The following is a 144179-nucleotide window of genomic DNA, read 5'->3' as shown; positions in this document are numbered from 1 at the left end:
CAGAGGCATTCCCTTCCTCCAATAACTGACTGCTGCTCCTACAACACATAACCCACAGCCCCATAGGGGATACCACTAACTCCACTGAGGAGACCCCCTTGTTGAATGGAGGCAAGCAGATGGGAAAAGATGGCACCAACACATGATGCATCCATAAATGGAACTAAGAATTGCATCTTTCCTTTCTGAACAATTGGAAACCTCACAGACCTTTATTTCTGGGCCTGGGAGAACTTCTGTTGAGACTCCTAGTATACTGTGTAGAAGTCCATGGGAGTGGGCAAAGGATTTACCCTTGCCAACCTTCTCACTCATGACTCACTCCTGATCTGCATCCATTTCTTTATTTGTCATTTTCTCCTTTCAATTAAGAAGAAAAAAAGTGAATGTCTAGTTAGGTATCTTGACTTGAAATCCCACAGAAATTTAACTCATTCTCTCAAATTTAACTCCAAGCCTGAGCACTAGCCTGTATATTTTATCCTTATCATCATCATAATTTTTTAAATTTGCTTCAGAATATCATCCTGTTTCAGGCCCCACAGACCAGACAAACCACAAAGTCAAGCTAACTATGAGACTAGACAGTTTTCCTTAAAAGGGGGAAAGGGGACTTTTGCCAAGATTAATTAGGGGAAAAAACACATCTTACCTCAAATTGAATAAGAGAGAGTTTATTCTGGAACCAAATATGAGTGGTCATTACCAGTGAATAAGGTTTAAATTGCCCCAAGTTCCATCCTCTGACAAAGCAGTTTCATGAAGATTTTTAAGTTGTAGAAGAAACCAAAGTTATAAATCAAAAAACACACTTCAAGCATACCAGTGGAAATATTATATAGTCAGGTTATATTAAAATGGAGAAATTTCTGCTATTGGTCTCACATGCTATTATGAGGCAGCTTATGAGTAATAGGGCTCTCTGAAAGTAAAAGTGAGGATGGTCCTTGTGCTAGAGGTCAGAAATTTCAGAAAGATCTGACTTCTCCTTACCTATCTCTGCCTACAGTAGTTTGTGCCCTAGATCTGTCTTTGCTTAACTTCAACTTGAGCCCCTCCCTAGGAAGGATCTCCCTTTTGCTAGAGTAGTTCCTGGAGGATGTGTGGGAAAGGGCTGGGTGTGGTGCTGCATGCCTTTGATCCTAGCACTTAGGAGGGTAAGGTAGGAAGATTGCAGTGAATTCAATGCCAGGTTGGGACTACAAAGAGAGTTCTAGGTCAGCTTGGACTACAGTGAGACCCTTGCCCCCAAAAATACCCCTCCCCTCAAAGAAGAATTTCTGAAAAAAAAATCAAACCTGATTCCTTACATAAAAACCTGGTGTCAGGCTGGTCAGTTCTATCCATATCCAGAACCTAGAAAAGACCCCCATCTGGGTTTCTAGGTGGAGTTTTCCATTTTCCGGAACCCCTTCTTTCCATCTCTTGCAAATGGGCTCTGCATTCCTTCCTTTACTTAAGTTCTGGGCTTTCCCATTTCTGAGACCCTTGTTTCTGCCTTCTCTTGGAGAGGAACACTCTGTATTATTTCCTCTTTCTTTCTCTTAAGTGCCCTAAGTTCTTTAATCCCTATAATAAAATATCTCTAAATTTTCTCTCTGGTATGTGGATTTCAATATTTTAATTTCATAAGATAAGAGTCTGGAGGCCCGAGTCAGTAGTTCTGTGTAACTGTGACAGTCTGCACAGCACCCTACCTCCTAGGTTGCAGCCCAACCAAGAGTCAAGAAAGGTGCTGTTTCTTTCAAAGAGCCCTAATTCCCACACCAATTAAATGACATTCTTAGCTTTTGGGTTGGTGGATGCTAGGGTGTCTGTTCCAAAAGGACTTACTACAGAGTCACAGGATGTTGGATCATACACAGGGGTGTGAAATAATTGACATGAAAGAGGCTAAGACAGTCCAAAACAAGTTGGCTGTGGACCTACCATTTTTCAACCTCTCCACAATCACTGCAATTATAATCAATTAATCATCATTGTAGGATGCTTAGATATAGGTGCAGCTGCTTTTGGGAAACTTCAATTCACACCTGCAAACCAGTGAAGAATGATGCAGGGTTGAGACCAGTGTAGAGTCTTTCTTGGCAGTTAGCTCTCTATGGGCTTAACTTATATGGCTAAAGTGCCAGAAAACAATTAACAGCCACAAGAGCTGAATACATGGCTCTCAGAGATTCTTTTCACATGTCATAGAGGAATAAAGTAATTCAGGCAAGTAGTGGGAAAGCAAAAGTAAATTTATTAAGAAGGTACTGAGATGTACCATTTGGGAGTGGCAACAAGAGAGAGTTACAGGGCTGGAGAGATGGTTTACTAGTTAAGGCTCTTGCCTGTGAAGCCTATGGACCCAGGTCCAATTCCCCTGTACCCACGTAAGCCACATCCCCAAAGTGGCACATGCATCTGGAGTTCATTTGCACCAGCTAGAGGCCCTGGAGTGTCCATTCTCTCTCTCTTAAATAAACAAACAAATAAATAAATATTTAAAGTGGGGGGCACACCAGAGACTCCTATCTGTAGAGACAAACTACAGACAAATTTTCTGGTTTGTGATCTCTGCATGGATACATATAAATCTAGCTTTTCTCCTCTCTAACCTCTGAGTCAATCACATAAGTATTTGCTTTAGACTCTAGATCTACCACATGTTTATTTTCTCTAAACTCTGGGTTTGCAACCTGTGTAATTTCTCTAAACTCAGGGTAACCATGGGTGCAACTATCTTTAGTACCCATTTCTCAAATGAGTTTCCTCATCTCTACCTTGGTACTTTCCCTCTGTTATTTTTCCTTAAGCCATCACCACTTACTCTCTTAGTTTTCTTCCACTGGGAGGCTTAGGGCTGATGCTGTTTTTTCCACATGAGTGCATGTTTCTTATAAATCTTCCTTCATAAGCTCCTACATCCTACATTTAATACACATGTAGCTCTACCCCAGCCTCTTCCTAGACCTCCATTTATCTTAAATGAGCTTCATGAACTGTGCTGTGCCCTCTAGTGAGTGCATGTTTCCCATCTTCCACATCCTTGGGACTCTGCTCCAACCTTTTCCGTATATAAACCCCACAGTTTGTGATTTATCCCTAAATAAACTCAATAATTCATAATTCATCATTTTTGAGTCCATTTTTATCAATTATTTGCTAAAAATCAGATGGTCCCCAAATTTGGACCCCTCCTGAACTCCAAAATCCTGCATCAGGAACACTAAGGTTTATTTGCTTCAGCAGAACTAGAATTCAGTGATGGATCCATTCTCATCCAATCAGTGTTCTCACCCTCTACTCAGGTGTTCTGGGCCATTCCTAAGGCCAGACCAATCAGGTCTCTTTCAGGCTTACCTTTACCTTAGCATGAGTGTAAGGCCCACCACAGTAAGATTATAAATAGATTGTTACCAGCTGGGGATGGTCTTTTTTTTTGGACTGCTTACCTCTCCTCTACTTCCAGGTCCCCTCTGTGGTGGTTTGAGTCAGGTGTTCCCATAAACTTAGGTGTTCTGAATGCTAGGTTCCTCACTGATAGAGATTTGGTAATTAAAGCCTCCTGGAGAGAGTGTATTGTTGGGGGCGGACTTATGTGTGTTATAACCAGTTTCTATATGCTGTTGTATGGTACACTTTCCTGTTGCTACTGTCCACCTTATGTTGGCCAGGGAGTGATGTCCATCTTCTGCTCATGCCATCGTTTTCCCCCTGCCATTGTGGAACTTCTTCTGGAGCCTGTAAGCCAAAGTTAACCCCTTTTTTTCACAAGCTGCTCTTAGTTGGGTGATTTCTACCAGCAATGTGAACTGGACTGCACTAGTAAAGTAGTACCAAGGGGTGGGGTTGCTGCTAGACATCTGTGTGATTTTCACCTTTTGGACCTGATTTTCAAGAGGACCATGGAAAGATTTGAAACCTTGGCCTAACAGATGCCTTGCAGGACTTTAAGTGCAGCTTGATGGACTATTCTTGTCAGAGTTGAAATGCCTGAATGCAGCAAGAACTATGGACTGTGAGGTTTGGCTTATGAGGGTAAGAAAGATGTTTGCCTGGACTGGACTAGCAGTTTGTGTGGGAAGCTTGCTGTTATGCCCATGTCCTAAGAAGTTGTACAGGGTTGCTTTTTGCAGAAGTGAACTGGTATGAGCAGAGGGATATTACACAGAAAGAGAAATCTTTGGATGAACTATTTCCAGTTCAGCTGCAATTGAGATATTACAACCTTTGAGACTGGGCTAATTGACCAGCAATTGAGATATTACAACCTTTGAGACTGGGCTAATTGACCAGCACTGGGGCAAAAGAAAGAATGTAGATTCTATTGGAGGGGCTTGAGTGCTCAAGAAGTGTTCCATTCTTCAAAGTCTGCTTTATTCTCCCCTGGATTAACAAATTGGCACCCTACCTGATATTGTGGAGTATCAGAAATGCAGGAAAGAGAGGGTCATTGATTTTGCAACACAATCTTTTGATTTGGAAATGGCCATGCACAGTGTGTAGCAGGTTGACTGATTGTCTGCATGGAGACCCCATGGGGCCATGAGGATGAGCCTTGGATTGCAGTGGAGACCCAGTGGGGATGCTGGGACCACAGGATGGCTGCCAAGGAGAGCTACTGGCCCGGATGAAGTTTTCCAGGACTATGAGTAGCTTAACTGGAGGGGTGGAATTGGAATTCCAGAGACTTGTTGCTGGTTAAAATTATCAGACTTGGTGATTTGTCACTGGCTAGCATTGTTGGACTTGTAGCTACAGAGTCTGGTGTTTGCCCTGTTTAAATCATGTCTTGCTTCAGTATTTCTTTGCTATGCCCAATGTCATCATTTGCAGTGTGAATGATTATTCTGTGCCTTTATGGGTTTTTTGAGGTTATTTTTTTTGTATTGTGGCTCAGTTAAAAGATCTTGGACTATGGGGATGTATGAACATCATTGGAAATGATAAAACTATGGGCACTTTTGAAGTTAGATGACTGCATTACATTTTACGTCATGTATGATTAACAGTTTATGGGGGTCAGGGCAGAATGTGGTGGTTTGATACAGGTATCTTCCATAAACTTAGGTATTCTGAATGCTAGGTTCCCAGCTGATGGAGATTTGGGAATTAATGCCTCCTGGAGGGAGTGTATTGTTGGGGACGGGCTTGTGGGTGTTATATCCAGTTTCCAAATGCCAGTATTTGGCATACTCTCCTGTCACTACTGTCCACTTTATGTTGGCCAGGGGGTGATGTTCACCTTCTGCTCATGCCATCGTTTTCCCCTGCCATCGTGGAGCTACCCTTTGAGCCTGTAAGTCAAAATAAACCCCTTTTCCCCACAAGTTGCTCTTGGTCGGGTGATTTCTACCAACATAGTGAACCAGACCGCAACACCCCACTTGTCTCAGCCTGCTGTGCTGACATGGGGGTGGGGAGAAGGTCCTATTCACACATGGGCTTCACCCCCTCTCACTTTCCTCATGGCAGGAGCTCTATATACTTCTTCCTCTTTCCTTCTCTTAGTCTAATAAAGTCTAAACCTTACCCTCTGATCTATGGATTTTAATTCTTTAAGTTGATAAGACAAGGATTTGAGGACACACCAAATTTATTGGTATTTTGGCATATTGGTTTATTGGCAAGGAACCCTAAGACTCCAGTTACAGTCACACAGAGCTTACAGTAAGTTTATAGCTTTCTGGATTCTTGTCTTGTGAATTTTGATGAGTGAAATTCACAAACCAGAGGATAAAGCTTTAACGATTTTATTATAGAGATTATACAGATAGAGCCTAAGAGGAAGAAAGAATACAGAGCTCTTGCCCAAGAAGGGGCAGGATTGGTGTTCTGAAAAATTTGGAAAGCTCACCCAGACACCCAGATTGGTGTCTATTATGGACTGGATGAGTAGACACCAACTGCCTAAGTAGGGAGTCAGGTTTTCTGGAAAAAGGAATTCATCACAGGTGTTTTAATCCTCCAAGAAGGGTGTAATCATATCTCTATTAGGAAAAGGGGACATATTTAAAGTAGTAGAAATAAGGAAAGGCCAGATGCTACAGACATTTCTGACCTCTAACAAAGTGGAGGACTCCTTTGAGATAAGGATGACCCAGATTCTCCCCTTAAAAGGTCAAAGACTTTCCTCACATTTTTTGTTATTTATTTTTATTTATTTATTTGAGAGCAACAGACTGAGAGAGAAAGAGGCAGAGAGAGAGAGAGAGAGGAAGGGAGGGAGGGAGGGAGGGAGGGAAGGAGGGAAGGAGGGACGAGAGAGAATGGGGGCGTCAGGGCTTCCAGCCACTGCAAAGGAACTCCAGATGTATGCGCCACCTTGTGCATCTGGCTTATGTGGGTCCTGGGGAATCAAGACTCTAACCAGGATCTTGGGCTTCACAGGCAAGCCCCTAATTGGTAAGCTGTCTCTTCAGCTCCCTTCCTCACTTTTACCTCTGGGGGTCCTGCCACCCTTAACCTGTCTCAACATTGAGTTTAATTAGTGTTGCTTATATGAGTATAGGTGAGGTGCTATTGACCAGAACGTGAGCAATGAATCAGTAGCTACATCCCTGAAGAAAATGTCTCTCTCCCCAGCTACCAGCTTCTCAGGGAGGGCAGGGGGCTCATGAATCTCCGAGCTTGTGAATTTAAGGAAAGTTACTATAAGGCTACTAGTGGTAGATAGTGTTCTGCAATGCTTCTCTCTTTTCTCTGGGTCTTACATTCCTGCCTCCTCACACCATGAAGTTGACATCTCTCATTTGTTCTGAAAGGCTTTCCTGTTTGAGATGCCTCTCCTTATGCAAAGCAGTTTCCTTTTGCTCAGCATGAGTACTGCCATCCTTCAGAATATCCTAAGGATTACAAAGCAAATTTCAAGCATTTCCTGAAACTCAAGAATCTTCTTGTTCTCACATATAATTGATAATAGTGCTAAAGTTCACAAACTGGTTATTTGAAACATTTCTCTTTCTCAGCAATTCACAGCTCCCCGAGAGTTTTATCAGTGTCTACACTGACATCATGAAAACGCTGGCTTGTCTGAGCTACACAGCAGGTGTCTGCCTTTGAACTGTGAGATGGAAAATGTGCCTGACCCTGGATAATCTCAGACTTCTTTCAGGAAAAGCAGAAAGTCAACAGCTAAACTAATTCAAGCTGCTAATTATATATCCAGGGATTTCACTAAAAATTGGTTGTAAGGAATAGTGAAAGTTGCATCCATAAAAATTGGCTTCATCCTGACCTAATGTGTTGAGTACAGCTATAAATGAATTAGATTGGACAGTCCCAACCCCTTGGCAACCCCACAGTCATAAAAGACCATATAGAATAAGTTCACAACATAATCAACATGTTAACTTTGATTCTACAATAACAATTCCTGATTTTATTTTGCTTGGTTCCTGCTTATTTTGAAATATTACAACTCTCTCCCTCTCCATTAATCTTAGACAATTCCCTCATCTGCCGTCTAGAAGCAGTTAAAAAAAAAAAAAAACCAAACAAACAAGAATTGGCATGCAATAATCAATCTCCCATTACAGGATGCACCTTGCCTTCCAGGAGACTCCATTGTGGATCAGTTATCCTCAAGCACAGTTGTAAGAAATGTGGAGCAGAACAGTTTGTGGCACACTGTCTTCAGCTGGGTGGCTTGGGTCATTTGTCTCATAGATCTCTAAATATACTGATCTGCTTGTGAATTTGGGAACAGGGTAGTAAGGTCTTGAGTTTGAAATATAAATGCATGAACATTTAGTTATTACTTTTGCCAACTAGCTACTGTTCCTGGTTTTGAGGGTAATGGAGCCTCTCAAGCCAGTGGCTCTGAGTTGGCATCTCACAACTTCTCACAAGTTGACAGGCGCAGACTGAAAAGAGTAAGTTAAACAAAGGATCATTAGGAGAAAAGTGAAAGTAAAGCCCAAAAGCTCCAGGGCTATGTGTAGTCCCCAGTGGGAAGTCCACGTAGTTCCCTGGATAGAGTTTTCTCATAATCTTGGTGATGTAAACTAGGCATCAGACTGAGATGCTCTTTAATGGTTGTAAAAATTAAATGCATTGATTGGTTGGTTGGTCAGGGAGAAGAGAGCAGATTCAAAATGAGCCCACCAGCAGGGGAAAAAAGCCCATGAGAAAGCCCTAGAAAGAAGAACCAGGAGTTAAAAGAGAGGGCTGCACCTAACTGCCATCTTGATAAATCAGGTTTAGGTTCAGGCTGGGATTCTTCTTCTCTTGCCAAGGCAGGGTGATATTCATGTTCTCTTTGGTCTGTGACCCAAACTACCTTCAATGAAGACTAACATGCTCCTAATTTCTCTCACTATCTCAAATCAATGGCATTGATAGCTTAGATTTTTCCTTCCTGTGTAGAATCTACCTGGAGTTATAACCTCACATTTAGTATGTGCTTTGTAAATACCAAGATGCTCTGAATTTCTTTGTTCATTAACTGTAATCAAGAGTTCTAGGAGTTAGGCTCACTTGTATATTAAAAATATTGTTCAAGGGCTGTAGAAATGGTTTAGTGGTTAAGTGCTTGCCTGTGAAGCCTAAGGACCCCAGTTCGAGGCTCAATTCCCCAGGATCCACGTTAGCCAGATGCACAAGGGGGTGCACGCATCTGGAGTTTGTTTGCAGTGGCTGGAGGCCCTGCATGCCCATTCTATCTCTCTCTTTCTCTCTCTGTCGCTCTTAAATAAATAAATTGAAAAAATATTGTTCAACATCCCTAACCATTAGGGAAATGAAAATTCAAATAGCCGTCAGATTTCACCTTACGCCAGTAAGGATGGTAATCATTAAAACATCTAGCAATGACAAATGTTGGCAAGGATGTGGGGAAAGAGGAACCCTCATTCACTGTTGGTGGGAATGTAAACTTTTACAGCCATTATGGAAATCAATCTGGAGATTCCAGAAAAGGATGAACATAGAGCTACCAACAGACCCTGTTATCCTCATGTTGTGCATTTATCCTAAATGCTCCATGCATCAATACAGAGACATTTGCTCAATCATGTTCATAGCTGCTAAATTCATCATAACTAAGAACTGGAATCAACCCAGATGCCCATCATTGGATGAATAGAAGATGAAGTTGTGGTACATTTACACAATGGAATTCTGCTCAGTGGTAAGACCAAATAGCACAACAAAATTTGAAGAAAAATGGACTGACTTGGAACAGATCATACTCAGCAACTCACAGTATCACAGAAAGAAAATGCCGCATGGAGTCACTTATCTGTAGCTCCTGACCTGGACCTGTTCTAGTTGCTGTCATACCTGATAGGCAACTCAAAGCCCAGACAATAGGAATGGGAGGGTTTGGCAGAAGGGGAGGGGAGCAAAACAAATACAAAACTAAATCCAAATAGAACTGATACCATAGAAAACTTTATCCTTGGAGATAGCATAAAAGATATAACCCTCAAAAGGAATGAGGGGGAGCACCTGAAAAGTAGGGCTCTGGTGAGGGGGGAATAAAGCCTAAGCTTAAAATAAACAAAAATTTTCTCTGTCTCTGGCCTGTACCTCCCAGTGCTAGAGATTGGTTGCTAACCACATTGAGCTGTTGATCAGAGAGACCTACAAGGTCCCCAAATGAAGACAGATTTCTGTCAAAGCACTTGATTACCTGCTTGAGGCAAAAACTAAGACCTTATTGCTGAAGATAACCATATGCTGTTGGCACATAGCACAGAGAGACCTGGCTGGAATTCAGAAGAAAGCCAGTCCGCAGACAGCCTGTCTAGTTCTGGAAAGTGTTACATGAAGTATTGGGGGTAAATGGCCAACAATGGTCTGAGAAACCAGAGGTCTAGACTGCTCAGAATTGAGCACCCTAACACGATGTAAACACCTGTGCAATAGTGGCACACAGCTTTAGTGGGAACCAATAGCTTTCTGATTGGCTAAGGTTGCTCAGTGTAAAGGATGCTATATCTGGCATTGGGAACCATATCAGAATCCTATGAAGAAATAGATTATGCTCTCTAGCTTCTAGTTCTAACTAGTCTTTGGCTAAAACAAGGGTTACATACACCAAATTCTCCCTAAATTAATAGTGCTTATCCCATTTAAACTATGCTAACTTCACTCTCCATTGGAGAATTTGTTCTTCTTTTTCAGAAGTTAGTGAGACCAGAGGAGATTAATTACCCCTGCACTTCAGCCAAGCCACAGCTGAATCCACAGAGGAATTGGGGAGATAAGCAAGAGTGCTATTTCCATACTGATCCTGATAATCAGCACCAGGGTGTAGCAGACAGACCCTGATGACACTCAACATCTACCAAAGCAGAGATCCAGAGGCTCCTAGGAGCTCATCACTGAAGTAGACTTAAAAATCACCCACCATGGCTTAAGAAATTTTGCTGAAGAGGGGGCAGAAAGATTGTAAGAGCCGCAGTTGAGACATCATGCCCAAAGACATCCCCTCCCTCCCAAAATAAATGACTGCTGCTCCCACAATGCATAAACTACACCCCCATGGGGAATACCTGCATCCCCACTGATGAGCATCTCAATGTAATGGAGGCAGGGATGAGGGAATAGTGAGTACCAACACATGATATATCCATACTAAACATCTTGATAATAATAATAATAATAATAAACAGTTAAAATATTCTCTTGGTCTGTTGTACACTACCACAAAATATATATGAGTCTAACTTATAATGAGCAGGAATTCCCTGGTGCATGTTTCTGGAAACTGAGAAGGCACTGGTAGCAGGGCTGGCATTTTGTAAAACTTCTTGTTGCATCAGCTGTGCTGGAAGGTAGAAAGACATAAAAAGAAAAAGAATCAGAGAAAAAGAGAACAAAATAGGGTCAAACTCCCCCTGCTATACAGAGCCCACTTTTTAGATATTGGCATTAATCCATTTACTCCAACTTCATGATATAATCATACCTCAACCTGCTTTGTGCTGTGAAATTAAGTTTCTGGAACTTTTTAAATATTGTACATTCAAACTTCAACTAATGAGCTCCTGAGAAACTAGCTCATGTATGAAAACCACTAAGAACAATCATGTATGTGCCTTGCTCTAGATAAAAAAATTAGGACCCAAATCATGGCTGTCATTTTGACCATTAACTATATTGTGACATGAAAGTTCTCAAGGAGTGTGAGCAGAGTGTCTCAAACATTAATATCCATCCATACACCTGGTAATTTTGTTAAAATGCAGATAATGACCCAGCAAGGGTGAAGTGGTCCTGAGAATTCCTAAATTAAGCCTGCACTGCTCCTTTTAACAATGACAAAGATTGAGTCAGGAAATTAAGGGTCAACTACTGAGCATCTGTGGAGGGTCAGGAATAACAACTGTTCACAAAGAACAGGATGAGCTAACCCAGGGTGTCCATTGGAGCAGCACCAAAATGAGGCAAGACATGTGCCAGGGACAAAACCCAAAGGAATCTCTCTCTCTCTCTCTTTCTCTCTCTCTCTCTCTCTAGCTAACTGAATGTTCCCTCCCAGTCAGTGTCTTGAATGCCTCACAGATAGTCTCGAAACCTCTTTGGAATTGCTTGTCAAGTCAACTTCACCCATATGAGAGAGCTCACCTTGTCCTATGCTTTTCTTGTAGATTTTGTTATAGGTGATTCCAGATCCTGATGGAAAATAAAAGATTCTGGAGTATGCCAAGACCCTGAGGGTTCTTCTTTCTTCAGGAAACATGTATATTCAGCCAAGGTTAATAGATAGTCTCCATTTGTGACTCAAGAGGATCCCCATGCAGTGGACTTTAGTGCTGAAATCACCCCATGTTATCCAAATTGCTGTACTGCATTGTGCACTCTCCCCATGGAGGTTTCCTTTCTATGTCCTGGGTTAATTTACAAAAGTTATGCAGGAGGGAATCACATTTATTAAATTAGCTCTCATCCTCCTGGAAGATATTATTGGTCACTTCTCCCTTTACAGGAATCTCAGCCCAGGGCCAATCCTGTGAAGTGAATGCTATTTCTTAAGCCAGCAAATTATGGAAGGAAAAGGTTTATTTCAGCTTATCATTTTGAGGTGAAATATTATCATGGTGGAGAAAGCATTGTACAGTAGACAGCAGGGCATTGCTTCTTGTCGTATAAGCTGAGAGGAAGCAACACAAGTGAGCTAGTTCTAAACACCTAGTAGGCTGAACTAATAAACCTCAAGGTCCATCCCCAGCAACATTCATCTAGCAAGGCTCCACCTTCCAAAGGCTTCACAGTTTTGTCAAATTGCCACCAGCAGGGACAAGGTATTCAAAACACATGAGTGTATTGGGGTACATTTTACTTTCAAGCCACTATGCACATTGAAGTGACACACCTCTGGGAATATCTGTCAGGGTATTTTTAAAAAGCTATAATTAAAGCTGGAGGACACAACCCTGAATGTCTGCAGCACTATCCTATGGACTGGGGTCCCTGACTGCATATAATAAAAACAAGGAGAAAGTCAGTTACATTGCTATGGTGCGCTTTATCTGAACTTCCTCCTTTAAGTTGCTTTTTGTCAGATTTTTGGTCATAATGATGAGAAATGTAAATTACATGTCTAGTGTGATGGGCAATTTGTTGAATGCTTGTGTGTAACTCACACAGCTCTTCTCAGTGGCACGTGGGTTAGTTCTCAGCAGTCAACCCCATTTCTAGGATTTTAACCACACCGTAGCTCTTTCACAGTCTTATTGATTGCAGTCACCCTCTCTGCTCAGTCCCTTCTTGCTCCAGGAGATTGGCTTGCCAGATGGCATCACAGAGTCCTGTGATTTTTAGCCTCTTCCTGACTTGGGCCAATGGGAATCAGAGTTATAGGAGTGAGTGATCAGAAGAATGAGGTTGAAGAGGATATTGATCCTTTCCCCTATCTTCAGTGTCACCACAGACTCAAGTATGCCATTGGTTTTATCTTATCAGCTTATCTTAGATGATCCCTCTGTTAGTACCTTGTGGGTTTTGAGTACCTATCCTTCTCTTGTTTTTTCAATTCCAAGAATTTTTGCCCAAAGTATCGTGCTGTCCCCCAGAGTTCCCCAAACACACACACACACACATATTTACAAATGATCCTGTTACTAAATTCTTGTGCATGGTGCAATTGGAGTATGACATCTATATTCCAATAGGACCATGGATATAATAGAATTCACATACCTGCAAACTACAGTTTTGTTTATGTGTTTTCAAAGCATTTCATTGAAACCAAATCAAATGGCTATGTATATTACCAAATCAATGTTATAATCTTTCACAATTCTTAACAGAGGTATGCTAAATTTTATTTGTTGAGAGTTTTACCTTACTTTCAATAAAAAAGGCATGCATGCCCCAGATAACAAATGGATCATATTTCCTGAGATTTCATATGCAATGACATTCAGGATATTTTGAGCATTTCTTTCCTCTCAGTCTCCTGAGACATAGACTAAACTGTCATCTTCAATTAACAGCAAAGTCAGCCACAGTAGAAAGTATGGCTTTCTCAAGGTCACTTCAAGTTAATGATAAGGGCAAAATTCAAGACTGACTTCCTGAATTTACCCTCAATTTCTCACACTGCAGAAACCATGTAGTGCATCCATGATATGCCTGGTATGACTAGTCCATGGAAGGAGCTATTTGGAAAATTAGAATAATAACTGCAGTTTAATTTCCATGTCTTTTTACTGAGGAACAGATAGACTGAGGCAGCCCTTGCTCTGTTTAATGGGCATGCAGAAGTTAGAGATTTGTGGTCATATGGGCTATTTGCTGGAACTGCTCAGACAGCCTTTCCTTCTCCCCATCTAGCCTCAATCTAGCCTCACCATAGTTTTTTTTTTTTTTTTCTTGGTCTTGAAATAGCAGCATGGGATGTTGCAATGTACCAATACATAAATGTCACTTTTCTTCATGTAAAATTCTCTGGATACTAATTGGATCTTAACTGTACCTAAATGATTTTGCTTAAAGCTAATTATAAATTGTTTTATATATTTTTAAATTTTTTTTGGTTTATTTTTATTTGAGAGTGACAGACAGAGAGAGAAAGAGGCAGATAGAAAGAGAGAGTATGGGTGTGCCAAGGCCTCCAGCCACTGCAAACGAACTCCAGATGTGTGTGCCCCCTTGTGTGTCTGGCTAATGTGGGTTCTGGGGAATCAAGCCTTGAACCAGGGTCCTTAGGCTTCACAGGCAAGCACTTAACTGCTAAGCCATCTCTCCAGCCCAAATTGTTTTATATTTTTATACACACATATGTATATTTATTTATCTGTGTGTGTGTTTGCATATGCATGTGCCAAGATCTCTTGCCAGTTGAAATGGGACATCAGAGCTTGCTCCAATTTTTTGTCCTGCTTACATAGGCAGCTTGGGAATTGAACCCTGGACCAGAAGGCTTTGCAAGCAAGCAAGTGCCTTTAACCACTGCATCATTTATCCAATCCCTGTGTTTTACATTTTTCTTCAGAAATGATGGAGGCCTGTTCCACTCTATTCTGATCCTTAAGAGAGTCATCTACCCAGTGCTACATGCAAATTTTCATTACTGTTTGCCCTCCTTCCCATCCTGCTACCCTGTTGTCAAGTGTGGAGTCTGGAGAGGGAGCTAAGTCTTACTGAAGACCCCCTCTACAACTGGAGGCACTGTGATCTCCACTAAGAAGATAGATGGTATTGTCTGTTTCCATCATCTACACACAATAGGTGTAGGTAAGATGGGATTTTAGTAGCCATTGTAATTGAGATGCAAAATACCCCTCAGTCTCTGACAATGAAGCCCTGGGAAGAAATAAGGCTAAACCTGACCTGAAATGTGGGAAATCTACAAAACTCTTAAACATCTCTTTGCAGAACAGATATGGTGTCTGTTAGGTCAGGACAGGCTTCCAAAATGGTGTCACCAAGGACAGAAGCATGGTGACAGAGACTTATTCACATTCCTCAAGAAACTGCTCAGCCATTCTCCCTTCCTTGCCCTATGTCATAAGTTGCTTGTTCACTGCTCTGGTCTCACACCCTAGCTATTTGTTCTTTCCCCTTGCTCACCTTCCCCCAACTGAAAAGCCCTATAAAGCACACTATCTGGAAACTCAGGTTGGCTATGCTCATCTCTTACAAGCCAGGCCTGGAAGCTCATGTTTTTCCAAATAAAAGCTTTCATCTTTGCCTTTTGGTCACTTTTGAACCACACAGTGTTCTGACCAAACCCTCTAAAAGAGTGCTGAGCAATAAATACATTCTGTCTGAGTCAAAAATGTATTTATCATTATTCAATAAAAACCTTTAAACATATAACAAATTTGGAAGCATTTTATAGTGAATGTTATGGGCTGAATTGTGTCTCCATATATTTACATTATTATGCTAACACTCCAGTATCATAGAATGTGAGTATACTCAGAAACAGGGCCTTTAGTTAAGGTTAATTAGGTCATTAGCATGTGCCCAAATTCATATACACTCTGGTAGGAATGTGAACTTATGCATCTATGATGGAAACCAATGTGAAAGTTCCTTAAAAAAATAAAAAATAGAAATTGAGCAATTATGTGATCCAACTATACCACTGCTTATTCTATACTTAAAGGACCCTAAGTCAACATACTGCAGATACTTGCTCATTTACCTTTATTGCTGCACTATTCACAGTTGACAAGAGAGTGAATCAGTTTAGATGTGGTATGTTTGCACAATTGAATTTTCAGCTATAAAGAAGAATGAAGTGACCTTCACAGGAAAATGGATTAAACATGTTAACTAAAATAAGCCACACTAAGAAAGATACATTTCAGATTTCCTCTAATATTCAGAAATTTAAGTATATATTTATTAACTAACTATAAATGCTAATCATAAATATATGTGTAAGTAGATAAGGGAAGGAAAGGGGGAGGTAGGAATCTAAAGGACTGTGGAGAAAGAAAGTGGGTCTAAAGGAAGAGGAAGAAATGTAGATACACACACACACACACACACACACACACACACACACACACACATTTATATATGACAAGCAGAAAGGGGATAGTTGGGGTCAGGACCAGTGAGAGGGGAGGGTAGGTAGTAAGGAGTAAGCAGGTACAAACATGAGAAAAATACAGTGATTTATATGCATGAAAAATAAAACAAGGAAAGAGACAAAGAGTGAGTTCTGGATGAAGGGAAAGGATAGAGGGTGGCAAGCACCAGGGTTGTAGGCAGAAAGAACCAGAACTGGAAGAAATAGCAGAGGATGTCTCCTAAGTAGAATCAGGAATTAGTGGTGCTAAGTTATGTTATGTTAAGACAGTCAAAGAGAAAGATGAGGCTTCTCTCCCTCCCTCCCTCCCTCCCTCCCTCCCTCCCTCCCTCCCTCTCTCCCTCCCTTATTCCCTCTGAGCACTTGAGTCTCAGTAAATTCTGCTCAGAGGTTTTCAAGGGACAAGGAGAAGGGCTTGATCCATCCATTTCTGGAGGGCTTGATCCATCCATTTCTGGAGGGCTTGATCCATCCATCTCTGGAGTAGAATCCAAAGCCTTAGGTTGTGGAATAGTGTGCAAGAATTCATCAGAGGCAGGAAAACAAAGTCAGAAGTCTAAAAGAATAATGAAAGACTCTGGCAAAAGACAAAATTCTTGGGGAGCAGAAAGTTGTGGAAAAAAAAAAGTGTGGGTCTCAAAATTTAGAAAACCTGACAAAATGGGGCATAGGGTGTCATTCCTTGGGTTGTGGAGGCTCTGTCAATAGATACAGCATGATATAAGCCCTTATTATAAGAAATTTGGGAATATTCATGATGTCTTGCTCTGTCCTTTCTGGGAGGAAAATCATGCTTCTTCTCAGTGTATCTTCACTTATAGGTTGCTCACCAGTGGTTATTTATTAGCCTTCTCAGGTGTCAGATCAAAACTCACAGTATTGTAGGGCTATGTCAACTATTTTTTTTAATTAATAATGACTGTGTAGTATAACAATGATGCTGGTGATTTTCTTGCAGTGGATTGTTTTAATTGTTAATTTTATTATCTGCTGTTACTAGCTCTCAGTTTGCCTAGTATATTAATTAAACTTCACTATAGGGGTATAAATAGGAATAAGCATGGTATATAAAACATTTTGTGTGATCTAGGCTTCAGACACTGACCAGACATTTTAAACTATCTGCTGAAGCTAAGAGAGAACTATTGGAATTTTAAAAATTCTAGATGATTAAAAAAAAAAAACAAAACAAAACAGAGGACTGGAGAGATGGCTTACCCCTTGCCTGCAAAGCCAAAGGAGCCAGGTTCAATTCCCCAGTACCTACGTAAGCCAGATGCACTAAGTGATGCATACATCTGGAATGGCTAGATGCCCTGGTGTGCCCAGTTTTTCTCTATCTGGTCCCCCTCTTTCTCAAATAAATAAATAAATTATTTAAAAGAACCAGAATATAATAGTCTTTAAACAATGCTTTTTATAAAAGTATCAAATCTTTATTAAACTTTAGCACTTCACTTGAAGAAATAATATACTTAAAAAAATCTTGTAAATTGGTTCATGGGAAGTTGTTAAATGATTTCTTTTTCTTTTGTGTCTTCATATAAATAAGCCAAGCTTACTCTTATAAGCTGTAAATTCTAACAAAAACCAAATTCACACATATATGTTAACTTCACTTTATTCTCAGCATTGCTTGTTAATCCCTTAAAAACCATCCCTTTCTGATATGTGGGTAATGGCAACAAGAAAGAAATGCATTACATCTCCATGGGGGCTGGATGTTTTGCTTCCAGTCTCTTCTGAAGGTTTTGCAATACAGAGTGACAGCACCCAGACACACAGAAGAAATAGAAGATCAAGGAATCCTAGAACAGAATTAGGAGAAGGTGACATAAGTTAGGACTGAAAATTAAATAGGGCATCAGCAACCCAGAAAATAGACAGACTGTCTGCGAGGTGGCCTGCCGCTGGAGTAGCAGCAGGTGTGAGAACCATGGAGCAGCATGCCAGAGCGGGAGTGGCTGAGTGAGTGTCAGAGAAGCAGGCAGTGGCACCAGGCTCTGTGAGGTGGGCTGGACACAGCTTGGCATCATATCCTTTAGAGAAAAGGGACCTTCTATGATCTGGATAGAGTGGGCCCCAACCTCATTTCTATCCTTCACATAAGGCCAGTGGAGAGCTCCTGGGGTTGTACTATTTCCTAAGAGCAGGCCATGATAAAGTGGGTCAGCTATTTCTTCCCCCCTCCCTCTCACCCACTTCTCTTCACTTTCCTCTATGGGACTGTACAGATGACGGCATCATTCTCTAGAACCGTAAGAACCAAATCAACTCTCTTCTTTAGGAGAACAGCTTCAGCTATTCTGTAGGGCATCAGAACACAGGCTAGGAAGAGACCATAATATGTCCAGTTAATTGATGGGGTTGGGAGGTTGCAGGATTGAAGCACCAAGCATGATGTGATTTTCTTTGTTCTCCTCTCCTATGTTGAATTTTAGAAGAAAGCCAACCAGGCAATGCAACCTGTTCAGCTAAAGGCACAAGGAATGCATGTTGGCTGCAGAATTAAGACTTTTCCCTTTTGTTTATTCAATAATCAAACATTTCCTGAATGCCTGTCATATGCCATGTTTGGAACAACTTTTTCCAAGTTATTAAACATATAGAAATTAAGAGAAGTGGCAGAGATACCAGTTATAGATTTTCAATGTTGCTTAAAGATACCATGGTGACTTAAGATAGTGGTGATATTCATGACCTAACACAGGTAAAGGCCACTTGTGAATGGATTGGATATGGCCCTGGGAGACAAAAGAATCAAAGATGACTTCATTGCTCTTGTAATGGGCAGATAGAGGAAGGGACACTGTAGCTATCAAGACAGGGGGCTGTGGGAGGTTTTGGAGGGAAGACTTTAAGCTCAGTCTTGAACATATTAACTTTAAAATGTCCAAGCAAAGATAGCAAGGAAACATTTAGATATTCAAGGCTAGAATCCAGAGGCTGAATAATCATTTTAGCAATTATTATGATTTAGATAGAATTTTGAGGTATGAGAGACTGGATAGATCATAAAATTTTACATACTTAAAAATATTTATTTAAGAGAGAAAGAGAGGGAGGAGAGAGCAAGAAAGAGAGAGAGAGAGAATGAGAAAAAGAATGAATTTGCATGCCAGGACCTTTTGCCTCTGCAAATGAACTCCAAACAACATGAGGTGTTTTGTGCCTGCAGGCCTTATAAGCAAGTTCCTTTAATCACCATGTCATCTCTCCAGTCCCAACTTTTTAATTAAAACTTGTATTTGTTGTATCTATATTTCCAAATGTCTCTTACATAGATTCAGGAGAAAATAAAAAGACTTACTGTCAGGAGCAGGCAGCTCTAGAAAAATTCGTGGAGGGATGAGCTCTTGCAAAGCAGAGCAAGGTAGAATGTTTTATTCTACTTACAGGGTGCTCATAAAAGGAGTTCACATGCAGGCTCACTCCATATACTGCATCCACAAGTGTGTGAGCAAGCACAATACATATAATGATCGCTGTGGTGGTTTGATTCAGGTGTCCCCCATAAACTTAGGTGTTCTGAATGCTAGGTTCCCAGCTGATGCATATTTGGGAATTAATGCCTCCTGGAGGGAGTGTATTGTTGGGGGCGGGCTTATGGGTATTAAAGCCAGTTTCCCCTTGCCAGTGTTTGGCACACCCTCCTGTTGCTGTAGTCCACCTTATGTTGGCCAGGGGGTGAGGTCCACCCTCTGCTCATGCCATTGTTTTTCCCTGCCATCAGGGAGCTTCCCCTCAAGCCTATAAGCCAAAATAAATCTCTTTTTCCCAGAAGCTGCTCTTGGTTGGGTGGTTTCTACCAGCAATGTGAACCGGACTGCAACAGTAAAGTGGTACCAAGGAGTGGGATTGCTGCTAGACACCTGACTATGTGGCTTTGGCCTTTTGGAGCTGATTTTCAAGGGGAAAGTGGAAGGAGATGAAACTTTGGCCTAAGAGATGCCTTGCAGTGCTGTAAGTACAGCTTGATGGACTGTACTGGTCTGAGCTGAAAGACCTGAAGGCAGTAAGAACTATGGACTGTGAGGTTTGGCTTACGAGGGCAAGAAAGAGCTTTGCTTGGACTGGGCTAGCAGTTTGTGTGAGAAGCTTGCTCTTATGCCCATGTCCTGAGAAGTTGTGCAGGGTTGCTTTGCGTAGAAATGTACTGGTGTGAGCAGAGGAATATGGCACAGAAAGGAAAATCTTTGGGTGAACTGCTGGCCATTCTGCTGCAACTGAGAGATTACAGCCTTATGAGACTGGGCTAGCTGACCTGTGCTGAGGCAACAAGAAGAATGTAGACTCTTTAGAAGGGGCCTGAGTGCTCAAGGAGTCCTGTTCTTCAAAGTCTGCTTTAATCCCCCCTGGATTAACAAATTGGCACCCTACCTGGTATCGTGGAGTATAAGAAATGCTGGAAAGAGGGTCATTGAGTTTGCAACACGGTCTTGTGTTTTGGAAATGGCAATGGGCAGTGTGAAGCAGGTTTGCTGGTTGCCTGCATAGAGACTCCATGGGGCCATGAGGATGAACCGTGGCTTGCAGTGGAGACCCAGTGGAGATGCCGGGACCATGAGATGGCTGCCGAGGTGCTGCCGGCCCCGATGAAGTTTCCCAGGACTGTGAGTAGCCTAGCTGGATGGGCGGAATTGGAATACCAGAGACTTGTTGCTGGTTAGAATTATCGGACTTGAAGATTTGTCACTTGCTAGAGTTGCTGGACTTGAAGCTACAGAGTTTGATATTTGCCCTGGTTTGTTTAAATCTTGTATTGGTTGAATGTTTCTTTGCTACGCCCAATGCCATCTTTTGCAATGTGAATATTTATTCTGTGCCATTATGGGTTTTTTGAGGTTATTTTTTGGTATTATGGCTCAGTTAAATGATCTTGGACTATGGGGATGTATGAATATCATTGGGATTGATAAAAACTATGGGGACTTTTAAAGTCAGACTGAATGCATTGTATTTTACATCATGTATGGATATCAGTTTATGGGGGCCAGGGGCGGAATGTGGTGGTTTGATTCAGGTGTCCCCCATAAACTTAGGTGTTCTGAATGCTAGGTTCCCAGCTGATGCATATTTGGGAATTAATGCCTCCTGGAGGGAGTGTATTGTTGGGGGCGGGCTTATGGGTATTAAATCCAGTTTCCCCTTGCCAGTGTTTGGCACACCCTCCTGTTGCTGTAGTCCACCTTATGTTGGCCAGGGGGTGAGGTCCACCCTCTGCTCATGCCATTGTTTTTCCCTGCCACCGTGGAGCTTCCCCTCGAGCCTATAAGCCAAAATAAATCTCTTTTTCCCAGAAGCTGCTCTTGGTTGGGTGATTTCTACCAGCAATGCGAATCGGACTGCAACAATCACATTGGCAAAAGAGGTGCTAAATCATGGCTATATAACAAGCTGTGTCCATTTTGTATGCTTGACTGGAAGTCAAGTCTGTTAAAGGTATATGACTCTACACTCCAACCCCTAGGGTTGAGAAACTGCATGCATATGCTCTTTTTGCCCAGAGAGTAGAATCTTATGCCCATAGGCCACAGAAACAATATAAAGAATAGCAGCCTACTTCTAAGACAACTGCAATTAAATCCAAACTTATGAGGGTACACCACCAGGTAGATTCCAAGGATGCCCACCAAGAGATGAGGGGTGTTCAGTGTTTCTGTACTGAATCAATCTCCATATCCATTTTCTGTAGCATGCATGCAGCATCCTATGTATATTCTGTGATATACACAGCATTCTGCATGTAAGAGGGCACAGCCCATCCCCTACCTTGGACAGCAGTAAGCAAATCTAAGGTCATCTTATTCTGTAACAGCACCTTCCTCAGATGTCTCACCTAATAGTAAGTCAAACATGTGCTGAGTTATATTCAAAGACTGAGCCACACATTGGGGAAGGGCTTTCATTTGTGATTCTATGGATATTTTGCTTGCCCCAGGGACAAATGTAGTCATTGAATAAAAGCTTCAAGTAATATAAGCAACTCAGTGGTTGCTCTAAAGCCAATTATGTTGCCATGATGAGAGAGTGGTTAGGATTTGGCCAGGTTTGTAGGGACATTCCCCACCTGCATTGTCTTGTCCATTTAACAAGAAGGTAATGCCATCTGAATCTACCACATACCCAAAAATACACTGGGGGAAGAAAGTTAGAAGGTTTAATACCTGTAATTGGGTGGCCATTCCACCATGTATTTTTCTACTCTGTATTGTAACATTACAAAACATGTGGGAGCATCCAACCTACCTCCCTATGAGAAACAGATGTTGCTGTCCACTTCACAGTGGGACCATGTCTTCCAACTAGACATAAACATTTTCTATTCATCTCCATTGATTGTACATCATATGTCCCAACAGAGGAAGGAGTTGTAATTTTTTTTTTTTTGTAAAATGGCTTCAGTACACCCTCTGTTGTTCCCATCCTGAACCAGAAAAACAATTTGAGTTCCATTGCTGCAAAGCAGTCCAATTGTCATAAGTGGCTAGGATTACATGCCACTGCATCAGTGGGCAGAGCATTGAGTCACACTGTGGACCTGCGTGAAGATGTGAGCCCAATAGACTAAAGGGTCTCTTGGGCATGACTACCATGACTGGAAAGAAAGATCAGTTAAGCACACTTTATTCCAGTCAAATAGGGAGTGTCCTAAGCTACACTCCATGCAATGATCTCAGGGACATAAAGGGTGTTGAATCATCGTTCTATGAAAAATAGCAGCCTTTTTATATTCTTGACCAGAAGTCAAGCCTATTAAAGATATGTGCCTCTACACATACTAGCTTAACAATTCACTGCTCAAATGATAGAACTTATAACTGGGCTCTTGACAGAGGTGCAGAGATACAGAAAAGACTAGACCTGGGACACATTTCTGTGAGGACAAACAGAGACAAACAGTGCCCCAATTGTGCATTGAAACATAGCAGATGCCCATCCAGGATGTGACCAATGGAGGATGGACTAATGAATGAATGAGGCCATGGGAAAGGAAATCAGGCATCCTAGGACAGGGCTGAACGAGCGTGGGTACTACATGTGTAGATGTGGGTGTGCCTGAATCTTTTTCAAGCATTGGATGTTTCATGGTTATTTATGAACAATTTCATGATACTTCTCCTAGACCTTATTTCTGCTATGAAAGTTAGCCCTGTTCTCCTGCTTTACTCTTAAAACAGAGATTTATGGTTGAGTGCTCAGGAGTCATTGAGCTAAGAAAGAGGGGAGTGTCAATCTTTGGGCTTGGGAAAGCCCAGGGGAAGGGCAGCCATCTATGGCCTGATTTTTACAGTCTCCTTTTATTTTGCAGCAGAAGATCTTGATGAGGAATAGTGATGAGCCAAGACAGTGCAGATTAACATAACCTCTAGGGAGAAAAGCAAAACAGCATTCCTATTAACTTCAGTATTGGGGTAATTTGAATCATTTCTCTAAGATGTCTCTTTTTGGGTTAATTGCTAAGGCAAACCTTATTTTTTTTTAAATCTGTATATTGAGCCCTGAGATATCTTTAATTTAGCTGGGCTACAAATGAAGCATGGTTTGTATAGGAAGAACAAGAAATCTTTATTTAGAAAAAGAAAGAAAATATAAAGGATCTCAGGTGTTGTTACACACATTTCAGAAAGCATGGTTCCTAGTGACCATCACTATCTGTGGAGAAATTTCTCCACTACAGCCCTGCTTGTGTGGAATGCTGTGGAATGCTAAGGATGCTCTTCTTGCTTTACCATTGCCAGGCATGTTCCCTCTCAAAATCCATCATATGTAGCTAGGCAAAATGTCTCATACCTGTAATTCCAGCACTGTATTGGCTGGCTGAGTAAGGAGGATCACTGAGAGTTTAAAGTCAACCTGCTGTATATAGTAATTCTAGGTCATTCTGGGCATATTAGTTAAGGTTCAATGGAGGAACAATAGAATAAATATCTGTTATGAAGGGGGTTAATTAGGTTAGCTTATAGGACACAGGCTGGGCAGTCCACCGGTGGTGTCTTCAGGCTAGAGAGTCTAAATCCCAGGAATAGTTGCTCAGTCCATGAGGCTGGATGCCTCAGTGGTCCCAATCTAATGCTGAAGACCTGGAGGATTCCTGGAGAGCCTCTGGGTCATCAGTCCAATTTGGAAAGTTGGTGGAGCTGGTTTCCAGTGCCCACAAAAGATAGCATCAAGAAGATAGATACATGCACTTCTACTCGAGCTTCCCTACACGTAGCCTACCACTGGAAGAGCTGCCCACTGTGGAGGAAGCTTTTCTTCCCTCCATCAGTCCTTCCTGGAAACATCTTCACAAATCTACCCAAGAGGTACTACTTTAATTCCTACTCAAGTTGATAAGAGAATTTGACCTTCTCACAGGGCTATAGAGTGAGACCCTATCTCAAAAATCCAAATCACACAAACCAAAACAGACCAAAACCCATAAAACCTTCTGCTACCCAAAGTAAGCGGTGCTCAGGTAACTAGCTTAGAGAGCTTAGTACACTACTGGCAGGGGCAGTTTCTATAGTTCGAAAACAGGAAGAAGAAAACTGACTTATACTGCTGAGCATGGCTGTGTTGATGATGTGATGAGCATCTTATCCATGGTCACTCATCCAATACAGCAATACAGAAAGTCAGTTCAAATAGGCAAGTGTCAGCAAGGTCAAGCTGACTATCACTACCAACAGAAAGGGACTGCTAAGTAAGTTCATTATTACTATAGTTGCTACTTACATGCTCTGTGGTTGGGCATTGTGCTTATTTTATAGTCCGCCTGGACTAGAACTTCTAAGGACCTTGGAGATCTGCACCTCACTCACTGTAGGTCTGGGAGAGCTCCTGGGCTAGCACCTAGCCCCATAGATGACTGTGAGTCTTTCATATGCACCCAGAAAGGGTCAGACATCCTGTCTCTTGCTGCACTCACAATGACACATGCATGTTCTCTACTTCCTCATGGAAACCTCATGGAAATGGTTCTGTAACTCCTCTCTTTCCTCTAGACAGTGCATTCCCCAGAGCAGAGCCTCAGCTTTTTATTTATCAGCACACTTCAGTTCCAAACTGACTTCAGGGAACTTGATAACATGCAACCTTTAGGGTGGCTTATTAACTGTGTTCTCCTTCCTTACATTCACATTATTGAATAGTATCTGGTAAATGAGAGTGAGATAAAAAGGGATGATGTTCTTTGAACAACTATTTGTTTACAAATATATATCTTTCTTGGAAGATGTCCAAAGAATAGGCATTCTCCTCTTCAACTGCTCACCAGCTATGATATTATCTGGTATATGTAGAGGCATGTAGGGTAAGCTCAAGATTTGTTCTTTTTTCTTCTCACTTTTTAAAGATTTAATCCAGGGTCTCACAGTGGCAGGAAAGTACTCTATCAACAAGTTCAGGGTTCTTTCTTGCTTTCTTTTTTTTACATCAATACTTTACTTTAGAACAAACTGAATTTTTATTTTTTTCTGTTCATAGATGATGACTATTTTTGACATCCTCTTCATTTGGGTTTGGGAAACCAATCTGCCACTCAAGAATTTTTGTTTTGTTTTTTTTTATTTGTTTGTTTTAGTTGTTCTTGTTTTTTCAAGGTAGGGTTTTGCTCTAGCCCAGGCTGACCTGGAATTCACTATGTAGTCTCAGGATGGCCTTGAGCTCATGACGATCCTCCTGTCTCTGCCTCCCAAGTGCTGGGACTAAAGACGTGTGCCACAATGCCCAGCAATAATAATTTTAATAGTATTCTTAGAGCAAAATGGCCAAAAATGGGCTTAGGTTTAGGAGCAGTAGCACATGCCTCTAATACCAGGACGTGGGAGACAGAGGGAATCACAATTGTTCAAGGCCACCCTGAGACAACACAGGAAATTCCAGGTCAGCTTCAGCTACAGTGAGACCTTACCTTGAAAAAAGAAAGAAAGAAAGAAAGAGTAGTTCAGGACCAGTGGTTTTACCTTGGACATGTTTCATAAACTGCAAACAAAATCTCCTCAGTGGTTTTAATATTTTTCCTTTTTTTGTAAACTGTGGCATTTTAACAGATATGCATATATGCAGTTAGTGCTCATATGATTGCAAAACTTGTGCTTATAATTATATATTGCCAAGAAAATAATAATTAATTAAGCACACCAAAAGCATCAGGAAGAATATCTGCTGTGTAGTAGAGGAAGCTTAGCTCTTCTTACTGAGAAGTTCTTAAATGATATGAATATACTTTTATTTGCAAAATGGAAATTCCTGTTCGAGGCTTACTTTCAAACTCAGTACATGCCAATAAGCTCTCACTATAAACATTTTATTTGATGGACATGGAAGATAGAAAACCAAGAAGCACACAAAGGCAGGAAAACTCTTGGGATGCTTGGACCTTGGGCTTTTCATGATTATTTGCAGATGGGGTATACATAAAAGAAGGTAGAGAACTATTTGTACCCAGATCTTTCAGAACTACACTAGAGCAGAGGTGTTATAGTCATCTATTCAATTTGTATAAGGAAAGACCACCAACTGGGTAGCTTACAAACAGCAGAAATAGATTTCTCACAGTATGCTGAAGATTGGGAAACCCAAAATTAGGGGCTGACTGTTGTGGCTTAGCTATAAAATGTCCCTTGATTCTCAGGGGTTGAAGACTTGGTGGTAATATTCAGAAGTGATTGAATAATGAAGGTGGCAATTTCATCAGTATGTATTGATGAGTTCAAGCTCAATAGGCTATTAGGAGACTTGTCTAGTTGGAGGAAGTAGGTCACGGATATGAGACTTTTGATGAACAGATCATTTTCCCACCTCCTTCTAGCAGAATTCTCTCTCTCCAATTTTCTGAAGTCTTGTTTGCCATAAGATCCCCCATAGTCATGATATTCTCTACCTCAGTACAAACCCCGAGGAATGGACACAGCCAGCCATGGAACCCTTAAGATAAATAAACCTGTCTTCCTTTTAAATTGTTTCTCTCAGTTGTTTTGTCACAGTGATGGCACACTGGATAATGACCCACTTCCTGATTCATAGATGGCACATTCTCATGGTGAAAGCAAGTATGGCTTTTCTTAATTCTCTCTTATAAGGGCTCCAGTGCCATCCATGAGGTCTGTGCCCTCATGACTTCATTATTACCAAGGGTATCTAGTCATAGTATAATTATAGGTATGATTAGAATTGAAATATATAAACTTGGGGGAGGATAAAACATCAGACCATATCTGGTGTTTATGTATAAATAAAGTCACCAGTTTTAGTGGTTAAGATAATTGCCTGTGAGGCCCAAGGACCAAAGTATGACTCCCCAGATCCCATGTAAGTCAGATACACAAGGTGACACTTGTGTAAGGCCATGTATGCACACAGGTGGCACACATGTCTGGAGTTTGATTCTAGTGTCTGGAGGCCCTTTCTCTCCCTCTGTCTCTTGTGTTCTCTCTCATAATTGTTTTACTAATTTGGAATTTTGCTATCAGAGGTTTATTTCAAGTGGTCTATGACAACTTGGAACATGAGCCATATAACATCTAAGAACATGAACATGGCTTTGGAACTGTACTCTGAAAACACTTTAGATACTTTCTACTTTGGATAAATGGCATGGAAGTGAAGAGCTAGTGGTCCGAAGGAAAGAAATGCTATTACTGAGCTCTATCTAGAAAGTATGGCTGAAGACAGAATGTGATTCATTTTACAAACTAGATGGGATGTTGCTCTCACATTCTGTGTGGCACTATAGGACCCCTCACTATACACAATGCCCTCAAGTATTAGGTAAAGACTGCCCCTACCACCACTCATAAGTGTGGGTTAAGAGCTCCCTTCCATATTTGGTCAGGCAGGACAGCTTCCAGCCTGAGCACTGCTCCCAAGCTCTTCTGGGATATTGTATTTATATTTTAGATCCTTGGGCTACATGAGGTCTCAGTCTAGCTCAGATATTTTTTCTTTTCTTTTCTTTTCTTTTCTTTTCTTTTCTTTTCTTTTCTTTTCTTTTCTTTTCTTTTCTTTTTATGACCAACTTGCTGTATCTCAAGACTTGCCTTTGACTCCCACTCATCACCACATGAAACTACCTGTAGTTGTATTTAGACATCCAACCAAGAACATTTATTCAGCTAGCTTTGCTCTCAAAGAATGGATCTTGATTCCCAGGTTCCCTCAGCTTCATTACCTGCTTTTCAAACTGACCTCCTCCCCCCGAAAAGCCTCACTGGTTATTTCTGACCATAGTGCCCTTGCCAGCTGGTATCTTGGTGTCAGCTATATGTAAATCAGGCATTATCACTGCCTTGCACCTGGCTGGGTCTCCCTAGGATCCTGCGGTGTTGTCTTGGCACTCATAGGTACAATCTCACACCCTGTTGCTAGCACCAAACTCTCCCAATTCACCTTCTCAACCAATCTAAATCCCTCTACTCTGACATGAAGAATTGTACCCTTCATCTCCACTTTTGAAGGTGTTTGCCCTAGAATGCAGACCAAGAGGATTTTCAAATGAATATAGTTGTCTTTCAGAAAAAAGCTATATTAATATATTTATTAAACTCCTAAATTAGATGGGGAGAAAAAAAATATTCATTTTCTTCTTTTTTGCCTAAATATAGGACATATTTTTTTTCTTGTGAAGAGGGCCTAAATCCAATTCTGGTCTGCACCAAGATGAGGAAGTGGCCTGTTCCACCAGAGTCAGAGAGCCCATATGAGAGGCATTTGCATGCATGAACCATTCCAAGAGCACTCTTACCTTCATTAGCATCTTCCCAGGTCCTTCTCAAACCCTTTCTGCAGGGCAATGCCCCAGAAGTTCAACTGATATTTCTTTTTAGTCATTTCTTTACAACTTATAGGTCTTTGTTCAAATGATATATTATACATGCTCATTGTTAATAGAAGAATATTGACATCAATGTTTCCTTTTTCATGTTAATCTTCCTTCTGTGAAGTGCATTCATAGCTCTCAGCTGTTAAATCAAATGGGAAAGAGAACATTTTCCTTTTTATGGGGTATATGTCAGACATTATGGTAAGTATGGGCCAAGTATTCTCATTTATTACACAGGTACCACTGTGCAGTGTTCTGTATTTATTCCCACATTAAGAATAAAGGCTTGGCCGGGAGCGGTGGCACACGCCTTTAATCCCAGAACTCTAGAGGCAGAGGTAGGAGGATCACCGTGAGTTTGAGGCCACCCTGAGACTACATAGTGAATTCCAGGTCAGCCTGGGCTAGAGTGAGACCCTACCTCGAAAAACCAATAATAATAATAATAATAATAAGTAAAGGCTTGCGGGGCATGAAGACACACTCAGGAGGTAGAAGTAGGAGAATTGCCATTAGTTTGAAGCCAACCTGGGCCTACAGAGTGAGTGCTAGGTCATTCTGGGCTAAGGTGAGACTTTACCTGGAAACAACAACAAAATGAAGGCTTGGAGACTCACACTTCAATTGCTTTGCCTAAGTTCAGACATGATAAACTGAAGAATGTGTCTCCAGAAGAACTTTAGATACTAGAACAGAGGCAATTATTTCAGGGCAGGAAGGCTGTCATAAATGTTGGTTAAATTGTATTTGGTTTCACATTTATACATTTAATGTTGATTCATGGCCTAGTATATCAAAAAAATAGCTGGGGGTGCCCTGTATACTACTTAGTGCAATGTTAGTTAGAATACCATATCACCTCTACCCCAAATATGTATATTGGCCTAACATCAACTTCAGTTTTTGTTGTTTTATTTCTTTATTTTTGAGACAGGGCCACACTCTAGCCCAAGCTAATATAGAACTCTCTGTAGTCCCAAGGTGGCCTCAAACTCAGCTATCTTTTTACTTCTGTCTCCCACCACACCTGGTTCATCCTTAGTTTTATTTCTTGTTCATGGTAAAGTTCTGAATAGTTAAGTAAGTCATTGGGGAGCTTGGCTTCATGCAGCCATTAATGAACACAAGTGGATCGAGGCTCTATCATCTTCATTTTAGAGTTTAGAGTTTCCCTGGTCATTGCATCTTATCAGGGAAGGAGATTGGACTCAAGGTATCACTCATGAAAGCTGCATGTGAACTAATTCAAGTGTTAGCTTTAGTTTTATTTATTTGGGAGCTACAGACAGAGAAAGAGGAAGAGAGAGAGAGAATGGGCGTGCCAGGGCTTCCAGGCACTGCAAACGAACTCTAGACGCATGCGCCCTCTTGTGCATCTGGCTCAAACCAGGGTCCTTGGGCTTCACAGGCAAGCGCTTAAGGGCTTAGCCATCTCTCCAGCCCATCCCTTCAAAATTTAAGGGAAGCCAGGGAATGTTGCCTAGCTGGGGTTTTCAGAGTATGAGGTTTGGCATGAAACTAGCAGCCTCTATCCCAGCTCATATTTCTGCACCCCAAATATCCATTCATTTCCTTATTCCGTATAGGATACTGCTTGCTCCTAAGAGACGTAGTTTGCCACTTATCCAGCTGCTGCATCTGGCTGTAAGTTCATGTTCTCTAGGTAATGTAGCCTTCCTTCTATGAGGTATGAGAAATATTCCCTATTATTTGATAAACTACAAAAAGGAAGTTTTCTCCTTCCTGCCCTGCCACCTCCCTGTGCTGAAGTAGACACACACACACACACACACACACACACACACTCCCATTTCAAACAGAGAGACTGACATAGAGTCAAATGTTCATTCCCATGGCAATGATGAAATTCTTTCAGGCAGTCAATGGAGGCCCCTTGTCCTAGCATGAGGGCAAGTTCCTTGATGCATCTAGTTTGTCTATTAATAATACTGAGATGAAATCATTCTTGTCAGACTCAGACAGAATTGGAGTTGAAAGATAATGAAGGGGGAGGGTTCCGGCCTGCCAGCCTAAGATAAGCATTTTCTCAAGGACTTTCAGAAGACGTAGAAGACAAGTCTTATTCTACAGAACCTCATAGTTTGCACACCTCTCTCACACACACAGATATGAGGTTCACATTTAACACCCATTAAAGACTGCAGTAGTTCAGACAAAGGACCCTTGCTTAGCTACCACACCTCCACCACTCCTGCCTCACATCTCCAAGGCCAGTTTGGTATGTCTCTAAGTACCTTTTGTGAATTTCTCCTTTTTTTCCTCAAAAACTTCCCTTATCTCAGTTCCCCTGGTTGCTGTCTGTCATTCTCAAGTGAGATTTATTATGTGTAGACTATCTCTCTGTTTGCAGTGTGGGCTGATTGTCTTCTGTAGTCTGGAAAAAGTAGCTGGTCCACTGACTTCTATATTCTCTCATCCAGAAGGGGTTTTCTTGTTCATCATTGTATGTGTTCCCAGCTGAAGGGAGTTGTACAGTGTTGACAAGATACTTCATTTGAGGACTACAGTCTTCAAAGGCTACTTTCTGCTGGTGCATGTGTCATAGAGTCACAGTTTTAGGCCAATCAAGGCCTTTGTCTCTTGGGATTTGTTGTTTACTTGATTTTTTACTCCAGCCTTCTTGCCTGGGTTATTTTTCTCAAAACTCTGTAGGCTTTCTTCTGATCTATGTACTTCCATTCCATTCTGTGTCAGGAAAGAAAGACTTGTTTCTTTCTGGTCACTATGCCTGCCTCAAGGTAAAGTCAGCTTCCCTGTGGTTATGTGAAACAATTGTGGGGTTGTGGGAGTGAAGGCCCTGGCCTTGATCTAACCCTGCATAGAAATCAATCACCTTATTTAAATAAGAAGATATCATTCATAATCATTGCTCAAACCCTTTCTATCTGGAAATCAGATCTAGATGTTTCCAAACCTTCAAGAACTTAAATTTATGCATATTTCCTAGTCCCTTTTGTTTTGGACAGACATTCCTAAATTCACTTTCTGGTAAGTTTTAAATGCAGAGCTAAGTAGCGTAGTGTATTCTAGAGCTCTCCCAATACACCCCCTTGAGCCAATATGTCTCCTTAGACCATAGGAGTTAAGTACCTGGCTCAACTCACCTTCACAATAATGTTAGCAGCCATTGTGCCAAGTGTTTTGTCCTGCCTTCTAAACAGGATTTGCTGTGGAACTCAGGTTAACAGTGACTCTGCTGATGTCAACATGTGACTTCTCATGGTCACATAGCCTTTACCATCTGTTTGTACAAGGGAAGAATTGCAGAAGTGATGGTGGGAAGCTTGGGAAAGCCATGCTTCAGGTCATATGCAATCTCTTGCTGGTTCTATTCACTAAGCACAGTCACATAACCACAGAAATGCAAGAGATACTGCAAAATGAATTATATTGTATTTCCATGTCAAGGCCTCTGGAAATTACTCATTCCTGTAACTTTATAGTCAATCCACTGGAACCCACGTTTGAGCTCAAATTCTCCCTGACCTTGCTCACTCCCATGTTCCAGTCTCGCTGTGGGGCAGTGGACTACTTGGTGGCCTAAGAAATATAGACTTAATTACATCTTTGAGCCCTCATACCACAATGCCTAATTAATTCCCTGTGTGATGGCCTCCATTCAGCAAGAGTAGAACATGTCTTCTCTCTGGGATACAGAACATTACAATTAAAGTTGGAAATATGTGTTTTAGTCTCTGAAGAAAGTCATGTGGCAAAGATACAATCTGGGGTAAACTGGGTAAACTGGGCAACACCCACCACAATTGGGAAAGAGAGGCTGGTCTCAACACCCCAGAAAAGGGCTTGCAGTATTAAAGGGTAGAAAATTGGCTTCTTTTGGAATTTTTGGGATTATGTTGATTTCTTTGTCTACTGAGGACAGAGAAGTTTATCTCCAATAAAACATCCTCACATATTACCAGCTATTCCTCTGTGGCATGACCGTAATGCTGGAAACCAAGCCTGAAAATTTCAGTAAACTTATCACCTTCTTCCTAGAGAAAGGACTCACAGACTCACAAACATCAGACTTTTAAAAATTTATTTGAGTGAGATAGAGAGAGGGGTAGAGAAAGAGAATGGGCACGCCAGGAGCTAGAGCCATTGCAAACAAACACCAGTCACATGAGCCACCCTGTGCACCTGGCTTAAGTGGGTCCTGAGGAATAAAACCTGGGTCCTTTGTCTTCACAGCAAGTGCATTAACTGCTAAGCCATTTTTCCAGCCCAACATCGAGTTTTTAATGTAATGTGGTACCAGAAGGAACTCCAGGGTCATTTGGTGTTGTCTCTCTTGTTAATACCCCTATTCTGTGGCAGATAATACTTACTTCTCTGCCCATCCTGTGATCCTTTCCATTGCGCTAAGCTAGCAGAGATAAATCAAAATGTCAAGGTTTGATCCTGCATAAACATTCCATTAACACCTCCATCATTCTTGATAACCACTTAATTGAGCAAAATAAATGTCTTACTACTGAATTGTGGCAGATTGTACACTTAGGAAATCCTGTAAGGTATTGGGGGATGCAAGAACATGGAGAAGGACAAGTTGTGTTCAAGCCTAAGAGATCTGAAGTCATTTTGCTGTGGCATGCTAGAATCCATTGCCAGCATAATACATCAAATCTAAATGTAGATTTTGACAAGTTCCATAGGTTTCTTTTGGTTATAAGAATAATTTCTCAGTAGGCTGCCTTGGCTAGAGTTATTTTAAGGTCAGCTTGGGCAACTTAGGGAGACTCCATCTCAAAATTCAAAGCAAGAAAAGTGTTGTAGATATAACTCAGTAATAGAATACTTGCCTAGCATGAGTGTGACCTTTGATTAAATTTCCAGCAACACACACACGCATACACACACACACACACACACACACACACACACACACACAAATAATGCCTCAGTAACAAATTATTTTTTTTAATTTTAGTCTCTTCAAATCAGAATATATTAATCACCAAAGTAAGAGTGCTAGAAAATGCATACTTTGAATATATCAAGATAATTTGTGTTCATATGGCATATGTGCAGGACATGACCAAGTCACTCAAGATTAATGAGGTGAAAAGAGCAAGCCAGGATTTTTCTAGTAGTTTATGAAATATAGTCTGGGTCTATGTATTCTTGCTATGGGCAAAATGATATTATTCATTGAATAGTCATCAGAGAGGATACCACATTACTGATCTCTTGTTCATGGTATAGTTTATAGTGATAGGGTATGATGTAACACCAGCAGATTCTATGGAATTAGTTCATTGCAGTACTGTGTGCACTATACAAAAAGTGATTCAGTCAGAAGTTGACCTATGGAATGTATCACAGTGGATGAGACTTTTTAACGACTATGAATAGAAGCACTGGCAGAGGTATGGTTATTTTCCCTTATTTGTGGTTTCAGTTACTAACAGTCAAACAAGACTCCAAAATAAATGGAAATTTTCAGAAATATATAATTTATATATTTTGAATTACATACTATGCAATCATTCACTGACCCACTTCATCTTCTCCAGGATGTGAATTATCTTTTTGTCCAGTGTTTTCACACTGTGTGTCACCCCATAGTCATTTAGTAGCTGTGTCTATTGTCAGATTGACTTCCCTGTATCACAGTGCTTGCTTGTGTTCAGACCATCCTTATTGGAAATGATGTTGGCAATTTTAATATGTCAAAGAGAAGCTAAAGGTGTTTCTTATAAGTGAATGAGTAAAGCTTCTCAACTTATTATGGAAAGGCAATATTCAGATGTTGAGGCTGCTAAGATCTATAGGAAGGATGAAGTTACTGTTTGTGACACTGTGAAGGAAAAAGAAATTCATGTTACTTTTGCTGATATACCTCAAAGTGCAAAAGCTGTGGCTGCCGCACATTGCCACTTCCTCAAGTGACGTGTGCCCTTAAGCCTTGCTGGAGCTCAGCTTTTCTCGCAAGCAGAACATGCTGGCTCCATTTGACGATGGACAGCAGTTGTCCATGTTCAGCTTTGTGACTGGGTGGCTTAGAGAACATGTGATTCTCTTTATTGTTAATTTAATTTTTTATTGAAAACTTCTATGCTTACAGACAAAATACCATGATATTTACCTCCCCTCCCCCATTTTCTCCTTCACTACTCTGCCCTCCATCATATCTCCTCCCTCTGTCCATTAGTCTCTCTTTTATTTTGATGTCATTGTCATTTTCTTCTATTATGAGGGTCTTATGAAAGTATTGTTAGGCACTGTGAGGTCATGGATATTGAGGCTAATTTCGGTCTGGACAGTTGTATTGTAAGGAGCGGCACCCTTCTTTTGGCTCGTACATTCTTTCTGCCACCTCTTCCACAATGGACCCTGAACCTTGGAGGGTGTGCCAGAGATGTTTCCATGCTGAGGTCTCCTCTGTCCCTTCTCAGCACTATGTTGCCTTTTGTGTCATCCCAGTGGTCATCACCATCTGAAAAGAGAAGCTTCTCTAACCAAAAGTGAGAGTAGCATTAATATGTGAATATGAGCATTTAGTGCTTTCAGGGCAGCTTGGTGAGAATAATATATGCATTTAGCCAAACAAGAGCATGCTGTATACCCCTAAGGGATATGACCTCCCCTACCATAGGCTTTTGATTAAGTTTTCAGTACCAAGCATGTATTTCCTCCCATAGAATGGGCCTCCAGTCCAATTAAACAGAAATTGGTTTCCCCTGGAGCAGACATGCCATTATTGTGCCTGTTTGGTCATTTGATCTGTCTGGCCAAACTTGAGGCTTCCAGTGTCCACTGTTTTCATCACTGATGACTTCTGTCTCCCATGGGTCAGCATGCAGTGCAGCTTTTTTTTTTCTTCCAGCTTTCAGTTGGCTGGTCTACAGTGAGATGGTTTTCAGCTTAGCATCAGCTTGAATTCTCAGTGACCTTGCTGCCCATGCATGTGAAGTCTTCAGCAATAGGGTCTTACTATCCATTACTCATGGGAAAACAAGGGCCTTGACAATAGCCTGTAATGTTTTCAAGGCAACAGGGACCTCCCTGGCCAATAACTCACTGGTATGTATCCCATGCCTGGCACTGAAAATTTTCTAGTAGATATTGATGGCTCCTGGATGTGCTATTATCCAAAGAAGTAAGCTTTCATATGTCTTATTTAGAATGTCTTGAACTTTATTGACCTTCCCCCATCCTTCTCTTATTCAGTCTCTTCCCTTGGCCTCACTTAGGCCATTCCCCACCCTGTCATCTGTTCTTCTACTTACATATATGCAATACCATCCCCTAAAGTCCTTCCTTCTCCTTTCTCCCTTATAGCCGTTTTCTAGCTTATGGGCTTCTGCTACCGATTTTTTTGGAGAACATGTGATTCTTAACATACATTTTAGTCACATAGAAACTATGATGGTTCAGTATAAGTCTAGAAGATACTTCTTTCCTTTTCTTTTTTATGTATTTTATCAATATTATTATTTACCATATATTTCCTATGGATACATCATGTGTTGGTACCTTCTTTTCCCTTGTCCCTGCATCTATTCCATTGGGGACACTCCTCAGTAAGGCTTCAGGTATTCCCTATGGGGTTCTGGTTTATGAGTTGTGGGAGCAGCAGTCATTTATTCTTGGGGGTGGGGAGGGAATGCCTTTGGGCATGATGTCTCAACCTGTTGCTCTTACAATCTTTCTGCTCCCTCTGTCTTCCATAAAATTCCCTGAGCCATGGTGGGTGAGTTTTAAAGCTACTTCAGTAATAAGATCTTAGGAGCCTCTGGATCTCTGCTTTGGTAGGTGTTGAGTATCCTCAGGGTCTGTCTCCTACACCCTGGTGCTGATTATCAGGTTCAGCACGAAAGCAGCACTCATGCTTGCCTCCCTAATTCCTCTGTGGTTTCAGCTATAGGTTGGCTTTTCTTAAGGAGAAATGCATCTAGAAGGAGAGAATGAGTGTTGTCCAAAATCCTTGTCCCCATGAAATCTCTCAGATCCTACTACAGACCACACTGGATCTGCTGGAAGATGATATTCCTGTGCAGGGCATTTTGCCCAGTAGGATGGTTCTTCTGCAGAGCTTGCTCTAACTATGGACTCACTAAATATAGCAGCCTTGCATATAGCTTGGGAACAGGTGGGAATAGTATGGTCAAATATATTGCCTCAAGAGTAAATTTCCATGTTTCCTACTCTCAAAATAAATCAGTAAAATTTTGCAATTTTTCATGATGTGTATAGAATCTCCTGTGAGAGTAGATCTTCTTCTTATCCTCTATGGTCCACAGTGCATTCATAGCTGATATTAGACTCTAATCACAGATTTGGGAAGCATGGAGAAGTGGTGAGTTGGGTCCAATTTTGAATTACTATTCCTGCAAGGCACCTGCTCAGGTGTGGTTACCATATGGTCTTAAAGGAGGAAGAGGCTCACCTTACAGCCTGAGGAGAAAGGTACTTTTGGAAGAGAAGTTGTCAGAACATGCCACATATGGGTCTCAGAAGCATAGATATTTTTCTGAACATCCTGCTCTAAGCTCAGGGTTTAGTCCTTTCCTGAATAACTCCCTGATATTATAATAAGGAACCTGTTTACTGCTGTGATTTCCATCAGTGTTATAATTCAGCTACCTTTAGGATTTACTGTGTGGTTAATTCTTCTAAGTTTTAACTGTGAAAACTAGAGAGTATCATGAATATAGCTATATAAGTTTCCTCTTGTACATGACTTGAGGTAAGGACCAAGAGCATCAAGCATGCTACTTCCTTTCCACTGAAACTTCAGTGCACCAATATATAGTTATTAAAGCCCATACTTGTTTAATACTCCATTTCCACCATAACATTCTACAGAGTAGCCAACCTTCTCAAAATTGGCCTTCCACTTGCATATGAGTTAGGTAACTGAAGCTAAGAACTTCTGTCTTTTCAATACATGTCATGGATGGTGAATGTGTCATTTTCCCTTTTATATTTGCTAAATCTCATGAGAAATACTGTAATACTCCACATTGTATCCACCAGCATTCAGACAGAGAAACAGAGCCATGGTACATGACAAGGCTTTAGTGTAAAGAAACGATGGCTTAAGTAAACAGCTGGATGAACTGTGCCTATAAGATTGCAGAAGGTGCCACAAGTGATCTCATGCTGGTTTAGGCTGACTCACACATGTCTCAGTATGTCATTATACTTCTCAGGATACCTGAAAACTTCTGCCAGCTCCCTCCATCAAGAGTTTGGGAGCAGGGTAGACTTTGGCACTTGTTGGTAAACCACTGATAAGCACATATCTGGTTAGAGCTCCAAACACAGGAGCCTCAAGAAACCCAACCCCTTCATTGTCTTTAACCTCCAGAATTTCTGATTGGCAGAGTCTTAATTGGAGAAACATGAATTTGCTGATTTGGAGAAAATAAGATGCATGGTTAGCCTCTGTGGGGTTAAGATGATCATGTCCTGCCATGTTGTGTTGCAGAGGATAAGCTGGCTCCAGGTAAAAGAGTGTCTCTGCTTTTCCCATGCGAGGCACTGTTTGAATTTACTTTCCAGAAGTCAGGCATTTAATCATGAAGGTTGTTTCAGAGGTAACTAGGTCATTAGGCTCTATCCTTCTGAAAGACTTAATGCTATTTTATTATTGTTTCCTCTTAATTTCTCTTCTTTTTATTTCTTTTGCTTTTTTTTGAGGCAGGGTTTCAATCTATTCCAGGCTGACCTAGAATTCACTATGTAATCTTAGGGTGACCTCAAACTTAGGGAAATTCTTCTACTTCTGTCTCTCCCATGCTGGGAATAAAGACATGTGCCACTACTCCTGGCTTTAATGCCATTTTGTGCCAATGGTGCAGCTATGATGGGATACGCAGGTGCATTCTCTCTCATCTCACTCCTCACTGCCATGCTCACTTACCATGAGAAACTGCCATCTGTCGTGTTGTGATGTAAAGAGAAGACTCTTTCAGATGCTGACACCTTGAATTTGGACTTCTCACCCTTCAAAACTATAGGATGCAAATTTATTTATAAGTTACATGGTTTGTGATATTTTGTTATAACACTGGAAAATAGAGAGTATCTGTGACTTCTTATTAGGATGAATTTATAGAAAAATCAGTGATGTTGTTAAAGGGTAATAGGCTTATATCAAAACAAGTTAGGTTTCAAAATCAAGAGTTCAATAACCACAACTTTCCCCATCTTGGGTGATATCTTCTGGCAAGTGTCACTTGACTCCTTTCACCCATGTGGTGCCATTATCCTCCTCTTTGCCTGGACAAATAGACTGCTTACATGTTAACTAGAAGGAAGTCACCTGGTTCACAGAAGCCTAGGAAGCCCCAGAAAACAATGAGGGGAGCCATGTCACAAGTGGCATCCAAGTCCAGACATGTGAATGAGACCAGTTTGAACTAGCTGACCCCATGGAATGTAGCCTGGCAATGTATCCAAGAGAAATGTGCAGAGGGACTCCCCAACCAACTAGCATAAATTTGAGGAAACGTTCACTGCTACTACGTTTAGATATGACACTTTACGTGTAGCAATAAGCAGATACACTAAAGTACTAAGTAGAGTGCAAAAGCTCAAATGGGGTGAAAAACTATGAAAAGAGCAAGAGGATGGCAGCTGCACTGCTTATATCACTCTTTAGGTGTTTTATTTTCTGTAAAGGTGTGTGTACTGATTCTGACAAGAATAAGAGATATTCTTAACCTCCTCATTCAGACTATAAATTATAGACCTTTTGGCAGAAGGTATAGAAATGTATGGAAAAGGGGGATGAGAATAAGGAATAATGTATAAAATATAATTACCTGTAATGCTTTCCCTTTTAATGAAAGAAGATTACTGCAGTTTGTTTAAGGAGACTTGGAAACAAATCATGACCACAAAGATTTTCTTTTACTTTCAAAAGTCAACCAGGTGAACTTTCCTGAAGATGTAACCATCAGTAATATCTAGCATTCATCAGAATTTCTGTATTTAATTATTAAGATATCATCCTCCAGGGGGATCAAAATACAATAGCAATAATATCATCATAATTCATACTCATCTGGGATCATACAATGGTAAATAATTAACATGTACTATCTCAATTAATAATCTCAATTCAATAGTACTGTCATTATCTATGCATTACACATGAGGATAGAGAGAATGAACAGTATATACAAGGTCACATAGCTAGTTTGGGAGGCAGGGACTGAACTCTTGCTGTATCTTTAGTTCTGTAGTGTGATTCCAAGTGTTTACCTACAGGCTTGGCTATTGATACCATGATGGTGCTGGTCACTGGAGTTACTGCCAGCATGCATTCTGTGGGCATTTGGGGCTCTGACTCCGATCACACCTTGGCTGAATATCAGTAAATGAAAGCAGGATATGAATTTTCTTATTGAATCATCCACATTGTGTGGTAGACACAGAGACCAAAGTGCTTCACAAATATTTGTAAAATTTGTTTTCTGGGACCACATTTAGTGACCATTTTTAGAATTTGTTGTATAAAGTAATAGAATAATACAGAACATATTCATCTTCCCTCCAACCAGAAAGAATCACTACTTTTATAATTATTTTGGCATTTTAAAATATTTTAAGTACCACAGCCAAACAGAATTAGCGATTCTAATATGTCCATTCAATCATTTTTTGGTATTCTGTCCATGGGGTATGAGATCCTAGACCTCTGAAGATACCCTAAGTAAGGTGGAGGAGCAACCAAATGCATCATGAACTATCCTGTAAGCAAAACCCAAATCTGAAAGTTTAAACTTGGCAGTTGTTACAAAACAACCTACTTTAGTTACTATAGTATTCATTTCCTAATGGTGGTAGTAATTTGTAGACTCTCTCCTCAGTGGAAAGAGTGCCAACCAAATTTTCCCTTTAATTCTTGGGCCTCTAGTGTTATTTTTCAGCTAATTATGCAAACAAATGACAAATCAAACAAACAAGTCACAAATGAAGAGAAACTTTGAACCTGAGAAAATTGGCTCCAATATTTCTTGTCTGTGGGACTTCAGGAGTGTTCATGGTTGTAATTTTATAATTTTATATTTCATATGTGTGAATGATTTTTTTTCTAGAACTAAAAAATAATATACTAGATGAGTTTGTTTCATCATCATTTTAAAATCCTGCAAAACATTCAGGGTGTTGAGGAGTTATTTAGTCAGAGAATGACATTGATAAGCAGCAAGGTCATAAACCAGAGACCATTTTTGATTCCCACCTGGTCCAGACTCTGTCCACCTTTTGCATTGACTATGCTTTGAAATAATGAAATACAACTTACAGTTCTCACTTTATAATTCCTAACACCCATGGTTCTTTCCCTAACCTGTTGAGGGAAGGCAGGCATGCTAAAGTCATTTTCCAGGGAAATGATATAACTGCAAAATATAGAAAAATGAAGAGTCAGATTCATACTGTTGAACTTTGTCAGGCATAGTTCAGATTTGAGGTAAAGAATGTGGGAAAGTATGCCATCAGGAAGACCTAGGTTTTAGCTGGTTCCAGTCTGACTAGAAAATCTCCAGACTGGCAACAGAGAAAAACAGGTGGGAGAAAAGCAGGAACTTGTTCAACACTGAGAACAGAGCTATAGCATTTTCCTGCCCCCTGCCACAACCCAATTACAAAGTCAGGGTGATAATGGGATCCCAAGGTGACTTTAAAGGTTCAAACATAGGCTACACAAGACTTGTTTGTCCTGTTAACCAGAGTAGGTACAAAGAATGAGAGAAATGAAGGAAGGAAGGAAGGAAGGAAGGAAGGAAGGAAGGAAGGAAGGAAGGAAGGAAGGAAGGAAGGAAGGAAGGCAAGAAAGAGAGGAAAAACTAGGAGCAGTGTTCCGTTCTGGAGTGGCATCGATTCTGTGATTGTCCCAGCGTCCACTGAGGCACTGAACCCCAAAGGAGAAAACAAAATAACATGAAAGAATAAAAGAATCAGGTCTTGTGAGTCCTTTAACCTGCAGGGAAAGAGGAAGAAACAAATGCTTGGACTACCCCATATTTGAGAACTGGACAGCAAGAAAATTTCAGCAGGGACATGGTGGCTGTGATCAGACTTCCTTGGACTTTCACACTTGACCAAAGCTGCTGCTCCCCCCCAGAGTTTTCATTTTAAGGAAACCAGTTTATTTTCAGCATTAGTTTGAAAATAATTTTGAAAATTTTTTTAAAAATTTATTTATTTGAGAGCAACAGACACAGAGAGAAAGGCAGATACAGGAAGAGAGAGAGAATGGGTGCGCCAGGGCTTCCATCCTCTGCAAAGGAACTCCAGACGCGTGCGCCCCCTTGTGCATCTGGCTAACTGGGACCTGGGGAACCGAGCCTCGAACCGGGGTCCTTAGGCTTCATAGGCAAGCGCTTAACCACTAAGCCATCTCTCCAGCCCTGAAAATAATTTTTATAAATATAATTTCATATAAATAAATTTGATTTGAACACTTTGACATGTAATTCACATGTTAAACAACTCACCTGTAAAGTGGACAAAGTGGTTTTGAGGACACTGACCATCAGCATTATGGAATTACAGAAAATATTTCCATTACTCCAGAAAGGAATTCCATTAACAGTTTCCCTAACAGTAGAGAGAACTATGAATTCTCTGAATAATGAATTATGACTATTGTGATAGTGCCATAATAAATATGGATGGTATCTCTGTGGCATACATTTTAGGTTCCTTGGTAATCTCTTAGATTTCTTGTCTATGTATCCTGGAGACATATAGTATAGCTGAATCCTAATGATCCATATTGAGTGTTTTGAGGAAACTCCACATTGACTTCCATGTTTATAGTATACTAATTTACATTCTGTTGGCAGTGTATAAAGGTTCGGTTTAGCCTATATCCTTCTCAGCACTTTTTATTGTCAAGCATGAATAAAAGTAAAACAAATAAAATTTCCTCCCTTCCTTCAGTGGCATACATGACATTCAAACATGCTTTATTCAATTTCCATGTACTTTATATAGTTTCTGTCATTTCTCTTGTTATTGGTTTCTAGTTTTATTTAATTATGGTCTTATAAGATACAAGGAATGATTTAGAGTCTTTAGTATTTGTCAAGACTTATTTGTGGCCTAAAATGTGATCTATATTTGAAGAAGTTCCAAGAACTGCTGGGAAGCATTTGTCTTCTGCAGTTGTAATGTTCTGTAGATGTTTGTTAAGTCCACTTGGTCAGTGGTGCAGTTCAATTCTGAAATTTGCTTGTTGACTTTTGGTCTGGATGGTATATGTTTTGATGTGACTGGAACATCAAAGCATCTACTATTTTGTATGATACCTCTGTAACCTTGTCTTAAGGGCTCAGTCACAATTCCACTAAGTAAGCAGAATATAAGCTGTAGTGACATCAACAATGAATTCTACCAGGTATACAAATGCAATTTACATTGACTAAAGTCAATTACTTATTACATACTAGTGGCCATAGGTAATGAATGTAGAGAAAAATATGAGTTCAAAACTACTTTTAGTAAAAGTTAAAATAATAATTAAATGAAATAAAGGAAAGTGACAAGAAAAAGAAAGAACCCAAGTTAGATTTTTTTTTTTTTAAAAAAAGAACAATTTTGAAGACAGGAGAGGACTGTTAAGAAGAGGGAAAGAAACTGGCAAGAGATTTGAAAAATCTAACCTGATTGCATAAGAAAGAAAACAATGTTTTAACAAATTATATAAACACAAGAAAAAGAATAACTTCATACTGGTTTCTATCCTCCAAAATAAGTAATGGCTGCTACCACAACACATAACCCACAACCCCATAGGGAAAAACTGCAACCCCACTGAGGGTCCCCCAGTGGAATGGGGACATGGACAAGATAAAAGAGGGTACCAACACATGATATAGCCATACAAAATATGTTTAATAATAATAATAATAATAATAATAATAATAATAATAAATACTGTTAAACTCATGAACTCACACAAGCTATGGTTTCCTATACAAGACTGAGCCTGTCAATATGTTATTATGGATACAAGAAGTGCTCATAAGACTCAACACCTCCCAGAGGTAGCTAATAACAGCTAATAGCTACTAGGAGAGGGGAGTCATGTTGCTCAATGGTATAGCAACTGGTAAGTTGCCCACACTCCGGAGAATTTCCTCCTATCCCCACTCGCATAAGAAGCATGAATTTAACTCAATGGGTCAAAACACAAAGCAAGCAAACAAACAAAACAAACAAGGCATGAAAGTCAGATAGGGATTAAATGGGAAGAAGTAAAGTTTTATGGGATGGGCAGGGTATAATAAAAGAGGGTAATGGGGGGTGAGTGTGGAAGAATAAGACCAAAATATATTATATACATAGATGAGAGTGTCAAAATTTAGAGTAAAAAGGAAAACACATGGGACAAAGAAAAAAAGATAACTAGGCATGATGGTGCACGCCTTTAATCCCAGCACTCAGGTGGCTGAGGAAGGAGGATGATTGTGAACTTGAGGCTAGCCTGTGACTAAACAGTAAATTCCAGGTCAGCCTAGCCTAGAGCATGGTCAGACCTCAAAAACAAAAAAAGAAAGAAAGAAAGAAAAGAAAATAACCCCCCAACAAAACACAGAAATAATACATTGGAATAGCCCTCCACCCCCGAATTATCTACTATTGTAGCCTGCTAGGTAGCCATGGTTATTTAAAGTCATAGACTTCCTGTTTCATCTTGTTCAGCTGATGCTTAGCCTGAGTAACGGCAAGTCAGTTGTTCAACAGTGCTGCAACCTCTGGAGGGTCTTCCATTCTTTGTATACCAGGAACTACTTCTGACCACCATCAGTTTGCTGCCTGTGCATCTGACAGGTTCTCAGTCACCCAAGAGATGCAAGGTGTCTCTCCAATGTGTTGGGAGAAAGGGTTCACATGGATTACTGAGTTCTGCTTCTCTTTGTCTTTTTGATCCTGCACACTATTAAAAACCTTGTAGGAAGCAACAGGCTGTAGAAATGTCCACTGGAATTAGGCTCCAAAGTTCTCAATCCTGCACATGCAAAAGCACACAGCAGAGAGGAAGCTCTGTAGTATGAACAGTCTGCTAACCTCTGGCTAAGGATTATCATCCTGCTCTTGTTAAAAAGACATACCAACAACCCTTGAGCCCTTTGCCATCAAGCCTGTTACATGAGCTTCGGATGTCTGTGTCTAGCCCTCTTCAAGTCCATGACTACCTCATGGAGCCATGTACCACACAGAGGCTATGGTTGAGTGTCCTTAGACTTCCTGCCTTAGGATTGTTCCTTGTTTCCAGCTCCACAGAGTAGCTCAATCTCAAACAACCCCCCCCCACACACACACACCTGCTACATTTTTAAGATGGTCCTTGGGTATACAACACTCCAAGGTGTAGAGAATGCCAAAATAAGCCTGTCAATGTTTTTTCTTATTTCATTTAATTATCATTTTAAATTATAAGTTATAAGCTGCAATGTAGAACTTTCCTTTAAAAATATTTTTTATGGCTGGAGAAATAGTTTAGCAGTTAAGACACTTGCCTGCAAAACCTAAGGACTCATGTTTGACTCCACAGATCCCATGTAAGACAGATGTACACAGTGGCACACAGGCAAGCTCGCACATGCACACAAGGTGGCACACACATCAGGAGTTCAAATACAGTGGCTGGAGGTCCTGGTACATTAATTTCCTCTCTGTCTTGCTCTTGCTCTCATGCTGTCTCATAAAAAAATAAAACAGTCTGTTGAGCTTACCTCAAAAACATAAAGTTTATTTAATTATTTGCACACATACATGTGTGCCACATAATTGAATCCAAGTTGACAAGCATTGCAAGCAAACACCTTTATTCACTGAAGTATATCCTCAGTCCCATGGGTTACTCTCAAACCAAATTATCCAACTGATTTAAGATTTGCATGAGCTATGTGCTTTTCCTATGGCTAGGACTGAATTTCAACCTCCTTTTAAACCAGGAATTCATGGCTTAACTTGTGGAAGAGTCTTTGTTCTCTCACCTGCTTAGGCAGCAGGGTGGACTGGTTCATCTATTTCACTGCTTATCCCAGGCTTTCCATATGTCCTGTGATCTCTTTTGTCTTTCCTTCCTCCCTTCCCTCCTTCCTTCCTTCCCTCCTTCCTTCCTTCCTTCCTTCCTTCCTTCCTTCCTTCCTTCCTTCCTTCCTTCCTTCCTTCCTTCCTTCCTTCCTTCTGTACAGAGCATCCCATATTCTCTGATTTTTTCTCAATCCTAGTGCCATAGAGAATTTGCTTCTAGTTAGTCATCTCCATTCCTTTTAATGGAATAAACTGCATGGTACAGATATACCACATTTACTTTATCTGTCAGTGTGAACATTTGAGGGCTTTTACTATTGTTTTGGCTGCTATGAATAACATTTCTATGGACAGCTCTGTTTATATTTTGTGTAGATATGTTTATAAGTACATTGACTAGTACTAGTTTTCTGTGGCAACTATTACAATTTACCACAATAGTTGCTTAGTCAATAACATGATATTTTGGGGGGGCTGGAGAGGTGACTTAGTGGTTAAGCACTTGCCTGACTTGCCTGTGAAGCCTAAGGACCCTCATTCAAGGCTCGATTCCCTAGGATCCATGTTAGCCAGATGCACAAGGGGGCACATGTGTCTGGAGATTGTTTGCAGTGGCTGGAAGTCCTGGTGCACCCATTCTCTCTCTCTCTCTCTTTCTCGGTCTACCTCTTTCTCCCTCTGTCCGTCACTTTCAAATAAATAAATAAAAATAAACAAAAATTGATATTTTCTTGAGCTCAGCAGGTATCTGACATGGATCTCAATGGGCTTAAAGTTAGCTGAGCTACATTCTTTTCTGGAGGCTCCAGGAATTTCTCTGCTCATTCCCTTTTCCAGATTCTCTAAGATGCCCCTATTATTGGGCTCATAGATCTCTTTATCTGCTATCAAAGTGAGCAACACTGAGGAGACTTTGGCACATTTCCATCCTCTAGTTCTGCTGGCCACCTCTCCCTTTAGGTACCATTGTAACCCCACTGGGACCAACTCCAGGATTCTTTCATTGGTTTAGGGCCAGCTGATTGATGATCTTAACACCACTGGCTGTCCTAATTATCCTTTGTCATGAAGCATTGCAAAGCATCATTACTAGGAATTAAGATGCAACTATTTTAGAATGAAATTATGGAGACATATGGTAACTAAAACTTAATATTTGAGAAACTACAAAATTGTTTACCTAATTGATTACAATGTTTTACATCCTTAACAGCAATCAGTGTATGAAGGTTTTGGTTTTTCCTTATCCTTGCAAAAACCTTCTGTCTTTTTCCTGTTATCCCAGTAGGTATGAGGTGATAAGCCCAAAGAATAAACATTTTAGAAACTGAAATTCAAAAAGGCCCTGCCTGTTGTTTTTTAATTAAAACTTCTTGCTTCTTCCTCATGCATAGTATCTTTGGTGGTCTTTATTGTTGTCAGCCTTTTATAAGTCTGCACTTTCTGCAGTCAGCTTCAAGAAATTGGCACAAACCACTTAACCAAAAGCAGCTTGCAGGAAGAGAGGGTTTATTTTGTTTTACAGACTCGAGAAGAAACTTTATAATGGCAGGAGGGAAAAAAGAAAAAAAAATGGCATGAGCAGAGGCTGGATATTATCTACTGGCCAACATCAGGTGGACAACAGCAATAGGACAGTTTGCCAAATGTTGATAAAGGGAAGCTAGCTGTAACCCATAAGCTTGTCCCCAACAATACAACATGACTAGGAGGCTCAAATTCCCAAATTGTCACCAGCCGGAGACCTAGCATTCAGAATACATGCATTTATTAGGGACACCTAATTCAAATCACTGCATTCTGACCATGGCTCCCATAAACATATAATCATACATGATATAAAAGGCCAACTTTAAATGTCACCATAGTGTTTATCAGTATCAATGGCGTTCACAAATCTGTATTCTAAGATCTCTTAACTGAGCTATAATACCAACAGACAAACAAAACCATAATGACAGAATAAACATTCATCCTGAAAAGATGGCACTGGGCATAGCAGAGAAAGATTGAACCAATATAAGATTTAGAACAAACAGGGCAAATATCAAATTCTGTAACTCCATCTCTAGCAATTCTAATCAGTGACAAGTCTCCAATACCAATAATTCTAACAAGTGATGAATCTCTAGACTTCTAATTGCACCCCTACAGTTGGACTCCTCACAGCCAGGAGAACGATGGATTCCAAGCCATAAGCTCTCCTTGGTGACTCTCACAGTCCTGCTGTTTCAAAAACACCTGGGGTCTTTACTGCAACCCACACTTTATCCTCATGCTTCTATCAGTATCCACACTGGTAATCCAAGAACCTGTTTCACATTGTTCATGGCCAATTCAACACACACACACACACACACACACACACACACTGAGACTGTATTGAAAGTTCAATGACCCCCCCTTTCCTTCATTTGCTATACTCTATAGTAACAGGTGGATTACCAATTTGTTAATCCGGGCAGGGGGTGGGGGAGGATTAAGCCAATTTTGCAGAGTAGGATACTACTTCAGCATTCAGGCCCCTTACTTTCAAAAGAGTCAGCATTCTTCCTGCTGTTCCAGTGCAGAACAGCTGGTCCAATCTCAATAGTTGTAATCTCATGAACAATTGCAGCTGAACCAAGCTGTTGTTTTCAGCATGAAGCTTTCATTTCTTTCTGTGCCATATCCTTCTGTTCACATCAATCCATTTCTTTGCAACACAACCTAAATAAATTCTCTGGACACAGGCAGGTCATAGCAAGCCTCTCACCAGTCCAGATAAAACTTTCTTTCCCTTATAAGCCAAATTCAGAGTCCATAGTTCTTACTGCATTCATATCTTTCAACTCTCACCAGAATGCTCCACGAAACTCTTCCTTCAATACTGCAAGGTGTCTTGTAGACCAAAGCTTCATATCCTCCCACATTCTTTCTGCAAATCAGTTCCAAAAGGCCAAAAGTCACATAATCAGGTTTCTAGGAACAACAACTCCACTCCACTGGGACCAAGTTTTACTGTTGAATTTAGCTTTGAGATATTGGAACAAAGCAACTGAACAAAAGCAGCTTGTTGGAAGAAAGGGTTCATTTTGGCTTATAGACTTGAGGAGAAATTCCATGATAGTAGGGGAAACTGTTGCATGAGCAGAGGCTGGACATCACCTCCTAGGCAATATCATGTGGACAAAAGCAGCAGGAGAGTGTGCCATTAACTGGTGAGGGGAAGCTGGCTATAAAAACCTATAAGTTTGCCCCCAGCAATATACCACCTCTAAAAGGCTCCTCTTTCAAAATTGCTTCCACCTGGATACCTAGCATTCAGAACACATGAGTTTGTGGGGAACACATGAATCAAACCACCACAGTACTCTTCTTTCTGATCTCTTGACAAATTAGGATTGTCCATGTATGTTACAATTAACCGTCCATCATCTAACCTTGATGCTTAACTTACAATATGACAAGACCGAATCAGGCTTGCTTTTAAGACATAAAAATCTTCCATCCAGAGTACTACTTGACAACAACCCCCATTGGGATTCCTCTCTGTTACAGGGGTCTATTACTGTCCTTTTGCTTCCCAATAAAATTTTTGTTGCCCTTCTTTTCCTGCCTGTGATTGTTATTTTCATTGTTGTGAGACAATGAATTCTGATCTCATAAATCAGAAACATTATTACAGCCAGGTTATTAGGTTCAGAAAATAGTGAAAGTAGTGAAAATGTATCTGGACTAAGAGAAACATAGGAAATGCTTCCTTTTTTATTTTTATTTTTTTGTTTTTCCTTTGAGACAAGCCCAAGAGACTGGCCTTTTTTATGAGAGAGAGTGAGAGCTGAGATAAACTTCCAGACTAGGCACAGTTATGGAGGAAGGGATTTATTGAAGCTTACTGATACAGGTGAAGTTCCATATGGCAGAAGAAGCTGGCCTGCCTTCACAGGTCCAGGCAGAGGGAGAAGCACAAGCCTAAAGACACACAGCACAGCCCACTTCAGGAACTCCAGCTAGGGACACTTTGCATAACTTTAGATTGAACTCTGAAACCCATCACCACACCTTAAGATCTGCCCAGTGACACTGCCTACAGATGCAAACTACAAACTAATAAAAAACTGAATATACTGAGGCCATCTATTCAAACCATCACAGCATACATATGTGTGTGCACATGAGACAGAGGGAGAGAAAGAGAGAGAGAGAGAGAGAGAGAGAGAGAGAGAGAGAGAGAGAGAGAGGGAGAGAGAGAGAGAGAGAGATGGCATGCCAGGACCTTTAGTCACTGTAACTGAACTCGAGATGTATGTTCTACCCTGTGCACATGTAGGATATTGTGTATGCATAACCTTGTGTTTCTGGCTTACGTGGGATCTAGAGAGTCAAACATGAGTCCTTAGGCTTTTTAGGCAAGTGCCTTAACCACCAAGCAATCTCTCCAGCCCAAGAAAAAGCTTCTTTATTAGTCAGGTAATTATACAGGCATTAGCAGGCTTGGAGGCCACTGAGGATGGACCCCTTCCTCCCATTAAGCTTTGAGGCCAACTTACCTTATCCCTAATAAAGAAAGAATGCTAGAGGCATCTGAGGTTTGTTGAGAGGAATCTACTTCATCCTGGTCAATCAATAGAATTTAAGTTTTACCTCTGGCCCTGGGTAGAGACATGGTATTCTGAACTGCCTTAACAGATGGTCACAGTGGCAATTTGAATGTCCTCCATAGGTTGATGTGCTTGAAAAATTGGTCCCCAGATTTTTGAAAAGGTTGTGGAACCTTTAGGAGGTGTCTTGCTGGAGGAAGGGTGTCACTGGAGGCAGAGCGTAAGGTGTTCTGGCCACACCCTGCTTCCTCTTCTTTCTACCTCTATGGTGATGTGATAATGTAAAGCCAGCTTCCTTCTCCTGATATGTTTTTCTTACCACTACCCTCTGGAAAAGTAAACTGAACTAAACTCTTTCCTTCTCTGAGATACTCTTGATTGGGTATTTTGTCATACCATTGAAAAGGTAACTGAAATAGTCCCTTCCATTAATCTAAAATAAATAAACAAATAAATACGTCAATCGAACGGAACCTGTGATCAATCAGCCAAGAGACTACCCCTCACACAAAGACATGCTAAGGAGGTGGGACGAATTGTTTCTTTATTGAGACAATATGCTTAAACCCACTGACGGCCCTCCCTTAATATAGCTGATTACAGACCCTCACCTCTAAGCCTGCCATTTTTCTGAGTTATAAAACAAAAGGCATAACATTTACCTTTCTCCCTCTTTATTTCTTCTTTGGATCCTGACCAAAATATTCAGTCTGCCCACCCTGACACTGGAGTTTTTCAAAGACCCTCCTGTTTCATGCTTGCTAGCCTCTATTGCTGAACTTGACTGTTTTATGGATCTTCACTCAAAAGGCAAGACTTTATCTGTTCCTATTATCCATCTTTCTCCTCTCAGAAACTGCTGAGCTTTACAGCTTGTGTATCCTATGGCTTTTCTCTCAAACTATGATAAAATTTTCCTGGAGCTTTCTTCTGAGTATGTTTTTAAAGTATTTTATTAATAAGACTAAGAACCCATAAAAGGTAGTGCCAGTTCCCCAGTAACACTAGAACATCTGCTAGAGCTTGATGGGGCATAGGTCAAGGGTAAGTCAGGGTAGTGGTTTACCAAAGAAAGGAGGAGTGCCTTACATATAAACTATTCCTGCCAACAATTATTCAGAGGAGTCAGCTTTAGAGAATGTCAGGTCCTGAGTGGTCAATGTATGGGCTCAGTTGTAGGCAGCTCTAGGCAAACTCTGAGTACCAGCATAAGGCAAATTCCCAGGTGATAGACACTGGCCCATACTGGAGTGCATATGGCTATTGCATTTCAACTCTAAGACTTCAAGGAAATCCTGGATCCATGCTTGGGATTTGTTGAAAACACAAACTACTATGATCCCTATAGTCTTCTCTCCAGTTAAACTACTGACTCATTCTATACATCTGTTTCCTTCTTTATTTATCATCTGCCTCTTTCACCCAAATTCCACATCTCAGTGTGCAGTTTCCAATGGGCACCTTCTGGTTTAGCTCACCAACACCCACTGAGTGTGGAACAGCAACATTCCATTGGTCATCTCCACCTAGGCCCTTCCCAGCAGGGCTGCTGAGCAGGTCAGTTTTAATTACCTGGAAGGAAGCTGTCATTTTGTGCAGGAAGACAAATGACCCAATGATGAACAAGAATGAGGTCCTCTCCCAGTCAGCACAACTGTCCCAGGTGACTGATACTTCCCAGGTTTCCCAGATGCCCACATCTGTCTTCAAAACCAAAAATCTGATAGTTCTCAGATTTGGAGACTTTTTTCATATTCTAACCAGAAAAGTACAAATGATAGAGTGATGTCCTGGGGACCTAATGAGTGCAGTTTCCCCTCCGATGGCAATTCTGACATTGTGGTGGGTTGAGGAGTCCAAGCTTTTTCTACAAACATGCTTGTATTTTCTGTGACATCAAACCCCTGCAAGCTGGGAATAGTAAAAAGTTATCCAAATGTTAGGTTAAATTGTATATCTTACACTTGATTTTTCCTATTGTCATTTTCCTACAAGTGGCAATTAACCTCTGGAAGAGAATGTCACCCACCATTGTTTCTGGCCAGGCTTTGTCCATTTAAACTCAGGATGTGTGTGGTTACTTCTGTCTTCTGGTCTTCCGGTTAGTTTTCCTTCTGCTTTTTTCATTTCTAGGAATGGCTCCTTATGTTGTCACTGACTCATTTGCACGTTTGAATCCTCCAGAGTAAAACAGAGAAACTTCTAGATAAATGAAAATGTTTATTTATAGGTCTGTACACTGTGTACACATAAAAATATACAAAACAAAATAGAAAATATCAAAGTTTTAAAATGTGTACAAACACTTCTAAAATGCATTTCTTTGAAAACCTCAAGCCTTAATTAGTTTGAAGAGTACACATTTCATTTTAAAAATTATCATACAAAAAAATTCCCAAAGCTGTTAAAAAAGTTCACTGGTTTACACCAGAAAGATTTCATTATGTCTTTTATCTAAAGCAAAACAGGATGCATGTTAGGTACAGATGTTAGATTTTAATACTATCATTGCATTTTGTTTAAATCTAGTTAGGATACTTTCCCAGAGAACAAATAAATGCATCTTTGCTTAATCTTGTAAAAAATCATTAGCTATCCATAAACTTCCCTTCAAAATTCAGAGTTAAATCAGGCTTCTTACTAGGATACAATATCATGGTAATGGTTCTGCCTTCATAGTGCATTTTAAATACTTCTGTCATACGTATTTTAATGTGGCCAAGACATATAGAATATTGAGTGTGTGTATTGGAAGGTGGGTAGAGGACTGATTTATTTTAAACAGAAGGACATAGAACATTTGCTTCCTTCATTTAAAAAAAATAGTGTTTCCATAATTAAAATAAAATTTATTGTAAAGAGCTTATCATAAAGATTAATGAAAAAGACAATATAAAACCAACCATGTGTGTAGATAAGTATATGTATATACATAATTATATAACTATATCTACATGCACACTTTCCTACTAAGTGTAACGTAAGAACTATATCAGTGGCTGTAATTCTTCAAATTTCACTAGCCTATATATGTAGAGAATATGCTGGATTATTTTTTTCACTAAAGGCATTTAACAAAATTTGAATAAAAACATATATTTTTCATAGTTGGCAGAGAACTACCGTTCATTTACCAAGTGTTTAAATAATGACTAAGTGACAGAGACATGCAGAGCAATTTCACAATGGAAACATCCAGAGCATAAAAAACAAGTCTAAACTGAGGCACAGTTTACCTAATCAATTACTTTCTAAATGTAGCTGCCTTTATCAGTCATGTAACCATAGGGTAAGTATTCTAAACAATCAAAGAGCCAGAAATTGAGCCAGACACTATAGTAGAACAGATTTGGGGACTATGTCCCATGTTATCTGTCAGTAATCACCTAGCCCTGCCAAGTTTTCTCTGTCTCTTCTATAGCTAAGCAGACATGTGACTGTGCAACCTTGATCACATGTACTATGTGGTGATTCACTGAAAATATAAACCTGGAGAAACTTAATTATGTCACTGGTGCACATGACATTATTCTGTTATATCACTACTTGAGGACTGATCCCACTTAATAAACTCAAACAGCACCTCGTCAATCTAGCTGATGTGTTTACACACCCCAAAAGGTCAGCCAGCAATATAGGTTATAATCTGTTCCAGCAAATGAATGGGCTCATAAACACATGATAGTGTGAGCCAGGCCCTGTGATAATCCAGTTCTGAAAACATATATCAGTACCTCAGCACTACTTCTATCCAGGTGTTATGGCTCCAGTAACAGAGAAATACCAGAGTTCAGGATTGATTAAGTGTCTGGCTGAGGGGCCAAGGAGACAAGACACAAAGAAAGTGCTATTTCTAGAGTTCTAGAGCTCTGTGTCCAGGCAGACAAGACAAAACACAGATATACCTAAATCCCTCACTTGCCCACTAATGTAAATTTTGTATGCCCACATACAATTTTTTAATTAACCATCTTTCAACTCTCCACACAGATCTCCACAGAGGTAGCACTGTGAGGATGTGGTGGGCATGGTCAGGAACGTATGTCCTGCATTGTGATTCCATGGGAACTGTCCAGGGTTGAGCCTTCCATAGCTACTATGTATTATCATCTGCCTCACTGGTCAGCTAGAGGACAAGTTAGGGAAAATCTAGATGTGGCTGAATAGTTATTTTTGTTTCTTTATGATAGGCTAATAACAGCAACAATGAATAATGTACAATTATCTTGCAATGCAAAGGACTGTGACATCTGTTAGTCCTGACAGTGAGAAAAAGAAGCACCTGATGGTTTCCAGCTGCACCTTGAGCTGATCAGAATTCTGACAGTTCTGGCAGGAACAGAGCCAGGGAGAAATAGGGAGGGAGTCATTGACTGTGGTTATTCCAGAGGTGGTAGGGGCTCACTAGAGTTCAGAATATGTGACATGTAAGAATTTAATCAATGTCTGCCAAATACTGACACTTTAGGACCCATTTGGCTAGTACTAGAGACAGTTGTCACATTAACCATTATTGTGATAGTTCCAATATTCTGAATGACTGAATGAATATTGTGATATTTCTGGAAGGCTAAACAATTTAAACTTTTAAATATAAAAATGCCCCACCAACACTATATTCATGTGTGCACCACATTTTCTGAATATTTAATACACTCTAATTCTCAAGAGTCTTTATGGCCATAATAAATTCACATAATTTAATTGAATTTCCTTTATGCTCTGCAGTTTTTCTTGTAACCTCTGTAAAACTGAAAGTAGTCTTTTAAAAGTACATGCATTACAACAAAATGTTATTTAAATATCTTTGAAGTGTTTTCTGGGGCTTTTGAATTTAAATATTTACATTGACCTCAATAAATTGTTCTCTAACCAAATTCTCATGTCACCAAAGGGGATTGTCCTGGATAATAAGGCTGCTTGAGGGTGAATCCACTTGGAATACTATAAAGGGAGTTTAATTGTCACAAGCATTTAAAATTGGAAAGCCTGGGCAATCTAGAAAGATCCAAGGGTTCCAGAAGGAAATACTCATCCCACATCAGAGCTTCCTGGACGTTCTCGAGAGTTACGGAAATTATTTGTCAAGCAAACATGGGGACAAGACCAAACTCTTTCAGGAAATTACAAAAATACTGGGCTAGACCATGTCTACTCAGAATAAGGTAGTGTACAGGATGAAGCTATCTGTCCCTTGTCACAGGCTCAGTACAGAAGCTCTCAAAATTAACTGTCATCAGATATTTCCCTGACTGAAACTTTGCAACTCCTGCTTTATTGCTGTGGTAAGCCACTGAGGAGGTGTGCGATCCAGCTTGATTTCTGCTGGGTGCTATAACCAGACAGAAGCTCTTAGCCTTTGGAAACCACACTTGCTCAGGAAAGCAGTCCTGAAAGCATTCTGGAACAAACCAATTCTAAAACCAATGTAAACCACCTTTTCTATAAAACTCTTATGATAATCACATACTTTTGCAAGGGAGAGTCTATTTAACTGAATTGCTGTTGTAATTGTCCAGAAGTTTTAATGATACCACTTAGGTACATTATGGTTTGAAACTGAAATAACAACCCATTTAATTAAGGTATTCCAAAATTTTTCTCCTGCACTGTTTTGGTTGGAAAAAAAGTATGGATGAACCATTGACAGAAGTTCACCTGAAAACATCTGAATATAACACAGTGGGATAAAAATGTTCTCCTTGCCTTCCATTTGATATGTTGTTCCCTTGTTAAGATGCACTTCTGCACGATTTTATTTAATTCTATGGCTTTGTCATACTGCTCACAGCCTCTGAAAAGAAAGATTTAATTCCTAGATGTTTATCCGCAAAAAGTGAACATTTTGAAAACATCACTGTCAAGTTTTCAGTAGCTGAAGAAAGCCTGCAAGAAATCTGTAGGAAAGTGATGGGTGTGTATCCTCTGCAGCTCTGAGTAAGAGTCCCTAAGTCCTTCTTTCTAGTTTGAAAGGAACAAAGTTTCCATCACAGTGCTACACCAGTTGTCATGTGTGTCACTGGCTATGCAAGAGCTTAGGGTGCATCTGCAGGCCAGCAGACACAGTGGAAAAGCCACTGTGTCTAGTGCCACCTGGCTGTGATCCTGTATTTTAGCTGGTGATATTCTCTGAGTGGGACACATGCTCCTGGCCAGCTGTGAAATATCACAGGAATTAAAAGCTCTCCTCTGTGCTGTTCTCAGTAGTTTGTTTGGCTTCTTTTTGGACGGCACAGGATGAATGAATTATGAGTTTAGAAATCTGACCTGATGCACAGAGTTGAAGCATACAGGGGTTATGGGAGGGCAAACATGGGACCCAGTGACCACATGTATGGGGAGGTTTTGTTGTTACAATAAATGCATCTTGGTTGTAATTGAAAATTTCATGTGAGAATCTACGTGTCTTGATGAAGAATGCATCTAGTTACAGGCCCTCCATTCACATGCTTCTAGGTGGGCACCATTTTATGTTATTAGGACTATCACTAAATCTGTAGCTGTAACTAGCTCTGACAAAGGGTACCTTTCACAGAAGAAAAGGCTAACAGGTTTGGAGGTATTATGCCCATGGTTATACATTTTTTGTAAGTATCCCTTCTTGTTTTTAATCTTTCTCATGTGTTTGTAAAATTCCAATTCTAGATTCAAAGCAGCAATAGATACCCAATGGCTTAGGATGAGAATTTCAGGGCCACCACTAAATTACAGCTTAAAGACTCAGTATTACATCACCTAAATCTAGCTTCAAGTATTTTTTTTTTTTTGTGACTTTGAGGACTACAGTAGTACCTTATTGCACATTGATTCTCAAGAGTCCATTTTTTAAGAGTGCCTATCACTGGGGCTGGGCACAGGACAGCGCACAGCCCGAAAGCCTGGCAGGACCACCTTGCCCTTGTGATGCAAATCCGCCTGGGTGCCTGTGTTCAGGCGCTGCACTAGGAGCTTCTCATACAGCAGTGGGTGGTATGCCCCCAGGGTGCAGGCTGCGTCATAGTAGAGCTCGTGGTAGTGGCAAAGTTCTGTCTGCCGAACAGATGGGATGTATTCATACACGTGCACCTCTCTGCACATGGACATCATGATGAGGATCCCTGACATGGAAAGAAAATGAGAATCCAATGAACAACTTCAAGAAAGAGGGATTTTTTTTTTTCCATCAAGTAGTAGTGACTGATATGGATGACTGTGTCAGGAAATATGTGCTTTTCATTTGCAATTTTACAACTGTCATTACATGGAGTATGTGTGGTTTAGGGGAATGGAGACTTACAAAGATGTAATACTATATACATTCACTTGCTTGTTAAGATTACTATGGATACAAAATGGGATAAAATGACAAAATCATTGATTATAAAGGTACCTTGTTGCCCCAGTATATTTGTAACCCCACGTTATAATAAAAAGACACCACCTGATTTGCAACAGAAACACTGTTATTCCCCAATGAAACAAATGCTATAACAATCATATTGTTATAACAAGATGTTATAACAATATGATGATTAAACAGGGTATTTATTATAAATGGTCTATAAACAGTTCATGGCAAAACTTTAAAATGGAATCATACAGTGGAGTAGCTATTATATAATGTATGTTTAGATAGAAAAAAAGTAGAATTAGGAGGATATTGAATTTAAGTGCTTTTCATGCCATACCTGATGAGGCATATTTGTAGTCTTAGCTACTTTGGCTTCTGAGGCAGGAGGATTACTTGAGTCCAGGAGTTTGAGACCAGCATGTGCTACAATAGTAAGATACTGTTATACTAATACTAATAAAAAAATAATAAATTATATTTCTCACAAGAGCTGTCAGTGTTAAAGCTGTTTTCTCTTCACAATGTTTCCAAGAGATAGCTACCAAACCCAACCACCAACTGGTGCTGCTCTTGACTCAGGTTCAAGGGCTTTCTTTTTGCCACATCACTAAAGCATTACTTAAGTCATTTCTTCTTTTGAGAGAAGGCCCCATTATGTAGCCAAATCTGAACTTCAACTCTGGGTTCTCCTGCCTCAGTCTTATAAATTCTTGGATTAAAGGTTTGCAACACAGTATTAGTTACTTTCTGATTGATGTGATTAAATACTTGAAAAGAAGAAAATTAAAGAAGTAAGGGTTTATTTGAGGCCACAGTGCATCATAGTGGGACAGGCATGACCCGGGAGCTCAAGACAGCTGGTCACTTTTATGTGCACAGTAAGGAAGCAGGCAATGGTGAATGCTACTGCTCAGCCTCACTTTCTCCTTTGTATTCAGTTTGGGATCCAAGAACATGGAATGGTGTCACACACACTTATTACAGGTCTTCCATGGTGGTTTGAATCAGATAGCCCCCATAAACTTATGTGTTTTGAATGCTTGGACCCAAGCTGGTGGCAATTTCAGAGGTGGAACCTTTCTAGAGGAGGTGTGCTGCTAGGGATGGGCTTAGGGTGGAATAACTAGTTCTTGCCAGGAATTGTCTTATACTGCTGTTGCTGCTTTCTAACTGCTGTGCCAGGGAGGTGATGTTCAGCCTCTGATCTACCATCTTTTCTCTGAAATAATGAAGCTTCCCTATGAGACTATAAGCTAAAATAAATACTTTTCTCTCACCAGCTGCTTTATGTTGTATACCCTATCTCAGCAATGTGATGGTGACTACAATAGAAAACTGGTACCATTCTGGAGTTGGGGCTGTGATCATCCTGTATCCTGAGAAGTTAAACAAAGCTAAATTTAAAAGTAATGGCAGAACACAGAGCAGCAGATATGGCTCAGAAAGAAATACAAGTTTTGGGCAGGCGACAGCAGCCTGCTTCAGCTGCAATTGCTTAAAAGATTTCTACTACTGAGATTGGGACAACAGAAAAATTCTGGTGACTATTTTGAAAGTAGAAAATTGAATGGAAGAATGCTGAAGGCCTTTTCATGCTTTTCAAGTTGGCTTTGTTCCCCCTTGGATTAATAATTTCATAGCAAATTCTACGTACTAATGATTTTGGAAGTATGCAGAAAAAGGGTCATTTTGATTTGCACCCTGATTCTTTCAGAGATGGACACTTGACCAGTATGTCAGGATTGTTGGAGTCTGTGTATAGGCCTGAATGAGCCATGAGGATGAACTGTGACTTGCAGTGGAGACTCCAGACTTTTAAAAAATTAATTAATTAGTTAACTTACTAATTTGCAAGCAGAGAGAGAAGAGAGACAGATAGTATGATAGAATGGGCATTGCAGGGCCTCCAGAGACTGCAAATAAACTCCAGATATATGTGCACTTTGTACATCTGGCTTGATGTGGGTACATTGGGGAATCAAACCCAAGTCATCAGGCATAGGTAAGTTCCTTAGCTGTTATGCCCTCTTGCCAGCCCCAAACTCAGAATTTTTGAGATGCCATGATTATAAATAGCTACCAAGGAAAACTATGGCATGGGATAGATTTCTCTGGTCTGTGGGCAGCTCAGCTGGAGAACAGAATCATAACCCCAGAGACTACATTGTGAATTCCAGTAGGACAGAGCTTTAGGATTTGAAATTTTCCCTGCTTGTTTTTAGATATTACAATGGTTAAATCTTTCATTGCAATGACATATTTTGCAGTATTATTATTTTCTCTGTGACTTTTTAGTTTTATATTGTTTTCAGTTTTACAGCATCACAGTTAAGAGACAATGGTGACATAGGAACAGTATTGGCAAGACTGATAAAAACTATAAGAACTTTAAAAGTTGGACTCAATTTATCTTATATCACGGATAGTCATCAGTTTATGTAGGTCAAGGGAAGAATGTGGTGGTTTCCGTCAGATGCCCCCCCCCCTAAACTCATGGGTTCTGAATTCTTAGTCCCCATATGGAGGCAGTTTGGGAGGTAGAGGCTTGCTGGAAGAGGTGTGTTACTGGGGGTAGGATTTGAGGTATTAGGTCCATCTCCCCTTTCTCCCCCTTGACGGTGTTTGGCTCACTCTCCTACTGTTGCTTTCCATTTTCTGTGACAAGGAGGAGATAGCCGACCTCTGCACTAGCATCTTTGTCCTGCTACCATGAAGCTTTCCCTTGAGACTCTTAACCAAAATAAAGCCTTTTCTCCTATCAGCTGCTTTCAGTTGGGTGCTCTGTCCCAGCAACAAGGAAGGAAACTCCAAAGTCCTTCAATTTCAAAATAACCCAATATGGAGAATTTCACATAGACACACCCAGAAATTTGTCTCCTAGCTGACATGACAAGTGACTTGTTTCTATAGTAATTCTAAATCTTATCAAGTTGATAACCAGAGATTAACCATCACAAAGATATCACTTGAAAATGTGACACTCACAAACATAACACTATTAAACCATAACTTCCCACTCATCCCCATAGGATTATGATAATTTCATAGTGTAAAATGCATTCGGTCCAACTTGAGATGTTGCCATAGACTTTTACAGTTCCAACACTATTCAAAACTGTAAATGTAGTGGCTCTTTTGAGATTCAGGCAATCTCTTAACTGTGAGCTTCTATAACATCAAAAAACCAAGTTATATATTTTGAACATACGGAATGGCAAAGAGTAAATATTCCCAATCCCAAAAATAAAATGGGGACATAATTAGAAATGATCAGACCAAAGCAAGACTGGAACCTAACAAGGGAAACTCCAAATCTTGTCTAGAGCCTAGGAGTCTTGATTGAGTTATCTAGACTCCAAAGGGAGCCTGCTGAGCCTTCTCCTTCAGTTTTACTGTATTCCCCATTCATAATATTTTCTGGGGGGGGGGGAAATTCACTCCTTGCATGGAGTTCCCTCAACAGATAATTCATGGATTTTGCATCTCCAACATCTAGGGTCTCCATTAAAACTTAAGGTTGTTTCAGTGTCATAGTTTCATGGTGGCATCTCAGGTCACCTTTTCAGGGTCTCTGACTCTGACACACATTGCCTGGCCTCAGCAACTCTCCAGAACTGTGATATAAGATAATATGGCCCTCTCAGTCTTGCATCTTCCATGCCTCCAACACCAGCACCAAATTCAGCTGCCAGCTCAAGCAGCAACCTGGTCCCCCTCACCATAATTGAAGGTGCCTCTGTCTGTCCAGGTGGTAACATTTTCACAGAGAACCCTTTCAGTTTAGGGTTTCTTTATTCATAAGGTGGATCCTGTGATGGGTGGGGCTTTGCCCTAAGTTAACTTTTCCATATTGTCTCTGTCCAGCATCCTTTAATGGTACCAGTTTCTTTAACAATTACAAGTTCTTTTTTAGCACTGTTATGAATGCTATCCTGTCTTGAGATTTCCTCCACCAAACAAATCAGTCTACTTCTTTTAAGTCTAGCACCACTCAAGTTCTTAGGACAGGAGCAGACTGCAGCCATTCTCTTTGACAGCATATAACATGAACTGCCATTAGCGCAGTTACTGAAAGCATCTGTGCTCCCCTCTGAAACCTCACGATCTGGGCTTCTACTATGTGCATTTCTTTCAAAATTCTTGTCTTCCAAGATTTCACCAGAGTGGCCCACTAAGCTCTACTTATAGTCAATGATCTTTAAAGTCTAAAGTTTGAAAATCGTTCATATTTTTCCACAAACCAGTTTCAAAGGCAGGTTTATTGAGCAATGGCCATATTTCTCAGTATTGATTTCCTGAAGCAACTTAAATAATTAATGATTTATTTCAGCATATAGTCTGAAGTTATAGTCCCTCATGGCAGGAAAAGCATGGCAGCAGGAGTTTAAAGCAGCTGGTCACTTTCAGCACACCATGAGGTAGCAGACAGTGATGAATGTTGCTCTTCAGCTTAATTTCTCCTCTTTATTCAGCCGAGGACTCAAGCCCATCGAATACTACTGCCTACCACAATGAACTTAACATAGAAAATGTCTCACAGACATTCCCAGAGACTTTTTTTTTTCCCATGGTGAAACTAAACACTGTTAAACTAACATCCAGATATTAACTATCGCAAATACTAAGCTTATCTAACATAAAAAGCTTTTCTAACTTTCTGAAAGTGATATAGTTATTCTGAATAAAACATAAAGTCACAACTTCTCTTGTAGCCAATATTTGTAGAGGATAGTATTATTCTCCAATGAATTAAGATGCTTACATCACAAAAATTCCAAATCAAGGCTAGTGGGACAGATCTTTTGTTTGAGCCCCAGCACCAGAAAATTAAAATAGTAGTAACCCCAAACCATGAAGTTCTATATACGGGTTACTCAGTGAGAGGAGAGAAGAAACCTAATTTTGCCTGGAAGGATCTAGGAGGTTTGCCTACAAATGAAGCCTGAAGCATCCTGGTAGGCAAGGAGTAGAGGGAAACAGAAGGGATGCTGCTCTAGAGACTATCTGTTATCCTGTTTCAAGGAATGTAGTCCATGACAAGATATTGTAGTTGAGAACAAAACTCTCTGAACACAGATTATGTATCCATACTATATAAAGAAATTTCTCTTCAGAGCAATGTCACAATTCTACATTACTGGTCAGTTCTTGTCCTCTTTCACAGCAGACTTACTACTGAGCTGTGGCTACTTCCTTGGGCTAGCTTCACGTGACCATAATGCAGGTAAGGGCAACTGTGCTTAATGTTTAGGCACCGAAAGATCACATCAACATGGCCATACCCCTGTACCTGCTAAAATCATATGCAAGGGGGCATAAGGTTTGAATCTGAAAAGTCCCACATTAGCTCATGTTTCTATACTTTTTTCTCAGCTGGTGGTGCTATTTTGAGAGGCTGCAGAACCTTTAGGAGGTGAGGTCTGCCTGGTAGAAGTATGTCCCTAGGGTCCTGGCTTTGAAGTCAAGCCTTGGTTCTAGTACCTTCTGCTTTCTTGGTTGTTGCTATGTGAACAGCCTTCAACATATATGCCTCTCACCAACAACTGAGCCACTCCACCATGCCTTCCATGCTATGAGAGATTGAACCTGCTCTAAATCCTAAGCCCAAATAAATGTTTCCTCACGTAAATTGTTTCTGTCAGGTATTAATGTCATAGTGTTAGAAATGTGGGCTGGAGAGATGGCTGAGCAGTTAAGTGCTTGCCTGTGAAGCCTAAGGACCAAGGTTTGAGGCTCAATTCCCTAGGATTCAAGTAAGCCAGATGCACAAAGTGGAACATGCATCTGGAGTTCTTTGCAGTGGCTGCAGGCCCTGGCACACCCATTCTCTTATCTATCTGCCTCTTTCTCTCTCTGTGTCTGTCACTCTCAAATAAATAAAAATAAACAGATCAAAATTTTAAAAGAAAAGTAACTAATGCAGACATTGATGTGGTGGATGAGAAAGCTGTCTGGCAAGAAAAAGTGAATTATGTTTGTTCTTTGTAAATAGGACACTCTGGTGTGTTTATTTTTGCAAGTGTGATTATTTTCTCAGCTCTTACATTCATGAAGCTAGAAAGGCATGGGCGTTTTCTAGTCAGCCTGCAAGTCTTGCATTCTGTTTCAACATTAGCTACTTTAAATAACCCAGGCATGTGCATGCTGTGCTGGGGATACAGTTCACATCCTGGGCATCACTGATTAATACCCAGTCATCTCTCCTTCTCCTATGATTCCGTATTTATAAATTCAACTGGCAATATCCAGAAAAGCAACTGTAGATATTCTGAATCTATACAGTCCTGTTTTCTTGTCATTATTCTATAAACAACATAGTATAAGAGCTATTCACATAGCATTTCCATTATGGTAGGCATTGTTAGTAAGCTAGAGATGGTTTAAAATATACAGGAAGATGTACATAGGTTCTATGAAAATAATATGCCATTTTATATACAGAGTTTGAGCTCCTGTGTTTGGTTCTGAAAGCAGTTGTCCTGAAAGCAGTTTCCAAAAAATATTGATGGATGAATTTATGACATTTTTGTTGCATATTACAAGGAAGTGGATGAAGGAGATCAACACAGAGAAAAATCTACTCCTACCAAATCATATTTCCAGAGACCCAGAGGCCCCCAATACCTCATCACTGAAGCAGACCAAAAATGAACCCAACATGGCTCAGGGAAATTTTGCAGAGGATGGGACGGAAAGAATGTCAGCGCCACGTGTTTGGTCATGATATGCAGAGACATTTATCCTACCCATAACTATGGGCTAACTCCACAATGCATGACCCATATACCTCAACAAGGAGGGGCCAAGAGGAGGGGTAGGTCACAGATGAGCCTAATAATGGTACCAAACAGACTGTATTTGCTGAATGCAAAGCTAATTAATAAAAAATAAAAACAATAAAAAATAAAAGTATCTTTCATGCAAAGATACTTTTTAATCTTCAAAAAAATTATTTTATTTGATATGAGAGAGAGAGAGAGAGAATGTGGGTGTGCCAGGGCTTTTATCCACTATAAACAAACTCTAGATGTATGTGCCACCTTGTGCATCTGTCATATGTGGGTCCTAGGGAATCTAACCTGAGTCCTTTTGCTTAACAGGCAAAAGCCTTAACTGCTAAGCCAACCCTCCAGCACCAAAGACATCTTTTTTTAATTTTTTATTTTTTTGAGGTAGGGTCTCACTCTAGCTCAGGCTGACCTGGAATTCACGATGTGGTCTCAGGGTGACCTTGAAATCATGGCTATCCTCCTACCACTGCCTCCCAAGTGCTGGGAGTAAAGGCATGCGCCACCATGCCTGGTTCCCCTAAAGACATATTTTAATCTAGTAGTAGAATCATAACCACCCATAGATCTCTGTTGCATAAGTGTTTCTATGAACCAATAATGCAACTACATCCATGGGGACAAGAGTTAATTGTGTTTCAATTGCAACATTTATATCTTTGGCTATTAAATGGAAGGCTTTCTAAAGCCATGAAGTTAGCCAGTACAGGAGTAGTTCCCAAAATGATAGCAATATGAAAGAATTACCCAGACAGCTTGATAAGATACAGGATGCTGGGGTTTTTCTTCATCACAAGATTTGGAGTCCATTGTTTGTGTTGGGGACTATAAATCTTAAATTTAAATAAGCATTCTTAAACTATCTGCAGTGAAGAATCATTTTATACAAACTGTGGCCAATCATAGAAAAATACTTTTGTAAATACAATGAAGATGAATTAGTAGAGAATGGCCATCTGTCTGGGATAATATGTGTCAAATTTCCATATAAGTTTCTAAATAGTTTCAATGTCTACAATAATCTAGTTTAGTCATGAACAGATAATCCTTAGTCAGTGTGGGTCTTCTGATCATACTCTTTTAGGCATGGGCTGCTACAACACAGAAAAGCCTTATAAAATGGTTATGAAGGGTCTCTGGTCTCTCCTTCCCTCTCTCTCTCTCTGTCAGACACAAAGAGAGATTGAGAGAGAGAGAGAGAGAGAGAACACCCTATCTGGTGTCAAATAAACTAGAATTAAACAGATACCCATGTCTAAGTAAGAACAACCTCAGGTAGTCTCTATAAATGTCCTTGTTGTTGTAGTCTTGAACAACTATAAAAGACTTGAATGTGATATTTTTCTAGAGATGTTTCTGAAGAAAAAATCTTACTCTTGCTTATGTTTAATTGCTACATTTTAATTCAGGCCTCTGATATCTCTATCTGTACCTCATCTAAATCTACATATAATGTATATTGTCTTAAGTCTTAGTAAAAAACTTATACTTTCAATATAGTAAATAAAAAGTTTTAGTATTATCTTATGTAAGTTCCTTGTATATGAAAATAATTTTAAGAGCCTTAGAAACATAGATATATGTCAGTTTTTTTTTCTCACAGCAGCCCAAGCTAAGAAAATAGAAGTTATAAGACTGTGTTTGTCCTTAGTTACCTGAATAATTCTTTCTGACTTTTGCTTATCCAACAGAAGTTTAGTAAGAATGCTCCTCCACTGGAGAGATTGCTTAGTGGTTAAAGCACTTGCCTTCAAAGGCAAAAGACCCAGGTTTGATTCCCCAGTACCCACATAAACCAGATGTAAAAGGGACAGCATGCATCTTGAATTCATTTCAGTTGCTAGAAGCCCTGACTCACCCATTCTCTCTCTCTCTGTTAAATAAATAAATAAATAAAATATTTTTTAAAAGAATGCTTTCCCATCTCATTTTGTATTCCCATGTGAACCAGTGGACTCCTGGAACTATGAACTTTATCCCAAAGCATGCTAAAAATTTAGGCAATAGTATAATCTAACCAGAAGTTTAAATGGCCATCATTGGATTAAAGACAGTGAAACTGGTATAGAGACCCTTTTAAAGAGAAGATCATAACTAATTCGTAGCTCACTGGTACATGTGAAGGGTATGCTGGGATATCGATGTTGCTAAGGGAGATTATTCTATAATATTTTAACTTTTAGAAATCAGCACAAGCAATTCATTTGGCAGGTATATGCTTTGTCTTTTAGTTTTCTTAAGGTTACTTAAATGTACATTTAGATGTAGACTCTGTCATTTGATAAATCCTGAAAAGCATTATTAAATGCGTTTAAATCCACATAAGTTTTCCAAAGAGCAGCTGACAGTACATAGAAGCAATATAGAAGGCCATAAAGAATACATTTATTTCCACTTTTCAGAAGGAGCCAGGTAGACACTGATGTTTGGAGTATGTGTACGGGGAACTGGGCACATGGCAATGGGCATATCAGGGAGGCTGGACAAGATTGGGGAAGAATGAAATCTTTGGGTACAGATGGCAGCCTCTTCAATTAACGTCAAAGCTTATGGAGCTAGGTACAATGTAAATCACTAGGGATTTAGAAAAATGTCCTTAAATAAACTAAACTCACCTCACAGGTAATGATGGGGAAAGGTCATTCTTCAGATTACTTGAAGAGCTAGTTCTAATGTCATGCTGAGGAAAATAGTTATAACTCCTAACAGTACATCTCCTAGAATGTGTTGTGATGGTCAACCTCAGCACATACAAATGACATTAATGCTAACAGTACATGGTTCTCAAATGTTCTGGCTTACCACCAATAGGGTCCAGTGGTAGTCCTGCCCCTGAAGACTTGCCAGGGGCCCTGTAGGATCTAGCACACAACTATATTCACAGCTACACTTGCTTTTATTATGGCAAGGGGTACAAAGTAATATTCACAAATATGCAAAGTTGGGTACAAGCTTCTAGAGCCTTCTTCTAGGAGATCACACAGGATGCTCTTAAATTCTCTGGCAATGAGTTGTGACATCTGCTGTGAACTGAATGTGACCGCATGAGGTTCATATGTTGAGATTCAAATCCTCAGTTTGGCAGTGTGGGAGGTGGGGCCTTTGGAAGATGAGTAGGGTGAAGGTGAAGCCTTCATGAATGGCACTACTGCCGTTTAAGAGGAGGAGCAGAGAGGATCTCTCCATGTCAAATGATTGCACATCAAGACGCAGGAAGGGAGCTCTCACCAGAAACTAAACTAGCCAGTACCCTGATCTTTGGTTTTTGTACTCCAGAACTTTAGGAGATACAGTTTCTTTTGCTTAAGCTACCTGCGCTGTGTTTTCTATTATATCAGTCCACAGTGACTAAGAAAATTCTGCATAAGAAATGTCAAGTAAGGAAACTGTTGGAAACTAGGGTTCAGCAGGTCTCTGCTTATCATCGTCCAAAATTTCAGACTCTTAAAAAGAACAACAGAAGTTGTACATAAATAGCGCAGGCCCAGTGAACCACATTTATTGGACTGGTGGGTAGAAACTTGCTCCAAACCTAAGTTCCTAGCTGTTAGACAAGGACCAACCTAACAAGCAGAGCCAAGGATAAACAGGAAAGCCTGCTGTGTAAAATCTCTTCTACATGGATCCACATATGCCTAAGTTCAAAATATCATGTTACTTCACAACCTTTTTCCCCATGCCAGACTGACACAGGGTGAATTCACATCTGGTTATGCTAAAAATGTTATTGATTTCTTTTTTCCTTTCCTTTCCTACACCTACAAAGGATTGCCTAAAATGCAAGAAAAATACAATTACTTAATTATATACAATTCATTAGCAACTTTTACAAAATCACTTAAGAAACTTTTATGTAAAACCATTTGTTTGTTAAGTACCAAAAGTGAACTGTTTTTAAAACTAGCAAAAGTTTTACTGCTTTCAACACTGTGTTATACTTTTTGAATGGGTGATGAACATTTAAACACATTTATTTATTTATTTATTTATTTATTTATTTATTTATTTATTTATTTATTTATGTAAGAGAAAGAGAGAGAGATTGGGCATGTCCGGGCCTTCAGCCATTGCAAACAAATCCCAGATGCATGCACCATCTTCTGGTTTACATGCATTCTGGAAAATCAAACCTGGGTCCTTTGGCTTTGCAAGCAAGTGGCTTAACCTATAAGCCCTCTCTACCCCAGTTAAACACTTTTTAAAAATTATTTTATTTATTTATTTATTTGAAAGTGACAGACAGAGAGAGAAAGAGGCAGATAGATAGAGAGAGAGAATGGGCGCGCCAGGGCCTCCAGCCACTGAAAAGGAACTCCAGATGTGTGCGTCCCCTTGTGCATTTGGCTAACATGGATCCTGGGGAATCAAGCCTCAAACCAGGGTCCTTAGGCTTCACAGGCAAGCGCTTAACTGCTAACCCATCTCTCCAGCCCTTAAACACTTTTTGATGTATTTTCCCAAGCACTCAAATAGACATCTGGCCATTAAACAGAATTCAATTCACATCTTGCTTTTTACCTGGTCAAGTTTTATAGATGAATCCATGTAAGGGAAAAAGTATTATTTTTTGGCTAATTATTACTTAAGAGTCATTCATTTATAAGACTATGTTTTTCAAGTATTTTATGAGGAGGCAAAGTAACTACCAAACCAACTAAAACTTTCTCATTTGGTGATAATTACATGTTATATTATAAGACTCAGCATAATAAGCAGATGGATCCATACTTATTTGCTCTGAAACCTCAGTAAGAGGTCAACATGAACCTATCTTCAGATTACCTCATGATGTGAGTGAATAAGGAGCCAGCTGCAACACCCTGCCAACATGTACAGATGCTTCTAATGCACTGTCAGAGTCTAACAGAGAGCAGTCACTTAACTGAATTATGATCCCACCAGAACTATGCTGCTTTTCACTTAGCAGAATATTTAAAATTATATCACAAATCATGAAGAATTACAGAAATTTCCCCTTGATGAAAACATCGATTAGGAAAATTAGCTAGTGATATAAAACAGAACAAAATTTAAGTAACAGTGGAAAATATCAGCTTAAGTCACCTTTAATAAGCAAATTATCAAGTGAAGCAAGTTAGAAAGTCCTGAGGCTGCCCAATGGAATGAAAGGAAACACTTTTGTAAGGGTGAAAATGCTTGGGGCATTGAAATGTGCCAGGCTAGTGGGAATGTTGCCAGTATTTTATGGAATTTCCCATGAATTTGATCACAAAATAGAAAACTATGGGTACTACACTTCAGATTTCTTTAAGAGAATAGATTATTTTTAAAGTGATTTTTCCAGAATGAATCTGCAATTAAAAGATGTTAGAAATTTGAAACTCATGAAATAAGTCAAAAATTATGTACCACAATAAACAAAATAACATGGTGCAATAATGCTAGCTGAAGGTCAAATTTTATATTATGTCATTTGATTCATTATAGAAAAAAGCAAAAAGCTATAACATTTCACGTGATCACAAAAAAGGGATATAAGTACTGTATAATTTTGTGTTAATGTTCTGAGTTTGAATGACAATTTTGGAAAAATAGATCCCAAAATACAATGGAAAATGGAAAATAAAAAGGATTATAACTTACTTTTGAAATGGTCTGAGGGAAGCATGTGCAACAATTCTGAACTTTGGTCTAGGAAATCTATACAATCTAAAGCAGAGCTTAATGGACCATTATGGTGGGGATGTGGAAGACCAGGTGGATTCGAGAAATGTGGAAAGTAAAGGCCTGACTCATAATATTTCAGAGGTAAGTAAGGACTCTGTCAGGAATTGGGCTAGAGGCCATCTGCGTGATACTCTAGCAAAGAATATAGGAGCATTCCATGCATGTCCTGCGAACTTGAGTGAGGTTGAGTTGAAAATTATAGACTAATTTCTTTGTGGGGGAAATTTCAAGAAATGATAACATTCAGTCTGTGGTATGACCATTTCTCATAGCTCTTTTACAGATCTACAATAAGATATCAAAAATGAAAAATATGTGAAAGTAAAAGACACGCAAAATGTCATTTGGCAAAGAAAAGTGCATCAGCAAGGTTGAAGTTCCAGGTAAGGAGTGTACAGACAGCAAAATCCTTACAATTATTAAAGAGCTTGACAGTCTTACAGAAATACTATTCTTTTCACTGAAGATCCTAACTTGGAAAAACTCACTTAAAAGAAAAACGTCTAAACTGAGAATGAAACGAAGGGGTTTCTTGCTTGATCATGATATGCAGAGACATTTCATCCTACCCGAAACTGATGGCTAACCCTATAACGCACAACCCACACACCCCAACAAGGAGGGTTCCTGTGGAGGGGGGGGGGGCAGGGAAGAGACTAACAATGGTACCAACTTGACTATATTCACTGAGTACAAAAATGAAAAAAAAAATTGAATAAAAGCAGCCACCTATGAAGCACACAAAGGTAAGGGAGCTGTGGTCAAAAGTGGAACACTTCACCCTGCAATGGCAGTAGAACCTAGCAGCACGGTTCATGTTGCACTGGTTTTGCAGCCATGAAAGATGCAGGATTGAGAGGGTATGGGGTCTCAAACCATGGTTCCCAAAGCTGCTAAGGCCAAGCAATGTGTAACATGGTAAGAGTTCCTACCAAAAGGCTGTTAGAGACCACTATGAGAAGCTGTGAAAGTGAAGCCTAAGTTGGAATGAAGAACTCTAAATACAGGAGATGCCAGAGCCATGGGACACCTTCAGCCCTAAGGAGGAGACTATGTGTACCGCAAGTATCAGAACTGGAAGGGCATGGCTACCTAGACCCTTTGCAGCCCAGATGATTCCCCCATGAGCCCCAGATGCTGTACATGAAGCTCAAGCTTTGGTGCTTGTCCTGTTGGGTTTCAATGCTGCTTTGGTTGAATCTTTCCTTGTTCTAGCCCACTGCCTCCCTTTTCAATGGAAATGCTTACTCTGTACTATTATATATATTGGAAGTATGTAACTTATTTTTGATGTTTTAGGAGCTCACAGTTAAGAGACTGTCTATGTCTCAGAACAGTTTCTGTACTTATACTTCTGAAATGCATTGAGTCTGTTAAAGATTATTGGAACTTTCAAAGTTAAACTGAATGTATTTTAAGCTAGCCATGAGTCATTGGGGACAGGGGAGAGAAAACAATGGCTTAGAGTTATTTATTTGGATGTCAACCTGACAACAGATAGATTTGTGGCAGTTATTCTCTATTGTTGATTTGACTGGATCTAGAATCACCCAAAGACAAATCACCGATCATGTTTGTGAAGGATTTTCTAGATATTCTAGCTTAATTAAGGTGGGAAGGCCCACCCCAATTTTGAGCATTACTATTCATGGGGTGGGGTCAAAGAATAAATTTTTAAAAAAGTGCTTCTTTCCTCACTGTTAACTGACCAGCCACCTCTTACTCCTACTGTCATGCCTTCCTTGCAATGATGGACTGTGTCCTTTCAAACTATAGGCTGAAATCTTCCTCCTTAAGGTACTTTTGTTGGCATTTTATTATAGCAATGAGAAAGGACTTCTTTATTGTGCTTTTTGAAAAGTATATTACATATAGCACATGTCCACTGTACCCTTCTAGTATACTTCATACCAGGAACTGTGAGGAAATATGTTGACTTTAATTTGAAACATAATCAGACAATTGTTGGGGAAAATTCCAGCCTTTACAGTCATGAAAATACACCCTGAACTCCAGCACACTAGTGAGGCTTCAAATTTACCTTAGAGAAATAGTTGAATGGAAAGAAAAATTTATATATCACATTTAAAATAAATTTGTAGGGCTGGAGAGATTAGTGATTAGAGCTTACTGAAGCCTAAGGATCCAGGTTCAATCCCCCAATACCAAAATAAGCCAGATGCACAAGGCTAGAGGTCCTGGTACACCCATTCTCTGTCTCTCTCTCTATCTCTCTCTCTGTGTGTGTTCATGTGTGTGTATTTGTCTCTATCTGTCTTTGCCTATTTCTATCTCTCAAAAATAAAAATAAATAAATAAATAAATATGTAGTATGTAGTAGTATATCCTTAGACTCTTATAAAGACTATTAGCAACTTTAACTGATCAAAACATTGGAGTTTAAAGATAACAAATAAATTTGTCCTGACCCATACCTCTAGTTGAATGGTGAGCACTGATTTTATTCTGTTCTCTGCAAAGCTCAAGGTCTTAACCTCACTGTACAAGGTGATAGGTGAGGAAGTGACAACAGTTACAAAGAAGGTGAGGGACCAGCGGGACCATAAGATGAGTGATCACTTACTGGTTTACTTACACTTGGCAAACATTTATTATGTGCCTGGTCTGTAGCAGTTCACTCTGAGGGAGCATGTGCATCGTACCAACAGTTAACCCTGGATGTGGCCAAGACTTGTAAATGTATAAAACAAAATCAACATGGAAATTATTAGAAGCTAGAAAACTTGGGGGAGGTTTATTTGTTAATTAAAACATGTTCGAACATTTAGCTAATAGATTTATTTTTCTTTTTTTATAGAATGCTAAAATTTGCATCTTATTTTTCAAAATAAAAGTTGTTAAGCTGAGTGTGACAGCATACACCTGAAATCTTAGCACACAAGCAATCACAAATTTGAGGCCAGTCTGGGCTACAGATCTAGACATTGTGACAAAAAAAAAAATTTGCCAAGCAACACTAATAAAGTGAATAATGTTCTTTTCTTTAATATTTGGTTAAAGTAATGCCCCCCATTTATAATAGGATAAATAACATCTCCAGTCCTCCTCAGACTTACATACTATTGAAATTGAATTTTTAAAGTAAGATCTTATGGATTCTCAAGTAATGAAGTGGTCATCACATTAAAGTATATAAAGTGTTATTTTGAAAAGCTTTAAAAGTAATATGAATTATAAGTAATTCATGTACAATTTTGTCTTGTTTTGTTTTTTGAGGTAGTGTTTCACTCTAGCCCAGGCTGACCTGGAATTCACTATGTAGTCTTGGGGTGGCCTTGAACTCATGGTGATCCTCCTACCTCCGCCACCCCAGTGCTGGGATTAAAGGTGTGCACCACCATGCATGGCAATTTTAAGTTAAGTCTTCATATTTTAATTCAATTAGTATTCTTGATTTCAGTAACTTTTCAAAATATTTTGTAGGTAGAGTTCCTAATTTGGAATCCAGAGCTGAGCTGATGTTTAAAATGTATAAAAAGATTTTATGATGTATATGTAGTGTGTGTGTGTGTGTGTGTGTGTGTGTGTGTGTGTGTGTGTGTTGCAATGTGTGGAATACAGTTTTGAAATTTTAGATATGTGTGTTTAAGATGGAATGAGTTCTTTAGAGGCCATGGAGCTAAAAATGACTTTGAGAGGATGTGGAAAGAGGTTAAAGAGGGAAGGGCTACAGAACATATGAGATATGAAAATAGAAGCTGCCAGTACTAAAGGTGGAAAAGTTTTCAGTGGGAATTGTTTGAGTAGGAAAGAGGACAGTGTGAATGGGAGGATTATCCAAAACTAAGGATGCATGAAAAAAGCCCTAAGAAACCTACTCTGTAAGCTAACTGAAAAAAATGTACAATTAGTAAAAAATGTTTGGAGCTGGGGAAATTGATCAGTGGTTAAAGGCACTTGCTTACAAAGCCTACTGGTCCAGGGTTCAATTTTCCAGTATCCACCGAAAGCTGATGCACAAAGTCATATATGCACATGGAGTTTGTTTGCTGTGGCAAGAGGTCCTGGTGCATCCATACTCTACTTTTCCCTCTTTCTCCCTTTCTCTCACAAGTAAATAAATAAAACCATTTAAAAAGTGTTTGCACATAGGTACCAAGCATGGATGGATAATGGTACTCCCTGAAGCCACATGCTATTTAACAAAAATCCTAGTGCCAAGGTTATAGTTAGGGTTAGGGAGGCTCCAGTGGCCCCTAAAACAACAAAGACTACTACCCATAAGTCCTTATTGCTTAAGAAACCTTACACAATGGTTACAGAACACAGAGAAATCAATCTTGAATTCAAATGAAAGTTTCCTCCCTAGTGACTAGTATTCATAGTTCCAGAAAGTGTTAGGCAGGCTGCTGGTGGAAAAAATTCACCAATGGTCTTATCCAGCTATGGATCCTGTGTATTACAATACCAATATTCAGGCAAGATAAGCCTACTGGTGAAAAATGGCATGAGTATTCTAGAGTTAACCAAATGCTTTCTGATTGAATTTTAGGCCTGTTCCACAATAGAGAAGTCATATTTAGAACATTAAACCTTGTTAAAAAACCCATGGCTGTGGATGCCACAGACCTTAGGGGCAGCTTATTACTGTTGTCTTGCTAAAAGGACCTGCCTTCTAAAAAGTGTATTTATACCCAGAGATCAATGCTTCTCTTAGCACTGGTCAGAGGCACTTCTTTATGCAGTGGTTGACAGCAAGTGCAGAGTCTTGTAACTTGTCAAAGTTCTGAAAATATGTGAATATTCAGTTCTCAGCCCTATATGGAACATTAGAGATTCTTTCTAAAATGCCAAGAATTGGTTCTTAAATTTGAGTTCCAGGACTAGCATGACACCACTTAAGAATTATTTTGAAATTAAAATCCTTACCATCTCCATCTACTGACAATCTCTAGTGGCTGCCCTAGTAATCTGGTTTGTAAAGCTATGAAAACTACCCTCAAAGCTGGCTCCCAATAGTCCCTCCCTGCTAGTTATGCCTCTGTGTAGCTTGCTCTCACAACACCTGTGGTATCTCCCATCTATATAACAAAGAGAATACAGTAAATATGATAGCTTATGGCATTATAAATATAGCATGGCTATCTTGTATCCCCTGCGCCTAGGACAATAGCTTCCATGTTAAGAGGATGTCCAAGCTGCTCTGTGGAATGAAGCCCCGAGACCTCTTTCCAGCAGCCATGTGAGTGAGTTGATGCAGAAGCCTAGTGAAGACGGGTGACTGCAGCCTCACGAGAGTCTGTGAGGAGAATATCATACCATTCTGTCCCCAGATTTACTGACCTACACAAACTCTATTAGGTAAAGCATGCTGATTGTTCTTCTAAGTATTTATCTTTTGATATCCAGTAATGATTACTAATACAGGAACCTTATGGGTGATGGGAGGCATATCACACATTGAGAAACACTAATGAAAACAGACATTCATTACCAAATGTGGTCATTCCTTAATATCTGTGGGGGATTTGTTTAAGTGCCTCTTTTAGGTATAAAAATTCTAAGATTCTCACAATTTATAAAAATGTATATGTCCTCTAACTCACTCCACTGCACTACAAGCAGGATAGGACCCTTGGTTTTTACAACACTTGCAACATAGTGCCATGCCTGGAACACAGGAGGTGCTCAACCAGTATCATTTGATGAATGGGTCTCCCTTTCTTTGCTCAGTACCTCTCTCATGTGATGAGGGCCCAAACACAGGCCTTTGAATAGCACTAAGAGTGTGACATTTATGGGGTTTAGGAATAACTCCCAGGGAATCTAACTTGTTCCAGCCCCCATCATGGGATCCTTTTCCATACACAGAAATATGTTTACATATTAAGATAGTCAGCTTTTAGAATCATAGTATTTTATACATAAACTGAACATATATAAGAAATATAGGTAGTGGGTTTTGAAGTATAAGTAATCACATGTGAGACTAATTTTCACAAATAAATGAGTGCTGTTAGCCAAGAAAGTGATTTCTACTGCTTCACTCAGCACAGCCCTGGGCAGATGAGCACAGAAAGAGATCAAATGGACACTCTGTGGGGTTTTCTCTGCATGGGTACCTTCTTGCCAGCTACCAAGGCCCAGTGATGCAATGAAACCTGAGATATTCTAATCCTCATTAACACATCTGTGCTAGGTTCTTCTGTCTAGAGCTGATGTTAGAGTCAACAGAACTTGGAGTTGACAGATACTGAGTAAACAAGTCAATACTTTTCAACAGGAATTTAAAACATAAAAGGGGGTATTTGGAGAACAGTTTTTTGATAACAGGAAAAAAAACTCATTGATTTTACAAAAGTTCTTATGGCAGGCAGATTGAGATGTGGTTGACATCTCTCCACAGCTATCTAAGCACATCAGAGAAATGATATAACAGTTTCAGGCTCTTCGTCTGTTTCTGATCTATATCAAAGGAGAGGTAAAAAGACTACAACAGTATGACAGTGCTCAGTGTGCTGGCAAAAAGTACCTCTATTGCCAGGTTGTCTGTATACCGTATCGTTGGTGAGAGTCTCACTGTTAACTATGGCAAGGCTCAAGGACAATGAGTAAGTGTAATGAAGCCAGACCATGTCTCCTATTGCTTCATTACTCTTCACCTATGAAGTATCTCCTGCCTATTGGGAATTTAATTGTTTCATATCAACTTTATGTGTTTAGGTCTTTTTTGATTAACAAAACCCAGCAGAGCTCTCTTACATAACTCTGTGATAATGGTGATGCTTCCTACTGGTGATATCTAACATGGCAGTCACCAAGAGTATGTGGCAACTAAGAACTTGAAAGGAGGCTAGTGAGACTCAGAAACAGGCATTATTTGCTATTTAATTTGATTAACTGAAATTTAAGTGGCCTGTGGTAAGCAGATGCCACACAATACAAGACTAGAAAATAACAACTACAGATTGGCCAGCTACTTCACCTTAGAAAGGCTTTCTTATCATTCCTATTTCTTACCTGAGAATATTTGAGTCAAAGGTTCTAGCAACTTGTCCAAGGTCACAAAGCAAGCAAGTACACAGAATAATAAAATTGAAATTTACATAACCCCAACTTACTTTCTTGCAGTGGCAATGAACTACAATTCCCCTTCATGTTAAAGAAGATATAGAGGCAACAGTGAGTCTTTAAAAACTGTACATTCTCAATTAAAAAAACAATGAAAGAAAGCTGCCCATATGTGGCTTGAGCTCTTTCCACAAAGGCACATGGTGGATGTCTTTCCTTGGCTATAATAATCAAATTTGAGGTTTTAAAACTACAATTCTGCTATAAATTATATCTAACAGTGTCCCCCAATTGTGCTTTAATACTTTTGCAATAATAAAATATCAGTTACCTAATTTAAGATGACAATATGAAAATGATTTTATATTTTATTTATTTATATGGAGGGGGGAAAGAGAGAGAGAATGAATATGGGTCTGACAGGTTTTCTGGCCACTGCAAATGAACTCCAGGCATATGCCCCACGCTGTGCATCTGGCTTATGTGGGTACTAAGGAATTGAACTTGAGTCAGGGCAAGTCATGAGACATAGGCTTGGCAGGAAAGTACCTTAACCACTGAGCCATCTCTTCAGCCTGAAAAAAAGACTTCATTAGATTTGCATAGTATCCTGTCATGCTAAGCATGATTCTAGAATGTTTAACATTTACTGACAAACCAGATTATATTTTCTTTCTTATATCAACAGGACCCTATGAAATTATACAAAACAAGACAAAAATATTGCAATCGCAAGAGCTACTTGGAAACAGTGTCAAAGGCAAAAGGGAGAGAAATCAGGGCTTAGTGAAAATAATATGCAGTCATATTGTATTTGATAGCATTCTATGTAAAATATTTCATGTTATACTATTATAAACCCTCTCAAAAATCTGTACCCTCAGCAGAGGATACTTATGCATCCTTAGTCTAAAACCAAACCAGGGCCATCTCCACAAATCTCCCTGTATACATGGAGAGCCATATGCAGTCCTTGAAATTGAAGTTACAACAAAATAAGTATCTTTTTTATGTGCTATAGCCTTTCATATTACCAGGGGCAACATGTAAAATGTGCCTTAATACTGCCCTTCAGAGTTAATATCAAAGAAATAATGGGGTGAAAAGGCAAACCATAGATATAGAAATGGGGCAAAACCACACACTTTGAGTATCAAAGCCTGGCCACACTGCTCTCACTGTATGATATACACCATGATGGCACGTACATTTGCTGAATACCAGATTCACACATCATTCCAATGCTCAACAAACACATACCAATGAAACCAGAAGACGGTGGGTTGGGCTGAATCTTCTCTTTTGTGTTCTCCTGTATGATGTCCCAAAGCTGCCATATAAACTTAGGGTGAAGAATGTAAAATGGCTGTGCTGGGTTTCTCTGACGATGTTGAATATACGGAGTGAAAAGGTTGTAATCTGGCTTCTTGTACCACTAAAAATCAAGAAACAAAACAAAACAAAGCAATCAAGAACATAAAATTACACTGTGAAAAGGAGGTAACAGTATACAGTCTGGGTGACTTAGAGGCTGGGAGGCTAGACTGGGACTGGAGGAAGGAGGAGACCAGCATTCTGGTGCTAGCAAGAATAATACCATATCCTATGACAAAATGAGGCACATGGGGTAGGTTGGCATTAAGAAGTATTTTCTGCAAAGGATCAGAGTACCTGAACCTGTCTGGGTCAGAGGTCTCATTGGCCTCTATCCAGGTCTAACACAGCAGCATGGAAGCAGTCATAGACAACGTATGCCACAGGGCACACTGCATTCTAATGCAACTTTATTAAGGTAGGAGAATTGCCCACTGCAGTTTGTTCTTCCTTGAGCTCAAGAAGTATATTTCAAAATACATTTTCCAAATTTCACTTACATTGGGAGAAAGCACAGTGTAGGTCTGGGAGAAGAGCTACAAGGTTGAACAGACTAGATTAACACAGGGACTCTTGGGTTGGGGCACTAACCTGTCTCTTGATATGACGGTAGATATTTGCAGATATGAATTTATCAGTATTTAAAAGAATGCATACTTACATTTTATTGCTCACATCTTGTATGAAAAAGCCAATACACTTAGTTTAGAACAAAAGTCTTCAGAAGTACCATAATGTGAGATTTATGGAAAGTATGTAGGGAAAGGCTTAGGTCACTAAGTTCTGAGAGTCCCATGTAGACATTATGGTTATACAATGGGTGTATATTAATATCCTAAGTAACACTGATGAAAATAGTTTGTGGCTATTTGAGAATGGCTAGATTAGCTCCTTGTTAATAAATTAGGCCCCTGAATTAGGTGGTACTGGCAATGAAGCAAGAAAAATGGGTCTGGAGAAGGTTTTGGGCCTTCTCCAGCCTCCTTACCATCCTCTTGTTCATCCCAGGCCTCAACACAGGGGACAATGCCACTTGAACTTTGATTCTGTCCCTGTTCACATCCATCAGGTAGAAAACTTTTGCCCTGGGTTTGACTACTTTGATAAAAAAATCAAGGTCAACAAAAGAAATGTTTAGTCAATTCACAAATAGCAAGAAAGTCACCAGAGCTTGAACTTGAGAAAGTGAGAAGAAATCTAGAAATATCCAACCTCAAATGATTCTGGATCCTAGACCAGGGAGCTTTCCCAAGTATCGAGTTGAGGCTGTACCTTCCACTTCTGGAAATTGGGCTGTGTCTGGGACATTTTTAAAAACACAAGGCAGGTGATTCTAATTTGCATCTCTGGTAAAGAAAATGTTGGTGACTATCCAGCTGGGGTCTCAAGGATAGTGACCCACACTCCTTTGAAGGGCCCCACTCTGTATTGGGTTTTTCTCTAGGAGTTTGACATGTTGCAGGAGCTAAGATCTGTCCTGTACATTCATTTTATGATGGTTGAATTCTTGGCTTTTGTCAACCAAGGCAAGGGTTCATATGCAGCCAACAGCATCTCATAGAAGACTAAACATCATCCATTCTTCACAGCCCCTACTAAAAATTAAGCTTGCTAGCTTTTGATGTGAGGTCCCGCCAACCATAGCTATTTGTTTACTTAATAAAGTCATAATTTTCCAGAAAGTCTTAAATATAACCACTTGCATTTTGATAGCTAGTCAAACTTTCTTCAGCTCTATTCTATAACATTTAACATATTCAGAAAGAGCCAAGGAGAAAAGAAAGCCATAGATAGTCTCTATTTAAATAGCAACTAGCTCTTTATATTTTCTTGCAAGCTATTTCTAATTGATTTCCAAAGGTCTTGCAAAATATCCTCTCATAATGGAACAATTATCAGTATTGGTAGCCTAATCTTCATATTACTGTGACCCTCTGAATATTTAGACATGCTACACTTTTCCTTCAGTCCATTATAGGAATACGCCACCTTAACTAGGTATCAAAATGAATGCAGACACATCGGTGAGTTAGGACCCATATGCAGTTAGTTTCCTCCCCTTAAATTTTATACTGATCTGCTCAAGGGACACCATCTCACTATTGGGGTGAAGGGTATCAACAAATACTTACCAGGTTAAGATTAGCAGAATAAGGAGCTGGGTCCCAAGCCACCAAGATTACATCTTTATATAAAGAACTGTCAATAAAATGATGGCTGGGGTTTGTCAGAATCTGCAAAATTACAGAAAAAACAAACCCTTCAAAACCAGTGTTTGCTCTTTCAAAGTTAGATTTAAAAATATTTAAAGATCATAATTTAAATGATGAAACAAAGCATAATTCATGATTTCTATTTTCCTTTGGGGGAGGGATTGAGGCTGGCATGCACGTCAACCTATGTAGGGAAATGTATTTTTAAGAAAAACAAAACAATGACAACAAAACTCCCATAATAATTCTTTAATTGTTACCGGCACTGTATCAAATTTCATGGTTTGTACTTCAGACACTAATGATGTAACCACCCAGCTAAATCAGGACCTTGCCTCTCTCATACTATCTGCCATGTAATGTGGGACAGTAGTGGGTGAGAGCCAACTGATAACTGAGTTATGAAGGCATTTACAAAGGGTCAGTGTTCCTCCAAGGCCCTAGTAGATTGTTCTGGATTGATTTGTCAATTTCACATGACATTTACCTTTAAAATTATCATCTGGTACTATTTATTTCTCAGCTTAATGATGCAATTTTTTCATCATTATTAAGATGGACCTTTTTAAGTATAATATTTTCATGTTTTGAAGTGAGGATGTATGTTACAGACCCATGTATTTTAATTTGGCAGGGTTTATCTCTTCTAGGAGAAGCTGCTATGAAAGAAATGGTGGGTCTTATAGTCAATGGTATCTATGAATTAAGGAATATGGTAATTGTTTCTTCCTTTGCTGCAGGCTTCCTGGTGCAATGAACTGTACAGAGTGCTAATCATTTGTTTTGCAAGCAACTGGCCATAAATCATTTATGTTTTTACATATTTTTGAAACACTAGAAATTGTTGTAGTTTGTTTTGAGAATAATTTTACCATAAATTTAAAAGACATTCTTATTAAGAACATGAAGAAGATATTTTCATTTTCTATTAAACAAGTCATTTTAGTTTTTAAATTGCCAAATAATAGACTGAACTTATAAAGATACCCTGAAAATTCTAATTTTTCTTTGCCTTTCTATCTCCTTTAGCAATCTATTTACATCACCATGATTTCTGTGCATTAAACAGCCCTTTCTTATTGTCAAAATGAAGCATGCTTATGTATATGATAATAAAACTATGTTAACATAAAAATTGTACATCTATGCCTAATATAATTTACGTTTTTTACTTATTTTAAAAATATTTTCACTTATTTATTTGCAAGAAAGAGAAAGAAACAGGGAAAAAACATGTGTGTATCAGGGCCTCTTGCTACTGCAAGTAAACTGCAGAGACATTCACCAGTTTGTGCATCTAGTTTTACAAGAGTACTAGGGAATTAAACCCAGTCCAGCAGACTTAGAGATCAAGTATCTTTAAATTCTGAGCCATCTCCACAGCCCTGATATTCATTTTGCTATTACTTACATAGTTCTTCCCATTATATTCATATTTCAATGTCATTATCTATAAATCGTCTTCACTAATTCTTGACAATTATAAGACTCATAAATAGGCAAATGTCATGGTTGTGGATAATCAGAATTTTTTTGTTCACTCATTCAGTTAAAAGATTTTTCTATAAAAATGTACCACTGAAAATACTCCATCCATCTTACCTGGGAGTTAATGATGCGCACTGTGGTTTTATTTCCAACATCTTTCTCATAGCCACGTGTAGGAGCAGAGTTAAATCTCAAAACTGCATCATGAGAATCTAAGGGCAAATACGTAACTAAATTTTTTTTTTGCAAAGGCATATAATATAGGAAAATACATTAAGACAAATCTTTCAATACCCAAAGCTAATTAGACACCACTAATAAACTATACATATATACACATTTTTCAGAAAATATAGGGTTGATTTAGGATGAGAACTTGAGTGGGGAAATTAGCAAGGAAATATACAGTCACACAGCATTGGCCTATCCTTTTTAAATAAGCAAGTGGTTCCACAGGTTATAGTGCCCTAGTGACACAGTGACCATCTCAGTTTGTGTACATATACCCTATGATGCTCATACAATGGTAATACTGCCTAAATGATATTTCTCAGGATGTGTCTCTTCACTAACTCATGTATTACTGTGTGTATATATGTGCACACACACACACACATAAATAATTTAATTACAGGTGACTTTGTATTATCCTAGTTACATTTAAATGCTTGCTTACTTGGCATATTGTTTACAAGTGACAGTCTGAAGGTTTCAAAACATTAGAAGGTGGATCTACAGGACCAGTAAACTGCTGGGATGTTAGTGGCTCCTTGCTCATGCCTTCCTACTGCCTGCAGAGTGGAGGCCACATGTGGCCAGCCTTGTATCCACTATTGTTGCCTTCTCTTACAGGGTGGAATCCATAGCCTTCAATTCTGCCTTAACACCTTTTAGTGAAGGCGTAGGCTTAACAGGAAAATCACTTCAGATTTCTAAGCAGCTTCACCTCCTGGCACCAATGCCAAGAAGCTCTGAGTAAGAACCTTAAACCCTCCACACTTATAGAGCCACTGTATGACCAACTACAGCACTGGAGACTGGAGAAAACAATGTCATCACTGGCAAGGGTTCTTTGTGCACTGTACTGTCACACTTCATCATGGCAGCCAGACTTTCCCCAGCTCATGAATGCTGGGCAGAAAGGGGCCTGGTGAAAACAAAGCTCCTAAACTTGGAGGTGGAGAGGCTGATGAGAGGTGGAGAAGAACAGGCTCATTTTATTAAAGGTAAGATGAGAGAAAGCTCCCTTTACTCAGGGCAGGCTATCAGCAGATGTCTTGAAAGTCTCCACATCAGAGTGAATGAATAGGAATTCATACAGGTTGCCTTTGGCTGTAAGTATTCAAAATCCATTCCAAGTTGTACTTACAATGATGAGGACCGTAAGAATGAGAAGTGAGCTCATGGATTTCTGATATGTTCAACCACCACAGAGACACACGAGTGTCGTTCTGACCATGACTGCATTCTATTCAAGACCCTCTGGCAGCCTGATTTTCCTGTGGGTCCCTAGTGCTTTAAATGATGCATTGATTGACAAATCCTGAACTCAAAGAATTTCAGTGTTGAGCACCAAAATCACACTTGGATATCAATGCATGCATATGCTATGAAACAGTTGACAAGCTCTGACATGTAGGAAAAATCTGGCCTGCCACCTGTCTTAGTAAATGATGTTGTAGTGCAGCACAGACACATCTGTGGTCTGTAACAATGCAGCTGATTTGCAATCGAGATCCTATGGCCTACAAAGTCTACATTATTTACTACACGGCTTTTAAGAAGAAAAAAGTATGCAAATCACTACATGGAAACAATGCCCAAATACTAGAACACTTTCAGTTAAGGGCAGGTCCTTTACTGCACAATTTAAGCACTTTGCATTTATTCTGCAGTGAATTGTTTTACTATTTATTTTTACTAAATAGTGAATTAACAAACTATTTGAGCTAGAAAAGTCAGATTACTAGCAGCGGAAGAACTTACATTTTATGGCTCAGGAATAGAGACAAATGATTACAAAGCTATTTTTACCACACTGAAAAGAACACTCAGTGTAATGAGGGCAGGGAGAGGTAACATAAGAGTACACTCGGATAGAAATACGAACAATATGCAATATGCTCATCCAATAAAGTTCTCAACAAAGAGAAAGCTAATTATTGTACCACTAAGGAGGGCAAAAAAAATTTAAGTGTTTTATCTATATTAAAAACATAAAAAAAAAACAAATTTGTAGAAACAAAGAAGATATTGAGAAGGGTGGAAATGTTTCAAATGTTTGTAAATATCTTCATTTGTCTCTGCTTCAGCCTTCACTCTGTTGTTTGAACTGAAGTATATGAAGACCCAGAGAACTGTGAACACAATTCTTCGATACCTCATCAAGACTTGACAAGTGTTAGTTTGCAAAAGATTGGTTGCAATGTAGCATCTAAAAACACATGGATGAGCTTTTATTTGCCTGAATAAATTGATAGTACTGGCTTTTCATTATAAAGTGCAAAGCAAGGTGCTCTGGGCAAGCTATTGTCTGTGCCTCCCAGGCAGTCTCTCTTGTAGAAAATCCTTCGTGGCATATTTGTGTCTAAGATTCAAGACGTGTTTCTTTTTAATTAAATAAATGCATGGAAATTTAAGAATCCAACTAGATCTACCACTTTCACATTTAGAAGTATATCTTGATCTTAAAATGGGTCTTTCACCCATGCAAAATTTTGCAATACTGTGAAAAGATCATTTGACAACTTTTATTTATAAATAAGTTGGACAGATATTAAAAATACTTACAAATATTACAAATACCTTATAAAGTATTTTAAAAAAACATACTGGTAATATCCCCAAGGATCTCATCACTTTTCAGATATGAGTACCTTTCAAATTCATGGCTGAAAGCTTGAATGTTATCATTGTAAAAGATTTTGTCAGTTATCCTCCTAAAATGACATTCTCATTTAATTGCTTTTTAAGAATATGTCTGCCAAACAACCAATTCTGAATAATTAAAGCATGTCTTCTTGTCAATTTATTTTCAAATAAAAAGTGTACTCCATGCCCCAAGTGGCTAGTTCATCTTCCAACTGAACTTCACAGTGCCTTCCTAGTGCACATTGGTACACAGAAGTGCCTTCTCTTGTTTCCAATGTTGTCATACAGAACCTACATTCACCTGTACTCAAAAGGTTGAGACGTCACAGATACAGTCACTTTGACTGCTGTATAAAGGCCATTCACAGTGAACCTAATGTGTTTTTTGCTGCTGCCCTTTCTGGTGAAAACACCATGATGAGTAATGCAGTGAACCCCACTGCCCAGGTGTGCACAGAGGCTAGCAGTTTTATCCAGCACTGCTTTTGTTTTCCCCAAGCAAATGTCAATGTTTAAAAGGAAATGATTATTACAAAGACAGATTTTACCTTGTAGAGCCTAAAAGGCTTCTGTGAGTACTAACTGAGGTGGTGATGTAGGACAACTGACTAACAAGGGAAGAGATGAGAGGGAACATTGGGTATTGGGGAGATGCTGGGGTCTTGGAAGAATCCAAGGACAAGGTGGAAATGAAATGTGACAGCAACATTCCTCAGCTATAGCTCTTCTAGGAAGCTATGCCTTCTCTCTCTGTGACACAGCCTCTGTCTCACCATCAGATCAATATACCCAGGCTCCTCAGTGGTAGATGAGCTTCAAGTCATCAGAACAATAATTTTAAATTAACTACATCACCCTTGAAAACTTCCCATTATTTAATTGTCTGTTATCCTACATGGAGCAATATCATAAGCCTTGCCAAAACTTTAGAAGGCAGAGGGCAACAAATATCTCTGGAAGTGGGTTGGTTTGAATTTGTGTTTGTCTCAAGAGTCACCTGTGTGGAAGAGGCAGAGTGATGTAGTTTGTTCAACGTGGGGAAACTGTCAATGAGCAGGACTGGAAGAGGAAGAGCTGAAAGCATCTCTTCCTTCAGCACATATTTGGCAAATTCATGCCTGGCTGGGTGGTGCAACCTGGAAATGCATCTTCAGAAGCTAAGCCACCCATTCATACTTAGAAAAGAAGGAACAGATTAGACAGCAAACATGAGGAGAATAAAATCAAGCTTCAATTCATGAGAAGGCATTTCTAGGCCAGAGCAGACCTGTGGTGACTTTAGGACAGAGTCACCTAAGTATATCCACTGAAATAATCAAGGAGCAGCCAAGCCAGAGCCCCCAGGACCATGTCACAGCCTAGCCTTGGCCCATGGGTTGCAACCTCACCTTTTTCGCACCCTCCTCCTGATCTGTCCTAAGAAAATAAAATCAAAATAGCTGGAGCATGCAGCCTCGAGGCAGTAATGAGTGGCATGCAGGGATAAGACAACTGCTCCATGACTCAGCTTAATAGAATGAGATCTAGGAGACAGGATTCCATAATCCAAGAAACACCACCAGGGGGAGCCAAAAGGTAGTCAACCTACAAACCCCAATTATACCTGCCTTCCCCTATAAAAGAAAGGAGCCCCTAGAAAGGGTTTCCTGGAAGAGTTGAGGTGGGACTAAGAAACATGGCTACCTTGTGTGTCTTCTAGCCCTGCCTTAAAATTTTCACCAAATCATATCTTCACTTAGCCAACCCATGAGCAGTTATTTAGAGGGGCAACTTAAGGTTAGGGACAGCATATCTCAACACTACTGTTGCATCTATTATATGAGTTTGTTTTTGTCATGGGAGCATTAATGACCACATGGTTTGTATTCGCGTCTTCAGGTAAGTAGGAAGGAGAGATGTCAATAGCAGACATGCACAGTGCTGATTCTGAGACACCAACTCAGAGAGAGGAGTAGCTTTTTGTTTATATTAACTCAGTAATGCTGTGTTTGTGAGACTTGAAAACACTAGGTACCAAATATAATTCAAAATGAAACAGGACAATTAGTAAAAAACAAGCAAACATGCCCCAGGCATAGTCTTCATTTGTGACTTTACAACTCTAATCATGAAGTGCACACAGTTGAAATTAAATCTGGATACTAGAAACTAACAAATATGTAACTGTGTCACTTCTGTTCTCCAAAAACATGCCTTCCAGTATCTTTCACATCCTCTTCCAAATTTTCAAATAGACTTTAAAAGGCTGTGGTCATGATTATTTATGCAGGAGTAAAGAGCAAGGGAATTCCCTCTGGCAGGCAGGAACCATACAAATACTACATATTTATAGTGCAGAGGTGTTTAAGACAAAACAAAACCAAAAGTTATTGCCTACTTCAAAGCATAATACTTACACTTCTCCTGAACAACATTAATACTGGCCCTTGGGAACGAGAAAGAACTGTGGTGTTATTTCACCCTAGGGACAGCTATACCACTGCCTTCTTAATAAACTGCAGAGTGTTCTGTTCTGGCTTTGGCTACAAGCTTGTGTGACACATGGACAGTGTTATTATGAGCCTGTAATAATGTCACCATTAAGACTGAGGGACTTCACACTAGAAGCCAGATTTGTTGTCTTGGGTTTGTAACTTTAAAAAAAGTAATAATAATCCCATTCAGCCTCATTCTCAGGGACATCTGAGTTGGCCTATGGTCATTCCAGAATGAGGGCAGGGTACCAACCATTCTCCAAGGGCACAGAACTGAAGGTCTCACTTAAAGTGAAGTTACGAAACAGCAATTATTATTCCTCTGCGAGGAGGGAACAATGTCCCTGGATGTCATTTCCAGAGTAGTCTATGCTGAGAATATACTAGCTGCTGTTCTGCATTTAGACTTGCAGTTGAGTCTCTGTGCTGAGCCACTGTTGTTATCTGTACTTTGTAAAGAACCAGACATACAGTTTGGGAAAACATGAGTTTGGGAAATGAATGGATGACCTTAAGAACTGGCTGCTTGCTTGCGGGGTGGATGTGGAATCGGCCTGACTACAGAGACAGATCCTGGAGGGAAAGATCCAAAAGGACTTAGGATGTGTTTCATGCCCAGGAGAGGACAGTATCTGTCTACTGGCAAAGAAGAGAGATGGGAAAGTTCAGGCCTCTTAGCAAGGCCTAAGAATCCCATGGAGTGCCAATGCCAGCCCATCTGGGGTAAGGCCTAGACTCTAAGGGTTGGAAATGGACTTCGATCCTACCCCATTCTTTCAAGGAACAGACATTGGTACTCATACTCTACTCAAAGAAGGGAGGTGTGATGCTCTGCCATGTCAACTTGGCTAGGCCATGCTGTCTTGTTGGCCAAACAGGAGTCAGAACAGTACTGTGCAGGAATGTTTAAAGATGTGACTAGTATTTAAATCATTAGATTGAACAAAGCAAATTACACCTTAAAAGTGGTCCTCATCCAACCAGCTGGAGGCCTTAAGAACATAGATTAAGTGCCCTAAGGAAGGGGTTCTGCCTCACAAATGCAACAGAGAATCCCTGCCTGAGTTTCCCACCTGTTAGCATGTCCTAAAATTTCAGCCTTGAGAGCCACCACGATCACTGAGCCAAGTTATTCAAATCTCTCCCTCACATTCTTTCATATCCTATTGACCCATATAAGCACTGTGAAACTTGTGTCCTCTGTCATGTGGCGTCGGTTTGAAGGTAGTGCAACAGGGAGATGGAAGCCCAGGTATGGTCATGTTGCTTACCATTCCGAAGAAGGTCTTTATTATGGGCAATGGTCTTGACCCAAATGTAGGGCACAGCAGAAACCAGTGCTCATTTTCCCCCAGAAGCCATGTCTTCAACAGCAGCCCACCTCTCTTAATTAAAGCCCACAGATTTAGGATTGGTCCCTGAAAAGCCTAAGCTATCATTATGTGCCCTTGCTGAAGGTGATAACCCTGGCCAGGATATCTCTTGAACCTTTGTCCTTTTGTTGGTTCAGTCCCCATAGTCCCACCAGATCTGAGGCTTCCCTCCCCCTCCATGCATGGTCACTGTAAAGAACTGCATAGTTTCTGTAAAGATAATATCTGAGCCAAGAGCAAGCATGGAGCTGCCATCCACTCCTACCACCACCAGCTCTGGGGGAACACCAAGTTTTGTTCTCCAAAGAGGTCTTAGGACACTGCTCTAAGACTTTCCCCCAAAGAACATCTCTGCAGGGACTTCAGACAGCCGCACTGTCCTAGCCAGGGCAAATTCCCCCGAAGGCTCTCCAGTATCGAGGGCGCCCACCCTAGCCTGTCAGCCAGGAAAACCCAGGGGTTCAGGGAAACAACCAAACCCCACTTCCCCTGGCTCAAGAAGGGGAGACCTGGGGCCCTGCGCGACCCACCTATTTCCTCGCCCAGAGAGGAATTGAGGATGGCGCCTGCAGACATGACGACCGCACAGCTGCGCAGGCCTCGCGGGTGCAGCTGGCCTAGGGGCACCGCGGGCACCAGCGGCCGCCAGCCCAGCGCGGAGAAGGGCGCCTCAGTGCCATCCAGGGTGCGCACGCGCACTCGCCGGCGCAGCTCGCACAGCAGCTCGGTTCGGCTCAGGCGGGCTTCGCGCCGCCCGCGGAAGCGCACGCCGTGCTTGTTGGCGGCCAGGTAGTCCCGCATGGCCTTCTGCAGGCGCGGGTTCAGCATCTTGGAGGAGACGTTCCCCTTCCACAGCCGGTACAGGAAGGCCCTGGACATGGAGGCATACAGCCGATCGCCGTTCTCGCCATCTTCCAACATGGGGCTCCTTCCTTGCCTCCCCTGTCGCTTCTTTACCAGTTTCCTTTGGGCCGGGCCAGCCGGCCTGTCGCGCGAGGTGGACTCCCCAGGGGATGGGAACCCCAGTGTCCCTTGCGTGTGGCTGTACCACCCTGGCTGACCTGCAGCAAAAATGTAGTCGTCCTCAGGGTAGAAAGCACTTGGAGATTTCCTCCTGACCTGAGATGAAAAAAACTCTTCTCCATTTCCAAATGTGTCTGGGGCCTGATCCCATATCTGGGGGTCTCCAGGCCCGGTGTGAAAGGGGCCGGCTGGGTGGCTCTCTGGCAGCGGCCTGTTTGCATCCAAGCCCCCAAGGGAAGCTGGCTCGTGCAGAGCGCCCATGATGGCCCTCTGCTTACCCTGGATGGGCAGGAGCCCTCGGGTTTCCAGGAAGGAGAAGGAGCTAGGTACAGGTTCAGCAGGGTTGCTGTCCGTGAAGTAGATGAAAATCACCAAAAAAAGAAGCCCCCAAACAAATATTCCAAAAAGCATTCGCTGTCGCCATTGTTTCAAGTGTGGTTTCATGGCAGACCTCTAGTGCCAGCACCTCGCCTTGATATCCTAAAGTACTGTGAGGCCAGACCTGCAAGACAGAAGCCATGGTTAGTTAGCATAGGACACCTACTCAAGATCATCTTGGAGACAACCTAGCTTGTGTAGTTTGCAAGGTGGGGACACGGAAGGGGGACTGAAGAATATTAGGGGGCACAGCCACCAGGTGCTGAGCGGAAGAGGACTCATTCCTCCCAGTCTTAACTTCTGGTCTCTCTTATATGTCAAGGAATCCCACCACCCCAGATAACTTGTGGGAGAGAAAAATCTGTGCCAAGTGGCTCAGGGACATGTCTGCCTCTCCATCCTGAGACCTTCTCTGTGGAGGCCTATCCCAACACATTTCCTCTGCGCCTGACTTTACAGAACTCCAGTTGGATAAAGAAGGTGTTACAATGAAACATTGTTAGTTACCTGCCTACTAGTGGTCTATGAAAAGCTCTGGACGAATGTATTTTACAAGCAGCAATGTTGTGAGTTTCTCAGGAGTGATAAACCTATCTGAGTCTTCATGGTCTCCCCCAGGCCCAGAGGCTGCCTGGAACATACCAGAAGTCAACCACTGGTGGCATTGAATAAAGCAATGCCCAGTGACTGTGGCTGCTGGTGAAAGCTGTGCAGTATGCCTGCTGACTTAAACAATGATCCAAGGAACACCTTCCACTTCTGCAACCAAAATGGAATCACCAAGGCCACAAAATACACTAGAAGAGATAATATCAGTGGTCCATTTGCTGTTTGCCGGCCTTGGACTTAATAGTTGTCTTGGGTTATCCTGTCTGACATTATTTTCTCTTTTTAATTTTTTTTTTGTCTGGTATTTTTATCACCAAATAAGCAAAATAATACAGTTATTTTCATTTATTGTAATAGAAAACTGAGGCCCAGAAAGGCAAAATAATTTGCTCAAAACCAGTAAAAGCACATAAACATTATATACAAACCCATCATAATGCTAAGGTTACACTCTTAATACAAACTTTGACTCCTCAACTATCTGTGGTAAAGGTTCATTTCCCCCTAATTTGTCACTCTCTAATATATTTTTGTATTTCTATCTGTGTCAGGATATCATAGCAACATCCAATTGCTGTCAACGTAGATAAAGGGTGACTCTCCAGGTCTGCACTCATCTCACTAGGAATTGACAAAGGATAGCTTGCTATCATGCAGTCTGGGTCAAATGCATTGGGTGTCATCTTCTATGTTACTTGACTACCCTGTCTGTGCAGGACTCCTTGCTTCACTGCTTCAAGCAATAATACCTAACAAGATCTAGAAGCTCCTTCAAGTATTTTAAGAATCAAATGAAAACTGGAACATTATTCTTAATGACAATTATTCTATTTCTACTGCTCTGTTACTTTGCACCTTCTGACACGTAATATTGGAGTGAATGTGGACCCTACAAGTCAGAAATTCATAACCATATGCCTGCCCTTACTTCAGATACCAGCTGTATGTGGGGTTCCCAGGCCATGATCTTATTGTCCAACTATTAAACTGGAAGTTGTCAGGATACCCATCTGGTTTGATAATTTTCTGTAATGACTAACCAAAATCAGCAAAATGATATTCTTAATGATTTTAGTTCTATAAGAATATACACAGGTTAACATCTGGAGGGATACTGCCTCTACCATATCAATTATCCAGATAGCTCCACTGAGCATTGTTGCCACTGCTTTTATTGGGGTTTCATTATGTGGATATGATTGATTGAATCATTATTCATGTGAGTGAGCTCAGTCTCCAGCCCCTTTGTACTCCCTGGAGAAGAAGTCCAAGTTCCAGCCATGTAATCTCACGCAGTTGGCCATTCTGGTAGCTGGTTCCCAGCCTGAATCTATGCGGGGGGGGGGAGGGCTCTGGGGTAGGTGTCTGTCAGTCACTCCATCAACACAAACAGAATGTTTTTTACACAGTAAATTTCAAGTGTTTTATAAGCTCCAGGACCTAATCTCAAGACAAAGACCAGAAGAATCCTTTAGCATGCCTTCAAGGCTGTAGTGGCTAGTTTAAATGGCTAGATTCATACCTCTGACTGGAAATGACCAATCACCTGGTTTCTCCCTGTACTGAATAGCAGCTTGCGTGGGCAAGGAAACAAAATTAGTAACATCATTTCAGCACTAGGTTGAGAGAATATTTTTAAAACATACAGACAAAGGTGAGATGCATGCATACAGGGAGGTAAAATAAAGAAGATAAAGCTTTGAGCTGGCCTGAGGGCATGTCCCCCAATGCCATATGAATCATGTTGCCTGAGTTCTGTAGCCTCAGTGAGCCTGCCGAAGTGAACCTGCCGAAGTGAACCTACAGAATTCCACAAAATGCTTTGCAAAAACAGATCCTGACTTCATTATATGAAAATGCCTAGTCCCTGGCGAGAGAAATGGGAAAGCTTTTCTGTCAAGGGAGATGATGGCAGGCACAGTATGGAGGGAGAATAATGAGAGGATGTCTGGGTCACAGAGGTGGTAAGAACAAAGGGTTTTGCTGTAGGTCAGGACACTGTGGACATCTCAGGAAGGTCACAGCAGGAGGATTTGGGTAACCCTCTGAGCTCCACAAAAGGAATAAGGATCCCAAGGCAAGAAATGTTGATTTCCCTATCAGGTGAGACACCCGTGGCTCCTACTGCACAGTAATTATGGAAAAGAATAGGTTTGCTGCCTCCACTCATGATTAGACTTCAACTTTCAACAATTCAAAAGACTTCACTGCAACTAATGTAGCAGCAAACCTTCTGCTGCTAATTAAGAGAACATCCTCCAAAACGATTACATCTCAAGGAAATGGTAAATCCTCTGCTAGCAAAATGCAAAGAAATCACTCTACTTATCCTTGGTCTTCCTCAGTAGCCCATCTGTAACAGATCCAGGACATACAGGTGAGAGACAACAATGTAAAAACTGTGCGTTTTTCTTTTTCATGTAGAAGGGAAGCTTTAGATAAGTAATAGAAAGCATATTTCCCTAATATAGCATCTCTGAAATATTATAATGATTTTGCTTAAACAGAGTTGTCTGTTACACTCACTGCCACTTGCCATCATTAGCTGGTGTGATATAAATGGCATCAGGAGGGATAAGAGGCCCATCAGGCAAATCATCTGTCCCCAGGTGCCAATGGAAAAGTGTTCTCTAATCAGACCTTCACATGTGTTTTGCAGATGAAGGCTTAAGTGATTGAAGCTGTCTCAAGTTCTTACCACTTTTCCTGTGGGAAGAACTCTGGCATGATTATCAGCAGTGTGGTTTTTTCTTCCTTTCACCACCACTCTGAATCTATCACCACACAGTGGGAAGGTTTTAACTCTTAGAGACAAGCTAGGCCCATTGACATTACTTTCCCCATTGCCATTCTTTTTCCCTGGCTTTTCCTTTTCTAGCTATGGCTCCAGGAAACTTTGATTTTTTTTCCAGGGAAAATCTCTGCCACTGCTAGAGATTATTCTGATTGCCCTACTCACCTTGGAAGGTTGGTGGGCTCCCTTATTCTTAGATACTGATTCACAAAGAAGTGAGTCCTATTGTCGTAGAGGTGTTCAGACAAGTGCAAAGGAGTGTTTAAATTCTCCTTCGAATTGTTCTGAAAGAAATAATATTTTCTCAAAGGCACAATTCATCACATGTTGTCAGATGAAATTATAAAATATAAACACTACTGCAGATGAACACTACCATGCAGCTGAGGGTTAATTCAGCTAAATTTTTACTTTGTTCAAGGGCAAACAGAGATTAATTCTAGCACTTGCCACATTACTGATGCTACTCTCAAGTCCTGTGATTGACAAGCTTTATTGCCAGCTCTTTGGAATGGATGTGTGTGTGTGTGTGTGTGTGTGTGTAAAACTCTGACTTATCTGTCTATCAGTCTATTATAATCCTCAGGTGGCCAGGTTTTCTGTGAGTCTGAAAAACACCACTGATGTGTTTGTGTGTATTGTAAAGTTGTCTGGATAAATCTCAAACCTAAGCATTGAAATCGTAAAGACAGCATGGCAAGATATGGCAAGATGCCTGTATCTTTTTTTATATTTGCTGTTGTTCTTTTTTTTAGATTTTGTTTATTAGTTATGTACACAGTGTGTATACAACCATGTTGGTATCATGGTTAGTCTCCCTGTCCTCCCCCTCCGCAGTGCCAGAAGGTGCTACAAGGCCAACTGGGGGAAAATGACCAATATCTGTCCAAGCAACTCATGGTCTAACCTACTTAGCAGCAAATAACCTGTCATGATGATCATACAAGTGCAATAGTGGCACACAGCCATGGTGGGAAACCAACTGCTCTTGATTCAGCTAACTGATCCCCTCAGTGGTATGGGTACATAGCTATGGGTGCATAGCTGGATCTAGGAAACAAGCCAGAAACATATCCAAACATAAGCCCACTCTCCATTAACAAGCTACCACCAATCGTGGGCTACAAGAGGTCCTACACTTATTAAATTCTCTTTAAAAAAGTAAGGGTTATCTCATTTGTCTGGTGCTAACTTACTTGCCATTGGAGAATTTGCTTCTCTTTTTCAGATAGATGTAGATACTAAGGAGACAGCCACCCCATCATACCTCAAAAGGGGCCCGGCTGAACCTAAGAACAATTGGCAAAACAAGCAAGGGTGCTGTTTTCTTGGTGAACCGGGTATCAGCACAAGGGTGAAGGAGATCAACACAGAGAAAAACCAACTCCTGTCAAGTCAGAGGTCCAGAGACCCAGAGGCCCCCAACACCTCATCACTGAAGCAGACCAAAAAGGACCCTCCTCATTCTTAATGATCTTTGGAAATCATTTCATTTTGAGAACCATTTTTTGAAGCCAGGTGTTGTGGCACACACCTTAAATCCCAGCACTTGGGAGGAGGATTGCCATGAGTTCAAGGCCAACCTGATACTACATAGTGAATTCCTGGTCAGCCTGGGTTAGAGTGAGAACCTATAGTGAAAAAAACAAAAAAAGAGAGAATCATTTTTCTAAAATTAGTTCTTACCACAAAATGAGAAAGCACTCCATGTGCAAGAGAAGGAAATATAGCCCCAAGCTGGAAATTTTTTTTATCTCTTCACCATCTCGTGTGCCTCTTTTACAAAGACCCCCTTTCCTTTTTTCATTTTTATAAATGTAGACAGCTAAGTGCAGCAGGCATGGTCCCAGCCTATTCTTAAGCTAATGTCCAGAAAACAGAAAGGAAAGGTCAGACAGGTCATTGGAGCACTGTGACCATGGGGCACAGCCCTCTTTATAAGGAACATGTTGAGTCTTTGTCCCTAGAAGGGTAGGTGGTCCATGAATCCTCTTCTTTGTGATGGGGAAACAGGGTGCTGTTTAGACACAGATGGACATAGCCATTCAGGTCTTCTGTGCTAGGAAAGGCTGCTAGAATCCAACCACCTTCACGTGGTAAAGGTGTTTCCTGCACAACTCTTAGAATCTGGTTACCATTCAGTTACTGCAGTGAACTTCAAGTCTCCTAAAGTGGGTGCTTCATCTTAGCCAGTCTTGTGCCCTAGGAACCAAAATGAGTCAGGCTGTGGGAGGTTCCTATTCTGTGTTTCTGACAAAAATGACAGGAACTAATAAAAATAAGTGGGTAAGTGTTCTGCTCTGTGATGGCTCACACGGGGATACTTACTGGTAGATTTAGAAGAAAGCCTAAACTTATGGCAGGTGTGTATGGGAGGCTGCAGCAAACAGGGTTAGACTGTTAGATGGTTAGCCTCTTGTATATATCAGCTGTGGTATAGTTAGGTTTTTATATGGCTAGGTTGTGATATGCCACTATTGCTGTGTGGTTAGGCTATTAGATGGTAGACTGTTGTATGTTTAGGCTACTTTTAGGTCAGGCTGTTGAATAGATATGTTGTTGAAGGACAGGGCTAATATAGTTTTGTGCTGCTGTATGGTTAGGCTGTTGGCCAAACAGTTCACTCCACTGCTTGCTGTATGTTGAGTGGACAGGCTTCATATGTCTTGGCTGCTGTATGGTTAGGTTGTTAAATGGGTAGGCTGTAGAGTATCTATGTTGTTGTATGGTTAGTGTGTTGAACAGCTAGGCTGTGGTATTTCTATGTTGATGTGCAGTTACATTATAGAATGGGTAGATTGGTATTAATAGCACTCAGGTTGTCAAGGTGGGTGTGAATCAGCAACTTTAATTGCAGGTGTATGTATCATATGGACACCATGTGTCAGGCACTGTACCATGTACCTCATCCATCTCATCTCATTTAATTCCTCAGTTTAGCTCCTACAACCAACTCTTCAGTAAACTTCATTCTCATAATTAGTATGTAAGAAACTGAAAGTCTAAGAGATTTGCTTCTATTCTGTTATCTCAGAGCAACGCCATCTCTCAATTGTACTCTGTCTTGAAGCCTGAAAAAAGTGGTTATTTGCTACAGAAGCATAACTGAATCTCTTTACTGGCTAAAGTTCAGGATAGCTCCATAAGTTCACATGGCCCAAGTGATCCCTGAACATCCCACTGCCCAGTCATCCATTTCATTTGATGTTATAAATAATGGATGTAGTAAATGAGTTTCCTAGTGAGGTCTCAGAAACCACACTTTCACTGACAGGCTTACTGGAGACAGCTTAGTCTTGGGACATCACCTCTAGTAGAATTTACGTAATGTAATGTCAGTCCATTAAGTTTTCCAGTGTGGCTATATGTGTCAATGCTTACAACTGGATGAGTGTCCAACCTGGGAAAGAAAGCACATGACTCCCATGGCTTTACTTCTCAGGAATGCTAAGTGAGTGGTGGGAAAGTATGGATTAACACGATCCTAGAGAGCTTCCCATGAGGGAAGGCTAGAACTGGGCACTGATGCATCACTGTAAAAGTGCCATGACCATCCTAAGCTTGTGGAATACCTAAGCCAGGTGTGCCTGGGTGGGAATATGTATAAGCCAAAGATGATGAGGGGCTTGGGCTGGTTGAATGTGGGCTGCTATTACAAGAGGATGGACTTACCATCATGGCTCACATAATTTTTGCAGTATAGGGTTTTAGCTGAAGAGGCAGGGCAGATGGGAAACAGTTTAAAAGGCAAAGACATATGTGAACTGCTCAGGCAGCTTTCAGTCAGGGCATGGGGAAGGAGGAAATGATTCCAGACATCTATCATTGGCAAAGACAACACAAGCTGCCTACAAATTAGGGTCTATTGGCTTCCTAAAATAACATTCGCCTGCTTTGGACATGGTGGCCTGTTTGGTTTTCAATAATGAGCAGTCAAATATTTACACTTTAAATGAATGATGTGCCAAATCTCATGGTTGGAGCCATAAATTCATGTCAGCAATGATGTCTAATTGTTGAAAAGATGCAAGGTGGTAGACCAGTCCATGAGAGTTGAAATGCTTATTGGGTTCCTATGACAGAAGTAGGCACTGGGTTACACTGAATGTGGCTAGCAGGTTACTTGCACAAGGAAGATCTTTGAGCAGAGGCCACCATTTCCTGAAAGAAGCAATATACAGTGCACTCTCACTCTCTCTCTTTCTCTCTGTGCTAATTTAAATATAAAATTTTCACCATAGTCTCATGTGTTTGAGACTGAGCCTCAGACTTAATCCCCAGTAGATGGAGCCTTTGGGAGGTGAAGCCTTGCTGGAGGAGCTGTGTCACTGAGGGCAGACTTTGGGATTTTACTGTCCATCTCTGCTTGGCAGTACAAGTGAGCTCATTCTTTCTAACAGAAACTTACCTTTGAAACTGCAAGCCAGAAGTAAACTCTTATAAGCTGCTTCTGGTGAGGTGTTTGGTCCCAGTGTTGAGACAGTAAGGACTATATCATCCTTTCCTAGGAGTCTTTCAGGGCATTGCCATGGACTGGCAGCAAATAGGCATGTGATGGCAAGCACAATGCATCAGTGCCATCATTCCTGGCTTTGGCTTTGGGTGTTGAAAGGCATTACAATGACAATGGTGCTTGAGAAAATTGAAGTTGACCAAAAATTCCTATGTTCACAAGTATGTTGCTTAGTCATTTTTAACCATTACTGCCAGTGCAAGTGACTCTTAATTTGTCAAATGTGAACTATAGAGAAGGAAGACACTGACTTAGCCCATAGTGTGGCCCACAGTTAAATTCCAATTCATATTTTTTCAAAAATTGTTGTATTTATTTATTTATTTATTTATTTATTTATTTGCAAGTAGAGAGAAGATTGACTGGGAATGTCAGAGCTTTTAACCATTGCAAACAAACTCCAGATACCTGTGCCACTTTGTGCATCTAGCTTTACATGGGTCCTGGGGAACTGAACCTGGTCATTAGGCTTTGCAGGCCTTAACTGCTGAGCAATCTCTCCAGCCCCAAATTCATATTATTTTTGAGTGAAAGTTTAAAATTTATAAAAATGGAAAGTAAGTGAGTAAGAAGTCTGGATTCTGCTATATAAGTTGGTCCCATGTTTACCTTTGAGTGTTTCCTAGCAGGCTTCTCTCTAAGTGACCCTAAGTTGACCATTCCTGTGTAGGGAAACACTAATGCCTGACTCCAGCTAATAAGCACTGAATAAATCTGCAGAAATAAAGATTTGCTTCTGGTGCTGCAATCATAGGAAGTTAACTGCCCCCAACTGCATGGCCCATAACATCCAGAGGATTCAGAATGCTAATCAGCCTATTCTACTTAGTACTTCTATAATTCAATAAATACTATTAAGCCTAGCTTAAGGCTTGACACATGTCACATGATACTTTGTCCTTTGGGGAGCTAACCTAGTTTTAAACATTTTTTGTTTGTTTATTTTTATTTATTTATTTGAAAGTGACAGCAAGAGAGAAGGAGGCGGGGGGGGGGGCACACCAGGACTTCCAGCCACTGCAAACGGATTCCACATGCGTGCGCCCCTTGTCCATCTGGCTAACCTGGGTCCTGGGGAATCAAGCCTCAAACTGGGGTCCTTAGGCTTCACCAGCAAGCACTTAACCACTAAGCCATCTCTCCAGCCCTAACTTAGTTTTCAGATAACTCAAAACTTAAATGCTTTAGTACCAAAAGCACAGACAGAAAGGATACCGTTGATTCAAGTTCCAAAACCTGTATTCAGTTCATGCAATTAAGCCTCACACAAGATCCAAAGAAGAAAGGGGATTTGTGGGGTTGGGAAGAGGCTTTAAGAAGTCTTGAGAGGGCCCTTGCACCACCTGCACTCCTCCCATTGGAAAAATGATTTTTGTGGAAAGAACCACATAAAAATAAAAATAAGAGAAAAGTTAAAAGTCTCAGCTCTTTCACCATGAGTACATTATCAAGTATGACTCTGTGGGAGACAGAGGATCTTAAAGAAAGGACACATATTGGCCATCTATATAAAATTTTATATAAAATTTTAAAACATATAATACAAATTCCACCTACTAAATACCCCTGTGTAGATAGAAGAAATTTGAAAAACAAAAAGGCAGGAACATGCACATCACTGCAAAAATACCTAAGGACCAAAGTAGACATGGAAAAATATTAATATAATTAAATCTAGGCATATAAATTCCTTTATTATTGTCTGTTTTCCGATATGCTTCATGTATTCCATGATTCTAAATAACAAAAAGTCAAGTTATAAAAATTTTCATAGTAGAGATATTAACTGTATTTATATGCATTTCTCTTTTTCAAGCCATTTACATAACAATTCCTGCTAACGGATTAACACAAGACATAACCTATGGGTTTTACACTAAATTTCAGATTTAGCTATAGCTTTAGTAGGATAATATGATCAGTCAAAAAAAGAATAACTGTACAATACACTGGCTCATGAATGTGAGGAAGCATGGAGCTCACAGTAGAACAGGCATCTGTCCATGGCTCACACTTTGTGTGAGCCTGAGTGAGTTTCTGTCATTTAATACTCAGCTTCATCATCTATAACATTAAATGAAAATTTCAGCGTCATTCAGTCATTATAGAATAACCTATATTAGTATTTGGTTAATACATAGTACTTGTGCATACTTATAGCACAGAATGATATTTCAATAATTGTGTACTGATCATGCTGGGTTGTTATTTTTATGTCTTCGTGACTCCTTTATTTGGAGCCTTTAGCTCCTTCTAGTTATTCGTAAAACAGACAATGCCACTGTTGACTATATTCATTTTGTTGTACTATACAATTCTAAACATACTCCTTTTATTTAATGACATGCTGGTACTTATTATCCAACCTCCCTCTAGTCCTCATTTCTTCGAGCTTGTCACTATCCTTTATTTTCCTTTAAGATCATTTGAGGTTCCCCATGTGAGAGAATTCTGTGCTCTTATCTTTGTGTCTGGCTTCTTTCATTCAACATAATGTCTTACAGTTCTTTCCAGTTTTCAGCAGATGATACTATTTAATTCTTTTTATGGCCAGATCATATTCTATTGTGCAAATTCCACACTTTCTTCATCTATTCATCTATCAATGGCTACCTTGCTTGCTTGATATCTTGACTACTGTGACTAGTAATGAATTAAACATTAGAGATAAGGTATCACTTTGATGGGCTGATTACATATTTTACATAAGAAATGCAAACAAGGTATCTATGGTAAAACATCTATGACAGGGAAGATAACAGATGACATGCAGACATATTCTGCTAGAGCCTCCATTGAATAAACTGGGGAAGATGAATGATAACTATCAGCAAAGGTGAGTGATACACAGATATATCTAGCTTTATTAGCCAAGTAAGAAAGGACTTCATCTTGTAGGCATTGGCTCTGTTTTGAAAGCCTCCTACACCTAGTGGGAGGAATAACCAACAACAGACTCGGGAGGGATCCACCACCCAAGTCAAAGGACTAGAAAGTCTGCACTAGATCTACTTCAGTAGTTGACAGCTTAGGATCAGAAGAAGAGGGGCAAACAGGGATGTGCACACAGTGGTACTGGCAGAGGAGGAATTTCAGAAAGACAACCACCCCGCCCCCCTTCTTAGAACTCAGCACTCCATTGAAGCAGCCAGAAGGAACACTTTCTCTGGAAACTTTGAGCAAGTGTCATAGGACTATATGCCAAAACCTGAGCAGCAGCATAATGCTAGCCTGGGAAAGAAACTGAATCAGAACAGTGCAATATTCATCAAGGTGGGAGCCTGGTCATAGCCAGAGTCAGCAGGGGAACTTAGACACAGACTATAAGCAGCATGGGCCATTAGGAAAGACCACAGAGGCAGGTCCAGCTTTCATAACATGAAGGAATACCCAGAGATGTATCCAGCCTCTGAGACTTCACCTGTAGCATACTGTCCACTGCTTACCAAACAGCATTTGCAACCTGATCTTCTAAAGGAAGACCAGGAGGCATTCTAATAAGACCCATAAAGGACCACCCAGGGGTCAGACTAGCATTTGTGAACTGACTTCACAAAGACTGCCCAAGAATCTGGTAGACTTTTGAGAGTAGAAAAAGGAATAAAGAGACTGGATAGTGAAACCAGCCAACAGGCCCAGAACACATCCAAAGTTTCTTCCCTTCACATGCATCCCTCCTTTACTTAATAGCCTGATGGTCAGCTTCTATTCTCAACTTGATCAGATCAGAAATCAAGTAATAGATATACATCTTGGGCAAGTCTGTGAGGTTATTTCCAGGAAGAATTAACTGAGAGAGGAAGACCTTCTCTCAGAGTGGGCAGCCTTTCTGGTCACAGCCTATGTATAAACAGTTTTAAGGAAAAGGTCGTGCTGCTGTCTGGCTGTCTTTGTCTGGCTGCCCTTGTTATTTGTTGGTAAATACATTTACCCTTTGTTACCATCCTTCATGGACATTGGAACCCAGTTCCGCAGCCTTCCAATGTATACTGAAGACCAGTGGCTGTTGTGCTTGGGACAGCTGAGGCATCCAGCCTCATGGGCTAAACAGGTACTAGCATTGCAGACTCTCCTGCCTACAGAAAGCCACTGTTGAGCTACCCAGCTCATAGCCCATTAATCAATCTAATAAATCCCTGTATAGGATCTGTTCATTCTATTGGTTCTGTTTCTCTAGAGAACCCTAATATAATATCAAATATCAGTTTATCAGTCTAGTTTTTCCTGCTCTGTTATTGCCCCCAATCTCTTGTTTTTCCCTACATTTTTTAAATGTTCATTTCCCCCAAATTATAGACCAGTCCTTTGTTGGATCTTTATGTCTCACCATACTGTAAGTTGGGACCTTTACATACTATTTGGTGGTCTTTCTTGACCATCAGCATTAGACAAAACTAACTCATCTATGCTCTCCCTTGTCCCTACAGTTCTCCATTAAAGTTATTTCCATCCTTTTTTCTATTAACCCAATACTAGTCTTAATGTGCTTTTTTACTTTACATTATATCCATAGTAATGGATATAATACATTATCACACACAGGACTATCAGTATTCCATTATGTCATAAAATGATTGGCACTTAAAGAGTGTTTTTTTTTAATTTAACTATTGCTATAATTTTATTGGGGGGGCTAACCTTTGATAGTGACTATTTTTGCAGTCCATATTGTGCTCTCAGAGAAGTACTGCAGATTAAATCTGGTGTCCCTAATACCTGCCTGACAGAGATAAATGGTACCTCAATCCCCCAGAACCTAGTCTTGAACACTTCCAAATACTTTCATGGAAAGTGTAAGAGTGCCTTAAAAAAAAATCAACTAGTGACAAAACCTTCTGTGTGCAAAATTACATGAAACATGAAAAATAAGGCAACAGGAATCCAAAAATAACCAATCCCACAGTAATAAGCTCAAATGAAAGCAAATTAGACACAGTCTCAGAATAAAAATTGAAAATATGATTATAAATATGCTCAGACATAGCTAAATCCTTGAATGAATTCTAAGAAAACATAAATAGCAGAAATAAGTGTGGAAGTCAATATAAGTTATGAAAATGTAATTCAGTAAGTAGGAATAATGAAGAAAAACCACAGTGAAATACTGGGAATGTAAAATTCAATAAGTCAAATCAAGAGCTCACTGGAAAGCCTCACCAATATAAAGGATGAAGGGGAGGACTGCATATCAGAGTTTGAAGGCAAAATAGAGGAAGTGAACCACTCAGTCAATGACTAACATAAACTAATAAAAATATGCACATAGAAATATCTTATATATATGAAATACTAAGAAAAGAAAGATCTATGAAGCATGGACACAGACAAAGAATGATTCATGTCAAAGTATAGAAAACATCTTCAACAAAAAGCTTAGCAGAAAAAATTCCAGAATCTAGGAAAAAAAGATGTCAATCCAAGTACTATGCCAACCAAAACTATCTCAAAAAATAACTGGTGAAAGAAAAACTTCCACTGATAAAAACTAAGAAATTTATGACCACAAAGTCATTTCTACAGAATATACTGGAATGAATCCTTTGGACTAATGAGAAAGACAAACCCATCAATGAGGCTATAGAAAAGAAGAAACCATGTAAGCACCAATGGTAACAAATGAGGAAGAGGAAAACCCTGAACACCACAAAATCAACACAAGGGCATATTTATACAAACTTTTCAATAATCACACCAAATACTAATGGTATAAATACCCCAGTCAAAGAAACATACAGTGTCAAATTGGATTTAAAAACAGGTTCCATTGACTTATTACCTTTTATATTATTTACTTTACCATCAAAGACAGATGTAGGGCTGGAGAGATGGCTTAGCGGTTAAGCGCTTGCCTGTGAAGCCTAAGGACCCCGGTTCGAGGCTCGGTTCCCCAGGTCCCACGTTAGCCAGATGCACAAGGGGGCGCACACGTCTGGAGTTCGTTTGCAGTGGCTGGAAGCCCTGGCGCGCCCGTTCTCTCTCTCTCCCTCTATCTGTCTTTCTCTCTATGTCTGTCGCTCTCAAATAAATAAATAAAAAATGAACAAAAAAAAAATTTTAAAAAAAAAGACAGATGTAGCAATAGAGTAAAAAGATGAAGAAAGGTGTTTCAAGAAAACAAAACCAAGAAACAAGTTGGAGTTCACTGATATGACAATATCTGACAAGACAGATTTCAAACCCAAATTAGTCAGAAAAGATAAAGAATAAGAGAGAAAAAGAGATAAAATTTTATACTGATTCAGGCACCAATATACCAAAAGTATAATTCTAAACATATATGCAACAAACATGGTGTATACAGTTTTTAAAAAAAATATTTCTACCTATTTTCACATGCAAGTGTATGTGTATATGGGTATGACAGGCTTTCTTGCCACTGAAAACAAACACTATACACATGTGCCACTTTTTGAGACTTCATGTTGGAGCTGAAAATTTGAACCTGGGACAAAAGGCTTTGCAAGCAAATGCCTTTAAGTACTGAGTAATCTTCCCAGTCCTACATCCAATATTACAACAGAAATACCTGAAGACAGTACAAAGGAAGAACTTGCATACAGATAGATTGAAAGATAATATTATGAAAGTAGCTATTTTGGCAAAAGCAATCTACAGATTCAATATAATCCCCATCAAAATTCCAATATCATTTTTCACAGAACTGAAGAAAAAGGAGAAAAAAAACCTTAAATTGCATATGGAAGCCCAAAGCACACAGATGGTTAAAACAAAAGCATAATGCTGGCAAATCACATGTGATGTCATACTATAAAGCCATAGCAATGAAAACTGTATGGTATTGTCACAACAGATAAATATGGATCAACAGGATTGAATAGAAGACAGATATATACTCACACAGCTATAGCCACCTGATTTTTGACAAAGATGCCTATGATGGTTAATTACTGGTTCTCAAATTGATAGGATTTAGAATTATCATGGTCATATCTGTGAGGGGTTTCTTAACCTAGATTAGTTGAGGTGGTAGTACCATCCTAACTTTGGGTGGCATCATCTCATGGGCTGGGTTCCTTGACTGCATGCAAAGGAGAAAGTTACATGAGCATTCAGTATACCTGTCTACTTCCTTTCTCTCTACTGATGTGATAATATGATGTCAGCTGTCTTCTCCTACCATGTTTTCCCTGTCATGATCATTAAGCCAAGTTAAACCATTTTTTTTTCCCATATGCTACTTTGTCAGTTTTTGTTTTCGTCCAGGAATGAGAAAATAACTGATATAGAAAACTGGTACCAAGAAGTGGGACTATTGATATATACTATATTTAACCATGTGGTTTCTTAGTCTTTTGGAACAGGTTTTTGGAAGTAATATACTGTTAAGTGGAACTTTCCTTTGATGTGGGTCAGCTGTATCCTCCCCTGCACAGTGGTATACTTTTGATGTTTCAAAGCTGGCAAAAGGCTTCTATATCATGGAGTAATGTCTAAAACTTCTACTTCTAAGGAATATCTTGCCCTTTATATATCTTCTAATCTCCAACAAGCACCCATTAAGGCCAGCCTCTAAGTTTGTTCCCTTGTGAATAGCAGAACAGAAGGTGTTTCGATGCATGTGTGCAAGTATACAGATGAGCCCATAACTGACAACCCTTATACATTGCACCTGCTGCACCATTCTAAAAAAAAAAAAAATATCAAATACAATCGGCCCTCTGTATCCAGAGGTTTAGCATTTGGGGAAGAAATTAATTGTGGATTGAAAATAATTTGGAAAAATAATTATGTCTATGCTGAATACATATAGACCTTTGTTTGTTTGTTTGAAGGCAGGGTCTTGCTCTAGCTCAGGCTGACCTGGAATTCAATATGTAGTCTCAGGCTGGCCTTGAACTCTTCGCAATCCTCATACCTCTACTTCCCAAGGGCTAGGATTAAAAGCATGTCACACCATGCCTGGCACATATAGGCTTTTTCTGTTGTCATTTTTTCATAATTAATATAGTATATAATAAGTATCCATCTAGAATTTATATTGCTTTTGGTATTGTAAACTAATGTAGAAATGACTGAAGGTATGCAGGGGAAGTGCATAGTCCATGTGAATGCTATGTTTTACATAAGGGTCTTGAGCATGTGTAGATTCTGGTAACCCTGGCATACCCTGGGACACTCTCCTACACAGACTGAGGGATGACTGTGTAACTTCTCCCCTCATTGAACTGATAGCAATGTGGAACGATACATTAAGTACACATACTTGTGTGATACCATGCAATCTTAATTGACTTTTCCACATCTCATTACCTTTTTATTCCATGACCTTCCTGCATTCACAAAGAAGGCCTCCCATCCACAAAAGATAAATGTCACAAAGGAACCCAGAGGGCAGTCATGCAAATGCATCGTTAAATTTAAAATGTACATTTCAAGGGATGAAGGAAAGAAGAACAAACATCACTGAACCAGTTGCCTTTTGAAAAAAAAAAAAAGAAAGAAAAACTGTCTCTGAAGGAAATGGAGAGTGGGAATGGGAACAGAAGAGTTAGATACAGGTCTCCCATGCCCTGCCAATCCCAACCTACTGGGTTTAATGTAAGGAGGAAGATGTACTGAAGCCCTAGTAATATAGGGAGCTGAATGCAGAAGAGATCATATCCCATATTGCTCCCTCAGTCTTGGGACATTCAAGCTGTCAGGGACTCTCTACCTCTCTAGAAGCAGTAGAAGTAAGAGGACTGTGTGTGCCTACATTACCTGTTTTATAATTATTTAGCTTAATCAGTTAAAAGGGTTGGCAATATAGACCACAATGAATTTAAAGTTGTATTTCTTGAATATTTGTGGATATGGACTGAATTTTCACAACTACATAAATGCATTGTTATAATTGTGTTATATTCTCTATATACATTAGTATCTGTTTGTCCTAATTGACTTATGATGGAGTTACATCTTGATACATTTATGGCAAGCTGAAAATATCATTAGTTCAACATTCATTTAATGTACTTAACTTTGTGAACAGCAAAGCTTAGATACACAACACAATGTAGACAGCCAGATGTTCACCCTTGTGTTCTTGGGGTTGACTCAAACAGTGGCTCACTGCTGCTGTCTAGCTTCATGAGAAGTATTTTATCACATAGTCATAACCTAAAAAGATCAAATTCAAGGAATGGTTTCTAGTGAACACATAAGTTTCTATATCATCCTAAAGTTGAAAAATCTTAGGTCAACCCATCATAAGGTAAAGCTTCCTTATCTATATCCTGGTTTCCTTACTGTACCACAGATTGCATAGCCACTTGTCTCTGTGAGAATACCACTTAGATGTTTCCAAGAATGTCAAACTGGATATCTAAACATTTCTCTTTGTCCTTTCTGCACAGTAATCATCATGGCCATTCACCCCATTACTAAGGTTAAAAAATGCTGTCATTCTTTTTGAGGCAGTCCTCTTCTTCCTGTTCACCACTATAGAGACAAAGCTAGCTGTCCTATGGGCTGCTGAGAATGGGCATACCAGATCTTTTAGCCATTGCAAAAGAACTCCAGATGCATCACCACTTAGTGCATCTGGCTTTATATGGGCACTGGGGAATCAAACTCAGGTTGTTAGGCTTTGGAGGAAAGCATCTTAACCACTGAGCCATCTCTCCAATCCCTGACTTATGTATTTTGTAATCTATGTTACATATGCATAGATCACATTTTTATTATATGTATGTACGTATTATATACAATATATACTGTCTACCTTTCATATTCATGTGTTCCATCTCAGTGAATTTAACAAACTGTAAATCGAAAATATTTAGAAAAAAATTATACCTGTACTGAACATGTAGTTTTTCATTCTTTTAATTATTCCATAAATAATACCGTATAGTACTATTTACATTGTATTTGGAATTGCAAGTGATATTTATTTAAAATATACAGGAATATGTGCATAGGTTATTTGCAAATATTATGACATTTTATATAAGGAACTTAAATATATACATATTTTAATATCCACAGAGGGTCCTGGAACAAATCCCCAAAGATCCTGAGGGACAATTTTGCATGTGTGTATGTGTGTGTGTGTGTAACAATATGTTATATTTTAATATACTTGTATTATCTTGTTTTTAATATCTGTTCTTTTGTTTGTTTGTTTGTTTGTTTTGTTTTTTTGAGATAGGGTCTTGCACTAGCCCAGGATGCTCTGTAATTCACTATGTAGTCTCAGGGTGGGCTTGAACTCATGGCGATCCTCCTACCTCTGTCTCTGGAGTGCTAAGAATAAAGGTGTGCACCACCACACTCAAAAAAAAAAAAAAATGCTGTCATTCTGGCTCTTGGTTGTTACTTTTTCACTTGTGTCAGTGAAAATCAACTTTACTTCCAAAATACTGGCATATTAACATCACTTAGCCTCCTATTTTACCTCACTGTGGTTCTAGCACCTTAATTTCATGTTGGCGTCTGCTTCTTTCCTTCCTCTTTTCTGCAGATGCTCTATGTCAGTCATAATGGCAGCTTTAACATGGAAATTTAATGCAGTCTACGTCTTGTTCTATGCCATGCCTTATTTTCTTTTTTACCTTTAAAATACTCCATTCTTGCATTGGCTACAAAAGTTGTGCCTTATATGGTCCTATTCCTCTTCATGCTGTTCTGGCCATTTCATTAATTCTTTCTGCCCATCTGGCTGCCCATGGAATTTGCACAGGCCTTGCTACTTCTGGGTTTACTAAAGTTTGAACTCCAACAGCTGCCCACTTGAAAGACTTCCCTCCAATGCTCCCTGGTCCCCTCTCTCCATCTTAGGTGGGGCTGTTTGGATTCCTTATGTTGATCATGATCCCATATGCTTACTTCTTTTTCTAGTGGGCTCTAGACTTATGAACTACTGCAGCTTTAATGCCTATGGCATTTGGCTCAGGAAGGAAGATGAAAAGGAAATGAATAAACTACTATCTGACAATACATGGGAGCACAATTCTAACTGAGGAACCCAGGAAGGTCTTTTTTATTGTTTTGTTTTGCCTTTGGTTTTCTGAGGTAGGGTGTCACTCTAGCTCAGGCTGACCTGGAATTCACTATGTAGTCTCAGGGTGGCCTCGAACTCATGGCGATCCTCCTATCTCTGCCTCCTGAGTGCTACCACGCCTGGCTTCCCAAAAAGGTCTTTTAAGACAGAAAGATTTGAAGTGGGAAGGAATGGATGGTTAGGAATTAGATATTCAAAGGCTTTTCAAGTGGAGGAAACCTCAGCAGTGAAGAGCTAAGACAACTAAGAACCCATTTGTTGTGCACTGCAATTTGGGTTAAAAGCAGGATTATTTAACAACCTCCTTCGAAGAATCAAACCACCAGTTAGAGTACTACAAACTCATTGTGATTTGGAAATGCTCACATCTATGAGACAATCTAAGAATTTTCATATATAATTTTAACACTGCTATGCCTTGTAATGGTGTAATGAAGTCAAGTTTTAGCACTCCCATTGAAGCGTAGTACAGACCCTCCCCACAGTTCTGCTAAAATGCAGCTGAAATAAGGGAACTATGACTTTTTGAAGCCTGGTATGTGACATATGGCACTGGAAAAATAGAAGTGAAAGTAACAATAGCCATGCCCATTGGCTTTGACTGGCTGTAGGAAACACTGGCTTCTCCAGGCTCACAGACACCCAGGTGGAAAGCAACAACCTAAACCTGCTCTGAACATGCCAGTGACAGAAGTCAAGGGACAACTGAGCGATGAGGTCATGGTAGGCTCTAAATAACTGATCTGTGAACTTAAAACTAACCAGGACAACACAGGAAAACAGCACAGCAAAGGAGAAGAAAGACACCTTGGGAAGACTGCATGCCTCTGTGATGACATCAAACCTGAGAATTCAGCTGTAATACTCATGACAAACAAGGCACCTTGACCTTCTCCACAGTCTACCCCATTCCTTTACTGTGAAACAATATGGCTTGTGTCTTGAAACTGCCCACTTATCCCTTGAGGAGAATGCAATTTATGTAGACGTGAAAATATCCATTTACATATATTCAGAACTTGGTTGCGCATCCAGAAATCACAATGCTCCAAAAGCCAAAGCTTTGACTACCAAGCTGATCTACAAGTGGGAAATCATATGATTGATTTCATGAGACAAGGTTCAGTAACAATGAAGTAAAACTAAAAGCATGACACCAGAAGATCTTCAGTCTCTGCATAAGGTGAACCCGAGACAGAAAGAAAATTCATGTTTAGACAGGTGTCCCTTCCCCAAACTACCTCATTATGTACATAAAATATTCAAACAAGGGCTGGAGAGATGGCTTAGTGCTTAAGGCGCTTGCCTGTGAAGCCTAAGGAGCCATGCTTGACTCTTCATATCCCTCGACACATGAGGGGACAGGAGCACACAAGGTCACACATGTGCAATAGGTGACACGTCTGGAGTGGCTAGAGGGCCTGACATGTTAATTCTCTCTCTCTTCTCTCTCATAAAAGATAATAAATAATAAATTCAAAATAAAAAATATGATATCTGAAGCATATCTGACCCAAACATTTCAAATATAAGCATGTGTATACCACATTTATGCATTAAGCATTCATTATATGTGCAGACATTATGCTACATAGTAGAGACTAAACAGATGGTAGACCACAATCTTATCTTCTATGATTCATAATTAATGGAGATAAATGATAACAATATCACCATGATACCTGGATCACTCAAAAATATATCCTAAATGAATGAAATAGTTGTAACTTATTACTTTATACTCTTACATAACGATACCTCTGACACTACAATTATTGCATCTGCATCTCATTCTTGTTGAATGAATAGAACTTTTACAGCAGAAATTATTCAACATTAATTAATTCAACAAACATCTCTTGCAAGCCACATGTATAAGTTATTAGTAATCATTCCATATATGAAACACAGCTTAAATGAAATGTAGAACCAATGCAGCCCAGTAATAAAGCAATACTGATCTTTATGCTGCCTCTCACTCCAGAGTGTTTGTTCATTTTATTTCTGCTTTTGGCAAGATTTAAGTACACCTTTTTCTTTCCTGTACAAATGTTTTCAGCATCTCTATTACATCACTTCAACACAGCTTGACTATAGCACTCATATACATGTCCCAAAATGCTTGCTGAAAAATGGAAATTGTTATTCTGGCTATCAAAGAAACACTGAATTCATTAGTCTAAAATTTACTTAAAATGTCAGATGAATTGTATAAAAACCTGTATCTGCAATCTATTTCTGAATAGTGTGTGGTTAGTACTTTCCTTTCAAAAGAATACACACACACATATGTGTGTGTATATATATGTGCATATATGTATAATATATACACATATATGTGTGTATATTCATATATACATATATATTCCCATGAAATGTATGCTTTGGTGCTCTAAAAATGTAAAGTTCAGATTAAGTCATGTATTGCTACTATTGAGTTTTTAGTGTGTTGTATGAAAAAAGGGGTGAAAAAGCATTTCTTGCTTGGTTGCCTTTCTCATTGGAATAATATTTTTAGTCCCAGTTCTTCAATAAAATAAAATATCTGACCTAAATAAAAACAACAGGGAAGCATAGGCTGACATGAATGGAGTTTTCCAATGCTTTGCTTTATAACCTGGGCATAAAACCGAGGCAAGTCAAGGGAAAAGAACGTCAAACAGAGACAGGGCCATGCAGCCAGGAAAAGTGACTAACTGTTAGAGAACTAGTTGGGGAACTATTTTAAATCTAAATAATTTGCTGTACAAAATACATTTCTATTTTCCCAGCCCCAATATAAATGAATGTTATTATAGGATCATGAGTTCATTGCTTAAAAAGCAAATGCTTAATGTGTCTCAAACTAAAAAAAAAAAAAGATACAAACATGCTATCAGAGGAGCTATTTTCTCTGGGTTTAGTTAAGCTGTGACTATTCTTACGAAAACTCTGACTTTCTTTTATTTCCCTCATTATAAAGGGAGAACATGGTCTTGAGAAATGAAGCAAGTTACCTATGGTTGCCGTGCAAGCTAGAGGCAGACAGAGAATGAAAGCCCAAGATTCTGGGCCCATGAACATTATCTTATTTTCTGTCACTAAGCAATGGGAAATGTAGATATACTTAAATTATATAGAACTCTATTTTGCTTGCATTTGCTCCCTCTCATTTAGTGACACTGAGTAGACTGAATCACAGATGTTATTCCAGAGTACAGCCATGCATATCTTTATGGTAAGGTTGTGTTCTGAGGAATCAATTTTACAGTTGTTCAAAAACCATACGGTGTGCTTATACAAACTAAGACAGCTACAACAGTCACTAGGTGATATTATTTCTTGGGTTTACCATCATGCAATGTAGTTCTTCAGTAGTGGAAATGTTATATAGCATATGACTATACTTTAAGTTCTGCTACTAAACAGAATGTTACAGAAATTGAGAATGGGGCACATCAAGATTGAGATTATTCACTGTGAACCAAGGAATCATTCCAACAGAGTACACAATATTTGTCAAGAACAGGCTGCCCCAGTCTTCTTCTTGAATCTAAAGCTCCAAGATTTTGAGACTTCCCTGAAGCAGTCCATCATATGGTGACATCCTTATAGCATTAAGGCAGTGGCCAACATGGGGCTGTGGGCACCCAGAAAAATCAAAGTGACAAGAAGTCTGGGTTTGCCATTTGCTAGTGGAGGGCCTGGGGCTACTTAATTAACCTGTGCCATCTGGAGACAAGTTTTATCAACTATAAAGTAAGAATGATGAGCTGGCCACAGACTCAAAGAGCAACTATGGAGATGAATACAGACTGGGTGTAAAGAGATGGAGAGATGAAAGAACTACTATTGCCTTTAAGCGTGTGCTATTTCCTCTTATTAGGAAAGGCAGCAGAGAAGCCACTGAAAATACTTCCCAATGTGTGGTGCCTTGTGGTGCCTCAGGATCTCAAAAGGGGTGCTCAAAATGCACCCTTCTAGGTTCAACCCTACACTTACCTGACCATAACGTCAGTGCAGATGATGAGCTGCTTTGGGAACACTTACTACTGGAGCACACATCCCTAGAAAGGCTGGAGTTGCCTGAGGGAAAGCTAGCAGGGGCTGAAAAAATAACTTCATTCTACGTGTGACTCAGGTGATGGGACATGTTGGAATGTTTCCCAAGGAAACAATGTTCAACATACTGATCAGAATTCACAAAACCCACAGATGACAGCCTGGCCAGAACTCCTACTACCTCGACTAAAACCAACTTCTCACTGAATCACCTTCAACTATGTAGACTGCATGTGATGCCAGCCACACACTTCCGTGATTTGCAAGGACTGTTGCCCAATTAGGTGATTTTTACTGACTTTTCTAGGGTCCCTGCCTGCATTCTCACAGCACTTCACAAGTAACTAGCCTTCTTGGGCAGATGACAAGTAGTTGAAGCAGTTCAATACCTGATGTACAAAAATAAGTGAATATAGGAGCAATTGCTTAGTGGTGAAGGCACTTGCCTGCGAAGCCTAAGAATGCATGGTCGAGTCTACAAATCCCACATAAGCAAGCCACACAGTGACATATGCATGCAATGTCACATGTGCACACAAGGAGGCGCACATTTCTGGAGTTCATTTACAGAGACTGAAGGCCCTGGAGCACCCATTCTCTCTCTCTCTCTCTTAAATCAATCAATAAGTAAAGTAAATGAGTGAAAGAATTAATGTAGCATTACTCATTCCTGAAGAGATCTTACCACAGCATTCAATACTGTGTTTTAATGTACTCAAGTATCAATCCCAAGGATATAGATCACTAGTACTGCACTTATTTAGCATGCATGAGGGTTTGTGCTCTATTTCCAGTACCACAAAACAACAAACATTTTCAGATTTTCATTAAAAAAGGGAAAGGTGATATGCATTTGAGTAACAAATACATGGATTCAAATACATTTCCAACCTAGTGTTTTCTTTCCCACTTATTAGGTGTAATAACTTGGGAATTTTTTTTCAATGATAGGTCACTTTCTCCAACATCAAGGCTTGGGTAAGAACACACAGCTTAGCCAGTCTAAAGAGGATTTTAACTGCACTTTATATGAAAGGCAATCACTATCCTGCCAGACACCAGTAATCAAAGAATGCTCCATTCCTTCTTCTTCTTTTCCCCTTGCACATTCTCTAGTGGGTTCTGGTACTGGCTGGCAGTAGCTACACTTCAACTTTCACACTAAATGTGATTCCTAATTTGCAGCATGTTGACGTTTTGCCATAGTCTCTCATGGGGGTGGTGAGAAGAGGCCTGACTCCTATAGCACTTGCCCATTATGTCCTGTATTTCCAACACAGTTAATTTTACACTGGCAATGTGAAGTCACAGTGCAGAATTAGAAAGAGATCTACAAAAGTTCATCATGGTGGGTGTCTGTCTTGTATATATATCTGTATCTATATATCTATATCTATATATATCTATATCTATATATATATATATACTATATTGTGTATATATACTATATATATATGCATATATACATATATGTTTATATTATATAGATAGATAGATACACTAAATGTAAATATCCTCAAGAGCGTGATAGTAAAGTGAAACAAAACCATCAGTAAGTCATTTCAGTTCTGTTAAGCAAAGGCCTTATCTACACCAAAAGAAAGCCATGGGCAGGGACGAGGGAAAAGAGGGTAACAACACATGACGTATCCATACAAAACATGGTAATAATGATAATTTAAAATAGGAAATGAATCATATATCCTACTTCCACCATTCTTTATTACATACATTTATTACTGATGTGGCTTCATTTTCTCTTTCCTCCTTAGAAGATACTCTGCCATCATGTGACAGTCTTTTAGATCCATGTAAACTATGTGACACCTTTTTTTATAGACATGAGAAAAATGAGGCACAGAAGAGCACAGCAAGTTACCCATTGTTACAAGACATGCAGAACCAGGCCTTACAATCTATAAAATGTTTTATTTCCCTAAGCCCTTAAGGTACTATATTTTATTTGATTATTCAATTGTTCAAATGTTTACTTGTTTCCAAAGGGATAATAAAACATATTTGTGACTTGTAAAATATTTTTGCAGCCTGTTCCAGAAGTGACATTTAATGATTGTGGCTTGCATTTTCATTAGGCTGTCTTTACATAAACAGAAGCACCATGTTTGAGGGTTTTTATTTTCCAGTAGAAGTGCCAAGAATTAACTTTTTACATTTTTTTATGTTTTTATTTTATTTATTTGAAAGAGAAAGACAGAGAGAAAGAACTAGGCAGAAAGAGAGTGAGTATGGACATGCCAGGGTCTCTTACCACTGCAAACGAACTCCAGGCATATATGGCATTTTGTAAGTTTGGCTTTTCATGGGTACTGGGGAATCGAACCTCAAGTCATTAGGCTTTCAGGCTTGCCATACAAGCAAGTGCTTTCAAACTGCTGAGCCATCTCTCCAGCCCAGGAATTAACTTCTAATAAGGGATCTCTGTGTACCAAATGTGGTACTGTACAAACAATAACACTGGGTGGATTTAGGCAGAATGACAGTCTATGGGTTAGGGACTGATCATTATTGCTTCAACTTCACAATAAGGAAATGAGGGTCTTTCGAGCTAAGAATCCATTAGATGCCACTGGGGCTGGTGTGCTGGGAATGCCATCTGAGTAGTCACAAAGGACCCTGTGATCAGAAAGGTCATATATTTGGGCTAGTTTTCAGAAGTGTTTTCACTCTCTGGTAAAAACAAATTACATGACATACATACATTAGCAACAAAGTAAGAATAATGTAATTTTAGTGATTCCAAAAAGTAGTTACTTTAATATCTGTATTATAAACTGGCATTGCACAAGATAACAGTGAACAAAAATAATCATGCTAATAATAAAATGTTAGGTTTTCCTTACTTAGCGCATTTAAAATACTATAAAAAATATGAGGAAGAGAAAGAAGGGCTAAATATTTTGTTTCAGTTATCTTTCAGGGAACTGATTTCCTGTTTTTGTTTTTTTTTTTGAATGAAAAACCCCATTTTACTTTTGACCAGAATTCCACAGGCAGCCTTAGATATCACATAGTTTGGAAATGGCAGCATGGGGTTTGGAGTCAGGCTAATTCCAAAATTCCTTTGCAGGGACACCAGTCTATTCAGCCTCCCACTAAAGCAATAGCTACTTGAGTTACCAAAACTTTTCCATCATTCCAGTGATGATTAATATGAGCTGATAATTGATAATGATTAATTTATATCTGTTGCCTTTTCTGTGAATTATTTCAGCTGCACTTGCTGAGCAAGCACTCATTCTGCACTAGGTATACCTTTCTCTGAGACTTCAGGGCACATCAGCCTCGCCTGCAACTTCAGACACAAGGATGGCAAAGCCACTTTGATGAACTTAACAAAGACAAAAAGATGACAAGTTTTCTACAACTTCAAAGTCTTCCCAACCTGTCATATTTAATGAACTCTCTTACCAGAGGCTGTGTAGTTCCTGGAAGGTCAAACCTCTTATCACTGCCTAGTTAGGAGGGAGAAACCAGGAAAGAGTCCTTGGCTGCTTAAGGGCATTGAGTTTCACTGAGTACTGGTTCCAATCAACACTGGGGGCAAGAGATTAACACTGCACTTGAGTCTCACAGAGAATGTAAGGGCTGGTATTTCCATCTCAAATCTTTTCTGTTCTTTCTCCTCAAAGTCCTCAGAAGCACTCCTGGGATGTATATTATCCCAATCATAAATCACTTTGCAGAACAAGGAATTATCCAAAAAAGTAATGCATGAGCAAAACAAACAAAAAGGTTGTGTGCTTTTCCCAGGGCTGCTGAATCTAGAGCCAAAATATCAGCTAGACATGCAGCCAATTCCATCTCCTTTGACTATACTGCTGTGTTCTAATAATAACAGCAATGATGCTGTCCTTGAGCCCATGCAGGTGTGCTGGCTGGACCTTGCAATGCTGGTGTGAAAAAGAACCAATTCAGTTACTTTTCATAGAGGTAGAATTTGAAGTTCAGAATATATTTAATTCTCTATTTTATTTGCTTTAAAAATAGAAAAACAAATGAAGAAAAGAAAGACTTACAAATCTCTCATGGAGGGCCTGGGATTCGAGCTGGAATCTGATAACTGCTGTCCATCTCTCCTCAAAGGTTGCTCTCTACAGTCTTCAGAGTGCTTTCATGTATGGTACAGGTCAGTGATATACAGGTTTAAGATTAAATGTCCAATGCTGACCCCAGTTACACTGAAAATAAACTTTTCATAGATCATAAATTTTTAGAACTGGCCATAATAAATGAAACATCTATGTACAAGTCCCAAAGCAAAAATAAGTGCTGGATGCCTCCATGGTGTTTCCCTGCACAGGTTGTTAGCTCTGAAGTGCTAACGGGCCGGGTAGGAGAAAGACAAGGGACCAGCAAGACATTCAGTAAAGAGCAACTGAAGGTAGAGAGGAAATCCAAATGCCATCAATCCAACATCTGTGTAGGTTTATAGGTTGTAGGGACAACCAAATAAGCCAGCATATTTCTGTTCTTAAGAAGGAAATTTCAACCCTCTGAATGTGCTTTTGTTCTTGAACTTTCTGTTCCCAAATGCATTAATTGTGACTAGAAGCATGAATTTGGGAAAACGATTTTAAAAAGCACTAACAAAACACTATGAATTGAAGTTGTGTCATAACATTCTAGAGTTAAGTATTAAGTTAAAAACAAACGAACTTAAAAATAAGTATATAGATTGCAATAGGCTCAGCTCTCCAGGTTTCTTTTACTTGCCCTCTATCTTTGAAAAGCATAGATATTGGTGGCCACTGAAGATATGAACATTAAACTTCCATAACTTAAGGACTTTGGAAGTAAGGAGACTGGAAGGCATGTGGGGTCCTGAATATCATAGTCCACGACATAGAAACCAGGAAATATGCACAAGGCTGGGATGGAAGAGAGAAGCTGCAGCTTTGCTAAAACGATCTACTTGGACAGGGAACGAGTCATTTGAATAGGTCCAACATGGCAAGAAGGGTGAGGGCAACTGTATCTCCACAGCTTCTACGTGCACAGCCTGGTCTCATTCATTCAGATTTTCTGGTAGTATTCTGCTAATTTTTCTCTGCAAACAGAAACACCTTATCCCAGCTTTTCCTCCAGTAGCTCCCAAACAACTACTCTTGCAACTTCCTAGTTCTGCTCCTGTTCTAGGAAGACACCAGATTGAGGTGCAGTGAGAGGGAGTTGAAGACTATCACTCTTTACCATATCCTGTTCTCCTGCTATTATGTCTTTTCTTATTTTTGGAGGGAGGGGGTCATGGAAGGAAAGACCCAGTAGCAGTTTAAAAAGTGCTAAGTACCCTCTCCCTATCTGGGATCTCTGGGCAGCAGGTTTTCTTGAAAGCTATCTTTCAGATCCTTCCAGAACATGAAAGATCCCTGGGAGGGAAGAAAGCATCTGCTTGCTTTCAAAGCCTCCTTATTCACTTCACTGAAGCCAGGTGCCACATTTACCCCTGCAGTGACACAACTGAGACTTCATCTTAGCCAACAGCCAGGGTCTCCCCTACTCCCCACCCTCCTTCACACCTGCCTAGGCAGTTGCCTCTGCTGGATTGTCCTTTCTACCTGGCCCCTTCCAGAAACAGGCTGGATCAGAGGACATATATATGCCCCTAAGGCTCCTAACCTTTGAGCTGGGATGTGCTTTTATTTATTTGTGAAGGTTGTAGTGAGGCTGCCCTGTCACTTTCCACTACGCCCAGTGTGTCAAAAGGAGAAAACTTAGCTGTGGCTGCTGGAGGCTCTCCTTCAGAATGGGGCACTAAAGGAAGGGTAGGAAGGCCAAGCAGCAGCATTAGGCTCACAATCACTCCAGAAGTCCAGTACCCCATCTTCACTGAAGCCCCTGCTCCTGTGCCTCCACAGTAAGACCTTCCATTCTTTCATGGATGTATGCCAGAGAGGAAGGGAGGTGAGAGGGAGAAAGGGCAAAGGGGAATAAAGGTACAAAAGACATTATTCTGGTGTATGAAGTCAGTAGTTAATAGTAACTCACTGAGAGCTCAAAAGGTTGACATTTCCAGTTACCTCAGATATTCATGATTATAAACAAGCAAACATATGACTTCTTGTTAATTAAAGTATCATCAATTTGTTTGGAAGTCCCCAAATTATGTTTATTATTGCTGCCTAAGGATTCTGAGGCAATTAATAACAGGAATTTAAAAAAGAAAGAAAGAAAAAGCTAACAAATAAGTAAGATATCCACTGGACCTATTAGTGAAAGTATGTCCAGGCCAAGTTTACCCTCTTTCCCCAAGCTTCATGTCCTTAGGAAAGCTTTTCCCATACCCAGTGCTCTTGGATTTCCTGAGGAGTGCAGTGTTCTGCAGGCTGATGGGTTGGTTTTCACACTGGGTGAGGCCTTCCTGGCTGGCACCAATACTCAAGAACATAGCCAAAAGACTTTTCTAACCACATCCCATTATCAAAATCTTGTTAAGGACAACAACATAATTAAAAGTGCATAGAACTCAGTTGGCAATACAAGTCCTATTGAGCTGGCATCGCATTACTCACAAAGAAAATGAAAAGGGCTTTGGGGTGTGCAGAGATCAAAGACCATTAAAAAAAAAACATGAAAAAATACCAGAGTTGCATGTTTTAACATATTACTATAACACATCAATGCTCTGGGAACCAAGCAGCCTCCTCATAGTAGAGAGATAGTAGAGTGAGTTGTTTTTTAAAACATAAAGGCATCCAAGCGTCCTTTGTGTGTGAATCCAGGGCCAGCAGCTGATCAGACACAACTTGGGGGTGGTAGGGGTCATTAGACAGCGGCACTGTTGGGCTGTGACAGGCTTCAGGGAAATCGCTAAGAGCTGACACACACAAAGTCATTAAAGTCCACTTAATGTGATTATGAATGCATTAAAATGATTTCCATGGGTGGGCTTGATGAGTCCAGGGTGGCTCTTCTCTTCACTCCCAGGCTCTCTTTTAGCATCTAGTCCATGTGCAAATGGAGCAGTGAAACATTTTATCCAAATATTCCCTGTGTTTTTTCTTTTGTTTCAGACTGCATTTCCCTCAGTCCATTAAATCCCTGCTATGTGTGATTTACCACTGAGGGTTATTCCGTGTCCATGCCCCTGGCTCCCACCACCAGTAACGTTTTAAATTTCAGTTCTTATATGCATTCAGCATGAGGAATAAAGTCCCTTTAATTAACTGACATGTCCCAGGCATACTCTCAGTTTGAACGTGACCTTTTGGGAGACTTTAAAAAACAAAATAAAACTAAACAGATACCTGGAAGGGAAATGCATGGCATTTGGAATTCAGGAAGGTGGGAGTCCAGGGAAACACTATGATACACAAACTCTAATGACCCCTGGAGTACACTGACCCAAGTCTGTTTTCAAAAGGAGTCCATTGGCCCCTGGAAAGCTGTTGTGGGGCACACTAGCAGAATGAGGTTGTGGTGGTTTGATCAGGTGTCTCACATAAACTTAGGTGTTCTGGATGCTAGGTTCTCCAGCTATGTCAATTGGAAATTAAAGCCTCCTGGAAGTGGTGTATTGTTGGGGGCAGGCTTAAGGGTGCTATAGCCAGTTTCCCCATGCCAGTGTTTGGCACACTGTCCTGTGCATGTTATCCACTTTATGTAGGCCAGGGGATGATGTCCACCCTCTGCTCATGTCATCATTTTCCCCAGCCATTGTGCAGCTTCCCCTCAAGCCTGTAAACCAAAATAAACCTCGTTTTCCAAGAAACTTCTCTTGGTTGGGTGATTTCTACCAGCACTGCGACCTGACTGCAACTGTAAAGTGGTGCTGAGGAGTGGAATTGCTGCTAGACACCTGACTGTAAGGCTTTGGCCTTTTGCAGCTTATTTTCAAGAGGAATGTGGAAGGACATGAAACCTTGGCCTAAGAGAGACACCTGGAGTGATGTAAGTACAGCTTGATGGACTGTTATGATCAGAGTTGAAAGACCTGAATGCAGTAAGAACTATGGACTGTGAGGTTTGGCTTATGGAAGTAAGAAAGAGATTTGCTTGGATTGGGTTGAAGCTTGCTGTTAGGCCCGTGTCCTGAGAAATTGTACAGGATTGATTGTTTTTGGATAGAAATGAACTGGTGTGAGCAGAGGGATATGGCAGAGAAAGAAAACTCTTTGGGTAAACTGCTGCCCATTCATCTGAAATTGAGAGATTTTTACAACCTTTGAGATGGGGCTAGCTGACATGCACTGGGGCAACAGAAAGAATGCAGACATTTCTGAAGAGGCCTGCTTTATTCTTCCCTGGATTAACAAATTGGCACCCTACCTGGCATTATGAAGTATAAGAAATGCAGGAAAGAATGGGTCATTGAGTTTGCAACACGGTCTTGTGCTTTGGAAATGGCCATGGGCAGAGTGAAGCAGGTTTGCTGGTTGCTTGCATGGAGACCCCATGGGGCCATGAGGATGAACCATGGATTGCAGTGGAGACCCAGTGGAGATGCCGGGACCATGATATGGCTGCTAAAGAAAGCTTCCAGCCCTGGATGAAGTTTTCTAGGACTATGAGTAGCCAAGCTGTAGGGGTGGAATTAGAACTTCAGAGACTTGTTGCTTTTAGAATTATCAGACGTGGAGATTTGTCAATGATGAGTTGTTGGACTTGTAGCTACTGAGTTTGATATTTGCCCCCTGTTTGAATCATGTATTGCTTGAATATTTCCTTACTATCCCCAATGCCATATTTTGCAGTGTGAATGTTTATTCTGTGTCTTTATAGGTCTTTTTAGGTTATTTTTTGGTATTATGGCTCAGTTAAAAGTTCTTGGACTATAGGGATATTTGAACATCATTGGGATTGATAAAAACTATGGGAACCTTTAAAGTTAGATGAATGAATTGCATTTTACATCATGTACAGTTATCAGTTTATGGGGGCCAGTGATGGAATGTGGTAGTTTGATTCAGGTGTCCCCCATAAACTTAGGTGTTCTGAATGCTAGGATCCCTAGCTGATGGCAATTGGAAATTAAAGCCTCCTGGAGGCAGTGTATTGTTTGGGGCAGGCTTATGGGTGTTATAGCCAGTTTCCCCATGCCAGTATTTGGCATGTTCTCCTGCTCCTGTTGTCCACCTTATGTGGACCAGGGGCTGAAGTCCACCCTCTGCTCATGCCATTGTTTTCCCTGCCATCATTGAGCTTCCCCTTGAACCTGTAAGTCAAAATAAACCTCTTTTTCCAACAAGCTGCTCTTGGTTGGGTGATTTGTACTAGCAATGTGAACCTGACTGCAACAGAGGTTAAGGTGGATCATCTAAGCATGGGCAGACGATAGCACAATGCTTTCTCAGGCTTCAGGCTAAAGGTGTGTCAGATTCCTCATCTGTGGTGGGATGAACTGAACTCAGGTCAAGAGCCTTCATACACAATTCTTTAGTGGCAGCTGATACTGCACACTTCAGTTGAGAAGTGCTTAGTGTTTTGTTTGTTTTTTCCAGATTCTAGTAGCTATTCAATTTGATCAGGTAGGAAAAAAAATAAAACAGTCCACTAACAAAACACTACAGAGTCCATTTGCTCCAACACTGGCTCATTATCTTGCCAGGTGTCGATATTGCATGCATTACTAATTGTTGAGATTTGATACAGCACTTATGAATCTGAAGCAACATGCTTTTATAAGCCCTCCATGGAAAAATCCTGCCCAATTTATGTAGTAATTATTTACCGATTACACATAGCTCTCAGTTCTGAATGCTTTGCTGAAGAAAGGAACCAAGATGTTCAGCCCTTTTTGTAATAATTATAGAAAGAAATGTGAATTGAAGGCTTTCTTTGTGAGATTCACAAGTGTCAAAAAAATTATCAGGTTGAATGGTTCAATGCTGACTTACTGACAGCTTTAGTAAATACATTTCTCCAAAATGATTAGTGACAAGTCTCAAGCACATGATAACATATACACAGAATAGTCCACCTGGTCCTGAGCCCTTGTCCTGATCATATTCTGTTTTTAAGTGGTTTGATAAATTTGGTGAGCTATGTCCATGAGGACTTGAAGCAAGAGGGAAAAACATCTCACCAACCCCCTTCCCTTTTAGAAGTCACATACAAGGAGTGGATCCCCCATTTCAATTTGACAAGACTCAGCTCCATTCATTCAACAAAAGTTCGTATAGGACCTACTAAGTTCAATAACATGCAGGCTATCAACTAAGCAGTGGGGATCCAGAGTCCTACTTTGTAGCTGAGCAGGGGAGAGAGAGAATAATGTCTATTGTCACAGAGAGGCAAGTGTAACAACAGAGAAAGGACCATTAATTCAGTATGTAGGGGGCAGATGGGATTAGGGAGACAAAACACAATCAAGATTATTCAGGCCTAATAATTGGTCAGAGGCTAAAAGCCTGAAAACAAATGAGGCTAGCGGGTAGGTGGTGAAAAGTAGAAACCATGAGCCCAATCCAGAGGCACACATTGCTCTACAAATTACTTACTTAGTCCTGAAGGCAATGGGGGATAACTGGGAGATCTACAGGTGGAATGTCATAGGATGAAGCTCAAGATTTCCAGAGATGAATGCCAAAGCAGATTATGGTTGGTTGTGGAGGAAGAGGGGAAATGTTCCATCACAAAGAAATGACAAATGATAAATGATAAAGAAGATGGAAATGCTAATTCCCCTCATTTCATCATGTCATATTGCATAATGTGCCAAGTTATCATCCTGTGCCTCATAAATATGCACAAATAAAAATAAATAAAAACTCTTTAAAAATGAGGCAAAATAAATCCCTAACATAGAACATTCCTTTTGCTACTAACTATAGGGCTCTACTCCTTAAAAGATGTGAGGCACACTGGAAATTGGAGCTCAAGAAACACATGGCCCTCCAGAAATTATAAATGCCACTGTCTCTGTTCAGAACAAGATTCTGGACAAGCGCAAGCAGCATAATCACATGCTTCTAAGCCCTTAAACAGCACATGCCTCAGGCATGCTGTGGAGAAACCAGTGTTGGCAGTAGGAGGTAGCAGACCCAACTTCTTCCTCAGGAGGCAGGAAGCAAGCCACAGAGGCTTCTTGCATGTAAGCTTTGGGTGCCAAATGCACCTCAACACACCAAGCAGTACCATTTGCATCTGGCTTTTGATATCAGCCAATTTCTTTGGCTTTAGGAAAATTCAGAATTTGTATGAGCACAGCTCATCTTCATTAATCACCTCACTATTTAAATTATAGTATCTTTTCATATTTGCTTCCTTTTTACCAAACTTGAAGAAAGCTCTCTACCTTTTATAAAATATCCTTTTGATTTTTAAGTTTCAGCAGAATGGAAATATGGCTCAAAGCTGGCTGGCACATTGTTAGTCCAAGCCAGGTAACTGATAGGTCTTGCACAAGTCCAGACTTGGTTTTTAGATATTTTATTATTTTCACATGGTAACACAGAATTCTTCTATGAGGACAAAAGTGCCAAAGGGTCCATATGAATTTACTCCTCCATGTAACAGCGAATATTTGTAGGAGCTAGTTTCTTTACCACAGTAAAGACACTCTAACTATATTATGTAAAATAGCTCTGAAAACTACATATGTATCAATACCCATATTATTCCAAATTCACAAGTTAGAAGGTACAACTTGTTGAATTAAATTAAATTCAGGTTTTTAAGTAAATTTACTTTTGCTGTGTTTTGTATATAATTTAAAATATATTAGCTTTGAGAACATTTTTAAGATTCATTTTCTGTGACAGAAAAAGACCTAGAGCACTCAAAAAGTGGCAAAACTGAGCTGTTGTGCTACTAATAGTTCTAGGGTTGTTAATACAGTGTACACATTTCAATGATAAACACAGATATTTTTACTTTAATGTACAACTAATGCTCCCATTAGTAATTCTTTACCTTATTTCTAGAAAATTATGCTCAATTGTTTATTCTAAACTACAATATAAGCAGAGGAACAAATAATTTATTAGGTTAAAAATCAAGACAGTGATTTTGAGGTACAGTGATGAGAAGGGAGAAGAAGAAGCCTTCTGGGGTACTAGTAACATTTTTTTTTGATGTTCTATAGGCAGATTCTACTTATGAAAGTCCATCAAATGACAAATTTTTCATTTTAACATTAGCAGATATTACGATTTTTTTAAAGGGGGGTAGAGAGAGAATGGGTGCGCCAGGTCCTCCAGCTGCTTCAAACAAGCTCCCGACGCAAGCGCTCCCTTGTGCATCTGGCTTTCCTGTGTCCTGGGGAATTAAACCTGCACCCTTTGGCTTTGCAGGCAAGCACCTTAACCATTAAGTAATTCCTCCAGCCCTAGATATTAAGAATTTTTCCATGGTGGAATTCTCTGCTTTAGGAGGAGTATCTGAAGAGAACAGGATATGAGCCCAGTACTCTATATCAATGGATTCTGATCCAGAGATTCAGCCAACAATATTCATATATATATATCCATTACAGCCCAAAAGTTGTGTGTATGTTGCTTTTCTTGTCATTATTACCTAAAATCACAATATACAAGTATTTACAATTGGTTTAAGTCATCTAGTGATGATTTAAAAAAGAATACCTGGATAATACTTGTAGATTCTATGCAAATACTTTGTCATGTTATATAAGGGAAATAGGCACTGGAGGTTAGGACAGAGGTCTAAGAACCCACCCTCTTTAAATCCCCAAACCAAAATACATCTGGGCCCTAGAGGGAGTAGGTACTTGAGTTTCCTTTTTATACACATAGACATATGAAGCTTGTTACCCACAGACACATCTATAGAGAATGGGAGGAAGAGGGGCGTGAAGACTCCAAAGGGCCACTAATGAAGCACCAAGTAGTGGGTGGAAAGGACAGAGAGGATAAAATGTATCTACACACTTCTTGCTCCTCCCAAGTTCCATTGGACACCATCCATTTCTTGTTAAGGACTACCAAGAGCACATCACTCAGGTTGGTCTTTTCTGACCACCCTGAGTGATCCTTCTGGTTGTTTTAGGAAACTCTCTTATGACCTGTTTGGTTTGAAAACTGGAGCTATTTCAAGGACTGCTTCTCTATATCCCTTCTGAGTTCCTAGGTGGTGGTTTGGGAACATTGCTCCACTTCAGCCTTTTGAAATTGATGAAATCTGATTTGTGAACACACACGGAGCTGACAAGAATGTTGCCAAATAAATGTAAATGTGGAGAATATGTATATAAAAGTGTGTGTATTTTATAACATAATATATATGTATGTATAATTTATATGCAGTTAGGCCTTGGTGTCTGTGCATTTTGCATCAAGATTCAGCCAACTACAGATGGAAAACATTAAAAAAAGAAACTTGTATCTGTCCTGAATGTGTGAAGACATTTTTTCTTGTCATCATTATCAAAATAATACAGCATAAGACATATTTACATAGAACTTAAACTATAATTAGGTGCTACAAGTCACACAGAGACGATTTAGTACATAAGATGTGTATAAGTGCTATGTGACTAGACACTAGGCTTGAACAGCCTCAGTTTATAATCATGGGGAAATGGGTACCAATGACTGGGAGCCAAATGTCCTGCTCCCATGATGGAAGACATCACGGCCTGTGAGCACCAGATCTGTCCTGTTCAAGGGCATTATTTATCAGGCACCTGGATGCTCAGCAAGGTCTGCAGCTCCTACCTTTCATTCATTCCACCCTCGTAGGCCATGACTTAGGTACCATTTTCCCTCCACCCTAGAGTTTACTTGTGCCAAATAAAGAACATCCCATTTTGAAGTATATCTGCCAAGGAGCTTAGCCTCATCCATGGAAAAAGAAGACTTAGTAACTATATAGTTTAGACAACAAAAGTGCTTACATACCTTATTGAAACTGTCAACCTTTATTGCCTACTTATGCTATAAAAAAAATCAATTTAAAGCAAAAAATGTGAAACATGTATGGCTTTGCTAACCCATACCTACACTTCTCCACAGACAACTTGGATTGTTTGTTATTTGGGAGAAAAGATAATGTGGGCTCATATATATCAAATATATTACATCTGACATATCATACATGTCAAAATAGATACTATGAGAAGCAAATTATTCTGTACAGGTATGTCTTCTAGTTAGGCAGGGAATGATCCTGTCAGTGGCTTCTAACAGAGCTCCTGCTGTATGGAAGAAGTAGGGATCCGGAGCTATGGCCCAGGACCTAGCTGTCTGTTGTACCATCACAGAGAGTGTACCTGGAGGGCTGCTACTCAGGCACCACATGAACATAGCAATTCCCAGATCAACATGTAAGTCATTTTACATGGGCCTTGTGGAGTTACTTCATCAGTTTCAAAATGGCTCACATACCATCAAAAAGTATCTGGTGTTACATGGGTGCTAGGGAATTGAACCTGGGCCATCAGGCTTTGAAAACAAGTGCCTTTAACTGCTGAACCTTCTCTCCAGCCCCTCACCTATAATTTTTAAGATGTGTCACGATAAGAGCAAAGTAGATTCAACTTTAGCAACTGAGAGAGGGATCCACAGGGTATCTAGGGTAAGATGAGTTAGTTTTTCCAGTATAACATACACATCATGCACCTTAATAAGCTCAAGAGATCCATGGGATAACTGGGTTATACACACCATCTAGAGAAACAAGGACAATTTAGTGTAAGATTCTTTTAACTGCTTCATAAAGACATACTATGTAATATAGGTTTTCTATCTAATACTGTGCTATAATGCTTGAAATCAGACTGGAAAAGCTGAACCAGAGTAATTAATCCTGGATTGATTTTCTTTCTTTCTTTCTTTCTTTCTTTCTTTCTTTCTTTCTTTCTTTCTTTCTTTTATGTTACTTAATTTATTTGAGAGAGAGAGAGAGAGAGAGAGAGAGAGAGAGAGAGAGAGAGAGAATGAATGGCTGTGCCAGGGCCTTCAGCTTCTGCAAATGAACTCCAGATGCATGCACACTCTTGTGCATCTGACTTATGTGGGTCCTGGGGAATCAAACCTGAGTCCTTTGACTTCACAGGCAAACACATTAACTGCTAAGCCATCTTTCCAGTCCTAATCTTACATTTCCTATGTATGTATCAAACACTGATATATAGGATATTGCTTGGATACAATACAAGGTAATTTGCTTGAATTCCACTGTGCAAAGAATAGAATAAACACATAGTAAAAGGGTTGGACTTAGAGAAGTAATCACATTATTTTAAAACACTCTATATAGATATTTTTGCATATGACTGTTAATTTTTTAAAACTCTCACCTTAAGTGATTAATAAAACAACTTAGTTAATGGTATGTTCAAATGATATTATAATATATCAACTATTGGGATTTGTTCTAGGAGCTGCATGGAGACCAAAGTCCATAGTGATTCAGTTTGTCTTATTAAATGGCATAGTATTTTCACAGAGACTACACATAATCTATCATATAATTCATATCATCTCATAACATTTAATATATTGTAAATGCATGGTAAATATTTGTTATATCACTTATGAATGACAGGAAAAGCATGTATATTTTCAGCACAAATCTAGTATTTAAAATTATTTCCAAATTGCATGAAAAAACCCACAGATATAGAGTGCCACTGTATTAAGCTGGGCACATTACTCAATTAATCCAAGTCTTTTCTCTACTAATTCTAAGTGTAGGGCAAAATAAATTTAAATTATACTATGACTCAAAGTAGAGACTCCCTTTGAAATGAAAATTAAATACCATCATACATACATACATGCTACATACATATAAAATACATTTTAAAAATAAACTAAGCTCTGCTTACCTACTTGCCATTTACTCATAAATGTCCTTGAAAACGCTTTCAGAATTAAGGGGTATAGTATTTAAAAAACAAGACTCTTGGGCTTTTGAACTTTTTTTTTTTTAATTTTTTATTTATTTATTTGAGAGTGACAGACACAGAGAGAAAGACAGGTAGAGGGAGAGAGAGAGAATGGGTGCGCCAGGGCTTCCAGCCACTGCAAACGAACTCCAGACGCGTGCGCCCCCTTGTGCATCTGGCTAACGTGGAACCTGGGGAAGTGAGCCTCGAACCGGGGTCCTTAGGCTTCACAGGCAAGCGCTTAACCGCTAAGCCATCTCTCCAGCCTGGCTTTTGAACTTTTAAATCTACTATCTACAGAAATCAGAAGACACTAGATTCAGGACAATTTCAAAAAGTAACTTGTTCTTCAGGACAGAGGTTGATTCACCCGCATTACTTGGCCAAGTTCATGTTGATCTGAAACGTAAGTGCCTCAGCCTGTCATCCCAGCAGATATAAAGATACAGCAGCCCAGTCTTCAGCCAACTTCCCCATGCTCTGCCTGAGGGTATCTCTCCAGAGTTTCTTCAGTCACAAGCAAAAGCCACCCACACCACCAAAGGCATGGTGAAGATGCCTACTAGCAACATGTGCTGAGCTGCACACTCACATATATAGGCATACATGCAAGGAAGTGTGATTTTTCCATACATGACCTTTTATAAGAAATTAAGGTTTAAGTTTAAATGCTGCTCATTTTGGAAGCGTCCTACAAGCTACATATAAGTTGGAGCATAAAATTCTCTTAGAGATTATTTGCATAGGACAAATAATGTCCTCTCAGTGAAAAGGGATAAATGCTATCCCCAATTTTGTGCCTTTACAGTGCTCAATTCCAACAATTAATGCTTGAGTATTCTAATTAATATTTTTGCTATTTACTGATTAAGCATTAAGCAGAGACTAATTTTGTATTTGTGAGTGTGTGTGTATTCACATGTGTGAGTTTCTTTTTAAAGATAGTCTGGGGCAGGAGAGATGGCTCAATGGTTAAAGTGCTTGCCTGCAAAGCTCAAAAACCCAGGTTTGATTCCCCAATAACACGTAAAACAAGATGCACAAAATAGCACATGCATCTGGAGTTCATTTACAGTAGCCCTGGTGTGACTTTACTCCCCCTTGCAAAATAAGGAAATGCAATATTTAGAATAGACAGTCCACTTTTTCATATGATCTTTTTTCTTCCTCCCTCCTCCCTTTCTTTCTTCTTCCTTTCCTTCCTTCTTTCTCTCCTCCAGCCCCATCAGAGTTTTAGGTAATCCAGGATAGCCTAGGATTTCAGATATCTATTACCAATCCCAACCACATGTGGAGATTTCTAATAGAATATATATTTTTTGAAAATTAAAATGATTCATATAGCAAAATTGATTTCTCTTTTAATGACAAAAGTGAGCACATTTGTTCAATCTTACGCCTATTTTCATTTTGTAGCTAGGTAAATTGAAATGAACAAATCCTGTGTTACCCATACTTTTCTACTCACCAGTAGTTAGTAGTATGAATACAAGTTTCATCTATAATCATGCACTCAAATTTCAGAAAATTTATTACCATCACCATGTTTTTAAGGAAACAACTTTACAGATTTGTTTCTACATAATGAAGCATTTGAATTACCTAAGAAGTTTACCATTTCTGGAATTTAATTTAAAGCTCAATCATTTTAGAAACTACCACAAGAACATCCATTTGAATTTATTTTTATAATTCAAACATGCAAAACCAATTGTTTGGAATTTAATAAAGCATTTTCCTCTCAGGCTCGAACTAGAAGCAGCACAGAATAGAACATAATGTGTGAATTATAAAGTTGTGAAAACAAAAGCTGATAAGATTGCAGTGTTTTGCTTTACAGTGGATTATGTATTGCGTTAGTCGATATATGTCTAAATGTCCCAAGAGAGTACTTTCTGAGTTCCTTCTCTTCACCAACCCAGTTACTCAAAGCAGATGGATCATTTCCCCCAATCTTAGCCTAAATATTATCATGAAAATTTCACCAAATATGACACCCTTTTTCGGCCAGAATTTCATTCTACTCCTGTTTGCAGGAATATCCCAAATTTTGTGGCCCATTTCTTAAGTTTAATTTTTTGGCTCAATACTTGTTTTCTATTTGCAAGGTCTGATGACATGCCTTCAGATTTGTTCCTTCATAATAAAGCAATTGAATTATATAAGAGGTTTACCCTTCCTGGAATTTAACTTAAAGCTAAATCATTTTAGAAACTACCACAAGAACCTCTATTAAAAAAAATTATTCAAACATGCAAATCCCTTGGCCATCCTCTTCTTCCCACCTGTACACCTCCTCCCTCCAGTCAGCTCAGGCATGGTGTAGGGAATGGAAGTTCACGGTCACAGTAGTCTCTGGCCACATGCTGATGATGATAGTAGTCATTCTTGTTTCTTTACTGGATGGATCTAATAAGCTTTGGAAAAATCACTCAGCTTTGCTAAGACATTTCTCCTTTCTGAAGCTCAGCCTGCTCATCCATAAAATGGGGCTAATGCCTCCTAGGGCTGTGGCTAAAGCATAGTTTTATAATTTATGGAAAGCTGATGGCAGGGTGTGGTGCATAGTATGTGCACATCAGTTGCTATTATTATTCTTTGGATTGCTATGTTCTCTTGGGGCCGCAGGAACAAAAATAATTTTTAAGTACACTAGAACATACCATTATCCATCTGAAGGAATCCAGCGCCAGAAGTCAACTTGGAGCAAATTTGATCTCAGCCATCCTTTCACAGCCCTGGAAACTTAACTTTGCTGGGGCAAGACTTCGTCCAGGGCAGGTCATTGCAGTGGCGCTGGCCAGCAGCTTTCTCATCACTTTGCTTTGTAAGAAAGTCCACTGCAAAATTCCAAACCCAACCCTCATACTCTTTCAGAGCTCTACAGCCAACTTATGCCTTTAATTTTGAAATCTTGCACTGGACAGCATAAACCAGGAGGGGCTCATAACTGTCCAAGGAGAAACTATCCTCAGAGTGAACAGTAGGCTTCCCATGTCATATCTATCCACAAAGCAATTCCTCTCTCAAGCCAAGAGGCACTTGGTACTGTGGGGCACAGTAGAACATGCAGGTGGCTGACATTTCTAAGACCCTCCTTTTACCACATGGCTGGGCCAGGTCATCAGGTCCTGCAAAGCCTTAGGAGTATCCAGTTCATATCTCAAGTCCCTTAGATATATCCCACATGTAGACTAGGTAGATTAAAGTACATATTCCAAACTGCAGTGGTTCCCCGTACATTCAATGGGTGTTAGGAATTTTAGATCAGAATAAATTTTATATTTGGTGGCATATTAAATCTATCATTCCCCAATGCTGGAGTCTTTGCACTGTGTATTTAATATCATTTACAAACAAATCTCTCAAGAGGACTAAGGTACTTATTAAGTGCTAAGATACATTTCAGAAAAATGAAAGCTATATAAAACTTAGTGTGATGATCTGCTATTACTAGTAGGTCATCACCCACAGCCCAATTAGCTTTTGCATTGACATCAACCATTGGTATTAGAAACACTGAAAATTTCTCCATAAATAATTTCAACATTAGTAACTAATTCTATGAAATTATTTCTTTCATATTTATGCACAAATTATACAACACAATTCTTTTAAAAAGATGAGCTTCCAGCTTTTAAGGCTTAAAAATATAAAATATACACCTATCATGAATAAACACGCTCTGTTTTGCTTAGGCATTTAACCAAGTTAAATGAAACTTAATTTAAACAATTAAAATTTAAGATCCATTGCAGAATATTCAGGGTGAAGAAAATCACAATTGATTGGGAATAGCACAATATGCTACATTTAAGGAGAAAAATCTATCTTTAAAACACGCCTATTCCTGTTATCATGCATAAGATATTTTTATTCAGAGTACCATAAATGAGGCAGCACATCTAAAAATTAATGAATTTCCCGGGGGCAAATGTCTCCAAGTTTTTGGAGCTTTATTAACTTAAATAGAAACTGCAGAAGCCCAGGAATGAATTTGTCATTGTAGGGAAGACATAAGTACTTAACAAGAAGTGTTTCAAAAAAGTCTAGACTAGAAGATAAGATTCGAGTAGTATAAGCAACAGGTCAGGTCAGAAAGAGGAGAGAGTGTCAACAAACAAATAAATAAAATAAATAAATAAATAAATGTTTCAGAAACAAGGATGTGCAGGAGTTTCCCAGAGCTTCTTCTCTATTCCGTCAATCTTGCTAGCTGGCTTGGTCATGTTCATAAAGTCAACTTAATGTTTTCACAGAGTCAACTCTTTTCCTTTTAATTATCTTTATCAGAAACCAACTGACCTTTTCAGCATAATGAAGCATTTGTGTATTTCTAGATAGTAAATATCATCAGTCTTGGAGTCCTCCAGATGGGTGTGTCTTCATCTTTATTTACCTTTATCTCTAACTGTGCACACCACACAGCAAATTCAACACACGCTGTTTGTTTTGAGCCTGACTCCAAGGGCACTCTCAATTGCTGAGCTCAGAGCTCCAACAGGAGCTGACACTCATAAAAATCTCTTTAAGATTCAGTTCAAAATTCCAGAAGCTTCAACTGTACAAGTGAAAAGATATGCAGAACATCACAATTTCTATCAATTGCAAGTAAGAATTGGACCAAGAATCTCATGTTTCATCTCTTTCTAACCTTCTTGTAAAATCCAAGGGCAAAACATTTACTAAGTTTTCCTTCACTATACTCCATATCCAATCATCATGTTCAACAGTGTTTTCTAAAGTATTAGTACAAAATGGAAAAAAAAAGGTGTATATCTTCCAGAAATTAATGGTGAAGGAAGAGTGGGCAAAAATAGGCTCAAAGCCATACATTGTTTTTTTCTTCTTTTAAGTAAATGCTAATTCTAAACTTGTAGCAACAGGATGGTATGCATAGCACTTAGCTTTATTGAAAATCGTCCTTAGTCATAAATTGTATTTCAAAATGATAAAAAAAGAGAATGATCAGAATTTCAAACAAATTAACTATTACTAAAGTAACCAACATGATAAAGGGGAAAAAAGTTAACTATTACTCCTTTTTTGTTTTTTTTTTTTAATGCACAAAAAGTATCAAGCCAGCCAAGACTCCTTCCACAGGAAGGCAATCCACTGTAGGACCACAGATCTCTCATTGATGGCCAAGAGACAATTTCCATCAATTATATTTTATTTCTTGCCCAATATTCTGGAGGGGGAAGTTAAACATAATTCCCCATTCTCTGTTTGTAACTCAGGTTTAGAAATTCGGTCCCACAAAACAAATATGGTACAAGAGGAGAGATCTGGAAGGCAATCACAAAGTCTCATTTAAATTCCTGGAAAGCACAGCTTCTCCAAGCACAGCCATCCAGCTCTCTTTGGAAAACATTACTTTGCTCCAAGACCCAAATTTAACTTCACTCCGCCCCGCCCCCCAACACCAGCACCAACAACGTCAAATCTAAAGAGAGAAATGTCACATTCCCAACTGAAAAGAATGCATCAAATAACCACTCTTCCCAGTGGGAAGTTAAGGAATCCAAAAGCGGAGTTTTCCTCCTGCCAAATGCAAAAGTATTAAAGCTCCGCTTAGAGAAATTCTAAAGATCCCACTGCACCTAAACATGATAGCTCCAGAGAGCATACTTTAAGAAGCTTAGCAGTGCAGTTTTGCATGGTGATGAGCTGGGAAATATAGACCAAAAAAAAAAAAAAAACCTTCACTTCCACAGCCAAATCCAATAGCACCAATGCTATGTCCGGCTGTACGCGAAGTGCAAGCAAGCCCTCGCGTTCACTCACCCTCTGGAGCGTCCTTCTCCCCAAGCCTCCCTCCCCACTCCCTGCACAGAGGTCTGGCTTTTCTGGCCGCTGACTTAACTCCTCGCAGCTCAGTGTCCTGGCTGCGGGCACTGAAAGACGTGGTTCCCGGCCAGGCCCGCGCACTCCCCCACGAACCTCTCCCACGGCGCGCGCCGCGACTCACACGCGAGCCTCGGCGCTTCCCGGAACGCCAGGAGCGGGAGTGGAGACTTGCGAGTCACATTTTATTCCTCGGCAGCCGCTCGTGCGCGCGCACCACGCGCTCCTACTCTCCCGCGAACGCCCCTGAAGCGGGGCCCCGGGGCTGGGGATGCCCGAGCCGCGCCTGCAGAACTCAGCGGGGATCTCCCGCGATGGTCCGCCCGCGCGCCCCGGAGCTCACTGCGACCCGGCAGCTCGCGTCTCGGGAGGCCGGCCTGCGGTATCACCTCCCCGGGGACCAGTTCGGCTCCTCGCGGGCGGCTCGGCCTCCTAGCCCGTGCGTGGCTGCGCTCATTGTTTGGGGGAGCACGGCGGAGCTCCAGTGGCGGCGCGGGCAGCTCTCTGGTTCGCCGTCCGGAGCCCCCGGGGCCAGGCGGCGCCTCAGGACTCCGCGGGCCGTGGCTGCGCGGCGCCCCGCCCCAGCTCTGCGCGCCCCCTGCGCCCGCCGCGTGGTCCCCCGCCCCTCCGGCGTCTCTCCATCCGCCTCCCTTCGGCCCCGGCTCACCTAGCAGGCGGACGGGCTCGGGGAAGTTGCGCTGCCTCCTCCCCGCGCCCCTGGCCCGGCCGCTCGGCCCGCAGGAGAGCGCAGGCGGGGCGCTCACGGCTCTGCGCCGAGCCCTGCCTCTCTCAGAGAGTGATTGCACACTTAGGTTGCGTGAGGCTGCGCGGCTGCCTAAAAAGGCACGCTTTTCCCCAACCACCGTCTCCATCCAGCCGTAGTGCCTAGGAGGGTTACCTGCACAGTCCACGCCCGCACTGTGCCCGGTACCCGGGGACCAAGGGTCCTGGGCAGTAGCAAGGATGCAAGAATGCGAGCGGGCTGCAAGTGGTCAGAAGCGCAGTCTGGCAGCCCGGCCCCGAGGAAGTGAGTCTTTGTGTACCAGCCCGAACAAACACCACTCTGCAGAGCACTTGGCCGGGCTACCTCCATGCCAGGCAGCGCCCCGGACTCGCTGGGTGGGGTGCCCTGGAGCCCCGCATCCTCCCCGCGGCTCACTCCCTTTGTTCCTCCCGCTCCGCCTTGCTCGAGCTTTAGGCTGCCTCGCTCCACACGCACAGCAGTTTCTAAGAGGCGTCCCGCAGAGCTGGGATGGACTTGGGAGCTGGCCACCCACTTGAGAAGAGCTGCTCGCTCAGTCCTGGCATGGAGTTCCCCACCTGCTCACCCTCCACACTACCCGTCCCAGGCTTAATATGGAACTGAAAATTCTCCCACTGGGACCCCCGGAGATGCCTGAGGGCAGTCAAAAGAACCCGACCCCCGGAACGGGGGTGGCTTAGGACCAGTCATCTGGACCCGTGAGCAGGCAGGGCTACAAGGCAGCAGCAGATAGGGTGTGTCTGTCACTTCTCCTGCGGAATGCCCATTTGTTACCAGCCCTCATCAGGCAGCCACAGCTGTCCCAGGATCTGAGGGAGACAGCTCAGCTTTTTGGGGGCAAACAAGCTCCTATGAACTTGGAGGTGGCTCTGTCTGAGGCGCGCACGTGGATGTGGGTGCCACCTTCCAAGGTTCTCTGGGGGACTCAGAACGCTGCCATAGGCTGAGGTGAGAGCCCATGTGTAGCAAGAGTCAGGTGATAGTGTCACTTTGTGCCCCTTTCCCGAGGGACTTGCTTAGTCACAATCCAGATCCAAACCAACCCCCACTTAGTCCTTGGAGGGTTGTTTTGGGTACAGATTCTTCATTCTCCACTAAACGTTTTGTTTTAAAGTTTGTAAGCACATTTATTTAACTAGTCAAGGTTTTTTGTAAGAAGATATTTTGACGGAGTTTTATAATTTATTCAAAATTTATTAAGTGTCTATTATGTGTGTTGGAGTAAGCACCTTGGTAGTTGAAAAAAACTTGCTCACAAAGTGTACAGAAATTGGAAACACCACCAAAAGTAAACTAAAACCAACAGGGTAAAAAATGCACTGTACTTAACTTTGGGTGGAAAATGCTTAGTCAGGATTTCCTCAATTATATTAACTGTTTCTGGCACTTGGAATTCTGAGGAACTTCCTGAAGAGACAATGTGTCATGCTGATTAAAAAAACAAATGCGGGCTGGAGAGATGGCTTAGTGGCTAAGGCGCTTGACTGCAGGCAAACCTAGGTTTGATTCCCCAGGACCCAAGTAAGCTAGATGCACAAGGGGGCGCACAGTTCCTTTGCAGTGGCTGAAGGCCCTGATGCACCCAATCCAATCTCTTGCTCTCTCTTTCTCTCTCTCTCTCTCTCTCTCTCTCTCTCTCTCTCTCTCTCTCTCGCTCTCTCTCAAGAAAATAAATAAAATTTTTAAAAATTCTGGATCTCATATATGTGAAATATATACATATACAGTGTGACAAATTCCGTTTCCCATAGCTACAGTGACGGACACGACAGGGCACTGTGGGCCTCGATATTGTGTGTAATGGGTTTATTAGTTAGAAATAAGTGAGATCATTATTGAAACATCTTCAACAAAGGTTGAAGGCACCTACTACGTGGATGCTGAGAACCAAACTGAAGCCATCTCAGGTGCTCGTTCGTCCATGCATGGCAAGCACCCTTACCTGCTGAGTCATCTCCCCAGCTCTACCCACTTTTGGGTCATGATCTTGCCAGGATTGGCCTCAGCCTTTCAATTGCTGGAGTTACAGTGTGAACCACCACATTTTTATATTTATTTATTTACCACCACATTTTTAAATCCTTAAAAACAACATTAATGGGGCAAGGAAAATTGCTCAGCATTTGCTTGCAATGCCTGCTGACCCAGGTTCAATTCCCCAGTACCCAAGTAAAATCAGACATACAATGTGGCTTATGCATTGGATTGCAGCTACAAGAAGCCCTGTATATACATTCTCTCTCCCTCCCTTTCTCCTTTCCTCCTTCTTCGCTCTCTCACTCTTTACAAATAAATAAATAAAAATTTAAAGTGGTATTCAGCAAGTAAAGCCTTATTAAGAAGAAACAGCCTTAGAGACTGTATTAGGGTATGTGCAGGAGCCAAGGTCAAGGTCAGCTGAGTGACCCTGCCCACCCCCACTTCCTTTCAATAATTTCAGATGGGAAGTAAAAAAAAAAATTTATCATTAAACACTAGGCAGATGACACCTACAATATCAGCTAAGGGGAGATGACACAGAAATGCAACTGGTGGCATTTAGTCTTGGCAAGATCCACAGCTAGCAACCGTCTGCAGAAGCTAGCCACAAGCAAAGGAGCGTTTCCACCAGGTGTAAGTGATGTACAGTGACCCCATCCTCAGCAAGGAGTATCACGGGACATGAGTATAGAAACATGACTGAGGTGTAAGAAACCGTTTCCCATTCTCTCCTTGCAGTCCATCATGCAGCGGACAGTCTGTAAACCAGGAGATGTGGGTTTGTCCCTGACCCTGCCACTTGAGTTTTCTATGCTTTAACAGCCCAGTCAGCTGAGTGGATAGAACTCGCCTTATTATTTCTACAGGATCTGAGCTCACTCACAAGCTCACTCTCAATTGCAAAGGTTTGGCACTTCATGGTTTATATAAGCTTTTCATCCATTAGCTCATTAAGTTTTAAAAAGTCTGAAAGATAAAGTGAAAGTATGAAAGGATTAAGATCTCAGATGGACTCCAGAACCAGAGAGTTGTAGCCTAGACATTTATTAATTCTATGGCAATAATAATTACATCTAATCACTTAAAATATTAAGGCATATATTATAGAGATTTTCTAAGCATTTATTCATTTAATCTTCATAGGTAGTTCTTTTTACCTTCGTCTGTTTAATTTTAAAATAATTACAGACCCACCAAAATTACATAAATAGAATATGTATCCCACATTTCCCTAAGTATTGATGCTTCATTATGCTTGGCTTATTATTTCTAAACCATCTACTTATAGCTTTCCCTTGGTTGTTGAGTAGTAAGTTATATCTATTGTGTCCCTTTATCCCTAAAGAAAGACTCAGTTTTGAATTTCTTAGGAACATTCTCCCCTCCCTCTCTCTCTCTCGAATAAATATTTTGTTGGCATATAATAAATATGTATTTATGGGTATGGTGTGATAATCCAATATATCTGTGTAATGTGCAGTGATCTGATCAGGGTAATTAATATCTCTGTCTCTCTGCAGTTTATGTTTAGAGGCAATTTCTGATCAATTTATGATCAAATATGGATTCCTCTGTTATATTGACGTGGACTTTCTCTTTAATCTAGCATGGTACTTTTCTTCAGTGTATTGTGTTGTAGAATGTTACAAAAGTCAAATGATTTTGATAAGTGTGCCTCAATTTAAGCTGTTTTTTTCCATCATTAGATTAGATGCAGGTTACACTTAAACTTTAAGCTTTTCTTTACTTCTTTTTGGCCAGAAATATCACAGAGGATCATTTCCTGCTCAGTAGCTCAACATCACTCATCATCCCTAACACTCCTCAGTACCACTTTACTGTTGCAGTCAGGTTCACATTGCTGGTAGAAATCTCCCAACCAAGAGAAGTTTCTGGGAAAAAGAGGTATATTTTGGCTTACAGGCTCGAGGGGAAGCTCCATGATGACAGGGGGAAATAATGGCATGAGCAGAAGGTGGACATCATGCCCTGGCCAACATAAGGTGGACAACAGCAACAGGACAGTATGCCAAACACTAGCATGGGGAAACTGTAACCATAAGCCTGCCCCCAATAATACACTCTCTCCAGAAGGTAATAATTCTCAAATCTCCATCAGCTGGGAACCTAGCATTCCAAACACCTGAATCAAATCACCATATATTTATTTGATCAGCATTGGATAAAATTAACTTGGTTACTTGGAGAATGAAGATAACCCCTGTCTATTCTCTATGCAGTGAAGTTACTAATCATTCCTTCCTACTCAAATAGTAACTTAAGTGGATTGACTTTGAGGTTGCCTCTCCTCAAACTTCTACTACTTAGTTTTAGTCTCTATTTATGAATCCATCTGTAATATTAGTAGTTTTCTTTGTTCAATCTTTCTTTCACATGGGATGTCTGGCATTTTATAGAAGGAAGGAAGAGAAAGAAGGAGGGAGGGAGAGAGGAAAGGAAAGAATAAAGAAGGGAGAAAGAAAGGAAGGAAGGAAAGAAGGGAGGAAGTTCCTTCTTTTCCATTCATAATGAGCTTTAGGGCAAGTGATTACTCCAAAGAAAGAAAGTGAAAGCCTCCCGGGCAGGAAGTTGCCTTGATTCACACTTTCTTGTAATGCAAGTAAATCAGACAAGACAATAATTCTGAAGCAGTTTCTCTGTCTGTAAAATGAGAATAACCTTATACCCCAGGGTTTTGGGAGGAATAAGTGACATAATGACTTCAAAGTGCCTACCTAAATGGAGATTATGGCAATTCTTCAATAAACAGTAGCTGTTGTTAGAGGGATAGGAGTAAGCCTTGTCTGTAGATAAGGAAACTTAATTAGAGTGGGTAGGAATGATGCATGCTGGAATTGGTTAAGAGCAAGTGAGAAATGTTGTCATCCTTAACGTATTTCTTCAGTAAGTACTTCTTGAGGGTGAGCAGTCTACCAGGTCTTGTTCTAGCTTCTAGAGGTATAGAATCTATTTGCCTTGACTCCCCATCACACGCCAGAAGTGGTGGATGATTCTCCTGAGTACTCTGAAAAAATAGACTTTGCTTATTTGTTTGACTTTTTTTTTTTTTTGGTTTATGTTCACCTAGCCAAAAAAAATATATATATATATACTGATCAAAAAATGACCAGAAGAACATTTTTGTCAACATTTGGAGATGGACTGAAAGTTAGAAATTTCCATTTTGAAAATATTCCTAAGGGGAAAAAAATAGCTCATATGTGATGTTTCTTTGATTACCTTCTCAAAGACCTGTCCTTAATCAGCAAGCAATGTAATTAATTAAAACTCACCTCAATGGCTAGTTTATTTTCCCTTGATTAGCCCAATAATTTTTTATGCATCTCTCACAAAACACTAGTCATTGTGAGGTGAAACAGCCTGTGCTCTCACGTGGCAGGGGTAGGCACACCATTACACTTCACAAATCTAAAGCCTACAGCAATTAGAATTTCCTTCAGTCAGTGATAGAAATGATACAAAATAGCTTTTGGTAAAGAAATTGATAAATAATAATGACATTAATTTAAGCCTTCAGAAACATGTATGCACCATGGAAATTTTGCAGAAGTTATCAGACATTTCTCTTGTACAGACAAAGTTATTCTGTTTAAACTTAGTTCCTGGTTTCATCTAGCAGTTTAAAATCAATATTCTTGATTGAGATTAATGTTAAGTTATATATAAAACAGCATACATTACATAAGCATGCATTTCTTAACTTAATGATAAACAAAGATTTAAAAATTCACCAGTGTCATTTATGTCAGTAATCCCAACAGTTAGGAGGCTGATGCAGGAAATTGCTATGAATAGGAATGACAGGAGGCAGAAATTGGCTAGGCAGTCAGGGTAACAGAACCCAAAAGTGATTTTTTTTTTTCCTTGACTAAAAGCAGACATCAATAATTCTACAAAGAAAACCTGGATTTTGTCCTTATCTCTTTTCTTCTCTGGAAAGTTACACTTACCAGGAAAGATTTCTAGATCAAATTTGTATGTTTCCCAGATGACTGAAACTCTGATCCTTACCTGAGATTTCTGTAAATATCACTCCATTTGGTTATTCTTCCCTAGAAGCTATAAAATCTGGTTTTTGTTAATCTGGTCCTTGGCATGTCACAATCAATCTATGTCATGCTCCACAAAAACCCAAACCAAATCACCCAATGAGTTCTCCCCCTCCTTGGGGACCCCTTCCTGTCTATATAGACAGGAGTCTTTCCCTTCTATCAAACTCTAATGAACTTGTAATATCTATTTTTTCCTCCTGTGGCCTTTGAATTTTATTTGATGAATTCCTACAATAAGAACTCAAGAAGACCAATGACTCAGTGGGAGTTCTGTGTGATGGTGACAGCCTACCACCATGCTTTCTGAGTCTACTTAAGAGGTAAAATAAGAAATAAGTTTCCATCACTCTCAAGCACACTCCCAAAGTTCCAAATGGAAAAGGCAACCTGGATGGAAGATAATTGAGGCAGGTGTGGGATGGGGGAAACTTGTCTCAAAAAATAAAAATATAAATGGTATTATAGTATATGCAAGAAATAATTTTTACATTTTTGAGTAACTTGGCTAAAGAGGACCAATTGCCCAAGTCACATGTAAAAATGTCACAGGGGTAGAATCAATCTCTTCTGCCCTTTCAGCCCAGCTGTGTTGGTAAGACACAATGAATAATGTGTCCTAAAAAGGTTAGCCCTTTAACAATTTACTCTTTTGCTTGCCAGTGTACATGGATTTTAAAGGATACTCCTCTCATCTCACTGAAACATGGTAAATGTCTATGATTTGACTCTGAGGAGCTGTCCATTGGGATCATAGGCTCTTGAAGGCATAATTCAAAGGTCCTATTAATTCCACAACAGCCACATGCAGACTTTACCCAGGCATCTTCCCAAATGAGCAGCAGAAGCCCTTGAAGTGTGTCCCAGGGCCTTGGGACCCCAAGACTCTCTTAGAAAGGGTGTCCAAAGTCACATGTACAGTTTGCATAATATAAATGTGCCCCCTTCCTTATCTGCCACTTTACCTTTTGAGGGTTCAGTTACCTGAAGTCAACTTAGGGTCACAAAATATTAGGTGAAAAATGCCAGAAATAATTTATATCTCTTATCACAGTGTAGTCATAATTTTTGTATTTTTGTTGTTATTAGTCTCTTACCATGCATGAGTTGTAAATTAAACTATCATAGGTATGCATATGCAGGAATAAATAGTATTGATAGGGTTTGGTGCTCTGTGTGGTTCAGGCATCTACTAGTACTGCTTTACTAGATGCTATTTGATGTTCCTACTCTCTTCTTTCACAAGTATCCAGTGGCATTTATACAAGGCTATGTGGCACGTGCTAGAAGCAGCCATCAAAATCTACCCATCTTTTAAGCCAGACTTGACAATAACTTGTCAAAATCTAAAGTAATATACTTCATCTAAGTTTTTAAAAAATTTACTTTTACTTATAAAATATAATGATTTTAGTTAATAAATGGCATGTTTTATTGTTTTTTTTAATATAATACCAAAATAGAACCCAGGACCTCATACATGCTAGGCAAGTGTTCTACCTCTGAGCTGTAACTGTAGTACAACTATTTATCAACTTAAGTAGTCAATTTGAAAGATCTCATTATGTTGCCCAGGTGGGGCTTAAATTTGCAATTGTTCAGACCTCAGACTCCTGACTAGGTAGGGGTACAGGTATGTACCACTACAACCAGTTGGTTTATTGTTATTTCTAAATATATTAAACATGTTTCAAATTTCCCTTTCTTAATCTTAAATGAGGTAGATATGAATAGATATGGTGCGCATACATAAATAAAAATTTTCTGGGGTGCTCTTAACAAGAACATGGATTATGCAAATCCCTGACTAGCCAAACTGCCTGAGCACTTTGCTCACAACTTCCTCAATAGTTGCCTAAAGTCCTTGCCACTATTCCTCAGGGACTTATATGAAGTAGGCTTCCTCCTCTTGCCTATTTCTAAAACCAGGTTTCACTGGCTCCTGTGTTCAAGCACTTCTCTCTGAACTGGGTTCCTTCATTCTCTACCTTGTATCTATCTACTCCTGCCTAATCAATTATAAGTATAACCTTTTACATTTTCTTTCATTCTTTCTTTTTATTTATTTGTTTGTTTGTTTGTTTTAGGTAGGGTGTTGCTTTAGCCCAGGCTAACCTGGAATTTACTATGAAATCTCAGGGTGACCTTGGACTCACTGCGATCTTCCTACCTCTGCCTCCCAACTGCTGGGATTAAAGACATGTGCCATCATGCCTGTCTTCATTACCTCTTTCTTGCAAAGAGAACTTAATGATACCTCAAACCATGAAACATCCTTTCTAAAAATGCCATCATGGTCTACAGTGTCTTTTT

At 40.0% G+C, this 144179-nt stretch overlaps 1 protein-coding gene across 5 annotated transcripts; it reads right to left on the bottom strand.

Moving 5' to 3' along the window:
• Window positions 1–57137: 57137 nt before the first annotated feature.
• On the bottom strand, window positions 57138–136339 carry St6gal2 (ST6 beta-galactoside alpha-2,6-sialyltransferase 2). 5 transcript variants are annotated; one of them, XM_045147383.1, is made up of 7 exons: window positions 95374–95395; window positions 94005–94123; window positions 89566–90560; window positions 82432–82529; window positions 80749–80850; window positions 78503–78677; window positions 57138–57501 (listed from the first exon to the last, which is right to left on the bottom strand). In XM_045147383.1, exons 3-7 carry the CDS (start codon window positions 90500–90502, stop codon window positions 57230–57232), a joined length of 1584 nt encoding a protein of 527 aa, XP_045003318.1. In that variant the 5' UTR covers window positions 90503–90560; window positions 94005–94123; window positions 95374–95395; the 3' UTR covers window positions 57138–57229. The 5 variants fall into 5 exon arrangements, with proteins under 5 accessions (XP_045003318.1, XP_004651854.1, XP_045003317.1 ...); XM_004651797.3 differs by lacking the exons at window positions 94005–94123; window positions 95374–95395 and adding an exon at window positions 135952–136339; XM_045147382.1 differs by lacking the exons at window positions 94005–94123; window positions 95374–95395 and adding an exon at window positions 135721–135833.
• Between the last annotated feature and the right edge of the window lie 7840 nt (window positions 136340–144179).

The sequence above is a fragment of the Jaculus jaculus genome, chromosome 4 (genome assembly GCF_020740685.1).
Source record: "Jaculus jaculus isolate mJacJac1 chromosome 4, mJacJac1.mat.Y.cur, whole genome shotgun sequence".
In the NCBI taxonomy this organism is placed as follows: Eukaryota; Metazoa; Chordata; class Mammalia; order Rodentia; family Dipodidae; genus Jaculus; species Jaculus jaculus.
The sequence above is the reverse complement of the archived record's forward strand: the minus strand, read 5'-3'. Positions and strand labels throughout refer to the sequence as shown.

Coding starts and splice junctions, on each gene's coding strand:
- St6gal2 (XM_004651797.3), bottom strand. CDS start 90,502: ATGAAACCACACTTGAAACAATGGCGACAGCGAATGCTTTTTGGAATA. Junction 82,530..89,565: donor CTCTCTGGGCGAGGAAATAG/GTGGGTCGCGCA, acceptor ATTTGCCCTTAG/ATTCTCATGATGCAGTTTTG. Junction 78,678..80,748: donor ATTCTGCTAATCTTAACCTG/GTAAGTATTTGT, acceptor CTTGATTTTTAG/TGGTACAAGAAGCCAGATTA.